This window comes from Macrotis lagotis, chromosome 7 (genome assembly GCF_037893015.1).
Source record: "Macrotis lagotis isolate mMagLag1 chromosome 7, bilby.v1.9.chrom.fasta, whole genome shotgun sequence".
In the NCBI taxonomy this organism is placed as follows: domain Eukaryota; kingdom Metazoa; phylum Chordata; class Mammalia; order Peramelemorphia; family Peramelidae; genus Macrotis; species Macrotis lagotis.
This window is the reverse complement of record NC_133664.1, coordinates 128,418,091-128,528,894: the sequence shown is the minus strand read 5'-3', so window position 1 is coordinate 128,528,894 and position 110,804 is coordinate 128,418,091. Positions and strand designations below refer to the sequence as shown.

General features: G+C 36.0%; 3 protein-coding genes across 7 annotated transcripts; 2 read left to right on the top strand and 1 right to left on the bottom strand.

Annotated features, from left to right (window-relative positions):
- Positions 1-12,233: 12,233 nt before the first annotated feature.
- NDUFA5 (NADH:ubiquinone oxidoreductase subunit A5) lies at positions 12,234-22,163 on the bottom strand. The gene is made up of 5 exons (XM_074193804.1): positions 22,055-22,163; positions 21,842-21,886; positions 15,643-15,759; positions 13,869-13,934; positions 12,234-13,017 (listed from the first exon to the last, which is right to left on the bottom strand). The coding sequence occupies exons 1-5, from the start codon at positions 22,073-22,075 to the stop codon at positions 12,916-12,918; spliced, it is 351 nt and encodes a 116-aa protein (XP_074049905.1). The 5' UTR covers positions 22,076-22,163; the 3' UTR covers positions 12,234-12,915.
- Positions 22,164-29,317: 7,154 nt separating this feature from the next.
- Positions 29,318-89,057, top strand: ASB15 (ankyrin repeat and SOCS box containing 15). Of its 5 annotated transcripts, XM_074193800.1 has the most exons (13): positions 29,318-29,542; positions 45,052-45,078; positions 47,867-47,927; positions 50,706-50,760; positions 57,411-57,520; positions 60,072-60,124; positions 60,216-60,347; positions 61,751-61,909; positions 68,570-68,815; positions 69,676-69,847; positions 71,605-72,175; positions 72,801-72,954; positions 78,311-82,009. In XM_074193800.1, the coding sequence occupies exons 5-13, from the start codon at positions 57,414-57,416 to the stop codon at positions 78,481-78,483; spliced, it is 1,767 nt and encodes a 588-aa protein (XP_074049901.1). In that variant the 5' UTR covers positions 29,318-29,542; positions 45,052-45,078; positions 47,867-47,927; positions 50,706-50,760; positions 57,411-57,413; the 3' UTR covers positions 78,484-82,009. The 5 variants fall into 5 exon arrangements, with proteins under 5 accessions (XP_074049901.1, XP_074049902.1, XP_074049900.1 ...); XM_074193801.1 differs by lacking the exons at positions 29,318-29,542; positions 45,052-45,078 and adding an exon at positions 47,741-47,774; XM_074193799.1 differs by lacking the exons at positions 29,318-29,542; positions 45,052-45,078 and having other exon boundaries at positions 47,785-47,927.
- A 10,696-nt stretch (positions 89,058-99,753) lies between these two features.
- LMOD2 (leiomodin 2) lies at positions 99,754-110,517 on the top strand. Its single transcript, XM_074193798.1, has 3 exons — positions 99,754-100,198; positions 108,183-109,556; positions 110,112-110,517. Exons 1-3 carry the CDS (start codon positions 99,926-99,928, stop codon positions 110,136-110,138), a joined length of 1,674 nt encoding a protein of 557 aa, XP_074049899.1. The 5' UTR covers positions 99,754-99,925; the 3' UTR covers positions 110,139-110,517.
- Positions 110,518-110,804: the final 287 nt, after the last annotated feature.

The window sequence follows — 110,804 nt, the reverse complement described above, 5'->3', positions numbered from 1 at the left end:
GAATTAATTATGCCTTAAATGTTTGGTGGAATTCACTTATAAATCCATCTGGACCTGGAGATTTTTTTTCCTTAGGGAGTTTACTGCTGGTTTCTTCAATTTCTTTTTCTGAAATGGAGTTATTTAATTATTTTATTTCCTCTTCTGTTAAAACAGATAGCTTATATTTTTATTGACTAAAGTTAAGCAAAACAGTTCCAAACTACAGTCTTTTCATTTTTGACACTAGTAACTAGGTCTTTTTTTTCCTTTCTTTAATCAGATTAACTAAAGATTTATCTATTTTTTTTTCATAAAACCAATTCAGTTGGTTTTGTTTTTTTAGGTTTTTGCAAGGCAATGGGGTTAAGTGGCTTGCCCAAGGCCACACAGCTAGGTAATTATTAAGTGTCTGAGGCCAGATTTGAACTCAGGTACTTCTGACTCCAGGGCCAGTCCACTGCACCACCTAGGCCACCCCCTTCCAACTCAGTTTTAATTATTAGTCCTTTTCTTTCTTTTTTAAATCAGATTAACTAAAGGCTTATCTATTTTATTGGTGTTTTTTTCCATAAAATCAATTAGATCAGTGACTTTCTCATTTTCGATTTTATTAATTTCTCCTTAGATTTTCATAATTTTTAACTTGGTATTTAATTGGGGATTTTTAATTTGTTCTTTTTCTTGCTTTTTAAGTTGCATGCCCAATTCATTGATCTTCTCTTTCTCTATTTTATTCATATAACCATTTAGAGATACAAAATTTCCACTAAAAAAGTGATTTGGATGCATCTTATAAATTTTGGTATGATGTCTCATTGTCATTTTCCTGGATGAAATTGTTATTTCTATGATTGGTTGTTTAATCCACTCATTCTTTAAAATTAGGTTATTTGTTTTCCAATTAATTTTTGGTTTATCTTTCCATGTTCCTTTATTACATGTAATTTTTATTGCATCATGTTCTGAAAAGCATTTGGCAGAGGTTCTTAACCTCAGATATGTACTTTTTTCCCTTAATATATTTTTGATAACTTTGATGTTGTTCAGTTGTTTTGGTTGTGTCTGATTCTTCATGACCCCAGTTTGAGATTTTCTTGGCCAGGATACTGGATTACTTTGCTGTTTCCTTCTCTAGTTTATTTTTCAGATGAGGAAACTGAGACAAACTTGCCCAGGGGCATACACCTAGTAAATATATGAAGCCAAATTTAAACTTAAAAAGATGATTTTTTTTCCCAGCTCCAGGTTCAGCACTCTATCCACCTAGCACTCTTTCTTGATAACTTTATTTCAATATAGCTAACTTCCTTTCTAATTCTTTGTAACTTGGAATGAACATGACTATTATGTGTTTTAAGAGTCCTTCCCTACATGAAGTTCAAGGTTTTGAATGAACACCAAAAAAAATGGAATATTTGTTAATGACAACCAGACAAACAAGAATGATTCTTTTTCAAATTTTTTTATTTAAGGCAATAGGATTAAGTGATTTGGCCAAGATCACACAGCTAGACAATTGTTAAGTGTCTTGGGTTGAATTTGAACTCAGATCCTCCTGACTCCAGGGCTGGTGCTCTCTCCACTGTACCACCTAGTTGCCCCCCAGAATGATTCTATCTTAAAGGAAACTTCCACCATTTTAGATATTTCCCCACCAAAACAGAGAGTTCTAATAAGATTCACCACAAAGAAATTTATTTTCAACAGGAACAAACTTGGCCTTGAATAACTCCTAAGACTCCAAAACTTCATCACTTCCCCATTCCTTTCTGTCACAGAATACCATCGGTTCACTTTGTGCAAATGAAGCTAAAAACTGTGAAAACCTAGCCTCAAACCTCAGAAGATACAGGTCCCATCAGTCCAAATAGCCTTAACATGCTAAAAAATTTATTTTCCTTTCACTTTGACTATGCATTTCTTGATCCTTTTAGTCTTGAAAACTTGATGGTGTATGAGATTCTCCTTAAGTTCTATTATAAGATTAGGTATCTTGAGACCACCATGACTGTTTCCTGTTAAGGGAGATTAGTTTATAAATCATGAAAGAATATTTTTAAGATTAGTGCAACAGTATCCAAAAATAACAACTGTCCTTTATATTCATAAGCCACAATTTTTTTATCTTGGTTTTTCTGTATATCTCCTAAAGTGGCCAGCTCCAGTGTCCACCAAAATCAAGGTATAAGGGTCCCATTCTCAGAAAGGTTCCCTGGAGCACACTTTTCCAGCTGAATGAATCCATGTCTGTGTCCCCAAAGCAGTGCCATCCTTATATGAGATAGACATAGGATGCATGTCTGAGTTATATATATCAGATCACCTCCTTTTCCCCCTTCTCCCTCTAACCTATTGCTTGCCAATAAAGCTTTGTATTGAATTGACTCTCATTCTTTCCACAGGTTATTTTCAGCATCTGTTCTGTGGATCTTCCTAAACAAGGATTGAATCTTCAGGGAGCTGAGGAAGCAGTCACAGAAAGCAAGGATTTACAGGGACACTCTGTCCCTAGGAAGGACTCCTTTATTCCAGAACAATGTCATAAAACAAACTCTCATGTAACCCATGGGAAACATGAGAGTAGGCAGCCAATCAATCAATAAAGAATTATAGCCTTGTGTTAAGTTCTAGAGATACAAACCAAACCCATGCCATTCTTTCTGTGATCTTGAGGAAAATGTGTAGAAAAATTTGTTCCATAGAAAAATCATCCTTGCAATGAAAAACAGTGCTATAATCACAAAAAGATCCTTTCCAAGAAAGCAAAATGCAGTATTGTTCATTTAAAGGAAAACTAGAAAGGCAATGGAGTAGATAGAAAGCTGGCCTCAGAGGCAAAAAGACAAGCTCAAATCCCACCTTTGAAGACATATTGACTACTTGACTCAGGATAAATGATAGAACAGGGAATTTCCTTATTATGAACTCCTTTCAGGGGACTTCAGTTGCCATATTCAGACTACAAAAAAAAAGTTCATAATATTTATACAGTCGCTTTTGGTACTACTACCCAACTAGCTACTATTGCAAGTTCTAAAGGTAATCAAGAGGGTAATTAATTCCACCACAGCAGTTTATGAGGTCCTATGAGCAAGCAGGGTTAATTTGCATTTAATAAAGACATTTAAAAAGATTACAGAGTCAGTTCAGTTGCTACAAAACATTTCCCCTCAAAATCTATGGCATTCTCCCACAAATATAGTCTCAACAAGATTTCACTCAAATTTAAATGCAAGAGGCATGATACATATAACTGGGAAAATGTGTCAAAGATAATTCACAATTCCTAAGACTATAGGACCCTGAAATCTTCTTGTTGTAAGGTACTCACCCAACTATTCTTGGATGTGGCATCATTGTGAGGCAGGATACTCAACTTGAATCCATAGCCAGCTAGCAGCTATCTTCGGTATGGTATAGGACCATGCTCTTTGACATTGCTTCCTCTCTCAGCTGACTTTTTCTTCGTCTTTATCTGGAATATTTGCCTCTACTACCTACTGGATGTTCTACTGATATAGGCCTTGATGACTTAGTCAAAGAAGGGAAGAGATAAGAAAATCATCTCACTGTCCATTCTGCCCTTTGTGAAAGTATCTCTTTCCATAACTGCTTCCAACTTTGTTATGGAATTGGTCCTAAAATTCACATAGCTATTAAAAGCCCCCGAGGTGAACTTGCTTGTTCAGTCACTCCTGATATCTCCGTTTTCACCAATTGGAGAAGAATTTGACTCTAAAAAAGGGGATTATATAATAGATGCTCTATTTATATATTAAAACCTCACTGTGTATGACTACATCTAAATCAACTGAGATGGGAAATGGAACTCCACTTACACTTATTGAGATCAAATGTACTAGGTGGGATCATTTATGCAGAATTGGAAAAGATTTATAAAGGTCATTTAGCTCTACTCCTATTTTACAGATGAAATAAAGGCCCAGAGAGGTTAAGTGACTTGCTTGAAGTCACATAGATAATGAAGAACAAAGATCTTCTGATTGCAAATCTTGACCCTCTTTCTATTATAGCTAATCTAATATTCATTAATTCATTAAATGCTTAATGGCAACATACTATGTATGAGAGAATATAAATGTGAAAAAGACATGGCCCCAGCTTTCAAGTTGCTTTGTTGCTTTTAGTCTGGTAAGGGAGATAAGTCTGGGAGGGGAGATACGACATGAATAATACAAAGGTGACATAGTATGGTAAATATATGAGTTGCAAAGTGCTGTGAATATTCAACAAAGGGAGAAAGCACTTCTAACTGGAAAAAGGCCATTCTACACACAAAGAAGATCATGAACATAGGTAATCTCCTTTCATCATTGATTTCATCATATTTACCATTTGTTTTGGGCTGTGATATTTCATACTAATAACAATAATAACAATTATAAAGTCCTTGACCCTCACAACAATCCAACCCTAGGAGGTAAGTGTTCTTATTATCCACACTCTACAGATAACAAAATTAAGACAGAAGTCAGGTGACATGACCAGGTCATATGTTATATTGAAGTACCACAATTTGCTTAACCATTCCTCAGTTGATTTGCATGTATTTCTTTTGTTTTTAGTTCTTTATTACCATAAAAAGTGATTCTATAAATACTTTGCTGTATATGGAGTCTTACTTTTTTCCTCTCTTTGACCTCCTTGAGGATAAATAACTAGCAATGAAATCTCTGAGTTCGACTTCCAGCCAAGATGGCGGAGAGAAGACAGGCACAGTTCTAAAGTCTCCTGATCTCTTCCCCATCTATCACATGAAACAAACCTCTTAAAAGAAATCTGACCCACAAAACGCAGAAAGAAAAGCCAGGAAAGGAAAATCTGCCTCAGGATTTGTCTTCCGCAGCAACCTTGGCTGAGTACCTGTGGGTGAGTCTGAGCTCCAAGGGAAGATCAGCCAGATCAACAGCTGAATCGGAACCAGGAGTCTGAGGGCCCGAGAGCCGGACCTGCTGGATCAGCGGTGGGGCTGGACGAAGGGGGCTTGGGTCCCAGAGGCGCTGGTGTTGGTGCTGTTCCCCTGGAGCTTGGGGAAGGGGCTGCGGGGAGAGGTCTGGTGCAGGAGAGCTGCAGACACCATCCCTGGGCTCCTCAGGTCTGAGAAACTCTGAGCCCACGCCTCCATTGCACTGAGGTCTCCTGCAAAACAAAGAACTGCAAACTACTTCTGCCTCAGGCCCAGGTGTGTGAGCAGAAGAACCAGCCCAGATGAGGAATGACCTCAGGCCAGGGTAAAGCCCACCAGTGATTGAAGGCAAAAGAATTCAATAGCTCCAATTCCCTCCCTCAAGCAAAGGGAGAAGGCCTCTCATCCAAGGTCACAGACACCCCAGAGAGGGCAACCAGCACCTCCTACTGGCCAGCCACAGAAACTGTACTCAGTAAAGCCTTTAGAGATCCCAAGCCCAGGTGAACCAGCCCCCCCCCCAACTCAAGGTCTTAGCATAATGAAGAAGGGTCAGTGGAAAGGTGGATCCATAGAAAAATTCCTGGAAGGGAAAGACCCCAACCCAGAGAGACCTGGAACATCTGAGGAGAATACAATCTGGTCTCCAGCACAGAAAGACTTCCTTGAAGAAATAAGGAAGGAGTTTAAAAATCAACTGGAAAATTTGGGGGAGACAATACCTTGCAACAAGAAAACAAAACCTTAGAAAGTAGAATTGGACAATTACAAAATGAGAATAATTCTCTCAGATCCTCAAATGAGCAAATGCAAAAAAGAAATTAATTCTCTCAAAACCTCAATTGGTCAAATGGAAAGCTCTTTCAAAAGTAGAATTGACCAATTGGAAAAGGTTAATGAAGAAAACTCCTCCCCCCCAAAAATAATGGAGTCTACAGAAACTAATGACTCCATGAGACAGCAAGAGTCAGTTAAAGAAAATTAAAAAAAAGAAAAAAATAGAAGCAAATGTGAAATACCTCATCAACAAAACCACTGACCTCGAGAATACATCAAGGAGGGGCAACCTGAAAATTATAGGACTTCCTGAAAACATTGAAGAGAAAAAAAGCCAGGACTTAATATTACAGGATCTAGTGATGGAAAACTGCCCTGACATCATCGAATCGGAGGTCAAAGTAGTTATTGAAAGAGTACATCGATCCCCACCAGAAAAAGATCCTAAAATGAAAACACCAAGGAATGTTGTGGCCAAACTCCAGAACTATCAGATAAAAGAGAAAATCCTGCAAGCAGCCAGAAAGAAACAATTTAAATATCAAGGAGCCACAGTAAGGATCACGCAGGACCTGGCTGCATCAACTTTAAGGGATCGAAGGGCCTGGAACGAGATATTTCGAAGAGCACGGGAGCTTGGAATGCAGCCAAGAATCTACTTTCCTGCAAAGCTGGGCCTTCTCTTCCAGGGAAAAAGATGGACATTTAACAAAATGGAAGAATTCCAAAAATTTCTGATGAAAAGACCAGAGCTAAACAGAAAATTTGGACATCAAACAGGAGGTTCAAGAAACACATGAAAACGTAAAAAAAAAGGGGGGGGGGCAGTAAAAGGAAAAAAATGCAATCCAGCAAGTTGAAACTGGCTACATCCCAGCATGGGGGGGTGGGGTAGAGACTCTCATAAACCCTGAGAAATGTAACTCTAACAGAGAGAATATACCTAGCCAGAAATGATGGACATCCATGACGTATCCATGAGACTGATATCTAATGGGATGTAACTGGATTTAACTCCACTGGGGAGAAAGACTCTAATAACTCTCAGGAATTTTGACTCTATTCAACAGAATATACTGAACTAGAAGGGACAGACACTCAAAATTTTCTATGACTTAGATAGAATGATCTAAAAAAAAATATACTACCTCCCTAAAAAGGGGGACAGGAAAGAGACGGGAGGAGGGAGGGGATTGTATGGGACAAATCTCATTACACTAAGAGGTACAAAAAAACCTATGGTAATAGAGGGGAAGAAGGGAGTAGAGGAGAAACACCTGAATCTTCTTCTCATCAGACTTGGCTTAAAGTCAACCTACACATACTCAGTTAACCTATAAAACATCTAACCTTTCAAGAATTAAAAGGGGAAAAGGGGAGGGGGTACAGAGAAAGGGAAGGGAAGTGGAGGAAATAAGGGGAAATAAAAAAAGGAAGGGAAGGGAACAGGGAAAGGGGAAAGAAAGGGGAGGGTGTGATATAGGAGGGCAAACACACTGAAGGGAGTGGTATTCAAAAACAAAATACTGGGGAATATGGATAAAAGGGGGGAAAGGGGGAAAATAAAAACAGGGAAGATAGCACAGAGGGCAATAAAGAATAAGTATTCATAACCTTGAATGTGAATGGGATGAACTCTCCCTTAAAACGTAAGCAAATAGCAGAGTGGGTTAAAAACCAGAATCCTACAATATGCTGCTTACAAGAAACTCATTTGAAGCAGAGAGATACATATACAGTAAAGGTAAAAGGTTGGAGCAAAATATATTTTGCTTCAGCTGAAGTAAAAAAAGCAGGGGTAGCAATCCTTATCTCAGACAAAGCAGCAGCAAAAATAGATAGTGTTAAAAGAGATAAGGAAGGAAATTTTATCCTCCTAAAAGGTACCATAGACAATAAAGTCATTTCAATATTGAATATATATGCACCCAGTGGGACAGCACCCAAATTCTTAGAGGAGAAGCTGAAAGAATTACAGGAAGACATAGACAGCAAAACTCTACTAGTAGGAGACCTCAACCTCCCGCTATCAGATCTAGATAAATCAAATCATAAAACAAACAAGAAAGAAATTAGGGAGGTAAATAGATTGTTAGAAAAATTAGATATGGTAGACTTATAGAGGAAACTGAATGGGGATAGAAAGGAATATACCTTTTTCTCTGCAGTACATGGAACTTATACAAAAATTGACCATGTACTAGGCCATAAAAACCTAATGATCAAATGCAGAAAGGCAGAAAAAGTGAATACATCTTTCTCAGATCACAATGCAATAAAAGTCATATGCAATACTGGGCCAAGGAGATATAGACCCAGAACAAATTGGAAACTGAATAACCTCATTTTAAAAAATGAGTGGACCAAAAAACAAATTATAGAAACAATTAACCATTTTATCCTAGATAATGATAATAATGAAACAACATACCAAAACTATGGGATTCATTCAAAGCAACTCTCAGGGGATATATTATAGTTCTAAATGCTTATATGAATAAATTGGAGAAAGAGGAAATCAATGAACTAAACATGCAACTAAAAAAATTAGAGAAAGAACAAATCAAAAATCCCCAATCAAATACCAAATTACAAATTTTAAAAATTAAAGGAGAAATTAATAAAATTGAAAGCAAAAAAACTATTGAATTAATAAATAAAACCAAAAGTTGGTATTATGAAAAAACCAATAAAATTGATAAACCTCTTGTCAATTTGACTAAAAAAAAAGAAGAAAACCAAATTGCTAGTATTATAAATGAAAAAGGTGAACTCACCACCAATGAGGAGGAAATTAAAGTAATAATTTGAAATTATTTTGCCCAACTTTATGCCAATAAATTTGATAATCTAAGTGAAATGGATGAATATTTACAAAAATATAAGTTGCCCAGGTTAAATGAAGAAGAGATTAAATACCTGAACAACCCTGTCTCAGAAAAATAAATTCAACAAGCCATTAGTGAACTCCCTAAAAAAAATCTCCAGGGCCTGATGGATTCACAAGTGAATTCTACCAAACATTTAAGGAACAATTGGTTCCAATCCTATATAAACTCTTTGGAAAAATAGGGAAAGATGGAACTCTGCCTAACTCTTTCTATGAAACCAATATGGTACTGTTACCTAAACCAGGAAGAGTTAAAACAGAGAAAGAATTATAGAGCTATGTCTGTGATGAATATAGATGCAAAAAATCTTAAATAAAATCTTAGCAAAACGACTACAACAAGTCATCACTAGGATAATACATTATGATCAAGTAGGATTTATTCCAGGAATGCAGGGTTGGTTCAATATTAGGAAAACTGTTAGTATACTCAATTATATCAATAACAAACCTATCAGAAACCGTACGATCATATCAATAGATGCTGAAAAAGCTTTTGACAAAATACAGCATCCATTCCTATTAAAAACACTAGAGAGTGTAGGAATAAATGGACTGTTCCTTAAAATAATTAGCAGTATCTATCTGAAACCATCAACAAGCATTATATTCAATGGGGAGAGGCTAGAGGCATTCCCAATAAGATCAGGGGTTAAACAAGGGTGCCCATTATCACCACTACTATTCAATATTGTATTAGAAATGTTAGCATCAGCAATTAGAGAAGAAAAAGAAATTAAAGGAATTAGAACTGGGAAGGAAGAGACAAAACTCACTATTCGCAGATGACATGATGGTCTACCTAGAGAATCCCAAGAAATCATCTAAAAAACTACTGGAAACAATTAGCAATTTTAGCAAAGTTGCAGGTTATAAAATAAACCCCCATAAATCCTCAACTTTCCTATACATGTCTAGCAAGAAACAGCAGGAAGAGCTAGAAAGAGAAATCCCAAAGTAACCTCAGACAGTGTAAAATACTTGGGAGTCTATTTGCCAAGACAGACTCAGAATCTTTTTGAAAACAATTATAAAACACTTCTCACACAAATTAAATCAGATTTAAATAACTGGGCAAATATCAATTGCTCATGGATAGGGAGAGCTAATATAATAAAAATGACAATTCTACCAAAACTAAACTATCTGTTTAGTGCCCTACCAATCAAAATTCCAAAAAATTATTTTAATGAGTTAGAAAAAACTGTAAGTAAATTCATATGGAGAAATAAAAAGTCAAGAATTGCCAGGACCTTAATGAAAAAAAATGCAAAGGTGGCTTAGCACTACCCAATCTAAAATTATATTATAAAGCATCAGTCATCAAAACCGTTTGGTATTGGCTAAGAAATAAAGTGGTGGACCAGTGGAATAGACTAGGTGTAAAAACAGGAGAGGATTATAGTAATCTGCTGTTTGATAAACCCAAAGAGTCAGGCCACAGGGATAAAAACTCCCTCTTTGATAAAAACTGCTGGGATAATTGGAAGTTAGTATGGAAGAAACTTAGATTAAACCAACACCTCACACCCTTTACCAAGATAAGATCCAAATGGTTACAGGACATAGACATAAAAAACAATACTATAAGCAAATTAGAAGATCAAGGACTAGTCTACCTGTCAGATCTATGGAAAGGGGAACAGTTTGTGACTAAGGAAGAGTTGGAGAACATCACTAAAAACCAATTAGATGATTTCAATTACATTAAATTAAAAAGCTTTTGCACAGATAAAACCAATGTAATCAAGATCAAAAGAAAAGTAGTAAATTGGGAAACAATCTTTACAACTAATGATTCTGACAAAGGACTCATTTCTAAAATATACAGAGAACTGAGTCATATTTTTAAAACAAAAAGCCATTCCCCAATTGACAAATGGTCAAAGGATATGCAAAGGCAATTTACAGATGAGGAGATCAAAGCAATCCATAGCCATATGAAAAAATGCTCTAAATCATTATTAGAGAAATGCAAATTAAAGCTTCACTGAGGTACCACCTCACACCTCTCAGATTGGCCAGTATAACCAGGAAGGATAATGATCATTGTTGGAAGGGATGTGGGAAATCTGGGACACTATTACACTGTTGGTGGAGCTGTGAACTCATCCAACCCTTCTGGAGAGCTATTTGGAACTATGCCCAAAGGGCAACAAAAATGTGCATACCCTTTGACCCAGCAATACCACTACTGGGTCTATACCCTGAAGAGATGAGGAAAAAGGGTAAAAAATATTACTTGTACAAAAATATTTATAGCAGCCCTGTTTGTGGTGGCAAAGAATTGGAAAATCCAGTAAATGTCCTTCATTTGGGGAATGGTTTAGCAAACTGTGGTATATGTATGTCATGGAACACTATTGTTCTATTAGAAACCAGGAGGGATGGGATTTCAGGGAAACCTGGAGGGATTTGCATGAACTGATGCTGAGCGAGATGAGCAGAACCAGAAAAACACTGTACACCCTAACAGCAACATGGGAGTGATGTTCAACCTTGAAGGACTTGCTCATTCCATCAGTGCAACAATTGGGAACACTTTTTGGCTGTCTGCAAAGGAGAGTACCATCTGTATCCAGATAAGGAGCTGTGGAATTTGAACAAAGTACAAGGACTATTCCCTTCAGTTCGGAAAAAAAAAAAACCCAGATGTCTTATTGTTTGATCTGGTTACCTCTGAGAATTCTGTCCTCTTTAAGGATATGATTTCTCTCTCATCACACCTAATTTGGATCAAGGTACAACATGGAAACAAAGTAAAGACTGACGGAGTGCTATCTGTGGGGTGGGAGTGGGGGTAGGGAAGCAAGATTGGGGGAAAATTGTAAAACTCAAATAATATCTTAAATAAAAATTTTAAAAAAATGAATAAATCCCTCATTTTTATAACCCTCTATATATTTTAAAAAGCATTTTTACATAAATGGCTCATTGTCATTAACAAGCACATTTGTTGCACTTTGGGAAACATTATAATCCAGTATATTGATTCTGGTAACTATATGTAGTCATGTTTAATGTAATCAACAGTTTTTAACACTAGATATAGAATGTGGTTGCCAAAAAAGCTGTAAATGTTTCTTCCTTAAAAGAGCATGAAAAGTAAAAAAAAAAAAAAAGAAGAAAAAAGAGGGTATATTCAACTGGACATGCATTGATTTTAAAAGGGAGAGAAAGAAAAACTGTGGGAGAATTTTAATTTGCTTTCTCCAAGTCATCTACTGCTTCTTTCTATTAATGATTTTTGTAATATACTGCTAATTACTATATAAAAATTTCTGTGAGTTATATCCAGTCCAAATATCTAATTAGGATGTTTCAAATATAGAGATAACATGAATTCTCAAGATTTCTAAAATTATAGCAATTTTACCATTAGTTTTTAGAGAGCTAAGCTGTTTAAGATAAATAATTTATAGGTTAATGGCCAGGATGCAATTTTCTTTAAATGGAGCTGGAGAAAAAAGAATCTATCCAAATGCTTCTCATAAGAAGGAACCTTTCTTTCTTATTTTCTTCCCCAACCAAATCTAGTCTTTTACAACAGATATGATTCAAATATTTAAAAGAAAGTAAGGTCAAAAGATGACAGAGTAAAGACAAAAAGAAAAACAGGCAGACTTAAGGGAAATCATGTGGAAAAATTTAGCCAAAAAATGAATACAGTTCTAGAACAAATTCAGCAAACATTTCTGTTTAATATACATAAGATCAAACTGCACATATTAAATTTAGATTTTTCTTCATTTAATACATACACTCAAGACCCAAACAGGTCAACTTCAATTTGAAATTTTCTTATATTACTTTCAAAATGTGGAAAATGCATGTGATTATATATAAAAACATTCAATTATTGTTTAATAATTTTGGTTATTCAGGAACTTACTATAACACTCCATCATTTTAAAAGTATTCAATTAAAATTCAAACACACCACCTTATTCAGTTCCTTCCTAGATATTAACATAACTTAACACAAACTTATAAACCAAATGTTGAAAAATATTAAAGAAGTCTTCCATATACCCTAAACAGATTATACTTCAATTTCTGATTGTTTCTCATGCCTCAGATATTAGCCTCTTGATAGTACAATCACTTTGTTAAGGAGAATTTTAAAAAATCTCTTTTATGAATAGATGTTTTTCAAATTAAAATGATCATGGCCTGTCCCTATCATACATTAATTCTTCACTAATTAATTCTTCACTACCTTGTCTCAGTTTTCCTGTTAATAAAATTCCAATAATTCAAAAAATATTTTAATAGTATTTAAACAGATGTTTAATGAATTTTTTTAAAAAAATTGTACATCATAGATATTTAACATTGATTATATTGGCCATTTCCATTGGTTGGCTGGTGGTTCTTCCACTAAAGGTTCCCAGGGTTTCCATGTCAACATTTTTCTTGCCAGTGATAATTCATTTTCAGCCTGTTAATAAAAGAAAGATGACATTTTGAACATACTGTTCAATGCACATTTATTTCTATTAATGGGTTCTATTTCAAATGCTCTCGTTAACCACCTTTTAAACTAGTCAGAAAATGTTAAAAACCAGAAATGTTTCAGATGGTGTCAAGTCCAACCCCTTACCTGATACACTTTCTAACATTAAATAATGAACTACTAAATACATCAAACACTTCAGGTCAACTTGAAAAAAAAAGTATCTTCCAAAACCTGCTAAATTTATAACATTCATGTCAAGTTAAAAACAAAAATTTCCAATCAATCATCTATTTCAGAACTGTTTTCTTAGTTTACTGTACAAAGTACCACCCTAGGAAAAATTAAGAATACAGAGTAAGATAGCTAAAATTCAGATGCCTTTATTCATTTGCAATGAATAAAATCTACACTAAAATTAAAATCAAATGAGATTCAGAAATGCAGCACCTCTGCCTAACCCAGAAAATACAAAGTGTCCCACTTATGTCTACAGCTGCAAAAATACAATCGGGCTTCGGAGACTTCAGCAACACACACAAAAAACTGATCATTTTCTTTTAAGATTAAAATGAGCTAAAGTGTTGGGCTATATTATAATATCTTTGGAGTTTTTTTCATCTGAGACATACACCTCACCTTGTAATTCAGAAAAAAATCATCAATAATAGATGGTAAAACTTTCAATTATCCCTCACTCAAACATACAATACAATAACTTTGTTCTGGCTTTTTTTTACTGAACAATTTTTCTCTCTCTCTTGCTTTTCCAACCACTAAGGAAAATACTCAGTAACAAATATTTTAAGTAATCAAATTGTTTTGTTTATATTTACCTGAAGAATCACCTCTTCTAGTTGGCCAGCCTGAAGCTTATCCTCTAGTTTCTGAAGATCTGTTTCCTATAATAACAGATAAAAGACAAAAATATATTTACAAATGTTTAACCCAATGTCTCAATATCTGTAAAGATTCCAGAGACATAATTTCTGAGTAATATAATCATTTTTATTAAATATTAAGAGATACCCAGAGATAGATCTCTCTCTGTATGTGTGTGTGTGTATACATATATATATATTATACACTTTATATATTTTATAGATATATTTTTCTAAAATAAGGATTCTAAGGATATTACTAGCCTATCATTAGACAGTCTTGTCATAGTTGGTAACCAGCATTGCAGAGAGTCCAAGAAATATTCTAGCACAAAATAATGGTAGAATGGAAAGTAAAATGAACATCAAATCAGAGAATTTGGATTACCTGTATAATTACCTGTATAATCCTAAACAAGAGACCACTTCTCTGGGCCTCAATTTTCTGATCTGTTCAATGAAGTGCTGAAATTACATAACAATTAAAAGTCTCTTTCACCTCTAAATCCTATGATCTTGTGACACCTTTGGAAGATCTCTGGTAGAATTCTTCAGAGATAGTTTCTGTGCTATTTAATTACTTTTGATCAAAGATCTGAATAGTCTAGATATAAATATAAATGTGCAAATGACATAAAACTGAGGATAATTAACACAATGGATGGCAATTAAGTCTCTAAAATGATCTTTAGATAAGAGTTCTGGTCCAAATCGAGTAAAATGAGATTTAGTAGGATATGTATATTAAGTTTTATACTTTGGATTAAAAATTGTAAAAACACAGGACAGGGAAGATATGACAACAGTAAGAGCTCTTCTGAAAAAGATCTGTAGGTTTTGATGAAATATAAACTCATAGGAATCATGTTTTAGTAATAGCTGGTAAGAAGAAAGGGAGGAAGCTCCAAATAGTTAAAAGGAAACAGAGAAGTCAGCATTCAGAAGAAAAACATGTTAAGTATGAGGACATCCCAGGGCTGAGAGATCTAGTGTCTTTCTCATGGATCAACCAGGAGGCCAGTGACACTGACTCAAATGAGTTTGTGTGGGAATAAAGATATAAGAACACTGGAAAGGGAGAAGGGAGATAGCTTATGAAGGGCTTTGAAGGTCAAATTATATTTGAACTGGAGGCAATAGGGAACTACTGGAGTTTACTAGGTTGGGGGAGTGGGGAAATATGTGACATGATCAGACTTGCATTTTAGCAAAATCACTTTGGTGGCTGAATGGAGGATGGATTGGAGTAGGGAGAAAGTGGAGGCAGGCTGACCAGTAAGTTATTGCAAGAGTCCAAGCATGAGGTGATGAGGACCTGCACCTGTCATGGCAACATCAGAGGACAGAGGCAAGTTTTACACAGAAAAAAAGATAATGACCTTTGTCAAATTTCTACATCAGCAAAGAAACTATTTATGGTTTGCTTTTAAAATATTTTCTATTTACATTCAATATGTACCTTCCATGTAAATTTAAGGGAAAAATTTAAGAGGGAAGAAAAATTGAATAGTTTAGAGAAAAAAAGAAAAATTAAAAAGTAAAGAAAAGGACAAGTAGAAACAAGAAGAAATAAAAGACTAATAATAATCAAAGGGCTAGGGAGAACCATAACGGATGAGTAATAGATGAGTGCAGGAATGAGAGAAAAATGACAAATGATAAAATTTTTGCTCACAGATTGCATTGAGCCCCACAAACTTGATGGAATGCAAACATATTGGCTTCTTACCTCTTTCACCAAATTCAGCCTTTCATTTGTAATTTGTTCTGTGTACTTTCTATATGCTGCATTTGAGGGTATAAGCTCAAGAACATCAAGAATCTTTGTATATAATAATTTTAGCCGCTGAAAAGACAGATACATGAATTTCATAAGTTTAAAACGTTGTTAAAAACTTTGGACAATACTTTTTAAAAATAAAACTGAAATTAATAATTACAACAAACACTTTATACTAAATCAAATCCAGAGTGGAATATTCCATCACTGTCATATACTACAACTTGTTTAGCCATTCCTCAATTGATGGGCATCTTCTCAATTTCCAGCTAGGCGACAGTGAGTAAAGCACTGGACTTTTTGCCTGATCATCTTAGGAAACCTGTAATAGTGGTATTTCTGAGTCAAAGACTATATACAGTTTTATAACCCTTTAGGCATAATTCCATATTGCTTTCCAAAATGTCTAGAATAGTTCTCAGTTCCACCAATAATGTATTAGTATCTCAATTTCTTCACATCCCTTCCAACATTTGTCATTTTCCCTTTCTATCATTTTAGCCAATCTTATTAGTGTGAGATGATATCCTAAAGTCATTTTAATTTACATTGATCAAAAATGATTTAGAATATTGTTTTATGTATATGGAGTTTTGATTTCTTCATCTAAAAACTGCCTATTCACGTCCTTTGACCATTTATCAACTGAGGAATGACTTGTATTTTTATACATTTGACAAAGGTCTCTATATATGAGACCTTTATCTGAGAAAACTCAAATTTTTTTTCTCAATTTTCTTATTGCTTTCTAATCTAAAAATGGCTAGTGGTTTTATTTGTAAAAAAATTTTCTAATTCAATAAAATCAAAATTATCCATTTTACATCCTTCAGTGCTCTCTATCTCTAGCTGATTAATAAATTATTCTCCTATCCATAAGGTTGATAGGTAATATGTTCCGTGTTCTAATTTTCTTTGATATAACCTTTTATATCTGGTTCATTCTGACTTATCTTGGTAAAGGGTATAAGATATCAGTCTATATCCAATATCCGCCACACTGCTTTCCAGTTTTCCCAACAATTTTTTACCAAATAATGAATTCTTATCCCAAAAGCTTAAATATTTATATTTGCCAAACACAAATTACTATAATCATGTATTACTTTGTATCGTATAGACATACCCTGTTCCACTGACCTATCTTTCCATTTCTTAGCCAGTATCAGATAATTTAGATAATTATTGCCTTATAATATAGTTTAAAAGCTGATATTGCTAATTTCCTTCCTTTACTTTTCTAGCATGATACAATAATTTTTTGCTAATTTAATTGTGATGGCATTCTTATTATACTGGCTCTGCCCACCCATTTCTTTGTATAAAAAGTGTTTTGTAATTATGTACACGCAGTTCTGAATTTGGCTTGATAGTATAGTCACAGCTATTTTTAACTATCTACAATTTAACTGTTTGATGTTGATAATGTTTTATCCTTTGTTCTCGAAGACCACATCATCAGGGAGGTGATGCCATGACAAGCACATGAATTGGATTTGAGTGAGGGGTGCTGTTCTAAGTCAGTCATCAGCCTCACTTTCTCCTTCAGAGTCTTCTGGAATCACTGACCAGGTATGAATCAGGATGACTAGAAATGGTCCTGCAATCAAGGTCACATGACTTGCCCAAGGTCATATATATATAGTGAGTGTCAAGTGTCTGAGGCTGGATTTGAACTCCCATCCTTCTGATTCCAAGGTCAATGCTTTATCCACTGGTAATTTAAATGGGGTATTTCTTTTCTGCAGATGTCTTGTTGGTAATATATAAATATATATAGAAATGCTGATGATTTATATGGGTTTATTTTATATTCTACTACTTTGCTAAAATTACTGTTTCAACTAACTTTTTTGAGTTCAATCTCCAGATGTTCTATGCATATCATCATTATAATGTCTGCAAAAAAAAAGATAGTTTTTACCTTTTTACCATTCTGACTCCTTCAATTTCTTTTCTTCTTTTATTGCCTGTGCTAATATTTCTTTTTCCTGTTTTTTTTTTTTGGCAAGGCAATGGGGTTAAGTGACATGCTCAAGATTACATAGCTAGAGGGGCGGCTAGGTGGTGTAGTGGATAAAGCACCGGCCTTGGAGTCAGGAGTACCTGGGTTCAAATCCGGTCTCAGACACTTAATAAGTACCTAACTGTTGTGGCCTTGGGCAAGCCACTTAACCCCATTTGCCTTGCAAAAACCTAAAAAAAAAAAGAAAAAAAGATTACACAGCTAGGGAGATATTGAGTGTCTGAAGTCAGGTTTGAACTCCAGAGCAGGTGCTCCATCCACTGTGCCATCTAGCTGCCCCATTACTAATATTTCTAATACATACTGAATAATATTGGTGATAATAGCATCCTTGTTTCACTCCTGATCTAAATGGGAAAGCTTCTAGTCTATTCCCATTACAAATAATGCTTGCTGATGGTTTTAAGTAGATGTTTCTTACCATTTTAAGGAAAAAATCCACATTCCGAATGAGTGTATCTTTTAAGTCTTTTCTACATCTATCGATATAATCGCATATAATTGTTAGTTTTGTTTTTGAGACCATTGATTATGTTAATAATTTCACTTATATAAAAGAAGCCCTGCATTCCTGGTATGACTCTCACTTGGTCACAAATGTCATTTCTTTTTAAAGAAGGCCTTCCTCTTGGAATCTTGACTGATCTAGAGACATAAAGGCATTAAAAGTAGATGTGGAAGGGTAGCTAGTTGGCATAGTGAATAGAGCATCAGTCTGGAATAAGGAGGCCCTGAGTTCAATTCTGGTCTCAGACACTTAATACTTACTTAGCTGTGTAACATTGGGCAAATTACTTAACCCCATCACCGTGCCAAAAAAAAAAAAAAATCTCCCCAAAACAACAAAAAAATGCATGTGGGGAGCCTTTAGGGAGCTGATATTCCTGAGGTTTGAGAGAATTCCCATTTCATTCAACTTATCTTTTTGACTCAGTATTGTTGCTCTGAAACATGAAGAGGAACAAAAAGGGAATTATGTTATTTTAATCTTATTATGTGCAAATTTATTTTTTGCTGAATTTTATGGTCTACAAATATTCCATTGCAAATCAGTCCTGTGCCTGAATTACTAGATTGCCCTGAACTAGACCTGGCCCAGACTATAATTTGTTTTTTAAATAGCTCTGTGTCCAAGAATCAGGTATCCCTATTACTTCCAAAGATTAACTTGTGCCTTTGATGCCATGCCTTCCTGTCTCCAATGTTTTGCTCTACCAATCCTCTTTCTCATGAATCTTCAATTTCTTCTTCTCCAGTGTCTCACTCCCCATCTCCCCAAATATGCTATTTTTTTTTTTATCTATAAAGAAAAAGATAAAAAGGCCTCCTCTCTATTCTCTCCCAACTTCTTGTCATTCAGAGGCAAACTTCTTTAAGAGGTAGCCCAGAATACCTACACAATCTGCTTCTCTATTACTACTCCAAAGCTGCTTTCAAAAGATCATCAATAATGTCCTACTTTTGGGGGCAGATAAGTGGCACTGTGGATAGAGCACCAGCCCTGGAGTCAGGAGAATCTGAGTTCAAATCAAGCCTCAGACACAGGATAATTATCTAGCTGTGTAACCCTAAGGCAAGTCACTTAACCCTACTGTCTTAGTAAAAACTAAAAAAAAAAAAAGTCCTACTTTTCCAATTAAAGTCTTTCTCAAATCGTATCTTTCTCCAATTTTGTAACTTTTGACACTCCTTTCTCTATATATTCTCTTAGATTCAGAAAAACATTACAATCCTTTCTAATTTCTTAATCTTCTTCAAAGATTCTGTTCTTGGCCTTCTCTTCTTCCATCCTTTAATCAATCAATCACTTCTACTTCCTCTTTTCAATCAGTCAATAAGGACATTTTAGGAGCTGAGCTAAATTTAGGGGTTACAAAGTCAATGTTTGTGCTGAAAGAGCTCATATTCTAACAAACTGACAACATATACATGTATAAGAAAAATATATATACATATATTCATTAATATATACACACTGGCATATGCATAGATACACACACACACACACACACACACACACACACACACACACACAATGAACACAAGGCAGCTCAGAGAACCTGAACAGGGAAATCTCATTAATTTTCCTGGCTTCAATGGTCATCTCTACACTGCCATGAAAGGTGCCAGGACATACAGGACATATATGGTGAAATACTGGTCCTGGTATCAGGAATATGGAAGTTCTAGTATTTATTAGCTGTGTGAGCACAAACAAGTCACTTAAGCTCTCTGATAATGTTATCTGTATTACCATCTTTTTTTTTTTAGGTTTTTTCAAGGCAAATGGGGTTAAGTGGCTTGCCCAAGGCCACACAGCTAGGTAATTATTAAGTGTCTGAGACCAGATTTGAACCCAGGTACTCCTGACTCCAGGGCCGGTGATTTATCCACTGTGCCACCTAGCTGCCCCTTGTATTACCATCTTTCAAGGTCATTTTGGGACTTAAATTAGAAAGGTATGTAAAATGAACTGCCAGTTTTAATTCATTATATGTCAGCTAATATTTTCACAAATGGCTCCCAAATTTGTATCTCTACTTCTGTTCTTTCTGCTGAACCTAGAAATTTATAAGAACATCTCCCTTGGATGTTTACATTATCTCAACATGTCCAAAAACATTAGTTTCCCATCCGATATGCTCTCCCTTCTATCTCCCTATTTCTGTTAGAGAGCTCATCAGATATTTATTATGAAATCTTAATGGTATCTTTGATTTTTCCTTTTCTCCAAACTCCACAGTTGTTAAGAAAAGATGACTGAAATGGCATCCTGATTAGTTTTCCCAACTTTCCTTTAGATCTAATTGTTGCTAAATTAGCTTCCTTTAGGTACAAACCTGATCTTATTACATTTTTGCTTAAAACCTCTCAATATTTTCTATTTACAAATTAACATCCAAAATATTTGGCCCATTATTTAAAGGCTACTCAACCTTCTGAGTTCATCTCACAAAATTCCTTTCTACATGTCCAGCCAAACTGAACTACCTCCCACAGTCCTTAAAGGACATCCTACTATATCCTACATCTGTGCCTTTGCCTCACACTGTTCCCAATACCTGAAATACCCTCAACTCAATGTTTGATTTTTGAAATCCAATCTATTTTTTAAGGTTCACGTGAAATTTCATATAGCAGAAGGTGTCTCTGGTTCTCAGCAGTCAATAATACTCTTGCTTCCTTCAGACTATGATCAGCACTTGGTTTGTACCATCTCTTAAGAATTTGTGTCATTTAAAATAAATGAATACATAAAAATTTTTTAAAAAGAATGTCATTTTGTATCAGTTGTTTATGAACACGTTTTATACTCCTACTTGACTGTGAGTTCTATTAAGCCAGAGTTAAATCTTTGTATGAATACATCTTTCCTTGAGTGCTTTCCAGGGCAGAAATGTAGCCAGATTATCAGACCTGGAGTCCAAAACTCTGATCTTGAGTTCCAATCCAGCCTCAGCCACTTTCCTGTGTCTGACTCCAGGCAGGTTACTTCACAACCTAACCCTTCTTGCCTGTTCCCTCATCTGTAAAAAAAAAAAGGAGCCGGAGAAGGAAATGGCACACCACTCCAGTATTTTTGCCAAGAAAATCCTCAAGGAGTCTCAAAGGGTCAGGCATGATTGAAACAACCAAACAACCAAAGTGCTTTCCAGTGCTCAACTATTACACAGAATTCTAGCCTTGAACTTGAGTGGAAATCCTGCCTCTCAGGCCCTTATAAATAACAGCCAGTCACAAGCTCTAAGAACTTCAGTGTCTTCATCTTTTAAAGGGATGACACAGGCTTATAGGGAGAAATAGATATTTTTTTTGTTTTGTTGTTTGCTTTTTCGCAAGGCAATGGGGTTAAGCGGCTTGCCCAAGGCCACACGGCTAGGAAATTATTAAGTGTCCTCGGGTACTCCTGACTCCAGGGCAGGTGCTCCATCCACTGTGCCACCTGGCCGCCCCGAGATAGATGTTCTGAAAATCCATTAAAGTACTAGCTAATGCACCGTGTTTGCTGAATGATTAGGCAACGCGCAATTATTTGTTTATGAATGTAAATCCGTCAAGTCTATTTTTTAAAAATAATTTTAAAATTGCATTTAGTAACAAAAATAGGAAATCGGCACGTACCTCCCGGGGGGTCTCGCTGACGGCCAGTCCCACGAGGCCGGTGGTCTAAGGGGCACAAAACACGCCGTCATTCCGGGGCATCGGGCCCGCTACGGGGGGAGGGGGAGGGGAAGAAGAGAACGGGGGAGGGGAGGGGGACAGGAGCTGCCCGCGACCCCCCCCCGCCGGGGGTCATCCCGCCCGATCACCTTGACCTCCAAAGCGTGCCCTCACCTTCTTGAGCAGCCCGGCCATGACGGCAGACCTGCAGGCGCCGCCGCGCAGCACTCTGGGAGGAGCCTGCTCTCAGACCCGCGCCAGCCACTGCCGAGAATCTCCGGTCGCCCGTAGCAACCACGCATGCGCCTCGGGTCCCGGCGCATGCGCTGAATCACCCGCCCTCTCCCGTCCCGGCTCGGGTTGAAGGTGAGCGCACGCGTCCTGATTCCCCGGACGCCTAGGCGGGAGCGGCGCATGCGTGCGAGGGTCTGTTTAAAGCGGGGGTAGCTGCGCATGTGTGGAAGTTCCCCGAGTCTCCTTGATTTGCCATTGTTGTCACCTCGTCCTGAAGTTTAAAAGAATCGAGCATTTGTTCCTGGTGAATCGTACGGCATCTAGCAGGCTTGGAAACTCAAGAGAATAGAGAGATATCTGGGAAAAAAGGGCTAGATTTGACTTCTTGCGTGACCTTGGACCCCTAAAGTTCTCTGGGCTCACTTTCCCCAATTGTAAAACGAGATTGGACTAGATGAGCCGAATATTATTACTATGACATTGGGCAAGTCATTTAGCTTCTCAGGGCCTCAGTTTCCTTAGCTCTAAAAGGAACAGATTGGACTAGATGACCTATATTAGTCACTTGCAGCTCTAAATCTTTGATCCTATGATTTGAGTAAAATTCCCTTTACATTACTGGACATCACACTTTGATTGAGTGATTCAGTAATAAAGTTTTAGTGGGGAAAATGGACTTCCTTTCTTTACTGTTTTCTCATTTGGAAAATAATTCAGTTTTTTCCTCTTACAAATTTACTACCTTTTAATTTTAGGTAGATCTAGGGGCAGCTAGGTGGCACAGTGAAGAGAGGACAGGCCCTGGAGTTCAAAATCTGGCCTCAGACACTTAATAATTACCTAGCTGTGTGGCCTCGAGCAAGCCACTTAACCCCACTGCCTTGCAAAAACTAAAAAAAAAACCCTTTAGGTAGATCTTTTTTCTTGCTGTACTGTTTTTGGACATTGTTGTAAGCATTTTTCATATTTAAAAATATAATTTTTGATTTTTGTATTTATTACTAATTACTGATTTGGTTTTTGTAATTTTGAATTATCCTTGCATTTCTAGTTTCAATACAACTTGATCATAGTGAATAATTTTAATGTTTTAGCTTCTTTGATAAAAATAATTATTTTTTGCTTCAATATTCATGTGATATTAATATGATTTATTGTCTGTAGATTCTATAATTCCTCACAGCATCAAAAGAACTGGAGGAAGCCTCTAGCACATTTTGGAGTTTCCCCCATTATGGTAAGACAAATAGTAATGGTACTGAGTGTACAAGAATGGATGAGTTGCAATCTGCATTATTGAAAGAAATACTCATGTTGGTGACATTAGTTCCACTGGAGAACCAGAATGTTGATCTGTAGTTTTCTTTACAGTATCTTCCCCATGGTTTGGGTACTGGTGCCATATTTGTCTAATAGAAGGAATTTGTCATCATGCTTTTATTTTTGTAAACAGTTTTAAGTAGCATGAATTATTTCTCTTAATTGGCAATGATATTAAAAGGTTGGAATACTCACCCTCTCATATCTTTCCTTCTTCTGAACTTCTTTATTACTTTTCAAAGGATAATATCCTTCCAATTACCCAAGTTGGTATTCTTGAGCCCCCTTATTCACCCCCATCTTACTCATAGCCAATCAATTGCCAAATTTTTTAATTTCTTTCAAAAATGTCAGATACATAGCTCAAGGACCATATGCAGCCTGAACCAGATTAAAATATAACTCCTATCTTATTTTAATGTGTTGATATATTAATTTTTAAAAAATAAACATATAAATGTGTGATTTTTAAGTCAATATGGGACCTGCAGAGATCCTCATGTACAGTTTAATGATTCCTGTTTATATTTGCATTTGACACCATTGCTCTCCCAACATCTTTTGTAAATGTTCTTTCCCTTCACTCATATAGTAATTGCCCTAGTTCAGGACCTCATTCTCTCTCAACTGGATTATGCTTCCTCAAGTCTCTTCTCTCAAATCTCTCAAATCTAATCTCTACCAGCTAACAAAGTGATTTTTCTAAAGCACAGGTATGACTATGTCCTATTAATTTTAGGAGCAAATGTAAAACCATTTATTTAGCATTTAAAACTCTTCACAACCTGGCCCCTACTTACCTTTCCAATTTTACATTCCATCCTTTCCCACATATTCTGTAAACCAGTCATATTGTCCTTCTTCTGCCCTCTGCATTATATACTCCATCTCCTTTTTCCTGCTATTCTACTGGTTGTCCTCTGAATGAAAAAGTCTCTCACTCAGCATCTTAGAATTCCCAACCTCTTCTAAGACTTAGACTACCCTTCCAGGAGGCCTTTTTCAGACTTCCTAGTGGTTAGTGTTATTTCCCTAGCAGTTAGTGTTATTTCCCTAGTGGTTAGTGTTATTTCCGATGTATTATTTTACCTCTATTCCATTTATCTTGATTTAAATGTTGTCTGTCCCTTTAGAATATAAGTCCCCACCCTTTGACTCAGCAGTGCCACTACTACATTAATATCTCAAAAAGATCAAAGGAAAAGGAACAGGATCTATATGTATAAAAATATTTATACAGCTCTTTTTGTGATATGAAAGAATTAGAAATTGAGGGGGTGCTTATCAACTGGGAAATGGCTGACCAAGTTGTGGTATATGATTGTGATGAAATGCTATTTTGATATAAAAATGACAAAGGGAATGATTTCAGAAAAATCTTACAAGCCCATATGAACTAATGAAAATGAAGAACTGGAGATCATTGTGTATACTAATAGCAACATTGTGATAATAATCAACTGTGAAAGTCTTGACTATTCTAATAAATATATATGTATACATATATCCATTTCAAAGGATTCATGATGAAAAATGCTACCCACTGAGTACAAATTGAAGTTTACCCCACTTTCTGTATTTTTTTTTGTTTTTAAAAATGACTCAAGGGAGTGGCTTCGTGGCACAGTAGATAGAGCACCAGCACTAGAGTCAGGAGTACCTGAGTTCAAATCTGATCTCAGACACTTAATAATTACCTAACTGTGTGGTCTTAGGTAAGTCACTTAACCCCATTGCCTTGCAAAAAAAAACCCTAAAATAAATAAAATTTTAGAAAATGACTCAAGAAAATATGTTTTACGTATTTCATACATATAATTGAAATCTTATAGCTTGCTTTCTCAATGGGTAGGGAAGGGATGAGAAGGAGAGAGAGAATTTAGAACTCAAAGTTTAAAAACAAAAAATGTTTAACCATAATAAATCTAGATGTTAAAAGAAGAAAGAAACTGCATATTTAGAAAAAGTATCATCTGTGACAAGACTGGTTCATAACTTCTTGAAGCCTTGCCTGGATTTTATACGTGGAACTGATATTAATACAGTTAAGATGTATATGTGTGAGACAGTTAAACTCAGTTAGTGATTCTGAATAAATCTGTTATGAGCAGAAAAAGTTTTAAAAAAAAGAATGCAAACTTGAGGGCGGAAGCTGGTTGTTTTGATTTTGCTTTTTTGTATCCCTGTGCCCCTAACTCCATTTACAGATGAGGCAAATGAAGCCTGTGAAATCGAAAAATCTGCCTATGATCACATACATTTTAGTTACATAGTCAGAATTTGAACTTTATATCTCTAACTACAAATCATACATTCTTTATGCTATAATTTATTTTCTATTATAAAAGTGCTAACTTCTAAATTCTCATAGTGCAAGTTACAAAGTTGGACATATGTGTTTCTTCTTTGAATTGTTTCAAACAATTGTCAGTTCTATTATATGCAAAATCAACACTCTTTTAGAGCCTGAGAATTACCCTGAAGAGCTATTAGCTTTTTTCTTATTATTTTCTGCTCAGATATAGTTGGTGATCAAAGACAATGGAGAATGCAGATGATACATAAGAATTAATCAGAATTAGCTCGCAACCTATCAGGCACCAAGCAGATTGCAGATACTTCTTTCTTTGAGATGTAAGGGGAGAGTCAATTCAAGTGAGTCATAGTAATTAAGTAATTCATTTTGTCCCCATTAAAATCAATTCTAGTTTTCTATAGAATGTATTGAGAGTTAACAGTGACTCCCTGGATTCATGCCTTTATGTGTGTGACATTATAAAAATTTTAATCATTTTATTCTATGGTAGAATAAAGCTTATGATAGTACAAAAAGAAAGACTTGTACTCACAGCTAACCACTGTTTATCTTTCTGGGCTTGAGACTGGATTCAAATAGTTCTTAATCTGGAATCTACTTATAAATATTATTAAATGTATATATTTTGACCACTGAATTTCAATACAATTGGTTTCCTTTGTAATCATATGTATTTTATTGTATTCATTTAAAAACCTTATTCTGAGAAAGGGTTCATAGACTTCACTGGACTACTTACTACAAAACTGTTAAAATATCCCATGTAGAACAACTCCTGTCATTCCTTCCTACTTTAAATCTTATGATGGAAGCCAAATAAAGTCCCCTAAGAGGTCAGTAAAAGAGGGATATAGGATACAGAGTTCCATCTCCCTCCCTTCTCCCTCTTCTGAAATTGCTGTCTTAAAGGTCATCAATGGTTGTTTAACTCATTCTGCTATGGCTACTTCTCTGACCCACCGCGGCCTGAGCCTTCACCAGTCTCATGTCTTGCTATGGGCTTTGATGACCCTTGAGGCTAGTGAGCCTGACAGCTTTACACAGTTCTGCCTCACTTAAATCTACACATAGATCAAAACACTACCCTCATGTCATTGTTCCTCTTCAAGAATGAAAGATGAGCATAAACAACTATCTGAGGGAACTCCATAGAACTTAGCATCTGGCCTGGTTTGATTACTTTCAGCCCAAGGTCCATGATGTAGCACTTGATGCATTTCTAGATCTATTGAAAGCACTGACAAGAAAGGTCCAATGGCCATACTTCTAGATTTGGAAGGGATCTTATTAGGCATCTAATTCAACCCCTTCATTTTACACAGGAGGAAACTGAGGTGGGGGGGGGGGTAAAGTTCAGTGACTTGCTTAGGGTTTATGAGATAATAAGTGGCAATATGGGGTTTGAATTCATGTCCCATGACTCAGTTTTATCTCTCTTTCCACTTTACCTTGCTGATAATTTATTTGGGATTGTAAGAAGAATGAAGTTATTCTTTCTTGTCCCATCAGAAATCTTTTCTTTTCTTTCTCCAGTAACACAGCTTTAAAGACCTGATGGGATGTTGAAGCCTCTGGAGGGATTACCTAAAATTTATAATAATCTCTTCTGTTGTTTTATTTCACATGCTCACTTTTCTCCTGTAGGCCTTAGATGCCAGCTGTTTTGTTCTTTTATCAAAGAGATTTTGCATGAAATTATTTTCCCCTCTAGTAGCTAATCTTAAAGATTGTGAGTGAATTCATTAACTAGATTTAAATTATTTATTGTTTAGGATATATTACCTGAAGCTATGCCTTCCTTCTGCACTTCAAATAGGCTTTGTTACCGTCTTATGTCTCTTTGTCTTGAAGATCTGTTATAATCTTTTATCTAAGAGATTTCCCAAAAGGTTCTTTATTTCTCAGGAGCTCAGATTTAAAGATGATTAGTGTCAGTCTTAAAGAGAATTTTATGTACCTGCATACATACATACATGCATAATTGTGAAATTCCTTTAAGTTTTTCCTTTAATATTTTCTCATCTATATCCAATAATTTCAAAGAATGAAAGTTATTTTTCTTACAATTAGTAAAAGAGTAATTTCTTTTAATTTGGTTTTGCAATTGCATATGTATCCTGGCCTTTTTTTTCATTCTACTATAATTTATTTTGGAGGGAAAATAATGGAGTTGGGAAAAAAACAAACCCTAAAATCTTTTCCAGCTCCTCTTTCCTATATGTTTTAAGTATATAGACTGTGCAAAGCACCATTCTAGAAAATGCAAATAATAATAATAATAATAATATGCAATTCACTGTATCTGTAGAAATCCACAATAATTTTTACAGAGGAAAATTAATAAAATGAAAATATATGTATATAATGCATATATATACATACATACATACATTTTTATCACTAAAACTTAGTTTATCCACTTCTGGGCAAATAACTGGGAATTATATGATTGTTTGAGTCCTCTTTGGGGTATATATATTCCTGTGTGAATTACCTTTGTGACCCATTAATAGCTCACTTCATAAATAATTAATATGTATATAAATAAAATAAATAAAAACCCAATTTGACTTAATTCCTGGAAAATAGCCAAAGGTTAAGGACAAGTCTTCCTTTTCATTTACCTTCAATTCTAACATATCTTAAATTCTTAATCCTTACTTGAGTTCTCTAGAGGTCCACTCATTCATAAAAAATGAATAAAATTTAATTTTAAATAAAGTCTACTTAAAATTGGGACAACTAGGTGGTGCAGTGAAGAGGTCTGGTGCTAGGAAGTCTCAACTTCCTGAGTTTAAATGTAGCCTCAGACACTAACTGTGACTGTGGGTAATTCTCTTTATCCTGTTTGCCTCAGTTTCCTCATCTGTAAAATGAACTGAAGGAAATGGCAAACTACTCCTGTATCTTTGGCAAGAAAACAACTTAAAATTGAGAAAATTTTCTAGATCTGTGATTTCATTGGTATAATGAACATTCCTTCTTGAGGAAACTTTCTATCACAGTAGCATACTTTCATTGCAACTTATTGAGAGTTGCCTAGAAAACTTAGGAGTTAAATGATTTGTCCAGAGTCCAGACACAACCAGTGAAAATTCTATGTAGAACTAATTAGATTTGAGGCCTACTCTTTGTCCATTAGACAACACTGCCTTTCAGACTCAAAATAATAAGTACTTAAAATATTTTTTAGTAGAAGCACTAGTATAACAATGACATATCAACTTTCCCCACTTACTAATGAAGATGAATAGGAGAGATGTCAGAATAAAGTTTTTATATCAGTTTGAAGGGTGCTAATGAAAATGTTTTAATTTTACAGAAGATCTAGTATTAATTTTTTCAAAATTTTCATCAAAATTACATTTTAGAAATTTAGCTCCAGTTCACACTAACATTTGAAAAGCGCTTTACATGTATGCTTATTATTGGTTGGCAGTTACTTCCCTGGAGCTTCTGACTCTAACATTACCTGTTAACGCATGGAATTCAGTATTAAGTAGGGTATCCTAACAACTATTATTGAAGGTAACAAAAGGTGTTTTTCCCTTACAGTATTGATGCTGAGAATATGGAGTGAGCTTTGGATTATGAGTAAAGTGTGAAGAAACCGAAGTTCTAGTCCATTGACTAACTTTGAGATCAGACAAGTAATTGAATTTAATTCAATAAGGTGCCATGCAAAGCACTGGGAATACAAAACAAAACTGAAACACTCCTAACCTTCCAGGATTTCCTGAATTCTACTGGACTATGCCTCAGCTGTCTCATCGCTCAAACAAAGCAACCATGTAAGATGGTAAAATTAGATAGTGCTGAAGGTCCTTATGAGGGTTAAGATTCTGATTGTATTATTGTGAATTTCTAATCTGTTTTAACCTTTTTATAGATTTCTGACGAGTTACATAAAATTGCAATTAGGGTATCTAGGTTGTGCAGTGGATAGAGTACTGGCTCTAGGGGACCTGAGTTCAAATCTAGCCTCAGACACTTAATAATTACCCAGCTGTGTGACCTTGGGCAAGTCCACTTGAACACATAACTAAGGATTCTATAGGAATATATTCTGCCTTAAACTATATTCAAAAATATATCTTGAATATAACAATAGTACACTCTCTTGTCTTTCAAACTTTAAAGTTAAGTCACATAACATCTGTCTGCTTCATTTTCCTTTTCTCTAAAATGGGGATAATAATAGGACCTATCTCCTAATGTTGATTGTAAGGTTCTAATGAGATATTTTATTGGTAAAGTCCTTGGCAATATAATATAACATAACATATATAATAATATAGAGTTATCAAAGTGTTTCTTTCCTTTCCCTAGTCCTTCCTCCCAATATTCTGATCTGAGAATGTGTCATCAAAAAGCTATCATACATATAATGCATAATGATGGAATGTGCCATCTTGTGAAAATGAAAATTAAAAATGTATTGTTTAAAAATTAACATATTTAAAAAATTAAGTAGTATACTTTCTAATTATTTTTGTAACTTTGTAGCATATATGATTCTGAAATTATTACAGCCTAAAACTGCACTAAGGTTTTTTTTGGAGAATAGTCTATAGCCAAGAATGAGAGGCAGCATGATATAGTTGACTTCAAAATCTTCCTGACTTAGATTCAAGTCCTGCCTCTGAGACATGCTGGTTTTGTGACTTTGGGAAAGTCACTTAACTTCCCATATCCCTAGAAACTCACTTAAGACTAATCTACAAGGCACATATTGATCTTTATTAGTAAAGTGAGTTTCTCCTTGGGATGTTCTCCCTTTGAAATTACAGGACTGATTTAAAAAGAAATAGTGTTAAAAGGGGTGGCCGCTTTCCTTAACAGATAGCCCTGAATGTTAGGTTGAATTAAAAAACAAACAAACAACCTATCGTTACTATGATATGCACTCTAGGAGATTTACTTCATACACTCTGTCCTGAATCAAGGTCTTGCAGCTAAAGCCAAGGCAGACTCATTAGCCAGTTGTTGTTTTTTTTTATATTGCTTTCCAGAATAAGAAATATTTATTGGCTAATGATTTTGAATAGTTTTGAATTCATGGTATTTTAAGAGTTGGAAGAGACCCCCACAGCCCCGTAGCCCATTCCATACTGGAAAATCACTCCATTCTAACATGTCTGTCAAGTAGGGGCCAAGGCTCTTCTGGAAGAACCCTGATGAGTGAGAGGCAACTGCTTCCTAAGGCATCCCATTTTTACTTTGGGATACCTGTAAGTGTTGGGAACTTTTCCTTATGTCACACCTAAAGCTGTCTCTGCCCCTTCTACCCATTTCTCCTCTTCCTATACTCTGTCTGTTCCTTCCTCCATATGACATCTTTTCATGTCCTACTATATCATTTCTTCCTCAGGTTCAATTGATAGCTGATAGTAACTAACATTTGGCATTTTTACAGCACTTAAGTTTTAGAAAGTGTTATATATATATTATCTCATATATAGTTCTTCTAACAACAGCTTTGAGTTTGAAACCATGGGCAACACCATTCTCATTCTCCTGAGCAGGAAACTAAGGCTCAGTGAGCTTGAATAGCTACCCAGCTACTCAGTTTCTGAGCTGAGTTTCAAATACAGGTATGACTCTAAATCACTGTATTGTCATCGGATTGGGGTAGGATTCATAGCTAGGTTATGACTGATACCAGAACTGGATTTTTTCCACTGCAATAAATTGACTAGAGCATAGGAAGGGCAGGTAACAACAACAATAATAATCTTTATATAGTGCTTTATATCACTTATAAAGGAAAATGGAGGTGATGTTACATTAGCAACATGGTTGATTTTTGGATGAGTTCAACTCTTCATGATTCCAATTTGGGTTTTCCTGGAAAAGATGCTAGAATGGTTTGCCATTTCCTTCTCCAGCTCATTTTATAGATTTTTATAGAAGAGGAAACCAGGATTAAGTAACTTGCCCAGGGTCACACAGCTAGGTATCCAAGGCCAAATTTGAACTCAAGTCTTCCTTATTCTAGGCTCAGTGCTCTATCAATTGCACCACTTAGCTGCAAGACTCAAATCATATGTTGTTCATATATATATTGTTTAAAAAGCACTTTATAAATCTTATTTGAGCCTCACAACTCTGAGTAGTAGTTGCTATTATTGTCTCCATTTTACAGATGAGAAAACTGAGGCAGACAGAAGTTAAGTGACTTGATGACCACACTGATAGCAAGTGTCTGAAACAAGGTGAAATAAGGTTGAAAAAGTCTGTATAAACTGACAGTACCCAGATTTCATTTAATCAGGCTACAAATGGGCCTCAGAACCATTGCATATGAGGATCAGTTATAGGATAGTTAGCCTGAAGACCAGGAGAGAGAGAGAGAGAATAGAAGATAAGATAGCTGTCTTCAAACAATTATTTGAAAGATTGTCCTGTGGAAGTCAGTGTAGTAGGCCTGGCCTACTTAGCCTCGTGAGCCAAAATTAAGAGCAATGCATTAACACCACAAAGGGATCTATCTTCTAACTCAATTTAGAGAAATTAGAGTTATCCCAAAAGGACTGCTTTCTCTCTCCCTAGACGACCTCAAACTAAGGTTGGGCAACCACCTGGCAAGGACAATCCTGGGGGGATGCTCTCTGAGGTGGAGCACCTTCCAAATCTGAGATTCTGTGATTCACTAAATCAACAATAATTATTTCTGAGGCTGCTCTACAGAGCTAAACCCTGGCTCTTGAAAGTTTGATCGGCTTTTGCCACCTAGTGGTGGAGTTGAGTGATGACCGTGCTGTCTCTGGATGGAGAGGCACCAAGGAGATAATTCTGGCTTGCTGTAAAATTTGCATTATGTAAATTAGGCTTAAAGAATTCTGAAAGAAATATGAATAAGTATTTTGAATGAAGATTTGATTAAATTGCTGCAAAATCTGCAGAAGAAAGGAAAGCTTCAGAATCCAAGGTTAAACCAAAAAAGGTTCACAATGAAACAAGTTGTCAGAAGCCTTTCATCATTTGAGTGAATATTTTCTTTTTGTAATGAAAATAGAGATCCAAATACTTGAAGATTTTTAAAAGTTCAAAGACTAGTTGAGGATAATATTGTTTGCTATCATCAGACACTTGCTATCTGTCCAATATTTCTTGATAGCTTCATAAAAAAAAGTTGTACAAACCACCAGTGATAAAAGCTTTATTATACAGTCCTGTACATGCTTTATCATTTTTCATTTCATAATTCTATTTATTATCTTGCACAGTATTTAATAATGTCTGAATTTTAGTTTATTTCATGACTTGTGTAAAGGTATTATTTTGTATATTCCCTTGTTATATAGTTTAAGTGAACTAGGTAGAAGCAAATTGTCTTTATGTTAAAAAATCATAAAAATCGCTTTATGTAGAGGTCTCTGGAACACACAAGTAAGTAAGAAAATTCTGAATAGGTAAAATAGCAGAGTTAAAACATTAGTAGGTACTGTAAAAGTCTTATGGCTAGTTTCTTGCTTGCCAGCTTGAAAGCCTATGATTTTGTTTTAGTTTTTTTTTTCCCAAGGCAGTAGGGTTAAGTGACTTGCCCAAGATCACATAGCTAGGTAATTATTAAGTGTCTGAGGCTGGATTTGAACTCAGGTCCTCCTGACTCCAGGGCTAGTGCTCTATACACTGTGCCATCTAGCCACCACTGAAAGCCTATGATTTTTAATAGCAGTAAAAAAGATGATTATCCTCTAACTGAAAGGTTCTTTCTCTGCCCTAAAGAATTTAGGGAATTGAAAATGTCTTCTTTGATGATCTTTCAGTCATCTCAGTTATTGTACATTTTTTTCAGTTGTTTCTGCCTCTCCATAATCTCATTTGGCTCATTTTACAGCTGATACAAACTAAGGGTTAAATGACTTGACAAGGGTCACATAGCTAATAAGTGGCTGAAGCTGGATTTGAACTCAGTTTTTCTCCAAGTCTGGCACTCCATGCTACCCCAGTCATCCCAGAGGTATATTTACATATATGTGTAAAACCAGGAGACATAGAGTCTGAAATGATTATATCCTTTCTATTATAAAATAAAGGAAAATTGAATTGATGTAGTATTAACAAAAAGAATGCTCCAAAACTCAGATCCCATATTAATCTGACCCTCTGTAGGTAGGATCTATTTACCAATTCGAATTTCCATTGTTTTTTTTCTCTACACAAAGCTACCTACAGGAATTTTGCACTTGTAAGACTCATCAATGTTACTGGTACAGTACATTAAGCTACTAATCAACATCTGGTTAGCTAGCAGCCATTTTATTTAGTTATTATATTGTTATTGTTTGGCCTGTTATTTATTGGCAACTCATTCAGTCAAGGATAAAGTCAGCTTAGATGTAAAAAGAAGAAAAATTTTGTCCATCTCATTCTTGGGCAAGGAGGAAATGAATTGACTGCTTCTGATGAGAAATCTAAAAATATCTAATATCTAGAAATATCTAAAAGATATTTGGCATGCATAAGCACAGCCCTTAAATTTGGTACTCTGAGATACATGGACAGGATCTCCACAGAAATTTAAAGGCATTGCCAAGTACCTACACACTAACAAGGGATAGAGGAGGAATGATTTGTTTCTTCTCCTTGTGCAAATGTATATTAATATGACCATGGGGCAGGAAAACCATTTTGAACATTCAGTTGAAGGCTGAATAGGGAAAAAATATTTTTTCTCTTTGATAAACATTTATTTTTTTCCCCTATCCACTGGAAGTCAAGAAAGAAAAGAGGGAGGAAGAAAGAAACCTTGTATCATATGAGCATAGTCAAGCAAAATATATTCCCATGTTGGTCATATCCAAAAATGTATTTTGTTGATCATTATATTGTTCCATCATCTCTTCATCATGAGGTTATCAGTGTTCTTTTTTAGTAATCTTCTGGAATCATGCTTGATTATTCATTGATCAAAGTCTTAAGGTTTTCAGAATTGTTCATTTTTACAATATTTATGTTATAATACAAATTTATAACAGTGATTACCCTTCCCTTCCTTGCCTTAAGGCCAATTCATCCCTCCCCCAGGATTCTTCCTTATACTTAAGGAGGTTTGGATATAACTGGTCTCTCTGCTACTGGCTTAAATTACCTTCAATTTGGTGTTCAACCAACTACCAAACTGAAAGTCTATAGAGCTATTGTGCAAACTTCATTGTTGTATGCCTATGAACATGGATCATCCCCCAGCACCATGCTGGGAAACTGAATTGCTTCCATTTGAATTGACTTAGGAAGATTAAAGATCACCTGGCAGGATAAGATACCAGATGCAGAGGTTCTTTTTCAAACTAAGCTGCCAAGCATTCAAACTCTACTGCAGAGAGCACAACTCAAATGGGCTGGCTACATGCCAAACATACACTTGCCAAAAAGACAATTTTATGGAGAACTCACACAAGGCAAGCACTTACATGTTGGTCAGAAGAAGTGATATAGGGACACTCTCAAGGTCTCTCTTATCAACTTTGGATTGATTGTGTGATATGGGAGACAATGGCACAGGACTGCCCGGTATGGTGTGCCCTCATCAGAGAGGGTGCTGTGTTCTATGAGCAAGGCAGAATTGAAGCGGCTCAAAGGAAACTAGAGACTTATAAGTTTAGTGTACCTACCCTAGGTGTTCACAGGAACTATTTGTGCTCAGTCAATGGTGGAGCATTCCAAGCTCAGCCACTATCAGACATCCTGTAATTTGACTCTAACATCATTTTGGTCCTCTTCGAGAACAAAGGACATAGTGACATCATTTTGGTCTTCTATAAACAAATCTCCATTGATGGTGTTTCTCCAATTTTAGGGATCCCATGTACCCTACTTACATTTGATCATTTAACAGAAAGATTAGCTTTTACAAAGGGATATTTACTTCAAAGTTAAAACAAGAATAAATTTACAGACATCTCTTCCCCAACATCTGGGAATCATAATATACGCCCCCCATGACTTAGCACCTCAGCCTCTGGGGCTGAGAGACTAGGTTAACAACTTAACATAGCCTAGTTATAGCCTAGTTTCATCAAGTTCCAAGTGCAAGGCTATCTTTTGGCTCAAATCCTGGGGATTCTGGTTTCTCGGGGCTTCCCTGGACAGGTTGGTAACATCTAGCCTGGAATCTTACCTCCTAGGTCACCGTAGTTCAAGTCCAACTCTACTATCTGTGCCTAAAAATAAAAAAAAAGACCAAAAAAAACACAATAAAACCCCAAGTCAATTACTTGGGACCATAGTGTCTAAAAAGGGGAAAGAAAAGGAATACTACCCCCTCACCCAGGTCAGTTGATGTTGTCTATGCTGTGCACAGGACTTTCATCCTCTTGGAGAAAGGAAGGAAAGAGGAAAAGAGAGAGGGAGGGTGGGAGGGAGATGCTGTTCCCATTGTTAGAGGGAACACAGAATATCTTCTGGTTATGCTTGTTTCATTATACATCATTTCATAAAGTCTCCCTAGATCTCTCTGAAGCCATCTCTTCATTTTTTTACAGCATAATAGTATTCTATCACATTCATATGTCATAATTTGTTTAGTCATTACCCAATTGATGAATAACTTCTTGGTTTCCAATTCTTTGGTACCACAAAATGAATGGTATAAATTTTTTTTTCATATATAGGAACTTCTTTCTTTGATCTCTTTAGAGTATGGGCCTAGTAGTAGCATCACTGTATCTCTTCTTAAAAGCAGTGCTTTAACTATGATGATCCAAGACAATTCTAAAAGACTCATAATGGAAAAGTCTATTCACATTAAGAGAAAGAATTGATTGGAGTCTGAATCTGATCAAAGCATACTGTTTTCACTTTATTTTTTTCTCTTTTTATTCTGTTTTTTTTTACAACATGACTAATATGTAAATATGTTTTACATGATGGTACATAGATAACCTACATCAAATTGCTTACCATCTTAGGGAAGAGGGAGGGGAAGGAGAGAGGAAGAAATTTTGAAACTCAAAATTTTATTTAAAGATGAAAGTTAAAAATTGTCTTTACATGTAATTGGAAAAAATAAAATATTATTTAAAAGAAAAAAGTAGTATTTCATAATTTATGTAGTATTTAAGACTGAAAAGAATTCAAAATGCATGATGGATTACTCTATAGGACTGTGATAGAGTCCCTCTTTAACTCCTTTTTTACTAGGTGGTGCTAGCTGACATGGCAACCAGCCATGTCAGAACTGACCTCAATTTGGTATTGATCTTAGTTTTCTGGAAATCCAGTGAATGATCACAAGTTTATGTTGCACTTGCATAATTCCTCTAATTCTTGGATAGAATGTATATAGGGATTGTAATGTCTGAGAATATGCCCGTAAACAATGCTCAAAAGTTCTATGGCTTGCTGTGTAGTTCATGAGCTTTGGAGGTCACAAGTCACTATTGATGTTTTAATGATGCTTGAAAACTTTCAATAGATGATATTAGCAATTAGTAAATTAGTAATTAGTAAAATTACTATAGGAATAGATCTCCAATCATCCTAGAAATAAAATATAATTGGGTACGAGGGCAGTTGAGTCATGCTTAAAAATCTGCAATACTTTACTTGCAAGAGTAAAGATTGGAAGGGTGTAAGATCTTGCCTGATTTAAGTCCAGAGGATAGCTATATGTCGATATGTACCTAAACGGATCTGTGATCACAGCAATTAGAACTTTCTCACTAATGAGGTAGGCTCTTAATCTATCCAAGCCTTCTTATCTGTATTACAGGTTATTATCCATGTTCTTCTAAGTGTTCTCTATAGGTATTCTAGAGGTGATTTTTTGCTTTCTCCAGTCTTCAAGAAGGTTATCAGTTAGGGGAGTCCTTTGGTCAGCCCTTGCTCAGGCCATGTCACCAGTTCATCTTTTCCTGTCATGCAGATTCTTGATGACATCCCTTACTCCTGTTCTTTGAAGTTTCTGGTTATTTGTTGTGGACTGCTCACAGCTACCACATGGCTTTCTATTGCCTTCTGTACAACCCTCATCATACATATATGGGTTTGCACATATATTAATATATACACATATATATCCCTGGATAGATTTTTGAGTAAATAAAAAAAATGCTCATATTAGCATACACACACATATATTTACACTATAATGCTTTTCCTTTCTTGTTAAATATTTACATACATATTTATTAATGTATTTTTATAATATTTTGTTTGTTCCATTTGAGTTTCATGAGGGACCTTACTGAATAAAGTTACATATAAGGAACTGTAGTCAGGGCCCTTCAAGTGCAAATTGTATGAGAAGTTTGCAAGGCCAACCTTGGTCTGAGCCATCATCCTCTTATGAAGTTACAGTACCCAAAGACCTCAAAGCATGGGTTTATGAGCAAGAAGAATAACTTCTAGTATTTTCACCTAGTAAAACTTTGCAAAGGCTAAAGCATAGTTCCTGAAATGAAGATTCAGATATAGCACCCCATAAAAGCCAGTCTCTTAAAATATGAAGGCACCAAGACTGAGCAATTAGGAGCGCTGCCTTTGTTCACAGACTCCCAAGTTTATATTAGTGTGGGGTTTTACAGTTCCAGAAAAAGCACTGGAAGAGTAAAAAAGCCTACTTCAGGGCCAAGAGCTCTAATTCTTGCTAGTTCTGTTACCCTGAACAACCTATCAAAGCACTGACTTCTCAGGGAGGGAAACGTAGCTGTCTCTAAGCAACAGCTTCTTCTAGAATCTAGCTCCAACAATTCTAATATTATTGTGCAACATCATTTTTTTTCTTTTCTGCTGATACATTTCTATCCATAAAGATTTGTGATCATGTATTACTGATCCAAAAAAAAAAAGAAAGAAAAAATCTTTCTCATAGAATCATATAGAATTGGAAGGGGGCTTAGAGTTCACCTAAAACCAACTCATATGTAAAAAGGAACCCAAATTATATCCACTTTTTTTCCCAGTGTGGGTGTTAGTTAAACTAATCTGTTTTGAATTATTATGAATTTCATTGGAGAAGATTTGTTGAATCTTGAGACACAATATAAATAATGTCATTTGCTATTAGTAGCATATGAAGAACCTCCCCAATTACAAGAAATCCTTCTGACTTTAACTCTATCCTAGGTCTCCTCCATGAGAGTATTGAATACCTGTAGCAAATATACATAGTCCTATGTCAATGATATCTTTGTAATATATTTGAAAGAATCTTGAATAATTTTTCATATGCACAGAAGATTCCTTATTAGAATATAGACTGTAAGTCTTGTTCTCCTGAATCAAATAATTTTTATAGTTAACAGTCAGTCCAATGGAATCTTGTTTTCATTACATCTTTTAGTTGTATGACAGTAAAGTTATGTACTACTATAGAATATCACTTATGAATCTGTTTCTTTCTCATCAAGAATATCCTTGCTCTGTGTAAATATTATTCTCATAAACTTTTATAAAGATGGAAAAGTAGGCATAGGGGTCAGGAGTTGTTGATATTTTCATGGTTTCCTATGTTTTGTAATATTAAGTTGTGTATGGGGGTATGTGTATTGTCCAAATCATTAATATCTTCCTCTCCTTCAAAAACTTTGAGAATTGATCCCTCAATTCTCTCAAATTTGGATCACCTCAAACACAAGAATATCCATGTTCTCTTCTGTGTATTTGGTCTAGTCCAACTGCATTTCTCATTTTATTGATGTGGGCACTCCTCCAATACAGAGTACAGTTCATTACATTTTCTCATTCTCTGTAGATTCTTGTCCACAATCCCATTTGTCCTCCATGGAAGATCTGCCTGGCATTCCAGAGGCATTAGGTTACTGAACATTTCAAAAGAGTAGTGCAACACATGAGCTGTCTTTCACTCCTTATATTATTATTAATTCATGTCTTTTCTCAATCATATATATTTACTGGACACTGTTTTTATGCTTCTTATTGTAGTTGAGTTATCATTGGTAATAGACTGTAGCTTGTTTACATCTTCTGTGAGCCTCTTATCATATGCAATTTGGTCCATCAGGGATTATATTCCTGAATGGTTTGTAGTCATACAATATTAGCAGTAGAATGTTGACACGAAATGGTATTTGTGTGTGTGTGTGTGTGTGTGTGTGTGTGTGTGTGTGTGTGTGTTTTAGGGAGCAGCTTGGAACTGTTAAAAGTACTACAGGATTTCCAAATGCAATTCAACTTGCTTTTTTTCCCGCCTATTAAATTCTGGGTCCAGTCATTTTTCATCCCCAGTTCCTATCCAAGATATACAGAACACTTAAGAATCAACTCATATAAGTAATAGTCTGAACCAGGGGTGTCAAATATGCAGTGTGTCCATGCAGCCAGCAACCCTTTCCAATGTAGCCAAATCAGATTAAAATGAATTGGGAAATTTCTAACAAAGTAAATAAAAACACAACATAACATAGATAATATATGGTTTAATGGCCCGCATTTCTATTTGAATTTGACATCATCGCTCAAGGCAATTGGCATTCTTCATCTGTTTATTGGTTTTATCCTGTTAACCTAGTCTCTGATGAGTCTTTGAGGAAGCTCTGTATTCTGTGGTTTGTTGTAATTAGCATGATGCTCTTCTTTGCAGCAAACTCATTATAAAATGAGAAAAATAATAGCATCTACCTTTGTGAGAATCAAATGAGATAATATTTGTATTATTATTATTATTATTATTATTATTATTATTATTATTAGCATCATCATCACATCCAAGTCTTAGCCCTTCTTTTTTATGAATATTTCTTTTCAAAAACTTTATTGTGAACTTAACAAATACTAAGAAAATAGGCATTTCCATATACATAATAGAATAGAAAAAGAGAAAGGCACATGAAACTATAGATCTCTTATGTTCAATTTGTTTTTTCTGTTTAATCTGTAGCCTTCAAAGCTGCCTTGATTGCCTATGCATCTCTCTGGCTTTCCTTATGTCCTTTTCTCTGTGATTTAAAAAAAAAAAATCTAAATTCAATAATCTTCCACTACTTTTCTTTTCTTTTTAAGCTATAGTATTCCTATTCCCCCTCAGTCTCTTTTTTTGGTTTATTTTATATCATAATAATAATCTTGTTATGAGAGTAAGCATAACCCCCCCCCCCCCAGAAGATGATAAACTTCAAGAATAATGAGAGAGGAAAAAAAATGTACTTCAGTCTGTGTTCAGATTCCAATGGCTCTGTGTCTGGGATGAGTTGCCTTCTTTATCATAAGTCCACTAAAGAAGTTGCTTCATTATTTTTCCCATGGTTGCTATTTCTAGTTATATTTCCCTCCACTCTATTCCTTCCCACTCTCATTTATTTAATTCTCTCTCTCTCCTTTCACTCTGTCCCTGTTCAAAAGTGTGTTGTATCTAAATACCCTCTCACTATCTTCCCTTTCTTCTATCACCCACCCTTCCCTCCCCATCCCCCCCTTATTCCATCCCTTTCTTCTCATTTTTCTCTAGGGTAAAATATATTTCTATACCCCATTAAGTGTATATGTTATTTCCTCTCTGAGCTATTTCTGATGAAAATGAAGGCTTACTCATTCCCCCCTTGCCTTGCCCCATTCCACTCCATTGAAAAAGTTTTTTTTCTTAACTCCTATGTGAAATATTTTAGCCCCTTCTTCCTTTCCTTTCTCTTCCTCCCAGTACTTTCCTTTATCACCCATTGACTCCATCTTTTTACTATGTTATACCATCATATTCAGCTCCTTCCTGTGCCTTGTCTATATATGCTCCTTCTAACTGTTCTTATGAATGAGAAAGTTTATATGAGTTATCATATCTTCTTCCCATGCAGGAGTACAAACAGATCAACATTATTAAGTTCCTCATAGTTAGTCCTTCTCATTTACCCTCTCTATGGTTCACCTGAGTCCTGTACTTGGAGATCAGACTTTCTGTTCAGCTCTGGTTGTTTCAATGGGAAAGTCTGAAAGTCCCCTGCTTCATTGAAAGTCCATCTTTTCCACTAAAATAGGATGTTCAGTTTTGCTGGGTAGTTGATTCTCAGTTATAAACCATGATCTTTTGCCTTCTGGAATATCATATTCCAAGCCCTGTGAGCCCTTAATGTAGATGCTGCCAAATCCCATGTAATCCTGACTATATAACCATGGTAGCTGAATTTTTTGTTTCTGGCAGTTTTTAGTAGTTTCTCTTTGACTTGAGAGTTTTGGAATTTGGCTATAATATTCCTGGAAGTTTTTCTTTTGGGATTTCTTTCAGGAGGTAACTAGTGAATTCCCTCAATTTCTATTTTACCCTCTGCTTCTAGGATCTCAGGGCAATTTTGCTGCATTAGTTCTTGGAAAAATGAAATCTAGGCTCTTTTCCTGGTCATGACTTTCAGGTAGCCTAATAATTTTTTAAATTATCTCTCCTGGATCTATTTTCTAGATCAGTTGTTTTTTCCAATGAGATATTTCATATTTTCTTCTAATTTTTGGCTTTTTTGGTACGGTTTTATTTCTTTCAAGGTTTTCGCAAAGTCATCTGCTTTCTTTAGTTCCATTCTGCATTTGAAGCAGTTATTTTCTTCAGAGAGGTTTTTTAATCTCCTTTTCCAGCTGATCAATTCTGCTTTTTAAGGCATTCTTTTCCTCATTTGCCTTTTGTGTTGCTTTTTCCATTTGGCCTAAACTTGATTTTAATGTATTATTTCCTTCAATATTTTTTGTATTTCTTTCACCAAGCTGCTGATTTGGTTTTCATGATTTATCTTCATTGCTCTCATTTCTCCTCCCAATTTTTCTTCCATCTCCTTTAATTGCTTTTCAAAATCTTTTTTGAGCTCATCCATAGCCTGAGCCCATTTTCTATTTCTTTTGGAGGCTATGGGTACAGAAGCTTCAAGTTTATCATCTTCTAAATGTTCCATGTTAATTTTCTCTGGTCAGATTCTTCTTTTTTCTTTTGTTTGCTCATTTCCTCAGCCTATGACTTATTTACTGAACTTCCAAGGCTTTGGAGGGTTTTGGGGGACACCCCATTGGGATCTTAATTCTTCCAAGGTCTTATGAGAGTCTCTGACTGCTCTCTTTCCTGTCCTTTGGTATCTGGATGACCACAGGCCCTCCTCTCTGTCCTCAAGCTGTGAGGAGAGTCCCTGCTTGGCTTTGTTAGTATGGGAGCCCAAATTGCAACCTGGATCTGAGTGTGGACAAACATCAGAGTCCTGCCCCAGGAAGAGCAGAGAGATTTCTGTAGGCTCCCCCAAGCCCTTTACTGTCTGTGGGATGTGCTTTGGATGTGCAGGCTGGCTTCCTTGATTTCTGCTGCATGTTCTCACCACAGGGCTGCTCTGAGGCCGGCACTAACTCTGCACTCATTCTGGTGAGGCAGAGTTCTCTTACCACCCCTTCAAGCTGTTCCCAGTGATCCTTGGGCTGTGGTAGAAGAAATGGAAGATCATCGGAGATGATACTCAGCAGCCCCATTGCAGTTGCAGATTTTTTCCAACCCCTGGTCCAATGAAAAAGACCTTTCCTGCAGAACTTCTAAGTTGTCTTGGACTGGGAAATTGTATCACTCAGTTTTTCTACGGATTCTGCCCTTCTAAATTTTGGCTAGAGTCATAATTTGACAGCTTTTGGAGTTTTTTGAGGAATGAGTTTCCAGAAATTCTTGCCTTCATGCTGCCATCTTGGCTCTGCCCCCTCTCCCCAAGCCCTTCTTACTACCTACTGAGATGTGTATGATAGCCTTTTTATTTGGTCTCCCCTCATCCTCTTGCTTTCTTCTCATTAAAATCAAATTAACATATCCTTATACACAGAAATGATCAATCATCACTCCCATTCTCAAGACTTTTAAGGGACCAGAATCCAGAGGTTTTATTTCCCTGTTGCTGGCTCCTTAGGATACAAAAATATTCACTTGTCTTTTGCAGATGCCTCTACAGTTTGGTACTACCCCCTACCTTGTGAAATTGGCTCTAACTCTTTCTGTCATCATGCCTTGAACAAAAAAGAATGGTCAAAGACTATCCCATTGGGCATACAGCAAACCCAGAGAAATGCACTCAGTAGGACACACTCTTCCTATTCCTTTTCCTTTATGGAGGGCATATTAATAGAAGGATTACAAACCATCAGTGCCATACTTGCTCACTGCAAAGACTGTCTTGCCTTATTCCTTTTTTTTTTCTTTCATTATTCTTGTTCATTCTGTACCAGTAGAACCATGATGGCTTCTATAAGAGGAAAAAACCAGAACATGCCATTACTCCACACCTATTAAATTTATTTGCTAATGCCCCCCCCCCCCCCACTGGTGGTTAAGTAATTATGTACATCTCAGAACAGCAGCTGCTGCTGCTTTCTTAGGACCCTGCCCTAGTGAGCCATCAATGCTTCTTGCCTTGCTAGGCAAGACCTTTCCACCCTTATCTCTTACTTGCCCCTTCCTTATACTTACATTCAAATGAAGCTCTTTTTATCCCAAGAAGCAGCATGATGTACTAAGAAATGTTGGACTTTTGAGACAAAAGGCCTGGATTTTAAAATCTGCCCCCAGCATTTTCAAGCTGTGTGACTAGATTAAGTCACCTAGTCCAGCTGAGCCTTAGTTTTTGTATGTAAAATAAAAATTAGTAAAACCTGCAGTACCTTTCCTGGAGATCTATTGTGAGAGTCAAATAAGATAATGTATATAAAGTTCTTTATAAATTCAAAGTATTTATATGAATATCAACTGTTATGATGATGTTTATCCTTTATTCTCAAAGAAGACCATGACATAGGGACATGAACATGAAGGGGTGCTGAGCTAAATCGCCAGCCTCACTTCCTCCTCCAGAACCATCTGGTCAGATGGCCACCAATGGTCAGATGTGTGTGTGTGTGTGTGTGTGTGTGTGTGTATGACTGGAGATGGCCCTGGTTAGGAGGCAGTCAGGGTTGTGACTTGCCCAAGGTCACATAGCTAGTAATTGTCAAGTGTCTGAGGTCATATTTTTAGGTCCTCCTGACTCCAGGGTTGGAGCTCTATCCACTGCACCACTCGACTATTATACCTATTTTCCCCACCTCTGAATCTTGTTCATGATGTTCCTCATTCCTGGGGGGGGGGGGGGGGGGGGGGGGGGAAGCCCTTCACACTTTTTATTCTTACAAATGAAACAAAACTTAGGGCCAAAGGTCCTTCTTCAATGAAGACTTCACAAATCCTCTAGTGTGTCTTCTGATGTGCCATCACCTTCTGTTCTGCATTTCTCACATGTATATCTTTTTTCAGTTTGGATTATATCTATTTGTGGATGTATTGTCACCACTTCCATCCCCCACTCAAGTACAAGCTCCATGTGATCAGAGCTCATGTCCTATTTCTCTTTTAATTCTCCAGAGACCAGCCCAGTGCTTTATCTACTTGGTAAGAATTTAATAAATATTTTAAAATATTCATTAATTACATTAATAATTTTATAAAATTAATTTTAAAAATTAAATTAAATATTTTTTAATTTTAATAATAATGATGATGAAGAAGGAAAGAGCCTTTAAAGTATGAAAGAACTGTATTTAGGACTCATAAAAAGTACTAGTTCAAATAGTAGGCAATGAGCTTTTAGCACAGGCTTAAAAGAAATAGTTTTGAAAAGGTTCAGCTGCATTCATGGATGGCAGATCCATAATAAATAATTAAAGGAAAGTAGAATGTTTTGAGATACATCACTTGCCTTTGAGGTTGACATCCAGAACAACAATGATGCCCTCAGGGTCACTCAGGAAATAGAGCACCAGGACTGGATGACACGTGTCCCAATACAACATTTTCTAGTACTGTCTTTCAAACAGAATAGACTTTCTCCTGTCAGAGCACATTATACACATTATAAAAACCACAAAAGTGAAACAAAAGAGCCTTCGACTGTACATTTGGTGTAATCAGAATATCAGTGCACCTTGCTGCTAGACCTATTTTTAATGCTAATAGGCTTCAATAATGGAATGTGGGCATGTCCTTACTCTGCTGGCATCAGAAAACTCCAGGCATTATTAAAGTTCACCCTTTCTAGGCTGGACATGTCACTAAAATGAAGGATCCTCTTTCCCCTATACCCAAACAGATACCAGGTGACAAACCAAAGCTAGGTGGGCAGAAGAGTAACTGTTGTTACATAGTTAGTGACTCGTGAGAACGGGAAAAAAAAGCAATGAGCATAGCATACAAAGTAGTTATCGCAGTTTATTAGATGATAAATATAGCTAGATAGATAGACAGACAGACAGACAGATGATCATAGAGTTACTAAGTGTAGAAAGTGGAATTAGACCAAAGGGATTTCCTGTCTCCAAGTTGAGTACTTTTGCCACTACACAGCAACTTAAAAAATATTTATTGCAGTCACAAGAACAGTCACTGCCCAAGAAGACCCTCCTGAACTTGGAGGCCTATGAAGTGAGGCTAATTAGTCACATCTAGGAAAGAGTTTTCTGGGAACCAAAAGATTAAAGAAAGACTCTTTGCCAATTTTTTCTTCTACTCCTAATTTAAACATGTCACTGTTTTTAAGATTCATACTTACTATTCCAAAGTTAGGGTAGGAGTAAAATAATCCAAAGTCTATCTCTATTCATATCTGATATGTGATATAATATTTGTAAAACACTTTGTAAACATTGAAGCACTAGATAAATTTTAGTTATTACTACTATTAGAGTAGGTAGGTGGTGCAGTGAATAGAAGGCCTGGAGTAAGGCAGTCATCTTCCTGATTTCAAATCTAGCCTCAGAGACTTTCTAGCTGTGTAACCTTGGACAAGTTGATTAACCCTTCCTGCCTCACTTTTCTCATCTATAAAATGAGCTGGAGAAAGAATTGGCAAAACATTCTGGTATCTTTGCCAAGAAAACCCCAAATGGAGTCATGAAGAGTCAGACTGAATTGAATGAACAACAACAAAATTAGTACTACTACTACTACTACTATTTTTATACAGCACTCAGACCCACCAGAAGTCCCAGCAAGTAGCATTAGCTTCATACAAATTTTCTTCTGATGTTTGATTCCAGAAAGAGTATGGAAAAGCACTTTGCTTTTTTATTTATAATGAATAGAAACATTGAACTTAAATTGAGAAATTCAATTTAATTCTGCAAGCATTTATTAAGCCTCTGCTATGTGAAAGGTGTTCTACAAGATTTGGTAATACAATGACAAAATCAAAACAGTCCAGCTCTCAAGCATTTTATTTTGATCAGGGAAGGAACCCTCCTAACCCTTCTCACCCCCAACCCCACCATTCCCACATATATAAAATGTATACAAATACTAGATATAAGATTCACAATTTCCTGAGTCAATCTAGATACATAACTGGGTGAAGAAAAAATCTCTGATTTGATACTTATCAAGTGAATTTTCCCAGTTATTGTGGTGGTATCTTTTCCTTTCTCATTTTATGTCTACCGCCCACTTTCCTAGAATTTATATCCTCAATTCCTTTACCTGGGGATTCTTAAACAAACCAGCAGTTAGTCAGTGACATTATCTGGTTCTACCTACTCAGATTGAAAGTTATTAAATATTCACCAGACCATTAATGCTAATTGCCCAAGGTCACATAGTCAGTAATTGCCAGTGACATTATCTGGTTCTACCTACTCGGATTCAAAGTTATTAAAATCTCACCAGACAAAAATTGAGTCACCAACCTCCATTCAATTCAGAAAAATAACAAGCCTGGTATTACCTAAGACTTGGCATGACTTTTTTTATACTGTTGAAGTTTCAATTTTGTGACAAAATTTGATAAAGATGAGCTTGAGTCTTGTCATTAAGATAAGCACTGAACCGGAAGTTAGTCCCACTGGGCCATTTTGTGTACTCTCTCCATTATACATAGCTGTTTAAAAGACTGCATTTTGTTCCTTCGGTTTGGCACAGCCATCCCAGCTCAGCTGGCAGCTCATTTGTTTTGTCACTGATAGCTGTTTGAACCAATCAGGACACAAATAATCTTTTTCTACCACAGCAGTCTCATGTTCCTTTTGATGAGATTCTAGAGAAGTCATGGGTAATACTTTCCTCTATGCAGATCCCTGCTTATATTTCGGTTGTGCAAGGTCAGGTCTTAATTTAACTACCAACTGGATATTTAAATTTAGATACACGAAAGGGACACATTGGCTCATGGGGCACTGTTTCTTTTGGTTAGGAAATCAGGTCCCGGGATGTGAATGACGAGATGATGATGATGATGATGATGATTCCAAAAGGTGAGAATATGACATACTTGATCTGCACCTTGTTCACTAGCTTAAAGGGAAATAGTTTCAAATTAGAAATGTACTCTAACAAATCAAGTATGGACTCTGGGGGACTCTTCCTGAATTTCTGGGTGGATCACCTTAAGCCTCCCTAAGACCTGTTTAGTTAGAGAATGATGCCAGAACTGGTTTGTTTGTTTTTACAACACCTACCTAGAGGAGCACTTTCAATGCATATAATTAGTGTGTCCCAGAGATATATAAGATATAAATCTGTGACAGATATGAATTGTATTTTTTCTTCCTAGTAGTTTGCGGTTATTTCAGACTTTGGTTATATTGACAAATGGCAATCAGAGGTATATACATGCATTCTACAAATACATACATCCATATATATTTGAAGGAAAAAGGTTTTTATCAGTATTAGAAATTTCAGAGCATGTGCTATTGATCACTATAGCCAATTCTGGATCCTGAGGAAGAAATTAATGTTCAATAAATGACTAGATATATTTTCTGCTTACAATAGGACTTTTTAATCCAGTTAAAATGATGTGCTACAAGTTAGTTCAAAATCAAATAGGAAGTTTCATATTCAATATGCCTTATTTTATATATATATATATATTATATACACAAATATATAACAGCCTTTATACAGTGCTTTAAAGATTGCAAAGTAAATTACTTGTGTTATATTATCTCATTTGATCCTCACAACAGTAATAGTATTATTGTTATCATTATTATCATTATTATTATTATTATTATTATTATTATTATTATTATTATTATCATTCCAGTTTTATAGATGAGGCTGAACCAGTTAAGTGACTTACCCAGGGTCACAGGTAGTAAGAATTCTGAAACAGGATTTGAACTCAGATCTTCGTGACACTTAAATCCAGGATTTACTTCCCTTATCACCCAGTAGCTTCTCTGGTAAGCTAGTGTTAGGCGAATGTTTTTCCTGAGGATATTTCCTAAATCCATATTTCCTAGAGCTATATTTCCTGAGTTCTTTACAGTAGGGAGTGGATACAGGTCACTGAATATTCAATTTCTTTAATGTTTCAGTTGGATTTTCAGAAATATTGGATTATTCATATTTTAAATGGGAATTTGCTTAAAATTTTTTTTCACTGTAGTATTTAGATAGTCATATTATTAAACACCATTCTAATGCCCATCAGTTTATATGATAAGAAATAAACCATCATTAATTGGGAACTTGCCATTCCAACTACATTCTGTCCCTGTAAGTGAGGATAACAAACCTTTCCTATGTCTATGATGCCAGAGAACTAAGAGCAAGAAATTTTGGGGAAGGATTCATGATTCCTTTCTTAGTGATTCTGGATTACTTAAGCATCATGGTCTAGAAGTATCTACAGCCAACTTTATGCAAACCTGATAATTGAAAAGATGAATGAGAAATTAAATATTTTCTTTAGAGAGAAATTTGCAGTATGATTTCTGTAAATAACAAGATCTCCTAGTATATGTGTGATATACACAACTTTTCAAGAGCAAAGAAAGATAGTACAGAACCACAGAGTAGAATCACCTTCTTTTGCCCCCTTGCCAATGTCTTTGTAACCAAATTGTGGACATCTATGCATATGGCCAAAAATGAACCAAAAAAAAGAGGTTTATGGCTTCTTTACCTTAAAACTAGGGCAGTTGTGCCTGGCTATATGCTATCTTTGCACTCTGACAAGTTCTAGCTATGTAAATTAATACTTGTCAATAAAATCATTGTTTTTAATACACTTGATATTTAAGAAAATCTCTTAAAAACACCTTTCATAACATAAATAATTGTTTTGCACTCTTTTTCACTCTAAGTTCAGGTTTTTATAGATTTATTTGTTTTTTTTAAAAAAATAGGTGCTACTTAGTATTACTAAGTTATAGCTTTAGTATTCTAATTTACCCTTTCTGATTGCCCTTCATGTTTAGCCTGTCTAGACTTCCTCCAGGGAATCAAAGTGCATGTGAGGATAAAGCTTCTTCTGGTTCTGTAACACCCAGCAGTCATCTTATTTTTCCCCCATAATCCCACTTAGCTTTGGCATCAGAAAGAGTACATGAATTTCCACTGACTGAAAGTAGGAACTGAGACTAACCCAACCCAATATAAAAGTATATATCTGGTTAGATTTTTAATTCACTGACTACTTAGGGAAGACTGCAATACAAGAAATGAAAATTATTTTTATGGAAGCCATATGAATGATCTGGAGTTCCTTGCTCCAGTATTGATTTGTTCCTTTACCGGACCACAATGTCCCATACCTTTTTTTTTTTTGCTTTAGCCTAAAAGTGAAATTTTTTCCCCTCTGAATCTCTGCAGAGGTACTGCCAGTTTTTAGGAAAGAATAGATCTATTCAATGGCATTGCTTTCTTATGGGAGGAACTAGACCGCCTTAGAAAGGAAAATGTTATTGAAACTGAAAGTGTCTGGAGCAAGATTAGAAATCAGGTCTTACAATCATGAGTCTAGTGATCTAAATAATTATCACCTAGCTACCATGGAGTTAAGCCCTGGTCATGAGTCTTTCCTTTCAAATATATGTTATCCTCAGTGTACTCAGAAAACTCTCCAAGACAATCTATAAACAATCTATATTGATGGGAGAATATTCCCTACTAGGAGTTTAAGGCAACACATAAAATGGACAAAAATTATATATTAATTTTTGTAATGTGGTAATTATTTTAGAAATTGAAATAAAAATTATTAATACTCATAACCAATCCTTTTGATCTTCCTCCTTCAGGGTCGTCTACCTGACTTCCAGGAGCTTGACCAAATCAAGTCATATCAGCTCAAAGGTAAAAACTATTCACCTGAAGGTTCTTCCATTGTAGACATCTCATGTCTGCACTTTGGTATTCAGAGATTCAGGAATAGATTTCATTTTGCGAAAAAATTGTGACATATATTGTTATTCATTTTTTGCTTCATCTCCCAAGTTAAAACCAACTATTCCCATTCCTACCCCATGTGTATTTCATCATGGCCATATGGGCACTAGCTATCAATTAATATTAAGACACTTCCTAAGAGAATGCATTATAATAGAAACTTTTAATGATTGGAAAAGCCTACAAGACCCAATTCTGCTTATTACTAGCAGAATTTCCCCCCCACATGACAGGAATGGATGAATTGTGAAACTTGGGGGTCTCTGCTTTCTGCCATAAGAAATAGCTAGCAATTCTTAGGACAAACCCTGCCCGGGACTGTGGCAGCTTTGATACTCCTAAACAGAGAGGGGGTAAACAATAAGCCAATTTAGATATTCTCAAAAATTTAAAAAGCAGCTAACCAATTTAAGTGAAGAGAGGACAGAACAGGTCTATACAGATTTAATCAGACAAGATATGGGTCTTGCCCTGTAAGAGATGACACTTTGAAACCTTTTACTCTGAAGAGTTTTATAGTTTTTTTCACTTTCCGCAGTAGCAAGGATATTACAGCAAGTTTAAAACCACTTAGAGAGTCTGATGAACAGAAATGTTATGTACTCTTCATCACTCATGCATAATGCCTTGGAACACAGTCTCCCTCCTCCTGACCACTTCAGGCAGGCACCAGCTGGAATGCTGATCCTTCTTTTGGACAGTTATGTTGAGGCTTTGCTCTGAGACACAAAAGGAAGGGTTGAAGGCTACCCTAGGACACCCCGGAACACCCGAAACAACACAAAGCCCTATTACACAAGGCCCAAGAGAAGATTTATGTGTCCCCAGAAGATATTTTTTATTTTTGGAAGTTATTGCTGACAGGAGTTGGCTGTTAAAAGCAAGACCCATGTGTGTTCTCCTTTAAAGGCAATTGACTGTAGGATGTTTTCCTAAGACTTTTGGATAAGAATTTTATTAAAAACAAAGTTCTTCACTGCTTCATCCAGACTCAAAAAAACCACCACTGCATATTAAATTTCAACCTAGAACCCTAGATGAGCTTGTTTGTTTTGTATGAATATATTCATTATCTGAACTATCTCTTATATAAACAGAAAAATCTGTCTTTAGCTAAAACATTCTCATTCCTTGCTGTAGACTTTTATTCTTTTTAAATATATGAACTCAGAATCTTAGTTATCCTATTGGTAAAATGGGATATGTGAACAAATATTGCTATTGAGATCTAGTACTTAGAACTCCTTGGATGAAAATAATAATTGACATTTAAATAGTGCTTTAAAATTTTCAAATGTATATAATATTATTGGAGCATCCCAATAATCCTGTGAGGTAGGCAATGCAGTTATTATTGTGGTTACTCTTATTATATTTTTTTGTTCAGTTGTTTCAGTTGTGTCTGACTCTTCATGATCCATTTGGGTTTTTACTAGCAAATTTATTGGTATGGTTTGCCATTTTCTTTGCCAGCTCAATTTATAGATGAGGAAACTGATACAGAGTTAAATGACTTGTCCAAAGTCACACACCTAGTAAATGCTTGAGGTCAGATTTGAATTCAGATGAGTCTTCCTTACTTCAGATCTGGCACACTATCTGAGTCATATGCCTGCCCATATAAATATTATTATTTCCATTTTACAGATTAAGAAAATTAGGCTGAGGGGTAAATGTCATACAGTTAGTGTTAAAAGTGAGATTCAAATCTAGGTTTTCCTGACAACAACTATAGCATACCATCCACTATATCCCTTTGCATTGTGAGTCCACTTATCATATATTCATTAACAAAAGAATAGAAATTGTTTCTTAAGAAGTTAATGGGATGTTCTAAAACATAGGTGTCACATATTTGGGTCTTTTGCACTCCCAAGCCAGATTAAAATGTATTCCCTATCTGATTTTAAGGTGTTGCTATATTGATTTTTTAAATATATATATATATATATTTATTTATTTATATAAAACATGTGGCCAACAAAGATCTTTATGTAGATTTAGTGACCCCTATTTCTATTTGAGTTTCATACCACCCACCAAACTAAAACACCATAAAATACCAAATTGCAACTTGGAGTCTGGATGAATTCATTCCTTTTGTATGAGTCACTTTACTATCCTAAGGAGTGTTAGGAATGAGTTTGACACTGAAACCCTGATAATCAGGTTCCATGTTGGGTCAAAATGAGTCACTTATAAATTAACAAAAGGGGACATATTTTGTCTTAACACAGCAAGACTCTGACAAGAGAATAGTAGCCTCAGCATCTGTAGCTAAGACTTCTCTTATCCTTCTATGAAAGACATCTGTTCAGCAGAGTTCAGTGTGGTCTTCAGATATCAAGCTGAAGGGCCTCTACCCCAAGGAAGCAGGATCTTTTTGCCCCTTAGATGACCAGGAAGTCATATAAACACAACAAGAGACCATCGGGAACATCTTAGGTCCTGGGCCAAAGAAGTTGTAGTTTTGTAGCTTTTTCCTAATCCACACAGGGATGGGGGACTTCTGGTAGATACTGGTCCTATCATAGGTATCTTAGACTCAAAAGACTGGAAGGAACTTAAAGAAGTTGTTTGGTCCATTCTAGGGCAAAAGTAAGACTTAAGTCAACTGTGACTCAAGTGACTGTCCTCACATGGACTAGGGACTTAATAATTTTATCTCATCATTCCTTTCATCTTATTGTGTCCAAATGTGTGTGTCTATCATATGTACTGGGACTGGTCAAAGTCTCAGCATAAACTATGTACATCTTCCTATCAAATTCAGGATCTCTCCAGAAAATGTGAAGGCAACTTGTAGAGGGTGTGGGGTTTATTTAGTTTGAGAATCAGCTTTACCCAGTGTTGCAGATCCAAGCAACTTTGTAGGCATGTGTCTAAACAACAGTTTTGAGGTGTCCCACAGTCCAAGCCTTTTCTCCATTGAGAGAGGGTCCATCCTGAAGAAAGCTCTTCCCTGAGAGCCTGAGGGCTCCCTAGGCCTGGATTTAAACCTACGATTTAAATAGGTGAAAGGCCCTGTATCCCATTACTAATCCCCTGGGCCATCCAATCCCCCAGCACCATAGCAATCTTAGTTATAATGGCAACGTGCAATGCCACAGGTTTATATTCATCAGCTAATTGTGCCACCTGGAAACACTGGTGCTTGTCAGTCAGCCTTGTGTCCCTTGAGGAAACAGCCATTTGCTGAGTATTTGGGGGGTGAGAGAGGAAGTAGGATAGTGATATAAAAGATTGGGGGGGGGGGGTGAGGGTTACAAAACAACACACGTGAACACTAATGAGGACAAGTCCAAATACAGTGGGAACAATAAAGGACAGAAAGGTAGCGGGAACTCATAGTAAATGAGCAATCAGGGAGTGGCAGGGAAAATCAGGGAGGATTTCAAGGAGCTGTGGGCTTTGTTTTGTTTGTTTTTAATCATTTTTATTGATATCTTTTGTTTTATGTTACCTTCATTTCCAAATATATTTTACCCCCCTTTCCTACCTTGAGAACCATCTTGGCTAACAAAGCACAAAAAGAGACAGGCAGGGGTGGGAGGGTGGGAGAGAGGAAGTAATTAGTTTACTTAAAATTAAACAATAGTACATCACCCAAATCTGGCAGTATATGCAATACACCCATAATCCCCTGCCATTGCAAAGATGGGTGGGAGATATATTGTCTTCTTTCTTCCCTGAGGCCAAGTTTGGCCATTATAATTATATAGCATTCAGTCTGAGATTTGCTGTTGTTTTTTCCATTTACATTGTTGTTGTGATTGTGTTGGTTTTCCGATTCTGTTTACTCTGTATTAGTTAATATGAGTTCTCTCATGCGTCTTTCTTTTCTTCAGTTATAATTTCTTCTTGTACATTAATAACATTCATGTACCACAAATTGAATAGCCAATAGGATGTGTTTGTTAAGAAAGATTTAGAAGCAAATGATGGTAATTTATATGTGGAGGTCACTGTGGGTAAGAAAAAGTAAAGTGAAGAAGGATGGAAGTATGAATGAGAAACCCAGAGCTGGGGGTGGCATATGGTTAGACTTGGAAAGTCCCAAGTTGAGTTGAAACAACTTAGCCTAAAAATAAAACAGAGATTGAATTATGTCTGAAAATATATTTTCTAGTGCCTTGAATAATGTTTGGCATAGGATAGATGCTGAATAAGTGCATATTTGTTTGCATATAATTAACACCATCAAAGGCAGAAAGATCCCCCTGTATAGGTAAAAGCTAATTTAGGGCAATGGTAGTAAAGCTTCCTAGTTGAATGTCTTTGAAATAGTATCCTTGACATGCACCTCAAAACCCAATATTGGGGGCGGCTAAGTTGGCGCAGTGGATAAAGCACTGGCCCTGGAGTCAGGAGTAACTGGGTTCAAATGTGGTCTCAAATGCTTAATAATCACCTAGCTGTGTGGCCTTGGGCAAGCCTCTTAGGCCCATTTGCCTTGCAAAAACCTAAAAAAGACCCAAAAACAACCCAATATTGTCCTACCTGGGTGTAGGACTGGGTGTGACTGAAAAGAGAACATGTGATCTCACTGAAGTTTTGTGCTGTCCACCTTCTGATAAGTAACAATGATGGCTGAGAGTTCATGCCTCTCTTTTCATGACAACTTTTCTCAAAATAACCAGACCAACTCTGCTTTTCTAAATGAGTCCATCCACTTCTATTTCTCATGACAATTTTTGTAACTTACAACTGTCCTTCATGTTGTTATTATTTGGTTGTTCAGTCATATCCTATTCTTCATGACCCTATATCATGGCAGTACTGTCCATGAGGTTTTCTTGGTAAATATTCCAGAGTGATTTACCATTTCCTTCTCCTGTGGATTAAGACAGAGGTAAAGTGACTTGCCCAGGGCCACACAATTAGAAAGTGTCTGAGGCTGAATTTAAGCTCAGAGTTCTATCTGAGCCATCTAGCTGCTTCCATTCTTCATGTACCCACCTATTAGTATATTTTAAAATCCTTATTAATGACATTTTATGCCATTTCCTGCTCTACTCCTATGTCCACTAAACTTACTTGAGTAAAAAAGAAAAATAGTTGAAGCTAATTAACAAAATATGTGTGTCTGAAAATGTATATAATTGAATACCTGTAGTTCCCCACATCTTTAATGAAAGAGGAGAATGTATGACATCATCTGTCCTTTAGGACTAAGATTGGTCAGGATCATTACAAATAATCTGAATTAAGCAGCCTTTTAGTGTATCTTTTTTCTTTTAAAAAAATTTCAATCATGTAAACTGCTGGTAATTAGGGATTGTTTTCCCTCAATAAATATTTGTTGATTGATTGATATATACTGTTTGTTTAGTTCTGCTCACTTTTTTTAACATCAATTCTTTCAGTCATCATTTCTATATATATATTAACAGGACATCTAGGTAGTAGATAGAGTGCCAGGTTTGAAGTCAGGAAGACTTGAGTTCAAATCTGACCTCAGACACTTACTAGCTGTGTGACTCTGGGCAAGTCACTTAACCCTGTTTGCCTCAGTTTCCTCATATGTAAAATAAGCTGAAGAAGGAAATGACAAACCATTCCAGTATCTTTGCCAAGAAAACTTCAGAGTCAGATACAACTGAAATGAATGAACAACATATTTATATACCACAATTTGTTTAATCATTTCCCAATCAGTTTTTGCCAACTTTGTCTCTAATTTTTTGCTACTATGAAAAAGTTTTCTATAAGCATTTTTAAGCAGCTTTATGAGCTTTATACATAAACTGTCTTCAGAATGTAGCTATTATTTTACATTTGTAAAAAACAACTAGCATTTATAGAGTGCTTTAAGGTGGACAAATCATTTTATAAAATTAGTCATTACAACAACACTGTGAGGTAGGTGTGGTTAATGTTTGTCCTTTGTGATTGAAGAAGGCCACGACATCAGGGAGATGATGCCACAACAAGTACATGAATTGGATTTGAGTGAAGGGGTGCTGAACTAAGTCACAGCCAGCCCTACTTTGGCCTCCTCTGGAGTCATCTGGGTCCAGTGGCTGGATTCGAATCAGGATGATTAGAGATGCCCTGTAGCAGAAGCAATCAGGGTTAAGTGACTTGCCCAAGGTCACATAGCTAGTCAGTTGTCTGAGGTCAGATTCAAACTTCCTGACTCCAAGGCCAGTACTCTATCCACTGCACCACCTATCCCTTTGTGTGTGTGCGCATTTGTATACATATATATATACATGCATGTATACATATGTGTATATATATGCACACACAGATATTTTTAATTATTTAGAGAAGGAATACTAATATAAACAAGGTGTGCTATAGTATATTTATCAATGCATTATACAGAGGTGTTTAATAAATATCAAATGAATAAATGAATATGCTATTTTAAATATTTCAATTTTAACATGTGATTTGACATGCTAAATGTTTCTTGGGAAGGACTGGAGTTGTGTTTGTTTTTTTTTTAAGTTAGTTAACTTCATATCTTTCATTTGAGCTGTCACATTAATTACAAATATGGCTGTGGGTCAACTACTGACTTTTGCAAAATTGCTTTAACATTACACCAGGACATGGAAGAAAGTGGTGACTTGGATGAGGACCATCTCACAGATTATGAAATTCAGCTTAACATCCAAGAATCCATTGAAGCCAACAAGAAAGAGCTTCATCCTGAAAGGTGGGAGTCATAGGGATTAAGTACATAAGATCTAATTTTTTTTTTTTAGTTTTTGCAAGGCAATGGGGGTTAAGTGGCTTGTTAAGTGGCTCACAGGTAATTATTAAGTGTCTGAGTCTGGATTTGAACTCAGGTACTCCTGACTCCAGGGCCGGTGCTCTATCCACTGTGCCACCTAGCTGCCCCCTATAAGATCTAATTTTGATAATATAATTTTTAAAATCAAAAAAATCAAAAAACTTCCCCTTACTCCTCATCAATGAAAACCCTTCCAATACAGTTGTAAGATATATTCATTCATACCCTGATAGAAAATGGGAGTATTAGTTGCATATTTTTCAATATATTTATTATTTTTCAATTAACAAAAATCAATTTCCTCTACCTTTCAAACACAGCCCTATGCCCAGGTAGAAATATGAAAAAGGAAAAAAATCCTTGTAACAATTAAACATAGTTTAGCAAAACAAATTCCTATATTGTCCAGATCCAAAAAATATAAGAGGCTGGATATTTTCAATTCATATTGAAATAACAAATTGAATAACAAATTCAATTCTCTAAAACTTTTCCTAAATTCATTAAATCCACAAATTCTATTTTCTATAAATATGTGAGAATTTTTTAGATGAACTACCCAAATGTACCCAAATTGTTTTTTCTAAAATCATTATAAATTGACAAGAAATAGCATCAGGGCAGCTAGGTGGCACAGTGCATAGAGCACCGGCCCTGGAGTCAGGAATACCTGAGTTCAAATCCGGTCTCAGACATTTAGTAATTACCTAGCTGTGTGGCCTTGGACAAGCCACTTAACCTCATTGCCTTGCAAAAAAAAAAAAAAAAATCTAAAAAACAACAACCCCCCCCCCAAAAAATAGCATCAAATAAGAAATAATATGCTCATATTACTTAGATGGATAGTTCCTAAATAGCTTTGAAGATGATTTTTGTAGTCTTGCACCCATTCTGCCATTGATAAATATAATGGAATCCTGCACAATCCATGTACTTGTCAACTGCTTGGTATGGTTTCCCTATCTATGAAATTATGAGACTCACAGAATAATTGTAGCTTATTTGTTAAATGAGTAGATTGATTATCAGTCTTTCTCAAAATATAAAATGCCTTATAAAAATATCATATAAATTACAGTATCATATTGCTGTTTAAGCAACAGAATTAAATAAAAATATACTACATGTTAAAATCTGATGTCATATTTGAAATAGTTTAAGCTAGTTTCACCCTTGTTTATTACAAAATATCATATTATATAATAAAATCTATCATAACATTTACAATCTTTTGATTCAGAACCTTAAAAGACATTATTTTACATACTATCTTAAATAGTAATAATGCCTAACATTTATGGAGTATCTTAGGGTTTACTAAGTACTTTATGCATTATCTTATTTTGTTCTTCCACTATCCCTGAAAAGTTGTTACTATAGACTTTATTATTCCCATTTTATAGATGAAGAACTAAAGCTCAGGTAAATTATATGACATAACATAACTCTCCCGACCCAAGTCCAATATATTTTTCATTCTATCATGATAGCTCTTTTGTAAGGACAGCTGACATTTATATGGTGATATAAGCTTTACAAAGTACATACATTATTTCAATAGCTAAGCTGTAAAATGATTGCATTGAACAATTTAGACATAACTCATTTGTTGCTACACAAAGAGAATATAGATTATGACATTTTGGCAAAAAGGTATTGATAGCGACTCAGGCAGCTGGTAGTATAGTGGATAGAGTGCCAGTCCTGAAGTAAAGAAGACATCTTCCTGAGTTCAAATCTGGCTTCAGACCCCGGGTCAAGGGTCAGACCCTTTTTGCTTCAGTTTCCTCAAGAACTGGAGAACAAAATCACAAAACACTCCAGTATCTTTGCCAAGAAAATCTCAAATGGAATCACAACTGAAATAACCAACAATAACAAATCGATAGAAACTAGGAGGATCTTCAGCAAATGATCTCCCTACTTTTATTTTTGTATCAGATAAATGAAGATACTCTACAGAGTGAACTCTGTGCTCCCATTTAAACAAGATCTGTAGAGCTCAAATTTAAATGTATAATCAACAATTTATTCATTTAGGATAAAAAGCCAATATTTTAAACTAAATCACAATCTATAGTGATCAATAAACAAAAATAAAATTATCTATATTTTAATTAGCTAGTTTATTTGAGCTAGGCATCCAGGTGCAGGTGATTAACATGGATAATGGAATTAATTGATTTTCATATGGCAACTTTCAATTCTGTTTTATTTTGCATTATTTAGAGCTGGTTTCAAAGATAAGGTATGCCACCTGTACCATGTCATTGCTGTTGAAAATTCAATTTCACAAGTCTACTCTTAAATATATTTTCTACAGATTTGAAGAACAAAAAGTATGTTAGCCTTATATATTCATGCATTTCTTATAAGGCTTGAATAAATGCATGTGGGTGGAAATCAATGGAAAATTAAATCATTAGATGCCTTGAAGTGGTATAATAACATAGCCATTATCTTTTCTCTCTAGATTTGTATCTGTAAGTGAGCAAAACAGAAAACTTGTAGAGGCCATCAAAAAAGGTAATGATGCACATTGTTCATAGGATATTGGAAAGGAAGATTTGCAATACTAAGAATGGAAATTTACAACCAGTTTAAATGTTTTCTTTAGGTCAAATCCTTGAGCTCCAGGATTATGTGAAATATAAGTATGCTTTAGATGAAGCTGATGACAATGGATGGTTTCCACTGCATGAGGCTGCCGTTCAACCCATCCAGCAAATACTTGAAATTGTTCTGGATGGTAAGTGAACCCAAATATTTTCAGCTATCTTAAAACAAAATAAAAAAACTTATAGTTGCATTCCTTGATTAAAAATAAACTAGAAAGAAGAGTAAAATGGTGGTAGATGGAACTTGAGAAAAGCAATTCTTGGAGGAGTTGTTCAAATCATGGTCCAATATAAGGATATAAGAATTGCCATTTGAAGCAGACCCATAGTGGGTCTATTCATTCTGATTCTGAGAGTGCTACCAGGAGTATTTTGAGAGATTTAAATTGTCCTTTAAAGAAAGAGAAATGCATCCCACTCCTTAGTAAACCATTATGGATTTATAGTCCTCGGTATTCCAGTGACTCAATGATCTCTTCAATATGGATATTTCCTGCAATAATGCAGATCACAATCTATCCATACCTGTTCTTCCTGGGCAACTATTGTCCATGTCTTCCTCTAAGCTTACCACAAAGAGACCACCAACATGTTGGGGTCCTTCTTTGAGTTATTTTGACACTGTAAAGATACTAGTGGAAGGCATGAGTTGTTTTTCAATTATTACTAACTCTTGCAATATAACAGGTTCATTTCCTCATTTAAATTATGAATTTCTTTAGAGGCCTTCTTTATATCACTTATGCTGCCTAATTTCCATTGAAAAATAAGTGAGCTCTAAGCAGATTTTACAATGCTCGAAAAGCTTCATGATGTAAGCAACAGTGTATGCCTGCTTTTTAAGGACTAGCCTAGTTTTAAGTTCAGAGATTTCTCCTTGGGAATTAATTTTTTGGCCATGCCAACCATAAAGGACATCATCCATGAATTAATTTGAATTGGCTTTATATCTTGAGATAATGGGATACACAAGTAAACTCAATGTTTAATGTAGGATTTCCTTTTTCTAAACCCCAAATTTAATCTTTTAAGTTTGAAAGGTATTTCTTGGTTCTAGCTTTCTGGGATTTAATGTATGGAACTCTATACATAGGAAGAGCTCCATAAAAATCTGTTGATTGTTCACTCAGAGAATTAATATCTTTTTGCTATTCATATATTTAATGAGTTTTTTAAGACCTCAGCATTTTTCTAGGCAAATCTGTTGAGAAAGCTTCTGATTTAGAGAAAATATTGCTAAGTTTGAAAACCAGAGATTGTAACCTATCACCATGTTCAACAATGGGTTCATTCTAATAAACTTTCAAGTGATGGAAACAATATAAAGACTAACAGACTACCTTCTGTGGGGGTGTGGGGAAGGAAGCAAGATTGGAGAAAAAAATGTAAAATTCAAAATAAATAAAATCTTTCAAAAAATTTAACTTGCAAGTAAATAATGAAATCAATATAAAAGAGTATAAATGTGATAAAATCTTGGAATTTGTGCTTGTTGGTATTTTCATGATTCCTCCCAATGTTTTTCCTGTTTCAGCATCCTACAAATCTCTTTGGGAATATCATACTTGTGATGGAGAAACACCATTAACCCTAGCAATCAATTCTGGCTTGGTGGAAAATGTAACATCTCTGCTGGAAAAGGGAGTATGTCCAGACACCAAAAACCTCAAAGGAGAAACTCCCCTTCTACTTGGTAAATGTATTCTTTTAGGTGCTAGACACACAGGCGCTTATGGTTAATTGGCAAAGAAATCTATATGATGTTCATGGTCTCTACTAAAAATAAGTTTACTTAAATAACCAGAGCCTTAAATGCCTCTGTGATAAAATTCATTGGGGTTGGTTAGAGAAGGGAGGGAAAGGGGAAATGGAAGACCCAGGGCAGGGTGGCAGTAGTGGTGATGAGATAATCCCTTCAGGAAGAAGATGGCCTGGGTAATTGTGGAGCATAACAAAAGCAGTACCACAGTGGTTCGACCTTTGAGGTAGAAGCCTGAGATCAGTTGTGAGGAAGATAGATAACTACAAGGTGAGAAATAGAGATGAAGTTCAAAGGAGGTGGGGCACCCGTACACCATGTTCATGCTCTGAGGCAAAGCCCTATTTGTCCTATACTAGCTATGGTTTGGCTAATAACTCCCACTTCCCAAGATCCATTCTTCTTTCCTCCTTGTGCCTCTGTCATTTGGTGGCTAGTCACCCTCTGACTTAGTTGGATGGGTTTTGCTGTGTATGGATAAACCAGGATAGGCAAATACCAATTCTTTTATCTACTACTTTGTAGCTTAGCTTCTAGTTTATCATTAATTTATTATTGTGTGACTTGCCATCATGAGAAGGTTGGATTCTAAATTCTAACCAAGGGGTAGAGGTTGAAACTAGGCTTCCTCACCAGGTAAAATCAACTCTCCCTGCAATCAAGGGGCCCTTCATCACCATCTTGGGAGGTTTCCCAAATATCTATCCTTGGCTTTCTTTACTCCTCTTCCTCTGCTCTTCCATTCTAATCTCTTTGAAGTAAGATGTGAGTTTGAATCTCATGAACTGCCCTTTATAACCTGTATGACCTTGTAGAAAATCACTTACCCTCTCTGAGCTTAAATGTTCTCATCTTTTTTTTTTAGGTTTGATTTTTGTTGTTGTTGTTGTTATTTTTAGTTTTTACAAGGCAATGGGGTTAAGTGGCTTGCTCAAGGCCACACAGCTAGGTAATTATTAAGTGTCTGAGGCCGGATTTAAACTCAGGTCCTCCTGACTCCAGGGCCAGTGCTCTATCCACCGTACCACCTAGCTGCCCCCAAGTGTTCTCATCTTTAAAACAAGTGGAGTTGGATTGAATGACCTCAAAAGTCCCTTCTAGTTCTCAATCTGTGATTCTAGAATCATCTACATACAGATGACACTAAATCTCCACACACAACCTATATTCAGAAGTCCAGTCTTTCTAATGCACACTCAGTGTACATTATTCCTTAGTGCACTCTTGTACTCCTTAGACTGTTTCCCACATCCTTCTTTTTGGAAATTGTTTATTCAGACAGTTTGAATCAAAAGCTATCAAAGCCCCCTCCTTTCTCTAACTCTAGCTGTGGATTTTATGTGAAATAAAGATATCCACTGTCACCAATATTATTCGATATTGTATTGGAAAATTTGGTAATAGCAGTAAGAAAAAAAAGGAATCAGAATAGGGAATGAGGTAATAAAACTATCTCCTTTTACAGGCAATATGATGATATATTTAGAAAATCTCAAAGACTCAACTAAAAGGAAAGATTAGCAACTCTTTTATCTGCAACTGGGTTTTTTTAGATATTTTTTTATAAGGCAATGGGGTTAAGTGGCTTGCCCAAGGCCACACAGCTAGGTAATTATCAAGTGTCTGAGGCCAGATTTGAAGTCAGGTCCTCCTGACTCCAGGCCCGTGCTCTATCCACTGTGCCACCTAGCTGCCCCTTCTGCAATTCTGTTCTAATGACACCTCTTCTCTATTGTGTTTGAAGAAAGGAAACTCCCTCAAAAACTCTTATGGGAATATATTAACATGAATCCTTTTCTCTTCCCTAACTCTAAAATGTACACATACATGTGCTCACATACATACACACACTTAGACACCCATGCATATATGCATGCAAATAAAGGCATAATTTTCAAATGGGGCAGACAATATCACGAAGCCTTAGATAGTAGCCCAAGTAGGAAGGGTAAGTGGCCAGAATGAATTGTAAAGAATGTTTATTTAAGCTATGTTTCTTTTTTCCTGAGAGGAGAGTGAGAAGTTAATTCATTTTTCAATTTAGGGTAAAGTTTTTGTTCATTTTTGCAAGGGTACTTTATATAGATTTTGGACCCTCTAAGAATGACCCCTTCAAATCATTTCTCAGATTCTAAAGTCAGTCTTATCAACAACTGTTTGAGCTCCTAGGATGCACATGTTCCTGGCAGGAACTCAATGTAACTAAGTTTAGGACTGCCACTGAAGAGCGATATAGAGAGTCTGGAGGAAGGCCAGAGGAGAGCAACTAAAATCATTAAAGGTTTAAAATGATGAAAGGTCAAAGGACCTGAGTTTATTTAACTTGAGGACAACTCAATGAAGATTTTAAACTCTATACATTATTCAAATGAAAGGAATTTGCATTTTCTTGAAGTTTACATTATCTTCCACACTTATTAAACATTCCCAAATTATTACTACCATGCATTCCATAAAATCGTATTATATTTCCTGCAACCTGTACTCATTTGTCAGGAATGCTTGAGAAATGTCTCCATTATTCTCCATGAAGCTAGGAAAGGCAGATTCTGATGCAAATGATGAATGCTTTTCTAAATAAATTGCTTCTCTAACTCTTACATGTGAATTCACAGGATAAGCCTAACCACCTCTCTAAAAAGAGCACTGTATAATACCTAGGGTTCAAATACTAGCTCTGCCCTTTGCTGTCTAGCTCTGTGTCCTTGGGTAAGGTCTCTGGGTCTCAGTTTTTTAATCTGTAAAATGAAGGGATTTGACTAGATGAACCCAGATCTCTTCCAGCTCCATGGAATCAAACCAAGAGATAGGGGAGAGTTTCAATAGTTTTATTGCACCCTCTAGTCAATTGAAATGACTCCTTCCTTATTTGGTGATTTTAGTAGTTACAAAATATGTACTCATGCTCCCAAAGTCCTTCTAAAGCAAATTCATTATATAGTATCATGACCATGCAGCAAATGGTCATCCACGCTCTTCCAAGAAGGGTATTGCATCAAAGGGGACTCTGGGTAGAGTCACAAGGGCTCAGTGGTCAGTACTTCATTATTCTGTAATTGTAAATTAGGATCATAGATAGAGTACCTTATTGGGAATAAAGAAGAACCAGAGCTCAAATTCTTTCCCTGACATTACAAACACTAGGAGCTTTCCCTAGCAATAATTCCTCCTCTCATCTGTAATGTTCCTTATCTTCTTGCTTCTTCATTAATACCTAAAACAATCCAAATCTCTCCTTTCCTTAAAAAAAACTATCAGTTCTCTCTCTCTCTCTCTCTCTCTCTCTCTCTCTCTCATTTTTGCAAGGCAATGGGGTTAAGTGACTTGCCCAAGGTTGCACAGCTAAGTTTGGTGCTCTCATAATGACTAAATCAAATGATCCTTTTCTCAGTTTGCACCCTCCTTGCCTGCTCTCTTGATACTGTTGAACATCCCCTCTTGGTGAATATTGTCTTTTCCTTTGGTTTCCACAACACCGCTCTCTCCTTACTCTCCTTCCTTCCTCTTCTCTGGGTGATCTTATCTTTTCCCTTTCCCTCATAGCTTTAGTCCAGTTGCCTATTGGATATGTCCACCTGATGTGCTAGTAGAACTTTGAACTTAAAAATTTTGGAAGTCTTTGTCTTCCCATTAAACCTGTTCTTCTTTCAAGTTCTCCTCTTTCTCTTGTGGGTACCACAATTCTTTCTTTTGTTTTTAGGTTTTTGCAAGGCAAGCGGGGTTAAGTGACTTGCCCAAGGCCACACAGCTAGGTAATTATTGTCTGAGACTGGATTTGAACCCAGGTACTCCTGACTCCAGGGCCGGTGCTTTATCCACTGTGCCACCTAGCCGCCCCCACAATTCTTTCAATCACTCTGCTTGATAACTAAATTTTTCAACTCTTCCCTTTCCCATTCCCCATATATTCACTTGGTTACCAAGTCCTGCCAATTTCATCTCCTCATCTCTCACTATAACTCTTTACTCAGATCTTTATCTTCACTTATCTTCATGACAATTTATCTTTTCACATAGCTGCCAAAATGATTTCCACAAAATACAAATATGACCCTGTCAGCATCCTGTTTGCAAACTTTCAGAGGCTTCCTGTTGCCTGCAGGATAAAATACAAATACACTAGCCTGGACAAAATCTGATTCTAACCTATTTTTATTAATCATATTTCACATTATGTCCCTTCACATATACTATATTCCAGCCAAAGAAATGTGTCATTGAATTTATATCATGCTGTTTTACCTACTTTCATGAAATGGATTTCTTCCACATCTCTGTCTTCCTGATTCTTTACCTTTCTTCAAGATACAACTTAGGGGATAGATATTTCCTTCATGCAACGTTCCCCAATCTTTCCAGCTGAAACTATTTAGTTATTTTATTCTGAACTTAATCACCAAAGAAAGATCAATTCCATATTATATATATATATATATATATATATAATATATATACAGCAGAAGACAAGAATATTTTATAAGAAACTATAAATCTCCACTTTACACCACTTACATTTTTAAAGCACATACAGATTGCATATATGTAAAACACATGTGCAAAAGCACATTATTAATTGCATGTTTACACACAGAGCAGCACTGTTAAGCACAGGGAAACAAGGATGAAAAATGGTACAGAACTTGCCCCAGTGGAAGTTATAATCAAATGGGGAGTTATAAAATGTGTTTCTTTAATATGATATGATAAAAGGGCAAAGAAGAGATGCAGAGAATGGATCATAATTACATATGAGCAGAGAGAAATTATTTTAGGTTGAAAGGATCAGGGAAAATTTCTGTGGAGGAGTTGCTAGTTTCTTTGAAGAAAGATTTCAACTGGTGCAGAAAAGGAAAGAGACAGTGTTCTTAGTGTTGAGAATAATCTATGTAAAAAGTACACAAACAGAAAGGGTCAGGACAAGATTGGGTAACAGTGAGTGCTCCAGTTTGGTTGGAATGTAGAATGAATGAAGTATAAAAAAACTTGACTGGGAAAGTAGTTGCAGAGGGTTTTAAATGCCTGACTAAGGCGTTTATTATTCATCTCATAGACAATAGTCCATCAGTTAACATTTAAGTGCCTACTCCTTGCCAGGGAGTGGATAAGAGAAAGGAAAAGGACAATCCCTATTCTCATGGAACTTGCGGTTTAATGGGGGAGACGACATGCAAACAAGTATTTACAAAAAAAGATGTAGACAACATCAAGGTTTGGGTTTATTCTGAGTAGGGAAGGTGACATGATCAGACCTGTGCATTAGAATTTAAAATTATCTGAAGGATGGACTGGGGGTACAGAGACAGGAAGTACTAGGATTGCAAGCATAGTGCTCATCCCCTGGAATGAAAACGTCACCATTTTAAGCCTTGTAAAGTCACAGAAGTCACACACGAGGATTAAGGATCTGGAAACTCTTATGCCATTATGAGATGGGTTCATATGTTAAAATACAGGCCAGTCCCAACCTTTTCTCCATAGCATTCAAATGATGCATTGTGTTCTTTCTCAGTAGAACTCGAGTGATTAGTCTCAAATCACAGACTGCTTCATGCTTGGGTTACATAACTTGCAGGCCATTTCTCCTTCTTGGGGGTATATGATTTGTCAGAAACGCTAACAGTGTACACTTTTCTTATCTATGTGTATGCCGGATGTCCTACCACCTACATACACAACATATATGTATATATGTCATGTGTTTGTATGTTCCTTGTGTGTTTCTTTTTCCTTGGCTAGTTCCTGGACTCCCCAGCAAGTTCTTTCATTGCTGACACACAACTTCAAAGGACAATTCCATAAAAGGAGATCCTAAAGTGTTTGAACAAAGGCAGCAGCATTTGGATAAATGGATTTTCTCCCAAGGGGGCGGCTAGGTGGTACAGCAGATAGAATACAGGGCCTTGGCTCAGGAAGTCTTATCTTTCTGATTTCAAATCTGCCCTCAAATACTTACTAGCTATGTAACCCTGTTTGCCCCAGTTTGCTCAACTATAAAATAAACTTGAGAAGGAAATGACAAACCACTCCAGTATTTTGCCAAAAAAATGTCTAACAGGATCACAAAGAGTCAGACAGGACTGAAAACAACTCAACTACAACAAATTTTCTCCCAACGTGTCTCCACTGTTTCAGCAGACAGGGATTTTTAAAGTGCTAGCACATTAATTAAAACTTAACCTTATACTATTATACTATCAGTAGTAATCTTATTCATAATATATTTTGTTTTGCAAAGCAAAACCATAAAATCTTAGCATGAGCTCCATGAGGAAAGGTATATGTTCATGTGGAAATCTTGAAGTGTCCCTTGTGAGTCCTAAAGTCATTGAGCAGTATTGACATGTTCTGTGAAAAGTTTATTTCTCCTTAAGGCTTTGAAGTAAAAGCACAACAGTCACCTTGGATGATTGTTTACAGAATCTAAGAGCTGTAATGGATAGTAGAGGTCACAGAGTCCATTTCAAATCTGATGAATAATCCCTGCTAAAATACCACTATCAAGTGATCCTCTAGCCTTTTCTTCTAATTTAGTTTTTAGAATAAGTATATTAATGATCGGTTAAATTTTATCTCAACTCTTTTTATGTTTTCAAGCTATAAAAAAGGGTTCCTATGACATGGTGTCTCTTCTGATTAAATACAACACTAGCCTCAACGTGCCGTGTATCAAAAGATGGTCAGCAATGCATGAGGCAGCCAAACAGGGCCGCAAGGATATTATTTCTCTGCTTCTAAAGAATGGAGGAAATGTGCACCTGCGGGATGGATTTGGAATTACACCTTTGGGTGTTGCTGCTGAGTATGGTCACTGTGATGTGTTAGAACATCTCATCCATAAAGGTACAAGGAAAGAAACTGGACCGGCAAAAGCTATTTGTTATCAGCACTTAACTGTGCCTTGTAAATAAAAGAAGTTATTACTAGATAAAGGAATGAGTGGAGATTTATCACTTATTATTATGGGATAGTGTAGACTATACCTGGCTAACACTTGGGAGAACATGTATAAGGGTCATAATGAGTAGTCACACATGGTCAGGTTACAGTCTAAATCATTGGAAGGAAAATCAACATTGAGAAATTAGTTATTAGAATAAAGCTAGTAGAAAGGAGTAAGGGGTGGGAAGGGTAGTGGGATTGACAAGCTGACTTCTAAGATTACTTTCTTTTTTTTTAGACTTTTTTCAAGGCAATGGGGTTAAGTGACTTGCCCAAGGCCACACGGCTAGGTAATTATTAAGTGTCTGAGGTTGGATTTGAACCCAGGTACTCCTGACTCCAAGGCCGGTGCTCTATCCACTGTGCCACCTAGCCGCCCCACTAAGATTACTTTCAACACCATAATTGTATCAGATCTTTAAAATATGCTATACAAGGGGCAGCTAGGTGGCACAGTGGATAAAGCACCGGAGTCAGGAGTACCTGGGTTCAAATCTGGTCTCAGACACTTAATAATTACCTAGTTGTGTGGCCTCGGGCAAGCCATTTAACCCCATTTGCCTTGCGAAAACCTAAAAAAAATATGCTATACAGTTACACTTTACTGTCTATAATGTCTATCTTGTTTTGTGCTGGTGGTGGTTTTGTTGTGATAAGGTTAACTTCTACTAAATATGGAAAAATGAAACAGGTAATTTTATGGGGGAAAGAATTTTTGCCAATTTTACACAGACCTCCTTATGAAAAATGTCTCATCCTAGGGGGTGATGTTTTCTCTTTGGCGGATGATGGGGCATCTGTGCTATTTGAGGCAGCAGGAGGAGGTAATCCTGACTGTATTTCTCTTTTGTTGGAATATGGAGGAAGTGGAAATGTGCCTAATAGATCAGGACACCTTCCTATTCATCGAGCTGCCTATGAAGGGCATTACCTGTAAGTAAGTCTCAGAAGACACATTCAGATGTTGGATTGATTCTCTCCTCAAAATCCTCTAATTATTCCACAATTAATGAAAAGCTAAAAGTGCCTTTTCTGAAATTTTTTCTTGTAGGCTTAAAGTTTAAACTTTAAAGATGACTTTATTACTGTACCAAGCTTTGCCACAATGTCTTGCATTAATTATTCAATGTGATAATATTTTAATTGTACATTATTCAACCCACAGTAAAAACTAATCGCTAATAGATAAGGTTAGATTTAAATATTCCATTTTTTAAATAAATTTTAATTATCCCATAGTCTGTACAAATTGGAGTGATTTTATTACTTCATGTACCATTAACCTCTATAAAAAGCAGTAGAAAACCAGTATTACCAATAGTAACCACACACCATATGATGGCTGCTGAATATTTCACAAAGGTTCAAAAGCCAAGTGAGCAAAGTTACTTGGCAATAGATTGCTCACAGTCACATTATATTTCAGAACTTCAAAGAAATATAATTTTGTCAGTGTGGGAACTATCTTTTTTTAAAACAGATTATAAATCCTCCATGCCTCAGCAAATAGTTTTTCTAAGTTACTGTGACTGAAAAATTTATCATCCTATGACCAGTTAGGTGACAGTTTCTCCAAAGTCAGCTAGGCTGATCAAGGACAACTGGCATAGAGTCCATCATAATTGCAACCTTTCTACCTTGGTAGGCCTGCCAGAGTTTATGCTGACAAAACTTCCAAGACTCCAGGGACATGTCTACATCATGTTGAGATTTGAGGGTTAAATTGACAGTGCTGCATAAATGAGAGTAAATGAGGCACTGTTTGCTTTTATTTGGATTTAATCCCAGTGTCCATAAATTCACACATGATAGCTCTGAATTTGATGCCATAAGTAATCAAATTATCTCTAATTATATCATTCGTACATGATCTAGCTGAGCAGTTAAGTGTGAAAAGTTCACAACCATTTATCGCCTGCCCTAGAAACTGTGTGATTAGTGATCATGTTTGAGATGATTGACATTCCAATGGAATAGTAAAGTTGTTCTTTTTATGGTCAAACCACATAAACACAGCTAGAGGATGCATATCCATTATATTATTTTACAGAGCTTTCTCACCTTGTTTATATAACAAAGTAAAATATTCAAGGGTGCTATTCTGTAACTAAACCTGACCTTTTAAAGATTTTTATAATTTTAAAGGATTTTTTTAGTTGCCTCTATGCATAACATTGTTCAGTTTAAAAATTTGGGGAGGGATCCAGACCTGGATTGAGTTGAGGAACTGAGGATTCAAGTTGAGGAATTTCTTCAAGTAAAAATTTTCTTTATTTATATACAAGTCAGTGACTCTCTAATTTGTAATCTTGGAAAGCTGACTAAGCCATAGTGATGTTAAGTGACTTGTTCATGGTCACACAGCCAACTTGTGTAAGAGGCAAGACATGAAACCAAGTCTTCAAAGGCCACTGTCTTCAAAGCCTGTACTATGTTGCTTCTCTTTTAAAAAAAAAGTGCTGATTATTCAAAGGAAACTTTGAAGAGTCTCTAAGGAAACAAGAATCAGAATCAAAAGTAAAGCTTGGACATTTTAGAGCAGGAAGGTAAAAAAAGCTTACATTAATTAGGAAGAGTATATACATAAGATTAAAATATTTTATATCAAAATATATTTGTAAGGAAAAATAAGATTTTATGAGGAAGTTTTTTAAATCTATGTAGCATGGATATTTGACACTATTTTTCAGAGCTTTGAAATACCTCATTCCAGTAACATCCAAAAATGCAATACAGAAAAGTGGGTTAACACCCATTCATTCAGCAGCTGAAGGCCAAAATGTGCAGTGTCTGGAATTACTCATTGAAAATGATTTTGATGTCAATACTCCCCTGGCTGATCACATTTCTGAGAACTATGATGATGGAAGGAAGACTGCACTGTATTTTGCTGTTTCCAACAACGACATCCTCTGTACAGAGGTTCTTTTGGCTGCAGGTGCAGACCCCAACCAAGATCCTTTGAACTGCCTACTTGTGGCAGTGAGAGCTGGCAATCATGAAATTGTCAGATTGCTTCTCTCCCATGGAGCAAATGTCAACTGTTACTTCATGCATGTGAATGACACCAGGTTCCCCAGCGCCATTCAGTATGCTTTGAATGATGAGATGATGCTTAGGCTATTGCTGAATAATGGCTATCAAGTAGAGATGTGCTTTGATTGCATGCATGGGGATATCTTTGGAAATTCCTTTGTGTGGTCTGAGATTGAAGAAGATGTTCTACCAGGATGGACTTCTTGTGTAATAAAAGATAACCCGGTAAGTTGCTTCCCTTTTTTCTTTAAGTTTTGTTTTAGTCTTCTTTTACTTATCAACTTAGCAATATTGCATATGAGAACTTGAAAACGTACATACACACACACACACACACACACACACACACACACACACAAATCAAGAAAACAATAGTTCTGATGGTGTTTCCATTACTTGAATACTCCTATCAGATACCTACAATAATACATAAAATACATGATATAAAGTTCCAAGTTACCTTTTGAATTAGAGTTGAGTTAAATTGAGTGCAGAAGATTTGGAAAATATCTAAGAATGGAGGGGTCTGGTTATTGGATGGAAGACTGATGAAAGGTAGAAGCAAGCATTTTTCTATCAGTTATTACTGAACATGATTATTTCAGACTTAATCATATTTCTCTGAGTTGATAGTTTCAGAAAAAATATTTTCCATTATTTTTATTTTATAATAAAGAAAGGAGATCCTGCAACTATACTCAGAGATGAAAGAATTGATTTCCTGGGACCTTTGTCTTCTGCAAAAGTGTGGGGGGGATATATTTTAATAATTTCATTATAAATAATTTGCTATGATATATTCATATATATGTTGCTTTAAAATTTTTATATATTTTTAAAATTCTTTCAGTTCTGTGAGTTTATTACAGTTCCTTGGATGAAGCATTTGGTGGGTCGAATTATGCGTATTTTAATCGATTATATGGATTATGTCCCTCTATGTGATAAACTGAAGTCTATACTAGAAGTTCAGAGAGAATGGCCAGAAATTCGTCAAATATTAGGTAAAAATAAAAAATTGTGATTAAGTAGAGATTTTACATGTTTTAACTCAATATGGACTTCATACTTTCCTTGATGGCTCATTTTTTGTTTTGCATTTTTATCTGTCTTAAATCATGTTCCCATGTTCTTTTATTGGCTTTTAACACCTCTCAATATAAGAAGTTTCTCTGATATTTTTCCAACTGTCTATTAGATATGAGTGAGAAGTTTCCCCTATAAGACCTTAAATCAAAATGATTTCTTTAGAGCTATGACCCTGAGATTCAAGAGTCTTGACTTCTAATCCTGGCTCTGTTGTTTGCAACTATTGTGACATGAGGCAAGCAATTTGACTTCTCTTGACTTTGGTTTCCTTATCTAAAAGATGAAATAAATTTGGATTACATGATCTTCTAGCTGTAAAGTCTATGAGTCTGTGATATATACAATAATATTATCTGTCCTCTGTCACTACTTTATTTATTGAGATTCTTCCTTACCTTTGAATAAATTGAAAAATAGTTTTTATACAAGCAATAAACTTTTAAGATTATAAGATAAAAACTAGCACATATGGTAACATTGTGATAGTAGGTTGAAAACATGTCCATAAAAGATGTAGTTGTAGTTTTAGGAGAGCAAAGGAGGAGTAGAAGAAAAAGTCCCTCAGTGTGAGATACTTCACAGTAAACTTTAATTATGAAAAATGACATTGAGAAGCATTCTTGTGCCTTAGTTAAATAGAATTTAAGAAAATAACCATAGATTTTTGAAATTTTATATTTTAAAAACAGACAATGGAAATATTTATGGTGCAGGGAAGAAGGTTATATTACATTGTCAGTAATGACCTGTATGCAGGAAGTGGTAGGAAAACCATTAAGGTTGTGGATGACCAAAAAAAAAAAAGAGGTGGCCATCTACCAAGAGTCAAGACTAATACATTGGCAGAACAGGTATTCACAAAATAACAAAAGACCAGATGGTAACCATAAACTCACTGAGCAGACTCCTCTTTGGAGAATTTATGGAAAGATGTGGACAAGAATCACATCAGAGGAGAGGGCATGAATGGGTCAAAATTTGCTCCAGTGGAAGGAATGCTTGGGCTGATGAAATCACAGGTCTGTTGAAATACTGAAGCTTTTTTTTTAATTTGAGACTTTTTAGGTTATAATATTTATTACTTGTTAATTTAAGCTAATAATATATAGTCATATAATGTATAAATAATTGTAATACTATTATACATTAAAATACGTATTCCTTGAATTTCACAAAAAGGATTAAATTGTTCCTAAAAATGAAATAATCTATCATACATCACATAGCTTCTCTGCTTATTGTACTACATTATAAAATATGATCCTATTTCTGAAAGGTGATCCCTTTACCATTTAGAAACCTGAAAATAAAAATCAGAGCTTTAAACTGAATTCAAACTGGCATTAAAACTGGTCGCAAAAATATGAGTTGTTAAAATTTTTGTTGTCATCCCAACCTGTTACAATAATTAAAACTGAATTTGCAAATCTGTATTTTTATTTGAATCTAATTAATCATAAACTTTAGACAAAGGGTGGAAAAAGTCTTAATTGATTTAGATGTCCTTAAAAGGCATTGGATTAACTAGAATAACATTGTACCAGAATGGATTGCTATTATTAGTAACATTATTCTCTGTGGATTGACTATAAAATAACAAACTAGTTCAGAACCTAGAAATTCAAACATCTAACAGCTTAAGGTGGAAGTTCATTGACGAAGCCTCTGAGTAGGAATCAGTTGGGGGGGGGAGAAGAGTGCTGGCCTCTGCCTCAGTCTCCCCACTTCCCTTTGGCCAGAAGACAAATCATCAAGCATTTATTGCACATTTACTCTTCACCAGGCATTGTGCCAAGCACTGGAACACATAAGTGAAAGCAAAGACAGTTCTTGACCTCAAGGAACTGGCATTCTAATGGAGGAAGATCACATAAAAAAAGGAAGCTGAAGAGAGGAGTAGGAGTGGGAGAATGTGCCCCCTTGGAGACATAAGTGAAAATCTAGAGAATCAGGAGCAGAGCCAGGAGAGGAATAAGGGAGTGAACACAGCTGATCTGGCTACTTTCCTTAAAATGGAGCCTCTGGGAATAGTAAATATAGTCCTCCCAGTCAGAGAAATAGGCTGTAGAAGCCTAAGGTCTTCCAGAATAAAAGGGCTGCCATGCTATCATAGAGAAAATCCAGAGTCAAGAGTAGAACCCAGAGAGAGATGAAGGAGATTGGTGTCCTAGGAATGTCCCCAGAATTGCTGAGGACATTGTCTGCATCAGGAGCAGAAGGAAGACTGGATGAATTGAGGGAAAGCAGCTTCAAGACTCTACAAAGAGACCAAAGACAAATGACACCTTACCCTAAACTTGAGGAAATAATTCTCTGTGTTACTCCTTATCCAAATGTGCTTTTAGTTTGATACCTCTATCCCTGGATTTCTGTGAAAGTATGTGTTTGGGAAGATTATCTAGGGTAAATATCCATGACTAAAGCTAATTAAGTCAGTCTGCCTAATTGATAGCCATTGATAATTAATGGGGGCTAATAATTTATATTGCAGGGGTCAGTAGCAAACTACAGACCAAGGACCAAATCTGACCCACTACCTATCCTATGAGCTACTTTTTACATTTTTACAGGTTTTTCTAAATGTAAAAATAATCCTGAACTTACAGGTGGTACAAAAACAGGCCAATGCATTTGACCTACCAGCAGTGGTTTGGCAATTCCTGTTCTCTTGCATTCACTCCCAAGGTCTTCCTACTCCTGGGCTCTGAGGTAACAAGGAACACTCAAGGTCATGTGAGTTGGAGTTTGGGAATGAAGTTCCAGAGCATTTACTGAGCTCATCTGAACCTCATGTGAGGTAGGCAGGTCATCAGATAATGAAATGTTTAGAAAGGTTAAGTGATTTTACTCAAGGACACCTGGCTATTAACTGGAAGAATTGGGGACAATAATCCAGGACTCCTCACTCCTATTAATATGCTCCTTCCTAGTATAATTTGAACTTTTGGCTAGCTGAGTCCACAATCAACCAATTCCCTCTCTTGAGAAGGTAGAATTAGAGATTTTGTAATAACTTAGAGTTCCAAGAATTTAAAAGTTTAATTAAGTGATATGAATACATTCACCACAAAAGGTTAATGCTAATTTACAATCCAATGTATCAGATCAAAAGATTGTCAATTCAAAAACAGAATCTTAGAATTTGAATTGGAAGGAACCTAAATAACCATCTATTCCAACCTACAGATAAAAGGAATACCAAATATAATATATCTGATAAATGTTTACCCACCTCTGCTTAAAGGCCTCCAAGGATGGAGAACTTCTTCAGTTTTAGCCCATCCTACTTTTGTTAAAAAGTCTAAGTCAGAAAGTTTTCCTCAACATCAAGCCTTAAGGGGTGACTTTTTATAGATTTAATTCTTCAACACCTCTACAAAACCCTACTCTGCTGCCTCATCACAACATGAAATTAGTCCTTGATTCTTATGTCAGTGGAACTTGAGTTTTGGCAGAATCTACTGATATGCTTCCAACTCAAGTTGGAAGATAAGTCTCATCACTAGAGACTTGGTTATCTGATGATAATTTTTTTTCTTTTTTTGGGGCCACACGAACTCAAGAATTTACTAGTAGATATAGGAATTATGAGTTCTGTGGTTCAAGAGCTTTTTCAAGCCAAAACAATCATGGATCCCCGGAGGATTTAAGTCCTTCTTCAGCTTCTCCACAAAAGAACTACTCCATTGCCTCAGCATGGCTTGGAGCTCACACGAGATTCCTGAAGACTATATGCCATCGAAGCTAAGGAGAACTGGAGAGGTGACTAGTTATAGACCTGACTATAAATTATCTAATTTGTTGTCTAAGGACCAACTCAGTTGGTCAGTTCAGAGAGAGTTTTATCACCAAAAGGTTACCAGAAAAGGAACAACTTTCTCAGCTCAGGGAAAGCATTTGCTGAAGTACAAGGTCACTGTAATTTGCCTCAGTGTTTCGTAGGGGCAAAATCTAATTGAATATTGAAGTTTTATCTCAACAACTTGTGAAGACTAGTCGATTACAATTAATGTACCTGGCCACTGGATGTCAGTGTTGTTCCATTTAAATATAAAAAAATGGGTTTATTGGGGAGTCAAGTACAATTACAATATGCTAAAAGTAGAGCTAATGATTCTGTTCAGCCTGGTTATCAGCATTATATATTCAAACCATTAGAAAACAGTGTTTTAATAAAATGCATGTATTTGACTGTTGGCAGGACATTTACAATATCACAAAGGTGATTAGAGAAATCCTTTTGGGATAAAATCACCAACTGTCCAAGATGAGATACTCATATGATTACATTTATTGTAATAAATATATTTTAGAGACTCTACTACACCCGGGATTTAGATGTCAGAAAAAACTCTTAGAGAGGAATCTTTTTCTTACCAAAATGGATCTAAAAAATAAATGAAAGCTATCATTTATATATCAGTTACTATGTATCAGATACTCTTCTAGGTGTTTTACATTTATTATTTCAATTAAGCCTCAATAAAAACCTTGGGGAGAGGGTTGGTGCTATCATTATCCTCATTTTAGATGAGGAAACTGAGGCAAACAGAAGTTACTTGTCCAGGATCACACACTAGTATCTGAAGTCATAGGACTAACTCCAGGACTACCCACTTACCATCTAACTGCCCCTGCATCTGTTCTGCAATTTAAAGTCTTAAGTCACTGAGTGATAAAATGTCTGGCCCAGAGTCATACAACCACTTTGGGTCAGAAATGGGACTTGAGCCCAGATATTCCTGACTCTGATGCCAGCCCTTCTCTATCCACTAGCTGTGCTTGCCTTTATAAAAACACAGAAAATCGAAATGGTAATATATATTGCCATCCGGTGCTTAACTAAAGTAGGTTGATATTGAATTTTTAGAAGAAACTGAAAATGCAACTGGGATATAAATATGATAGAGGCATAAACTTGACACTGATCTTTTATTTGAAATGACACAAAGTTATAACAGTTTCAAAGGTATGATAAACTTGAGGCAGAAATTTTCTGTATACTCAGGAAATGGGTAGGGCAAAGACCACAGGAAGACATGTACAAATGTCATTCTCTAATAGTTTCCAAAAAATGAATAGAAAACCACAGCTAACATTTTGAACATATTCTTCCTTTAGGAATTTATTATAATACTTCATTTAAGATGAACAAGAATTGAGATTTTTATAATAAAGTGTTTGTTCCTAAAATGCATTTCCATATTGTCACAAAAAATATCAATATGGTCTGTTTGATAATACCTTTTTATTTTTTTTCCTTTTTTTAAGAGAATCCCTGCTCATTAAAGCATTTGTGTCGACTACGAATTCGAAGACTTGTGGGACTAAAGAGACTGTGCAAACCAGAATTTATAGAGAGGCTTCCTCTACCAACTATCCTAACAGAATATATCTTGTTTAAAGAGTATGATCTATATGGACAAGAACTGGGGTTATCATGATTCCTAAGGAGTTTCAAAAATCATTCCTTATGAATATGTCATTGGAATTATTCAGCAAACAAGTATATTTAAAATTCTTTAATAATTCTTTGAAATAGAACTTTGTTTTTTTTTTCTTTTAGGAGCATGTCTTTTGTAGTTCAAAATGCATTTTATTTAGACTTTTAAAGTTACTTATATTTCTTACTTTGGCATCTCCTCTAAGGGTCTGACTTATGGTAACATAATTGTCTTTAAGTTGGTCAGTTAGCTAGGCATGGTCACTGACATATTCTCATTCATTTGTTTTCTCTACCAAGGGTTGTTGCTTTGTCTCAGTAGTATTAATTGTAATATGCTCTTTGATAACTTCATTTTAATTAGAATTTTTTCCAAGCCATAATTTCCCTTTGATTTGTGTGTTCTCCAAATTACTGTTTTTAGGATTAACAAAGAAAATTTGTTAAGAAAATATGATTTTTAAATTTCCTCATTTCCTTATAACATAAACTACATATGTTTAGTTTGAAATAAAAGAAATCATGTATTTTATTTTCTATTCTTACTGTAAGGTCATGACAAATGCTGATTAAGCTGCATTGATTTCTATTAATGCAATTCTAAGGGGAAAAACAATCATGAAGTTATTAGCCTGAGACATGGCATTTCAAGCTTTGGGACTAGTTCTAATAGAATTTAGCATTTTCTTGTTTCTTCCTTTAATTGATTTCTGGGGAAATTAACTAAAAGAAATTTCAGATTCCACACATCATTTGAGTTAACTCAATATGTTGTAGACTGACACTAAAGAAGCTGTCTTGACATTCATGGAAGAGAAAAAAAATATTCCCTCCATAGTTGAAGCAATTATTAACATCCAGAATAGATTTGATCTTTCTCCCACCAGACTGAATTTTATTAGTTGGGTTTTTGTTTTCTAGGGAATTCAGTGAGGAAAGGAGGAGTTATTTCTCATATATTAAGTGGGAGACAGGAACAGCTGCATCCACTGATGAAGCTTAGAAGAGGCTAATAGAACCCTGATTCCACAGCCTCATCATGTCAAACTTCTAGAGGCTGACTTTCATAAGGCTGAGATCTCCCATGCTGTTTTGTTCACTATGAGATCTGGATATCATTAAGTAGCTTCTGAACATACTAGTTCTGGTTTTCAGTGTGCTCTCATGAAATGATATCACCTTGTCTGGTTTATAATAAATTCAACCAGCCTCTTGAAACAAAGTCTTCAGAATTCTTCTTCAGACAATGTCAAGAGTCAAATGTGATCATTTTAGTTTTTAGAACTATTTTTAAAAAAGGAATAAAATAATGTAAAGACTATCAGACTGCCTTCTGTGGAGGGGAAGGGAAGCAAGACTGGGGGGGATTGTAAAATTCAAAAAACAATAAAAAAAGAAAAATTTTAAAAGAGATAAAATTACATACACATTATAATATTTTACAGCAGATGTTAGGAAGAAATTTCCTATTGTTTCATTATAGCAGCATATGTTGCATCACTTAGAATAATGGGGATGATATGTAAGGATCAAAAAGAATGGAAACTCCAAGGAAGAAAGCAAATATTTGTGTAAGTGTGCCTTTGCAACTTATGAATGGCTGAGTACAGAAATGTAACACAACTATTATATATCTAGAAGATAGTTGTGTTGCTCTAGCCCTTGGACATAAAGATCATTCTTGTGTTTTTTCCTATGCCATTGAGTTTTCACAAATTGGCATTGAACTTGGAGTCAAGAAGATCTGTTGTTCAAATCTGACTTTCATTACTAGTAAGCTTTTTGCCCCTGGGCATTAAACCATTCTAGGACTCTGTCATAGCCTTTAAAGTGAAGAGTCAGGTTCCTTCTAAGTTCTAATCTATGAACCAAAATTGAATCTTTAGAATTGGAACCTTTCAATATCACAATCTTCTAGGGACAAATTTTCATAATATATTTTTCTTGAACATAACAGATAACTTCCAAGACAAACCTTACCACATAGTAAATTTCCCCCAAATAACTAAATCCAGCAAACATCTATATGATGTAAGGCGCCACGCTAGCTGCTGGAGATATAAAGGTAAAAATGAAACAATTCCTGGCCTCAAGGAATTTGCATTCTCCCAGAGAGAATCCCAATTTATTACAACTATAAACTATTTTCAGGAAGGAAAGTATATTAACAACTGGGAGAATGCCCTTGAAAAAAGCTAGAGATTTCAAAAAGTGAAAAGGGAAATCCATAATAACCTTCTATCCTTGTTATTTCCTGATTGTTAAAATAAAGGAAGAGTGTGTGCTTTATTTTTGATAGCTCAGTACCAGCACTATAAAGAACTCAGTATATAGAATGCCAACTCTGGATTCTGGAAGACTCATTTTCCTGAGTTCATATCTGGCCTTGGTCCCTTACTAACTGTGTGACCCTGAGCAAGTCTGGAGAAGGAAATGGCAAACTACTGCAGTATCTGCCAAGAAAACTCCAAATTGGGTCATAGTCAGATGTGATTTAAAATGACTAAACAATACCTGTATTAGAAGTTATATTTGACTTGTCTTATTGTCTTTCATTATTGACTTTGTTTACATTGATGTAGATATTTTATATATTAGTTATCTTTGCTTCCTTTATTCTTAATTATCTGTTGAACTTCCAAAGCAGTACCATACTTAGGACACACAGGATTTGTGTAGACATAAATAAGATCTCTGTCTATGTATCAGTAACAGACTTGTATGACTCAGGAACTTCTGTGACAGCAGCCAGTATGTGGATAAAGCTCAGCTTTAGAACACTATTAAAAACAATGTCAAAAGTACCAACAGATTCTCACAGTTATCCAAAACTACTTAAGAGATTTTTGGTTGTGTAGAAAAGTAGCAGGGTTGTTATTCCTAGCTTATTAAATCCCATTCCTTTGATTTGATTATCATAACCCTGATCAAAAACAACTCTTGGCCATAAAAGAAGAATTAAACTAGGTAAGGGAAAGGCAAGATCAGAGAAATAAACTTTTATATGCCCTTGATGAATGTAAAAGAAAATGGATTTGGCTGTTTGCTGATAGACTTTGAGTCTAGTAATTTGAGTCCAAGAACAGGGAACTCCCAAGTTATAATCCTGGCTTTGTCATTGACTCCACTCAAGGCTTTGTGCTGGTTACTTGGCTTTTGGGATTGGCATTCCAGTCAGCAGAAGAGACCAGCATCTCCTCTTATACTGGAAATTGGTTTTATTGTGACAATCCCATGCTACCCAATATCATTTAAGATAAAATTCCTTGGAAGAGGGTATGAATGTTGGTGCCAGCATGGATTATATCAGAGGTAAAAAGAATACTAAATGTTTTATGAACTTTGTGGTCCTTTGAGATTGATGGATATAATATAAGTATATAGACCTTGCTATTTGGGACAAAACAGAATCCTGTTTGTGGGACTTATTGTTTGAACTCCATTGAGCAAATGTAAATGAAGATGATATGGAGCACTATTTGAAATGGTAAAGAATCATTATTATTGAATATATTGAATATGTAATTATTTATATCATATCTAGTTATATTACAATATTTATGTCTAGTCATAATATGATAGTTTAAGAAAAAACAAGGCTTGGGGATTTCAATCCGTTTCATTTCTGATTGCTTTTACTTGCTGTGTGACCATGACAGGTCACTTAAGCAGTCTAAGTGTCAACTATAAAATGAAAATAATACTTGAAAAATCTATATCAACAAAGTCATTTTGAGTAAAGTACATTTTATATACAATAAATCATAATGTATGGTGTTTATAGGAACACCACAGATTTAGATCTGGAAGAGATCTTTAATATCATCTAGTCCAACTACCATTTTACAAATGAAGAAACTGAAGTTCAGAAATATGACATAGGATGCACTAAGTAGCAGAACTTGGGATCCAAATCAAATCCAAATTCCTAAGATTCCAAATCTAGTAGGGGAAGAGAGGTTTAAAATAATAATAACAAATAAGCAATGTATAGCTTTCTAAGGCTATAAATTGCTGAGTAGATGCTGAAACATATTGACAGAATTTCCTCTTTAGGCATTCCAACAATAAAAGAAATTGCAAGTCCAGACAAAAACAAATAATATTGATGATGGTTTAGCAGCAATAATAGCTGCTAATGATTATCAAAGAAATGTGTCATAGTGTTGAGCCTGAAGTTAGAAAGTTTGGGTTAAAATCCTGTTTCACACCTTTCCTAATTATGCTGGCAAATCACTTCTCTACTCTGTCTCAGTTCCTTCATCTATAAAATGCAGATAAATGTATCCTCCATTACAGGGATCAAAAGAGGATCAAAGAAATTTGTAAATCACTTTGCAAACCTTAAGGTTTGAAAAACATCACAGATTAACTGTTAGAGTTGGAAGATAACTCAGATTTGACTCCTATATAACTCCCCCAAAAGGTTCAATTAACCTATGCTCAAAGACCTAGGGTGAGGAGGAACTCACTACCTTCTGAGTCTATTACGCTTTTGAATAACTTGATAATCCAAAGTCTTCTTTTCTATGACTCCTCATGTGGCATAAACTTAGGGCCCTTCAAGATCCAGGTCATCCTCCTCTGTATTTTCCCCATCCTATTCTTTCTAAAAGATGATGCCCAGAACGGAACTCTATATTTTGTTGTAGTTCGATTATTTTCAGTCATGCCCTACTCCATTTGGAGTTTTCTTGGTTAAAATACTGGAGGGGTTTGCCATTTCCTTCTCCAGCTCATTTTACAGATGAGAAAATGGAAGCAGGAAAAGTTAAGTGACTTGACCAGTGTTTCACAGCTAGTAAGTCAATAAGATCTGAGGTCTAAGATCACTGAGCACCTGCCATACATATCTCACTCTGGATTCATAAATATTAAGCTTATTATTAATACTAAGACAATATGAGCTATTATTATTATTACTAAAAATTTAATGACAGTCAATGAAGGGTTCTTAGCACTTTCACTAAGGCAAATTGGATAGAATGCTTGATTTAGAACTGGGAAGACTTTATTGTGTAGCCCCTAGGGCAATTGACTTAACTGCTCTTAGCCTCAATTTCCTATAAAATGGGGACTGTAATGGGACTGCCTTCCTGGGAAGATCGGAAAATGCTTTGCAAATCATAAAACACTGTATAAAGGTTAGGTACCACTGCCATCTGAGAAGTAACAAGAGTTGCTTGGACTTTAGAGCAAATTTGTAGATTTGTATACACTTTGGAAGCAACTAAATCTGGCCTTAGTGAACTCACTGACCCCAAAATGAGCCCCAGGCAATCACTACAGTTGTTTACCACCAACTTAAACCTAGTCTTCAGTTTTTGCGGTGTCTATCAAATCAAATATGACCTGAGAAATGGCTGGGGTTAGAGATAGCCTTAAGTAGGCAAAATAGATGGTTTTGCCTGACTGGTATGATTTCAGGCCACAGAAAAATCTTCTTCCTCATCATAGTACCCAACCCAACTATTCCATACAGCCTGAAATTCGTTGAAGAAGAAACAATGCACTCTATTCTACAATTCAAGATGAGGCACTAAATTAAGGGTACAAGGGACCAGGTGCTAAGTCTGTATTCAGACCCCTTTCCTAGAGTAAGCTTTAATAATGGAAGAGGAGGGACACTATGAGGGTATTTATCTAGAATGAGTAAGGCTGGAAATCCAAGACAGAATCCCTGTCTGGGGCTAAACTTAATCCTTCTACTTAGGAATGAATTATGGAATTGCAGGGTTTAAAGAACCATGAAAAGGCATGTATTCCATCATTCTGTCTTTTGGAAAGATTTTACTTAACTCTATGGTGAATTGATTTTTGTGTTCATCCAGGATGGAAGGAAAAATGTCCCTTACTGACATGTGATCCCATGTTTACTTTGCCTGGTAGCCCAACTGAACAATGAAATCAGTTGGCACAGAGAAAAGCAGAGTCCTTCGTTCTTATGTCTGTAACACATGATTTATCCCATTGGATCTGTTGACAACACCATTAAAAGTGGGTTATGACTCATAATTTTCAAGGACAGCTTAGAGCATGCTGTCTCTATCAATTCTGTTGGCCCCTAAATCTAAGTAAATATATCTGGTTCCCCTAGTCTCTTTACATTACTTACATCCGACTTTTCAGTGATTTATTTTTTGGTAATTTGTGACTGATTTTTGCAATTAATTTTCCTAACATAGGTAATTTACAGAGTCACAATGAAGAGCATTTAACATATCTCAATATGAACATAAGCTTTTTTCCCCCCACTAATTTTTCTAAAAATTTTTTCTTAGTCCTTTGATAGCCCAGCTCTGTTTTCCAAGGAGTTAAAGAGGGAAAAGAAGAAGGAGTAGGGAGTAAGGAAAGCATTCTAGAGACTGAAGCCAGGGCCAAAGAGCTGAAGAAATGAACATTCAGAAGAAGTAGCAAAAGAGAAGAAAGGGAACAGAAAAAATCATGAGTAGTATTAGATTGGGGAACAGGACAATTTTGATTTGATTTCCATTACAAAAAATGGAAATGGGAGTTTATATATAAAAAAAAGAAAGGGAAAGGGAAAGAAAGATGGAAAGAGAAGGGAAGGGAAGGGAAAAGTCACAACCCTAAGACATTCTGGCTGTTCCCTAGCATTGTCTTGTCTTACAAAAGGAACAGTAAAGTTTAATAAAAATGGGGGAGGGTGGAATTAGGGTATGCAGCCACTTTTCCTCTACCAACTTCCTCAGATTGACAAAGTTCCTGATCATTAGCATCACTTGTTGACACCTGACAGCAAGAGTTAGGCCTTAATGTTTACCTAGATATGACACAGGGACAATATTGGTTTCTTTATCTCTAAAATTCTTTGCTTTGCTAATGATTTCATCTTTTCAGCCCCTCCCCTACAAAAACATCCAAAATTATCAGACTGTCATCAATTTTTTTTATTCATTATCTTCCCATTGACCCATGATAGTTGTTTTCAGAATTTAAAAACACCATGACTGGGAAGACAGTGGCATCCTAAAGAGAAGAGAACAAATTTTCTGATACTCTACCCATCTAGTCTTCCAAAGACATTATTGATCCAAGTTGTTGGTGAGGAAGACTGCAGATAGCAGTCAATGAGATTGCTACTGAACTAGTTGCTAGAAAGAACTAAACTTTCAACTCTTTCAGTTTAGCCCAGGCAAAACTTCCCTTACAAGTAATCCAGATTATATGCTTACATATTTCTGTTTTTCATGAGTAGAATTACATAATAATGACTACCAAATATATCTCCCAGAGCCTCAGTTTCCTCATCTGCAAAATGGAAATAACACGTGTATAACATTCATGCTCTTCCAGAGCCAAGCTGCTACATTTGACCTTCAGGGTTCTAGGAAATGTCTCTAAGGGGTTATAATATCTCTTTTTAATATCATCATTTCAAGTATCCACTAGCTAAGTTTCCCCATTTTGGGGGGGGGTGAGGGTGACTAGACAACCCCCCATTTAGCCACAACATTATTTAGCATTTACAAAGGGATATTCACAAAGATATAGAACAGCAAATATATAAACATTTTCCTTCACAATAGTTCTGAGGACATCTTCTCCCCAACATCACTGGTCTTTAGAAGAATAGGCTTAAGGGAAGGCTAGGTGGCGCAGTGGATAGAGCACTGGCCCTGGAGTCAGGGGTACCTAAATTCAAATCTGGCCTCAGACACTTAATGATTACCTAGCTGTGTGGCCTTAGGCAAGCCACTTAACCCCATTGCCTTGCAAAAAAAAAAAAACATAAAAAAAAGAATAGGCTTAGGTTCATGCCCATAGTTGCCATCTCTACCAAATGAATCCTTGTTTCAGTTACTACAGGGTTAGGGTCCCAAAGATCACTGCCAAAAGTTGTTCCTTGCTTAAGGAATTGTTTGTTTTAAAGAATGGTTTAGATTCTGACTCAGATTACTGGATCTTGCTCTCCAAACATTCAAAACTTCCAAAGTTGGAGCTTCCACTCCCTTCACCCAGAGTAGAAAAGAACTAAATGAATTGAGGCCTCTTTCTCAGGACTACATGTCTCAGACGGGTAGGAAGCCCTAAGGACTCTCCCTTACAGCAAGATCTCTTACTGGATGCTGTAAGTAAATCAGTGATAGAACCCCTACAGTGACTGCCGCAAACAAAAGAGGGCATAGTTGATGCTGGCAGACTTCTTTGAATGTCTCTGAAACCAATCAAAGAGGTTCCCTTTACCACCTAGTTAGCTGTCTCCTCATGCTCCACAGTCTGTCCAAGGTATTTCCTTACATTTTATCACCATGATTCTCCCTGAAACAAGTTCCCTAGCTTGTTTCCATATGGAAAGGTTTCCTTGGCCTGGCAAACTGATGACATCTATACCTGAGACAGTCATCCATTTACACTTACCCTACTTTATAAGGCTCATTGTGAGCAACATACTTTACATTAAAGCACTCTATATAAAGGACATGGGAATGAAACAAATATTTATTAGACACCTATTCTGTCCCAAGCCTCTTCTCAATACTTTACAGATATTATTTCATTTGGGCCTCACAATAAGCCTGGGAGGTAGGTGCAATTATGATCCACATTTTACAATTGAGAAAACTGAAGCAGATAGGATATAAGTGATTTGTCAGTCCAGGGACACAAAACTAGTTAAGTATCTGAGGTGGATTTGAACTCAGGTCTTCTCTACACCAGGCCCAGCACTCTATCCACTGTGCCATTGTGATAAAGATTTACTTAACTCTTTGGTAATCTTTTTTTTAGTTGATATATCTTATTTTAGCACAACAGGCTTTTTTCCCTGAATCTCATTCCTCTGCTCCTAGAGAGTATGAATGTTCCCCAGAAAAGAAATAAAAAGAAAAACACATCACCTTTATCAACAGAAAGATGTGTATCCCTTAACACTGGGAGTATGGTAGTATTAGCATTATTTACTATAATTGACTGATTTCATTTTCATGTGGAATTTATATTATTTTAGTCATTACCTTTATTGTTGTTTTAGCTGGTTTTTTTGCACTTTGAAAATGAGGAAGTCTGACAAACTGAATAGAGAAATGGTCTTGAATCCAAGAACAGGGTTTAAATCCTAACTTTGACACATTCTGACAGTGTGACCTAGGCAACTAACTCTCCAAGAATTCGAACTGTGAAGGTGTCTGCCCGCTTTGATAAGAGTTCCCTTACCTAGAAGCTATCCCATAGAATGAAATGATAGATTTGGTTCCTATCCCTTTAAATATATCTTCCTCTGTTTCTCTAATTCTTCATATTTGTTATTCCTTATGAAAGAACTCTTCAATTACATTTATAAGACATAATTTGTTCACCCATTGTCCAATTTTTACCAACTTTCCAAAAATAGTGTTATGCAACATCAACACTTAAGAGGGAATTCACATGTCTCTATCTCTGTGCTGTGTGACTGTGTTTTTGCTTGACCCTCCTCATATAGAAATTTCAAAGCCAAGGAGAACTGAAGAAACAGAAGATGAGATAGCTCTCAAGCACCAGGAATAAAGGTCAGGGATAGAGGGAGTAGAGGAAATAAAATGGCCAGCAGAACAGAGAGTTTCTCCATGTGTTCCCCTACCTTCATGTACCTTCCCTGGGTTCATGAGCAATAAACTAGGTAAGGCTAGATTGTTCTGTGGGCAATCCCCACCAGAGACAAGACTGAAAGCAGTGACTTTTGGAAATCCCAGCTCATACTGGATATGAGCTCAGCCATCCTCTATTTTATGAGAAGCCTTAATCTTTGTCTAAAGACCATAGCAGAGAGTGGGAAAGCAAGCAAATTCAAATTGTGCATTTCCTAGAATCCTTGGGTTCCCACCTAGTACTGAGTACTATGCAAACTCCAGTGCTTTGGGAGAGGCTGTGGGGCACATCCAAGTGTCAGATGTTTTACTATAGATATTTTAATTGCTGTTCTATATTTTATTTTTATTATGCATGTATTTTAATTGATTCCATGCCAAAAGTAATTACTGTATATAGTTAAGAATGCTTTATTTCTTCAGGTGGAGAGTCAACTCTACTATGCCAAGGTCATGAAATTAGGCTTCAGGAAACCACAAATTCAAGGTCCCAGGCTTCAGAAAACAGCAATTCTTGGGTGTGCCAGAGGATCCTGAGAGACAATTCTGAATGGGGGAAAAAAATCCCATCTAATGATTCACAGCTCCTAGTGAGGGCTGGCCCATAGAAAGAGATGGAGCTCAGAGAAAGAAGCTCATTCTGATGCAGGGAAAAGATGTAGAGAATTATGAATGTAGCAGAAACAAAATGTGTAATCTGTTAAATTGTAAACTGTTAAATCTTGTTAAATTGGGTGGAGGTCTCCCACTCTTGAGGTGTAAATCAACTACCATTGTTTCAAGGTTCAATGTAAAATTTGTATCCTGATCTCCTCAGGCTTCAACCCTCTACCTAATTCCTGGTCCAGTAAGGGGGAAGGGAATTCACCTTTTTCCCTCTGGATAAGACCTAAAAATCTGGATTGGACCTCAGCTCAGGGCCAGGAGTCTCTAACTCTCTGGGTCAGTCAGCTCTGCTTGACTGTTCTTTTACCTCTCATTCTCTCTCTACCTATCACTTTCTTTTGTGTTTTAACTTCTTTTAATAAATCTTTATTTTTTTTTCCACATCTGAATTCCTGGGTCAGAATCATAATTCTTCACAGGCAGAATCGAACTCAAATCTAGCAGCAACAATCCCATCTCTGAGAACTATAGAAAGCTTGCCAAGGTATCAGCACTTCAAGTGTGAGATGCCCTCTACTAGTTCCTTCCTAATGAATAAAATCAACTTAGTTGCTATCAATGTCACCTCACGTTTAAATGAACATTTTGGTATGTATGATTTCCTTCTGTTAATTCTTTTGGGACAGAAATTTTGGAGGTTAATTTGAAAAGGACTCCCCTATTTTCTCCAAAAAAGAAAAGGAAGAAAGGAAGAAATTTAATTTCTTTTCATGGACTTTATTTTCACTTCTATCACATACTCCTTTCTTTCATCTTATCCTTTTAATATGATCACAAATTATCATAAATAAATTAGCATGGTAAGATTTTTTTAAATTTACTTTATTGGTATAGTTTCTTTTTCTTTAGTGTATGTTCCAGCTGGCTAACTAGAAAATTTATACTTTGAAGGAATGGTGACAAAAAATATATATTTTTGCCTTGATGGTGCATTCTAGCATATCTATTTACTTGGATTCATTTTTTTTCCACCAGAAAAGTAGCCTGAAAGCAATATCAGATGTAGGAATGAGTTTCTTAACTGGCACGTTTTTAGAGATGTAAAACCAGCATTTTTATTATCAGACAAAAATAAACACCATCAGTCTAAGAAAATGATAGAACTATTCCTGAGATTCATCCCTTTCCCTTCGGTCTCTGGGGGAAACTACAAACTATGGATTAATGAGAATAGTAAGGTTCCTTGGGTTTTTATTTTCATTCCTTAAACAAAAATTCCTACCTCCAAAACTCATAGTAGCCTTAGACAGTATTGGAAATGGGGAAAGAAAATATGTTGTGTCAGAAGGTAGTGCATATATACATACATATATATATATATATATTAAAGTCAACACAGAAGAAAACAGTGTATTTGGACTAATTCACACACACACACCCTCAGAAGTCCTGCCTACTTTTTTCCCTTAGTGTCACATCAGCTCATGGAAGGGTTTGTGAAATAAGTTTCCATGTATATGTAGAGTTTTTAGAGGAAAAATGGTACAATGGATTAAACACTGGTTTGGGGTTTGAAATACCTGGGGATTGAATCTTGCCTCAGATATAGTCTGAATGACTCTGGGCAAGTCACTTCTCTCTCTAGGCTTCCGTTCCCTCAACTATATAATGAGTGTTTAATCTAAAGGTTTTTGAGATTTAATCCTAAATATATATTCATTTGATCTTGAGATCTAGTGCAACCCTATGGATGTCAATGTCCTGTCATCATCCTCTACCCAAAATATTACTGTATATCAATTCTTACAGATCCAGGAAATCCATATTCCTGAATACATTGGGACAGTACTGTTGTGGTTGCCTTTGAATTTTCTCCAATGGAAAATTGAGAAGTCATAAGAAAACCACTTTCATTGTTTAACAATAAATCCTGAGTTCACAAGAACTAGAGTACAGTACAACTTTTTCCTTTAAGAGACCCCTCTGCTCTACATTTGGGCAAGTAGTTAAACTGTTATAATCCTGGAGGAGCCTGCCTCCAGTGAGAGAAGTTTGGCTGCCTATTTTCACACATTTGTTAGTGAAATCCCTGCCATGGTGCTCTGAAAGATAATTTCACTCTAACTTACCTTGGACTCATATCTAGGGTTTCCCAAAAAGAAAAGAGGAGCTCGATGAACAATATGTATCAGGTAGGGACCAGGTAGTTTATTTCTGCAAACAAAGAAATACTAATCATAAAGATCTCAAACATTAACAGAATGACTTTAAAATGTTACAGTCTACTAAGAGCCTGATATTTAAACCTCACTAGGTTAGAAAATAATTGTCATGACTAATTAGACATTTTGCATTTTACCCCAGCTTTATCACACAACTCCCATATAAGTCTGTTCGGTCAGTTTGGGGACAATTTTCTCATGAGTGACTTTTCTCCATGAGGCAGAAACTTCCTCTACTGCTAGCCAGATAAAAACCAATAGGTCTCAGAGCATTTGAATTTTTCAAACTCACACGGTCACTTCCAAGGCTTAGACACATTTGTCCCATGAACGAGGTCAGATCATCTCCTCAAGGAAGGAAATACAAAGTCAAAAAGGTAGCCAGATGCATGTTCACCTAGTTCATGTGGAAACAGCAGGGTGGGAAGAACACTAGCCATTCCCCATCTCTCTTCATTGGGAATCTGGAGACAAAGTATGCTAGGAAGCAAGAGCTAGAAATTTTTTTCATTTAACTGAAAACAGCACTTAGTCTCCAACCACTCCCATCACCACAGTTACAGAAAGGGAAAAGGACCAGTGGACCACTTTGGACTTGCCATATTATAGCAACTGTCAAGTCCTCACACTGGGCCACTCTTTGAAAGAAGGTCCCAAAGCTCCCATGTGGCCAATTAAAACCAAGAACAGAAGCTAATCAGGATCCATGGGCTGCCCCATCCTATGTTTACCTAGGCCAGACAAAGCTGAACAATGGGTCTCTTAGGGTATGGGGAGGGAAAGGAGGCATTCATGATCACAGTAGCCAGCTGGCATTATCACTGGACTTTCTTGGCTACCGAACCCTGCCTGATAGTGAAGAATTGTCAAAAGGATTGCCAGTTCTTATCTGATCTATGTGTACTGGTTGGGTGTTGTCAGTTTAGAGCTTGACCTTCCCCTGACATCCCCCGTGTGTTCCTCTTTCCTTTCATATGCCAAGCTGATGTGACAGACAGTCATGAGAATGCAAGAAAGTAGACTTTCTTAGGAACTGTATGAAAACATATCAATTTCATTGGGTGAATACAGCAGGACCTTTAAAAAGTACCATTCCTCAACACCTAGAGAAAGAGAATATGATTTGCCTTTATTTTTAAAGAAAAACATTGAAAAAAAGAAAACATATGCAATTTAAAACCAAGGGTCAGGGAATTTAAATTTCTGAGAACCTAAATATATATAATCTATACATTGAAGTAACTAAAAACAAGAGTCCCACAAAAAAAAAGACTTTAAGGGGATGCTTTCCCCTTCATCTCAGTTAATTGTATTCTAGGCAGATATTTTCCAAGCAATTTGTGGACTATTGTGTTAAAAGTAAAAGGATATAACTGTCAGGGACTACTTTCTAAACTTTCTCTTGGAGAACTAAGCAATTACTCTTTCAGCAAATATGTACCTCATGAAACATGAGAATAAAGCAGAAATGCAATGAATATGGAAAGCAATAAATACTTATTGAATTTAATTATATAACAGGAGTAGAGTGCTTGGCATATAATAAATGTTTAATACTTTTCATATATATATGTATGTACATATATGGTATATTCCTCTATATTATACTTTTCATATAATGTTTTACTAATACAAAGTGCTTTTAAAATATACATTATTGGGGTGGCTAGGTGGCATAGTGGATAAAGCACCAGCCCTGGAGTCAAATCCAGTCTCAGACACTTTTTAATTACCTAGCTGTGTGGCCTTGGGCAAGCCACTTAACCCTGTTTGCCTTGCCTTGCAAATATATATATACACATTATTTCCTCCTTCCTTTTTGCTTATTGAAATTGTACACATTAAATTTTTTTCTTGAAAAGATTTATTTGTATTGAGGATTTATGTTGTTTTATCACATTCATTTCCAAATTTTTCTTCCCTCCTCTCTTTCCTCACAAGTATATCTTGTTGTAAAGATTAAAGAGGGGAAAAAAATCAGTTTAGCAAGATAAAATTTGAAAGCATACCTCATCCACTACTATTACAGCGAAAGAGGTACATTTTCTCAGCTATTCTCCAGGGTCAAGATCGGCATTTTAGTCACAAAGCATTCAGTTTTGTTTTACTGTTCTTTTTCTTTTCATTGTAGCCATTGTTGTATGTACTCATTTCATGCTATTCATTCATATATATCTTTCTATTCTTTGAATTTTTCATATTTACATTTATTAATATAGTATACTGATATTATATTGTATTTATTTAACACAGTTTATTTAGCCAACTGTCAACTCATCCTTTAAAGCTCATTTCAAATTCTATCTCCTTTATGAAGCCTTCCTTGTTCCTGGTATTAATAACAATCTTCAATCTCAAACCTCACATAGAAATTTATTTTATATCTCTCCAATGTACTTACAGAGTGTAAGGGTAAAACTCCATTTATTATCCTACCCAATTAAAAGTAATTCTCTTGAGGTATCCAAAAGACAAAAATATCTTGATTGAATCAGATATGAACCAGGATGAACAGGATCTGTACACCACTTTCAATCAAAGTCAAAATCAGTCAAAGTGAGAGAATTAGTTAACCCTAAAATATTTGTATAAAAGGGAGACATTATCTCTAAACCAAAAAAAAAAAATTTTGAGGGTCTAGAAACAGAGAGGAAGAAGCAGGATTGTAACAGCTAAGAACTGGAATCCCTGCGTGATCAAAGGAGAAAGAGGAAATAGATTGAATTGTGTCAGAAAAGGGAGATTTTAAAGAGAGCCCATTGGTTTTATAGGTATCTTAAGAAAGAAGATGGGAGGGAGCGGCTAGTTGGCACAGTGGATAGAGCACCAGCCCTGGAGTCAGGAGTACCTGAGTTCAAATGCGGCCTCAGACACTTAATAATTACCTAGCTTGTATGGTATTGGGCAAACCACTTAACCCCATTGCCTTACAAAAAAAAAAAAACAACCTAAAGAAAGAAGATGGGGATGAGTCGCCAGCATGTCCACCTACTCAAGGACTAAAGGAAGTTGTAAACACAGGTCTATTCTTTCCCCAACTTCCCCTCCTAGGACTAGTCTACTTATAGATACCATACTATCTTCTAGAACATTATATGTAAATATAGATACTTAGCACAGTCTCTGGCACACAGTAGACACTTAATAAGCATTTACTGATTGATTGATTGATATAAGCAGAGGGCTAAATGTCTGTCTAAATATTAGAAATTTTGCTTTACCTGAAGATTAGAGCAAACATGATTGAATTCATCACTTTTCCTCTAATATAGACATCTAGACATCTGAAACTGCAGAGGGAATCACATGGACCTTAGGATCATTATATTGCCTCTGGGCTTAAAACAAGCTAATTATAACAACAGGTGATATAACTGCCAATATATAACAAAGATAAATATACTTAATATGAAAATAACATTGTTTGCTATCCATTCCAACAGATTGCAAATTCTAGAAGGGCAGAGACCATGTCATGTTTATACATTGAACCTCCCCTAGCACTTTACAATGCTATCTCTATTCATAATAGGCACCTGAATGTTGGGATTAAAATTTTCATCCTATCCTCACAATTACATAGTGTAAATAATATAACTTATTTTAAGAGGTGAAGAAACTGAAACTTTTGAAAATTTACGTGATTTTCTCAAAAGTCAGACACTGCAAACATAAGAATTGGGACTTGAACCAGCATCTTCTGATTCTAGGTCAGTTTTCAAAATAACAACAACAACAACAACAATAATGATAATAATAATAAACAACTAACATTCATGTAGCTATGTGCATGGCATGGTCAAAGTGCTTTAAAATCATCTTTTTTGATCCTCACAACCCTGGGAAGTAGGTGCTATTATTGCTCCCATTTTACAATTGAAGAAACTGAGGCAAACAGAAGTTAAATGACTGGCCCAGCGTTTTACAGCTGCCTCATTGCACATGAAAAAACAAGTTCGAACATTTCATATGAAAAGTTTTAAGATACCTAGAGACTAAAAACTGAAACATCTTTAGTGAAAATTTGATTAATGGAATTTCACTCAAGGGAGCAGAAAACTCAAAAATATGACTGTTTAAAAATAAGAATTCTTATCTGAGACTTGTGGAAGATGTTCTATTTTCTCAATGCAAAGACCATACAAAGTAGAGGAAGGAAGTATTTTTCTTCTCACTACATTCCTTTTCTCTCTTCTGTTTGGTATGATTCAGATAAGTAAGTGGTTATCTTATGCAACAGGTTGATCAAATTGTTTACTTATTTGTTAATGAAATTTTTTTATTGTCAACTTAGGAGTGATATTAAGATATTTGGATTTTGAGGGAAACTTGGGAGGGTGGGAGAGAGAAAAATGTTCGTTATTCCCTATCAACCACACAAAATGTAGACTGAATTCTTGCACTCTGTTTTAAGATATGTTTCCTCTAAAATACAGACCTGGTAAATTGAACATTCATCCAAAAGAAAAGTGATTATCTGATTTAATTATAAAAAGAATGCTCTCCTTCATATGGTTATACTATATCCATACCTCAAGGATTTATGATTTTCACTGTTATGAATATTCCCTCAAATGATAATAGATCAATAATCTTTGGCAGCTGACCTTTAAGTCAAAGATTGTGTAAAAGTTCACTCTTGGTGGGCAACTTTCTGATGTTGGGCTTGTTCCAAATGAGAAAATTTGGTAGTCATTGAAGGGCTACAACTATGATCAGACTTGCACTTTCCCTTTTCTCCTCCAGTTGAGTATAAGCTTCTCGAGAATAAGAATGTTTTACTGGTGTCTTTGTAACCCCCGCATCTAGAACAGTGTCTTGCTCACAGTAGGCTTTTAATAAGTTTTTGTTGAATCAGGTCAAACATTTAAAGTCTTTTCAGCATGGTGGGACCTAGTATTGCCTTCAGGAATCCAAGGATAAGTGACTGCAAGATGAGGCACAGGAATAGCATTTAAGTGAAGGAGTGACGAGAGCTAACATTTATACAGCTATCTCATTGTGGTTTACACATATAGCTCTAAGAAGGCATGTGTTTTTAAGGTTTTTTTCAAGTAATAGCAGTGGATTTTCTTGATTGTACCATAAATCCTTATGCAATCTCTTTTCTGATCAGTGGATGGCTGAAATTGGGGTTATGAAGTATGTTTAATTATGATAGTTGTGGTGCTATATTGGAAACTCTAATCCAGTTATATTTTTATGGGGAAAGGAAAAAAAAAGTTGAGAGAAGAAGCTACTTAGACAAAAGGACCCTGCTAGAAAACTCTGTAAATAACTTGTATGGCCCTCATTATTTTTTATAGATTTATGTCTTAAGAAGAACTTTAAAATCCAAAATAATGCAATTTTTACTATTTACTAATATTCACTGAACATCATCAGCATGCATGAGAGGGTCTGGGAGAAGACAGAGAGAAGGCTGATCTCAGAGTTCAAAAATCCTGTGCCTTTGGCACATTCTACCTTTTTGGACATTCACAAATCATGATACCTTTCAGAAATTGTCTAAGAATATAGCATGTAGATGATCTGCAATAATGGAAGAATTTTACTACTTCAAAGAAAGTAAAGGTCCAGTGAAAACAACATTAAAAACTAACAGGAAGCGGCTACTAGGTGGCGCAGTGGATAGAGCATCAGGAGTACCTGAATTTACATCCAGCCTCAGACATTTAATAGTTGCCTAGCTGTGTGACAGGCAAAGCACTTAACCCCACTGCCATAAATAAATAAAATTTTTAAAAATGAACAGTAATGAAAACATGGAGATGCATGGTAAAACAGTGGGTATTTTGGTTGTTTTGTCACCAAATTGTGTAGAAAAAAAAATATCAATTCTTTTGTATGACAGGAATGCTAATTAGGCAAACCTAAAAAAAACCCCACAAGCCAGACTGTTCTGGGGAGTAGGAAGGGAAGGAGAATGAAAACTGATGGGACCCCATAAATTATGGGTTTATATATCTTTTTCTGGTGTCATAAAAGTACATGGTTGGCAGTCTGGTAAATCCTTGAGACCCCCTTCTCTGATTAACATTTTTAAATATATAAAATAAAATACATAAGATTGCCAAAAAAAATGATGATACTAAAATACATAAGACTATTTTAAAAATAAGATCATGAAAAATTCTTATAAATAGTCATTAAAAAAGAACAAACCTGTTTGTAATAAGCTACTTTGGAACCTCTGAAATGTCTGATATGATTCGGTCACTCTCAGTCTCAAAAAAAAAAAAAAGACAGGGTAGTTTGATATATCCTTTGGGAATTAAGTAACTTCACACTGACTTTGCTGAGTAAATAAAGTAATATAATATGTAGTAGGAGAGGAGTCACTCACAGACCATTCAAATTGAGAAATCCTAGGTGAGTAGTAACAAAAATCAGAGTACAAGGAAAAAACCATAAATGTAAACATTATCCCCCAAATCAATTTAAATTGTAAATTAAACTTTTTAACTGATCTCAAATAAAAATAGAGAATTCACATACTCCCTTAACTATAAATCTAGTTAATTTGCCAATGAAAGAAAAGAAAAATATTGTGAAAGGCAAATTATACTGGATAAAAGTAGAGAAACTGCCTGATTCCTTAACTATAAATCTAGTAAATTTGCTAATGAAAGAGAAGAGAAACATTTATGAAAGGTAAACTGTACTGTATAAAAGTAGAGAATTTGCATGCTCCCTTAGCTATAAATCTAGTGAATTTGATAATGAAAGAGAAGAGAAACATTTATGAAAGGTAAACTGTACTGGATAAAAGTAGAGAATCTGCATGCTCCCTTAACTATAAATCTAGTGAATTTGATAATGAAAGAGAAGAGAAACATTTATGAAAGGTAAACTGTACTGGATAAAAGTAGAGAATCTGCATGCTCCCTTAACTATAAATCTAGTGAATTTGATAACGAAAGAGAAGAGAAACATTTATGAAAGGTAAACTGTACTGGATAAAAGTAGAGAATTTGCATACTCCCTTAACTATAAATCTATTTAATTTTCTAATAAAAGAAAAGAGAAATGTTCTGTGAAAAGTAAATTGTACTGGTAATAATTCTTCTGTTTTCATTTATTAAAAATTTGACTCTTAGAATTCCAATGAAATCTCACCCTTGTTCATAAATCTCTAAGTTTTATCCATCTCGCAAATTCCATGGAAATTCAATAAAAATGTGGGCACCTGATAACTTATTGATGGACGAGGCTACAAAAGACAGAAATGTCCACCCAAGTGGTCAGGTTGAGGCCAAGTGAAGGCACTCCTGTAGCCAAATTTTTTTTTTAAACTAGTAGATGTTTCCATTATCTGTGCCATTTGTGGGAACTCGAGGGGAACACCTGATACGGACGTCATAGGCCTGACAAAAGCGGGGCTCTCTTAGGTCAAGGGTCATTGCCGAGTCACTAAACATAGAACAAAAGGGGCGGTTCATTCTGCTCTAACCAAACAGGAATCTCTAGCTAGCGTAGGGAGGGACTTAGCTTGTCTCCAGGCAACTCCTCTTTTCTCCTTCTCCCGGGCGTGTCAATCTTGTCAAGTCACCGAGAGGCAGCCACTCACGTAAGGGGCCTGGGGCCCGCGTGTAGGGCTCGGGGCTTTTTATTGGCTCTAGTACAGGAAGTGCGTCAGAGAAGCCAGGCGCCAATCAGATTTTGTGCAAGGAGGATGCTTGACCAGAGGAGGCGCTAGGGAAGCTGGCCCAGATTGAAGTTAATGGGAGAAAACTGTGACAGGAAGTTGCAATTTAGGAGAAAGAAAGAATTAATGCTACTCTTATATGGACTGACTCAACTAGATTCCTTTACCTCCCAATGCGGGAGTTATGTTTCTAGCTTTAAATGATTCCACTCCATGATGGAGTCAGGGCACTCCACCACCTTTTATCAGCCTGACTACTTAACCTGGGGCAATTTACGCAGATTTTTAAATTACAGATAATTTATATTGATAGAGGGAGCTTCCATCCCAGAAGTTCCCTACATAGATCTGGAGAAAAATGTTATATTTGCTTTTCTTTAGTTTTCACACCAAAGAAGAGTCCTCATTATTTTGAATATTTATAAAATCAAGTAAGTGAGAGGCAGATAATTGTGTGGTAGGTAAAGAGTCCGAGTCCAGGAGACCTAAGTGTAAGCCACCTCTTAAACCTACTAGGGATAACCCTGGGCAAGTTACCCTCTCAATGCCCTTAGACAATTGTCTGAAAATTTAAATTGTCGAATAAAGGTTTATCTGTATTGGTGAAGGAATCTCCTCACCGAAAATGTTCTATTTGGTTAAGATCTCATATCTGGAACTATGGCAAAAAAAAAAAAAAGTCACTTTGAAATAAATGTACATTGTAATTTTAGTAATAGTCATGTTTTGGAATTTTGTTGGGTAAATGCCCTTGATTAGAAATCCCTTAAGGGGATATTAGATTGAAAACCAAATAGTGGATCTTTCCTCACCAAAGTCCTAAGTGAAAACACAGAGGATCAAAGACAACTATCCTCAGATTACTGTGAACCTCCCTTCTTTAGAACAATATCAAAATAGCCATTTCTGTTGTGGTGACAATAGTGGTTGACTCTCAAAATAAATTTTTTCCCCCTTGTTGGACAACATTTCTCTTTCCCTAACATATATCCTCTTATTCCATTAGATAGATGGGTGGGCACAGTATCCCTACCACTACTAGACTGAATTAAATACGGCTTTGATCATTATGTCAATAATCTCCCCCACCCCCTGGTTTCAAGACCTCCAATCACCACTGATGAGACATTCTTTGTGTTCAAATGTCTGGCTGACGTCTGATGCTTAAAACAGCCCATGCTTTCACCCCTCTCTGCATTGTCATAACCCTGTATCACTACTCTTAAAAGGCTATCGCAGCCACTCTGAGAACCAGTTGCTGACCAAAGAAGCCAGCCAGTCTGACTGCCAGCCTGACTGCCCGCGTCCCTGCCTACTTCTGGCTGACTTGTATGCCTGAGTCTTCAAACTTTCTGTTGATCTGACACACCGGGGACCATGTCTACCTTTGGCTACAGAAGAGAACTGAGCAAATATGAATCCATTGATGAGGATGAACTCCTCGCTTCACTGTCACCAGAGGAGCTGAAGGAGCTGGAGAGGGAGCTGGAAGATATTGAACCCAATAGGAATGTACCAGTGGGACTAAGGCAAAAGAGTCTGACAGAGAAAACCCCTACAGGGACATTCAGCAGAGAGGCACTGATGGCCTACTGGGAGAAAGAGACCAAAAAGCTTCTGGAGAAAGAGAGGCTAGGGGAGTGTGATAAGGTAGGATACAGCAGCATGCACTCTCCACTAGGCATCCTGGGCCCTCTTTGTTTTTTTTGTTTTTTTCCCCTAAACTCTTCAATTTTTAACAGTTCTTCCTTGTGGTCTTATGTTCTCAGCGACTTAAAAAATCTTTTAGATTGAAACAAGGAATCAAGCTAGGAATTCTGTTCTTGATATAAAAGGAGCTTGTCTGCATTGGAAAAGTAATATGCAATTAAGACATGTAAAGATTTTTTTAATCCGTTAGCCAAGGTGAACTATGGTTATTATTCATATCAAGAAATGCCTCTTTGTGAGACGGGTTGATTAAAGAGTTCCTTTCCATATAATAGTCATATGACAATATATTTTTTCTTAAACATTTCCTGAAAACCAGGAAATATGTTCATTATTTGTAAGACAGAGGTCTCAGAGTAGTACTGTCTAGTACACTTGAACTTGATGGTAGATAAAAAGGCTTTTTACAAGTAAGATGGGAGGAACACATTCAGAGGAAAACAGGAGTGGCAAAACTAGAAGGAACATACAGAAACAACTCTTGAATTTATAAACTAGCATAGGTCAGGCACTGAGCTATATCTATTGCAAAGAGTACTAGTCTATGAGTAAAGGTAATCTTGTTTTTTTTGTCCTTGGTCTGTTTAGCCAACTATCAGATCTTGAACAAGTCATTTAACTAAATTTATTAGAGTTTCAATATCCTCCTCACCTGTAAGATGAAGGGGATGGGCTAAATAATCTCCAAGGTTCCTTCCAGCTCTCCCACTCTATGTTTCATTCTGTAAACTGGGCTCGGTCAGAGTGATATAAAAACCAAATGACTTGGAGCCAACAGTCAGCCAACCAGTGTACTAATAGAGTGACTGTTAGATACTATCCACATTAGGGTATACTGAATAAATGAAAAGATATGTATGAGGCACATCTGTTGCAATGCATCAAGAGACCGTTGAGAATCCAACCATGGCAGGGCTGGCTTAGCCCAAGGCCATTCTGGCTACTGCAAGGGTGGGGTGAGGCTGGCATGCTCTGCTCTATGACCACTCCCAGAACTTGAGCAAGTAAAAAAAAACACAAAAGAATGTAATCTCCTTTGATTGAGACTGGAAAGAACAGAGAAGTTTTAGGGCTCTCTGTTATATACCTATTTCCATCAAGGTTTGGTGGGGCTTTTTTAGGGCATCTGGATAGTGCAGAGTCCACATCCAATCTTAGAAATTACTGGCTGTGTGACCCTGATCAACAAGACATTTAACCCTATTTGCCTCAGTTCTTCATATGTAAAATAGGGACAATCTGGAAAAGGAAATGGCAAATCACTCCAGTAAAGTCCGTGGGGTCACCCCCAGAGTTGGGCACACTAAATAAAAACAAGTGACTTTTTAGTTTAACTGAGCAACAGTGTGCTTATAAGACTATTGCAGTCACAGCTTTGATCCCTGTCTGAGCCTCTGATCTCTTATCTATTCCAAATGCTTTTCTAACTCTGGCCAGCTGACTTCTTGGCGCGAGAGGGTGGGAGTATGTAAATTCATACTCACAAAAAAATAACTCAGAGTTCTATTGGGGCATCTGTCATCACATGTGAAGAATAGCCAAAGTTCTGAGAGCAAGGAGGAGATGGTGACCTTAGTTATCAGACTAGTATGTTCTTTGAAGTATTAGGAATTAACAGATCTAGAGAGGAAAGTCATATTGACAGCCATATCAAGAGTGACAAGGAACAATAGCTGGTCAGCCTCTAAGTATAGCACATCACACTTACTTCAGGACAGTAACAAAGTGTATTCACCCTTATTGACTGAGGATGCCCTGACCTGAAACTGAATTCACTCTTTAGGGCTCAAGTGATCCACCAGATGGTCTGGAATTGATATACACAAGGTGGGCACCAGGCAAAAATTGTGAGAGAAGAAAGTTTTGCCATGATACTCTCTTACTTTCTGTATCTGTGACTTCTTTCCAGTTTCCTGGTTCCCACTTACCTAGTCCTGTTCTTTGTCTAATCTTGTTCTAAATTGGCTATCAACTAATACATATAAAGGGTTTAGCAGGTACCTAAAGTCAGTTTTGATTGTAACAATCACAATTTAGTGATTTTTTAAAGGCAAAGATTTTGGTTCCCAAAGGAACAAAGCTATAATGATAGAACAACAAGCAGTTGAGTTGAAATTGGGGGTAGAAGAAAAGGAAACCTACTTAAAAGAGCTAGAATTAATCCCAGACTATCATATACATAAAATGCCTCCTTATAATTAATCCATAAACATTCTTCGAAATACATAACAATAAGAGAAACATAAATATGTAAGTAACTCTTCTCATCTAGGACATTATGTCAAAGCAAATCCCAAATGTTTCATAGTGGATTGCTAAAAAGGATAGCAAGAGGGATTTAGGGAGTGAAGACAGTATTTCTATGGGATTTGGGGGCAAATAAAATAGCAAGGAATAAAGAAGGATACCTCAACATAGAAAAGCAATTTGTCTATTACTTTCAAGTGATACGTGGAAAATAATTGTTGGAAGTGATTGAAGATATAATGAATACTCACCAAAGAAAGAAAAGTAGATTAATTTAGGAATATCAAAATATTTAAGATAGAAGACTTGCAAACAAGAAAGATTAAGATTTAATTTGTTCAAAGTCCTTCCATACTTGATACATCCAATTCAATTAAATAATTTGAGGTATTTATTACATACATAGTCTGTCCTGAGCACTGTATTGGCACTAGAAGAAGTGAAATGTGAAGACAGGACTTGGTCCTTTACCCCATGTAGCTCATAGTTCAAGATGAATGTGATGACTCACAGATATAATCATGACAGATAATCTTTTTTTTTAATTGCAAGGCAAATGGGGTTAAGTGGCTTGCTCAAGGCCACACAGCTAGGTAATTATTAAGTGTCTGAGACCGGATTTGAACTCAGGTACTCCTGACTCCAGGGTCAGTGCTCTGTTCTCTGTGCCACCTAGCCGCCCCAACATATAATCTTTTAAAGTGAGCATTAGAGAAGTGAAAAAATAAAAAAAGCATGAACACTTGGGAGAAAAAATAATGACCATTTGGGAGCAAGTGATGACAATATTGCACACTGTTATTAAAGAATTAGGTATTATCCTTATTTTCAGAAGAGTAAAACTGGAGTCAAAGACGTGCCAGCAATCATCCAGCAAAGTAGGGTGAGGGGCCAGGGCACAAACCCAAGTACTTTGATTCTGAATACAGTGTTTTTTACATTACACCACACTACCTCTCTAAAGCCTTCCAAGAGGAGGTGGATATTAAGTTGGGCTTTACAAGCTGGATAGGAATTCAACAATCAAGGAGGGGCAGGGAGGACATTCCAGGAATAGAGAACAGCTTGAACTTGATACAGTTTAAATAGCTCAGGACTATCAAGAAGGAACAGTGGCTTATTCTACCATTTTCTACTATATTCTCTACAACCTATTGTCAGTCCTTGATAAATACCTAGTAATGGCAATCTTCCTTAAATGATCTTTTTAAATTCGGCTGAATAATGAGTTGTAAAATGACTCAATATTTTTTCTTATATAAATATCCAGGTTTTAATTTATTCTCACCATTAGGACAACTCTTATCCTGTTATTTCTCTTGGAAGTTTTTGTTTATATATGACAGATCCTCCTTACCTCTGATCCTCTCACTGCCCTGGATATTGCTGCTTAAAATAGATATAGACTAGTAGCATGTTTCTCTTTTTCCCTGTTCCTGACTGTTACTAGTCTCTATCAGACATGAGAAACAAGATTGAAGCTAGTGAGGAAAGTAGTTGTTAGCATATATAGTATATCTGGCCCAATATGAAGGAAGTTTAAAATGTGTATGTATATCTTAAAAGGTCGGCTGATAAATACACACATATGGCATTAAGGATGTTTTTTTCTTAGAAAATACTTTCTTATTCTAATTCTAAGACAAGTCTGTCATCTATTTGTTAATTCCCACAAGTATCTAAGACTGGAACTTTCAATAGATGGACCTGTCTAATGGCACCTTGTGGCAAATTCAAGAGGGGGTAGCCAAAACAGATCCTAGAAATGGGCACAAAATTTCAGATGTCCCTTACTAGCTCATCTTCTTGGTTTCTACCATTCTTGAAACTGTTGTCTTCACAATAGGCCCTACTTTCATCTGTAATTCTCATTTCTGGCCCTTCAGTTCCCCACTCCAGAAAGCCTATACCACAATTTGGTGAAAGCCTGTGGGCCAAGTAAAGACCATGATGCCATAATGTCCAGCCCTTGCCATAGAAATCAAATCAATAGCAGTTACACAAAGCTAATGAGTTATTGGCCCCACCAGTATAGAATAACAGAAGGAAACTTTGAGATCATTTAGTCCAAATTTCTCTTTTAGAAATGAATTTTTTCAATTCTTTTAGAAGAATTGAAACTCTGTGTTCTCTCTACTGGAAAGAATGAGAGAAGGAAAGATTAAGTTTTTATTGTAAATACAGCCTGTGATAAGTACTTGGGGTTAAAATAGAAAAATAAGGCCATGCTCTCAAAAAAAAAAAAACAAACCACATTCTAATAGAGAGAAAACAGATATAGAAAATATTTCTGGTACAAGTCAGATGGAAAGGTCCCATGATCCTTAGTATAGCAGCAAAGTAGAAGATAAGGTCTCTTCTTTAATGTCATCTCCACTAATAAAATCATATCAGTCTCTAATGTTGAACTATTTGACAATTAGAACTGGAAGATACCTTAGAGTTTACCTCATCTACCCACTCATTTTTCAGGTGAGAAAAATGAGGTCTAGCAATATTAACTTGTAGAAAAGATTAAATAAGTGATAACAAAACTCCAATTCTAGTGTCCAATCTTCTAAAGCATATATATATATATATATATATATATGTGAATATGACCATTTATATATATGAGTGTGCATATATTTATCATGTATTTATGTATACATGTGTATTATATGCACATGCTTGAGTATGTGAATATTCATGCTCACACATATACATGTGTGAATTGAATCATTTCTCTTAAGTAAATTTTAAAATGTTTCACTTGTTCAATTCTCTTTTTTTCACTGATTTGTTCCCCTACCTTTAATAAAATATTTCACTGAATCTATAATCTAAATCATCCAAATATGGATATGCTCTTCAATGATACAGATTGCAGCCTTAAGCACATCTGATCCTTCTGTCTGACTCTTCATCACATTTTCCTTTGAGTTAGCGAGTGGGAGTCTCCCCAACATGCTGAAGGTATTATATTGTTATGACATTTCAAAGATACCAATGGAAAACGTGGACTATCAATTATCCCTTGCTCTTGCCATATCATTATGCATGCCACTTGTTCCTCATTCTCCATTTGTTTGCAATATGTTCATGCCCTCCATGCTCTTTGGTGATTCTCAATTTCAGTACTTTGGAGACTGGTATCTTATGACTCATGGTACAAGATCACTAGAAAAATATGGTCACTAAAAGCATGGTGCCCTCATTACTCTAATTGTTACCACAATTAAATGATGGTTAAAATAAAATTTTATTTTCCAAATGACAAAGATGAATCTTCAGCAACATCCTTGATTACATATAATGACTGGGTGTTGCATGTTGTGAAAGAAACATTTTTCCAACTTACTTGAATGCTATCAGTCTTGCAAGATTTGTCCTTGCATCCACCACACTTTTCAGTCTTGCTTTTTGCCTGGATCCCAATCCTTCTTGGACAATGTTGTTACCTGTATCACTATCTGGTACCCCAGTAAAGTGACCATCAAAATGTCTATCAAATGGCAATCTCCATTAGAACTGGGAATATGCTATTCTTCTTTTGGATCTCCTGAAGTTAGTCTGGTGCTTTGTATATTATGCTTAATCAGTGAATATTTCTTAATGAATCCTCTCTTGGTGACTTTCTGTCTACCTTTTGTGCCTTATACTATACCTGTATCTAGAATAATAAAGCCAACGAACCTCTATAATAACCCATCCCTTTCCATTCTAATCTAATACATGTCACATTGATAAATATTAATAAATGTTTATCAGATTGAATTTGGTTAATTTTTTTTATACTATTGTTAAGGCCTATAGTTTTCTCCAAATATATGGAAAGTTAAGCAGAGTTAAAACTTATTTCTGAGCATTTCCCTATAAAAGATTTAAGGATTGTGAGCATAGTAACTGAAAAGTTGAATTGAACTGAAAAGATGTTGGAAAGAGTTCTGTACTTGGAAACAGGAAGACTTGAGTGCAAGTCCTCTATCCTATACATACTGGCTATATGACTAGGGACAAGTTTTTTGGAAAGGAAAGGAACAAACATGTATTAAGTACTTATCATGTATCAAAGACTGTTAAGAGCACAAGCTCTCTTATTTGGTCCTCACAACCCTATAAGGTAGGTGTTGTTATTATCTCCATTTTTACAGTTGAGGAAACTGAGGCAGGAGGCATTTAGGTGACTTGCCTAGAGTCACATAGCTACTAAATATCTCATATTGGATTTGAATTCAAGTTTTTCTGACACCAGACCTAGCGTGCTATTCGCTGTGTAATTTAGCTGCCTCTATACTGAATCTTTCAATGTCTCAGGCAAATCTCTAAAATCATACACACACACACACACACACACACACACACACACATATACATATATATATATATATATATATATATATGCATATATATAAGATGTCCCAAGTTTTCATACAGTTCTAAGTTTAAAAGCGAACTAGGATTTAGGTACAACATCTATACTTCTTCAATTTGTGTCTCCTTTTTTATAGACTTGATGAAATCACAGGTCTGGGTAAAAACAAAAATTACAAAGTAAAATCTCTGTATTTTTTTTTCTATGATTGCTATACAGAACAATGAGAAAGAAGTGCATTAGTCCTGATTAATTGAGGTAATATATGATAAGGACTTGTATATATACACACATATATATACATATACATACATGTATATATAGAAATATAAATATACATATATGTACATATGGAAATAAAAACATGGATTATATATACATGCATACATATATATATTTTTAAATGAAAGGTGATTTTGCTCCAAGAACTAAGAAAACTCTAACAAAATAATCACTTCTTTATGATCACAACTTGTACTTTTACATCCCTCAAAGCATTACTCATTATCCCAGTGATGTAATACCATTGTAATACAGCATGGTGAGAAGGGCACTGGACTGAGTCTCAAGAGCTACATTTTATTCAACCAACATTCTTGGGCAAGTCACTACAAGTCTCAGTTTTCCAATATCCTATGTGAAAGTTTTTTGAAAGTCATAAAATGCTATACAAATGAAGCATATCTTTATTATGAATAATATTTTTGATGAACAAGTTCTTTGTATTGGCCTTTATATAAAAATGTCCTAGTGATTAAAATCAAAACTAGTCTATTTTCCAAACTAATTAATTGTTCTCTATTCTAATGAAGTAAAAGCAATGTATCTATCTTTGCTACATTTCAGGTCTCATTTAAATTGATATGGGAAAGGGAATATTCACATTTTGAATTGGAAAGCCTCTCCAAAATTTAATGTTCATCCCTTAAAATTCATAGAGTCCTTGCTATCACATGGTTTAGGTGATCAATATCAGTTTGTTTTCATTTTTTTGCTTGCTTGTCTATTTGTTTTTGGAATAAATTGGGGGTGTCAGTTCCTAAAGGATGGTTAAATCTGATATATTATAAATGATCCAAGAGATAAGAGCTCAAGAAATTGGTAGAATCAAGAGAAAAGCCTGTACCATTGAATGTATTAGCACTAAAATCTTGATAGTAATCCTTGTGTAAATTGTCACAGTTATCTTATTTAGGACCTTCAGAGATTGTGTTGTCTTGTTATCACCAACCAACTCAATTCTGAGCATTATTGAGCTATGGATAATATGAAAACAAAACTAATAGTTACTATTTAATCCTCACACCTGCCTTTCTTATCTAGGGTACAGAAGAAAACAAAGAGGACAGTGAGGAAGAACTCATCTTTACAGAAAGCAACAGTGAAGTCTCTGAAGAGGTTTATACTGAAGAGGAGGAGGAGGAAGAGGAAGAAGAGGAAGAAGAGGAAGAAGAAAGTGAGGAAGATGAAGCAGAAAAGAAGCCTGAAGTCCTGGAGAATTGTCAGGGAACTGTGAATTGTGTACAGAGCCGTTCTGATAGCCCTAAGCCAAAGACATTTAAGAGTCAAATCGAAAACATAAACCTAACTAATGGCCACAGTGGCAGAAACACAGAATCACCTACTGCCATTCACCCTTGTGGCAATCCCACTGTTATTGAGGATGCTTTGGAAAGGGTGAAGAACAATGATCCCAACACCACTGAGGTCAACCTGAACAACATTGAAAATATCACAACACCAAATCTGACCCGTTTTGCTGAAGCCCTCAAGGACAACACGATGGTGAAAACATTCAGCCTGTCCAATACGCGGGCTGATGACAGCGCTGCCATTGCAATTGCAGAGATGCTCAAGGTCAACCGGCACATAACCAGTGTCAACATCGAGTCAAATTTCATCACTGGAAAAGGGATTCTGGCTATCATGCGGGCCCTTCAAGACAATCCAGTTCTGACAGAACTGCGATTTCACAACCAAAGGCATATCATGGGCAGTCAGGTCGAAATGGAGATTGTCAAACTACTGAGGGAGAATACAACACTCGTGAGGCTAGGCTATCACTTTGAACTTGCTGGACCAAGAATGAGCATGACAAGTATTTTGACAAGAAATATGGACAAACAAAGGCAGAAACGGATGCAGGAACAAAAGCAGCAAGAGGGGTATGATGGGGGATCCAACTTAAGAACCAAAGTTTGGCAGAGGGGAACTCCTGGCTCTTCACCTTATGCATCCCCTAGACATTCGCCTTGGTCATCTCCAAAACTGCCTAAGAAAGTCCAATCTGTAAGAAGTCGACCTCCATCTCCGGCGGCTCCATCTCCTCCTCCTCCTCCTCCTCCTCCTCCACCACCACCCCCACCTCCTCCTCCTCCTCATATGCCACCACTACCTCCTCCTCCACCCCCTCCCCCACCTCCCCTCCCAGAGAAAAAGTTAATAACCCGAAACATTGCAGAAGTAATCAAACAACAGGAGAATGCCCAAAGGGCATTGCAAAATGGACAGAAAAAGAAAAAAGGGAAAAAGCTCAAAAAACAACCCAATAATATATTGAAAGAGATAAAAAATTCATTAAGGTCAATTCAGGAAAAGAAAACAGAAGAAAGTTCACGACCCTCCACCCCACAGAGGTCAGCTCATGACAGCCTCATGGATGAAATTCGGGGAAGCAGTATAAGACAGTTAAGGCGGGTAAGTAACCTGAGAACCAGCATTTGGGCACAGAATTAGCAGATGAGTCGGCCTCAATTGCATGATGGTACCATAGTCACTTCCCAAAATACTTTTTAATATTCTAAATATTTTAGTATGCAAGAGCAGACATACCAGCTGGATATGAGGAACATAGAACACCACTAAGCACATTTCCAGTTGGGAAATATGCCTATTGCTTGTTCACTAACTCAGCTTCAGTATGTCCCCAAAGCCCCTTTTTAAAGAAAACTCTTTATTGTAAAAATGCTTACTTCCTAAATAGATAAATCAGATTGATAATGAACATTTCGAAATGATTCTTCCTTTCATAAAAATGACCTTTTAAATAATAGGTACATTTAAATTGATATTATTTGATGCCCCCCCCAAAACTGAAATAACACACAATTTTCCAATAGCATCATTATTCTAGAAAGGGAGTTACATTTGTATTTTGATCAGAGAATACCCATAAATTTCTACAATAGATGATAGCTTTTTTATTAGTAGTACTATGTATTTTAATGAGAACAACAATCCCTTATTTTGTAGGTGGAAGTCCCAGAGGCTCTTCGATAGAATAAGAACTGTAGAAGAATTCAAGCATCACTTCATAAAGAGGATGCCAACTTGTTCAATGGTATTCAATAGACTGAATTGTGCAGTGTTTCCCAAATACACTTGTCAATTTGAAACATCCTTTCCCACTCTAAGTATCAGTATCAAAATATCATCCCAAATAGTTTTAAGAAATAGGCATTATTTTTGTAAATATGAAAAATAAATAAATGACTTTTTTTTATTTAATGACATTTTTGTTGGCAAGTAGCAGTTTATTTAAAGATTATCTTTTTAACCTGTATATCTCTGGATATGTTAATCATCCTGAACTGCACTGGATTCTTGTGTTGGGGTTTTAGGTTCCTTTCCTCTAATAAAATTAGTTTAAAGTTTTGGATTTCTTTTTTCTTTTTTAAAGCCAAGATGATCTTTCTCTTGGTTTTCTATGAATTATACTCATATTTCCCAGATGAATGTAACACTGTTGGAACATTAAAAAGATTTCATTTTTATCCAAACAAGGCTTGGATCCTGGCAATACCATTAACACCTTCCTCTTTCCCTGTATTCTCTCAAGTCCAGGAGGGTTTTCTTTCACCAATGTTTCTTTTGTACTGGGGTTAATGTCTTTGATAATAAAGCTAATGTCAGGAAAGGTCCTAGGCTTTTCTGATGCCTCTTTCT

Coding starts and splice junctions, on each gene's coding strand:
- ASB15 (XM_074193800.1), top strand. CDS start 57,414: ATGGAAGAAAGTGGTGACTTGGATGAGGACCATCTCACAGATTATGAA. Junction 72,176..72,800: donor GTGTAATAAAAGATAACCCG/GTAAGTTGCTTC, acceptor AAATTCTTTCAG/TTCTGTGAGTTTATTACAGT. Junction 72,955..78,310: donor AGAAATTCGTCAAATATTAG/GTAAAAATAAAA, acceptor CCTTTTTTTAAG/AGAATCCCTGCTCATTAAAG.
- NDUFA5 (XM_074193804.1), bottom strand. CDS start 22,075: ATGGCCGGGCTGCTCAAGAAG. Junction 13,935..15,642: donor GGCTGAATTTGGTGAAAGAG/GTAAGAAGCCAA, acceptor CTGTTATTATAG/GAAACAGATCTTCAGAAACT. Junction 13,018..13,868: donor TAGAAGAGGTGATTCTTCAG/GTAAATATAAAC, acceptor TTTTATTAACAG/GCTGAAAATGAATTATCACT.
- LMOD2 (XM_074193798.1), top strand. CDS start 99,926: ATGTCTACCTTTGGCTACAGAAGAGAACTGAGCAAATATGAATCCATT. Junction 100,199..108,182: donor GGCTAGGGGAGTGTGATAAG/GTAGGATACAGC, acceptor TTTCTTATCTAG/GGTACAGAAGAAAACAAAGA. Junction 109,557..110,111: donor GTATAAGACAGTTAAGGCGG/GTAAGTAACCTG, acceptor CTTATTTTGTAG/GTGGAAGTCCCAGAGGCTCT.